Below are 143,153 nucleotides of genomic sequence, written 5' to 3'. Positions count from 1 at the left end.
CTGATGCTGAAATTTTGCCCCAAAAGGCACAGAGAAACTGCTCAGAGACAGAGTTTTTAGTCTATAAGCAGGAGGTATTTATTCAAAGCAAGCAGTGAACAGCTGGAGTATTTATACAATTCTTGCTAAAAGATTACATCACTTTTCATGAATATTCATAATATTGCAATGTCTAGTTATAATATTCGTAACAGGAGGAGTTGAGGTGGAGTCAGGGGTGCAGTCTTCATTTTGGGGAGGCTTTCCGGGGTACATCCTGTTACTTTGGCCTCAATGGTCCCGAATCTACTCCTCTTACTCAGGTGAACTTCTGAACTCCCTTTAATTTGGCTGACTCTCACATGTTCCTGGCAGGAGTTTCTGATATTTGGCAAGAGTGCCTAGTCCTTGGCTCTTCTTCTTTCCCTTATCTCCTTCTGTTTCCCCTCCATACATCTATTTTATGTGTATGTCAGCATTTTTGTTCTCTCTGCTTTCCTGTGCACTCCATGTTCTTTGTCAATGTGTTTAGCATTCTTTAATGAGTTATTATCTCCGTTGTTCCTGAGACTTAGTTCTCTATGCTTTTGCTCAGAGTATGCATTCTAAATTAACTCTCTGATTCTTGTTTTGCTATCCTACATTAGCTTTGCTCTGCTTTACAACCGGCGGGGGTGGAAGTGGACGTACCTGCACTTAAAGATAAAAATAAGACGGAAAAAATTGTTTTAAGCTAACACCATTTATACAATATATACTGGTATATATTTAACAACAGAAGTGTGTTACTAAAAGGTTTGAAAGAAGTGTGTAAACTTAAAAAATGTGTGTAACAGTATAAAAAGTAGATCCCTGTGTGCCTTCTTTTCTGTAGTTTAGAAATCATTGCTCTAAGTGTGATAAAAGTATGTTAATGTAAACATTGGATGCCTTTTCTGCCATTTATCTGGGGACAACGAGGATGAAGAATAAAGCCTCAAACTTATAATGCAGTCAGATTGTCCTTCTTAACAACTAAAAGACAGCCAAAAGAGTGTAAAACTGCATTAGACAGATTTTAGGCATCGCAGATAAGAGGCCTTCGCTCTCTTCTCTCTTCCAGTGGCCGAAGGCGACAGGTCTCTCTCTGCAGACGGTCTTTGCTCCTCTAGGCCAGGGCCTGCTGCTCCGACCCGCCGTTATCGCCGTTCTGTTTGGGAGCCGTGGGGAGTTAGTTCTGCTGTCTTGTTCAGGGAAGTATTTCATTTGGGTTTTTTTGTATTTATTCGCTAGCTTTACAGTAACGGTGGATATTTGAGGGTACCGACGTAGCCTCATCTCCTTGGATGGTAAGATTGATGGAGAGATAGACAACAGGTTAGCAAAGGCATAGAGTGCCTTCGGAAGGCTTTATAAAAGAGTTTGGCAAAGAGTTTGAAGAAAAGTACAAAGATCAGTGTTTACAGAGCCACTGGGCTGTCTACTCTCTTATATGGATCTGAATCATGGGTCATCTACCGCCACCACCTGCGACTCCTGGAACGCTTCCATCAACGCTGCCTCTGAACAATCCTAAACATCCACTGGTCAGATGATGTGACTTATGTGTCTGTTCTAGAACAGGCAGCAGTCACAAGTATTGAGGCCATGTTGCTGAGAACACAGCTGCGCTGGGCAGGGCACGTCTCCAGGATGGAGGACCAACCACCCCCTCCCTAAGATCTTGCTTTATGGGGAACTTGCCACTGGTTGCTGCATGAGAGGAGCCCCAAAGAGGAGATACAAGGACTCCCTGAAACAACATCTCAGCCTTGGTCATATTGATCAACATAACAGGTCTACTCTGGCCTCCAGTTGGGAGGTCTGGAGACACCCCATCTATAACGCTGCTGATGCTTTTGAGAAAGCACGCAGGATCACCCTTGAGGAGAAAAGACAACGCAGAAAGAATCGTGTCTTACAGAATATACCATCTAAAGAGTCTCTCTGCTGTGCCTTTTGCAACCGGACGTGTCTGTCTCGTATTGGCCTTTTTAGCCACCAGCACGCTTGTAACAAACGTGGGTAGAGCCCTTCCCAATCTTCGTTCGCGAAGCCCGGCCATGATGATGATGACCAGTATATTTGGGAGGCTGTCACTGAAGCTCTTCCCACATTCCCCACACCGCCCCGCGGCAAATCCAGTGGCTGGTGGCGTGGCAGCGGTAGTGAACGAAGCCGGGCCAGCGGCCATGGTGAGCGGGAGAGGCTGCGCCGCGGTGAACGGAGTTGCACCGGCAGTCGTGGTGGTGGTGCCAAAACCGGCAGGAAATAACTGCTCAGAGACAAAATTTGGTCTTTAAGCAGCAAAGGTGTTTATTCTGTGCAATGCTGGAGAGCTCCCAGTCCGCCCTGGACAAAATGGCTCTAAAGTTTTCAGTAAAAAGGCAGGCAATTTATACAGTCTTGGTGAGGGACTACAATATTTCACGTGAATATTCATTACAATTACATCTAATATTCATATTAGGCAGGGTTCAGGCAGAGCTTGAGGCAGAGTCATCCTTTTGGGGAGATTCCTGGGGGTCGTTCCTGCTTCTTCAGCCTCATGAAGGTCGTTTCTCTGCTTCTCATTGTCAATGAACTCTTCAACTTTTCCTGTGTGCTGAGGTCTTGCTAAAAACCCCTTAACTCACCTTTTCATCCCCCCAAATGTCCATCCTGTCTAATTTATGACTACTAAGCTGACCTCTTTGTTGTCTTTCATTAGAACAGAACATACCAAACGCAGGCAGGCCTCTTGGAGCCTGGTACCTCCTCTCCCTTGGCTAATCCCATAACACCCGTTCTCTGTCTCTGCCACCTTTAACTCGGATGCAGCATTCCTCAGAGTGGGATCTGTGGACTCCTTCTCAGAGCAAGGAGCCATGCACCCCCTGCCACGCGGCGTTACCCCGCCGAACCTCCCATTCCTGCCAAATGCACAAGGAAACTACCCAAATTAGGGAAGGTTCAAAAGTTAATGAAGATGATGATGAAAGGACACTGAGTTCATGATGAAGTAAGACAGGAACGACCACCGAAGTTCTCCCCAAATAAAGACCACGCCTCTAACTCCGCCTCAACTCTGCCTGTTATGAATATTAAAAGTAGATGTTATATTAAAAGTAGATGTTGCAATATAATGAATATTCATAATATGTGATGTAATTGCTTGGCAAAAAGTGTATAAAAAGCTCAATTGTAAGTTTCTCGATTGGAGCAGTTTGTCCAGGGCGACCTGGCTGCTCCCCGGCCGTGAAAATAAATACCTCCTGCTTATAGACTGAAAATTCTGTCTCTGAGCAGTTTCTCTGCGCCTTCTTTGGGGCACAAATTGGCATCAGGTGTACCAGGAATGCTGATATTTTTTGGTCTGTGTTTGGCCCCAGCCACCTGCAGTAGTTTAAATTCTCCCTGCCAAGTTCACTGATAAAACAGTGAATTCGTCCTCGGAGGGAGAACTTCTGTATAAACTATTTTAATGGGTGTTCTACTATTGGTTCATTGTCTGCCAAGGGCATTTGAAGGAGAAATCGAAGAGGAGGGGAGGAAGGCTCGACCCCCGACTCAATTGGGAAAGACCCCCAAAGCATCCTGCACGTGTGTTAAAGGATTTCCAAAGTTCTCACGCGTGTGCTGAAGGGATGAACTTACACAACCAAGGGGGTGGGACTGAGAACCTCTGGTGGGGCAGTACTGGCCACACCTCCCCGGGCAGAGGTGCTCAACTGATCGTAGAAAAGCAGACAGGTTTTCCGTTGGGCTTGGCTTGCTCTACACGAAGGATCAAGTTGCCTTTAGTGGGGACGCCTGCTATCGTGGGAGCCTGCTAATCCTCTGGAAAACGCTGCTGCTGCAGAGGTTTTATAGTCTCTCGAGTGGGTAAAGATCATCTCATAAATGACACCTAGGTGAGCAGGGTATCATACTTTCCTCCTTGGTTTTCTCCTTCTCCCGGGTGCCCGTTTATGTCAGCCACTTTTTGTAATAAATATCTGTTTTATTGAGCTCCAACGGTGCCTTGGTTTTCAAGCTTCAGCACGTCTCGAACCCTCCCTAGTACAGCGGGGCAAGCAGGTGCAGCAGTTTGTTTGGATACATGTCCAGAATAAAGACAAGTGCCAGAAATATTCAAACACACAAAATATCTTTTATTACAGCAAGAATAAAAATAATAGTAATAAACTGAGCAAGAGGAATTAAAAACTAAAAAAGGATACAAAATAACTACCTTATCGGGTGGCATTAAAACAAATACTACAAACAGCATTTAATACAGTATTAACTAGTGAAAAGGGATACCAAAAAAGGATCTTGACACAATATTATGGATAACACGATATTGGTTAGTAAAAAGGGAAACTAAAGGAAAAATACTATAAACATAAAGGGGGAATTAAAGGAACACTAAAAGGATATTAAAAAGTTTGTTCTCTCAGTTGATTCCTCTCAATAACCTGTGCTTACCCACACAGACAGGCCAGGGCTGTCAGGATCTGCAGCAGCTGGTCGGTGCCCGTGCTTAGCGGGCGTCCCCGCGGAGCAACACAGTCTCGGTGGCAGGATGAGGATCGCTCAACTCAGCAGCTCTGACACCCCATTTTATCAGTTCCACATTACACCACGTAGGGCCAGTACCCAGTATAAGGTGATGCCTGAATGGCAGCCAAACCCCCCCTGATCATCACCTCATGGCAACAGTCTGTGCCTGCCCCACTTGTAGGGCAAGGGGCCAGCGACCCCTGCCCACATCATCTTCCTCCCATCATCATCTTTCTCACCCCTATGGATGACCTCTACCATTGTGTTTCAAGGGTAGATGTATCTATCTTGCAATATGTAGCAAAACCAAGGAAGAACTCAGCTCTGATAATAGGGGATATCAAGCTGACTTGCTAAAAAGCACAATGGACCTTCCAATTAGCCTGTGCCATGAAGTTACATTGTACCATACTCCAGCTGGTTTCACATCCTAATATGATCCCGTTCTCACGTCTCTGTGCTCCATTGATCATCTAATTCAAAAGTACCCCCCTTACAGCAGGGGCTGCAGGAGGGACAGGGGAAGCAGGGCCCATTGCTGCGGCTGGATTTGCTCCCCCGTAGCGAGCATATAAGGCCATCGTTATTTCCTTCCATGCAGCCCAGTTCTTAAATGCCTCCAACGCCTCCAGAACTCGCTTTTTTGATGAGTCCGTTTCCAATTCCTCGCCAAGATCGTATCTGATGGGTTCCGGTTGATGGAGGTGCCGGTTCATTTGTGATGATCCAATTTAAGAGCACCAACAGTTTATTTTCTGCTACGTCTTTGTCCAGCGTTTTTAAGGACTGGCTGATGGCTTCAGCTTCTTCTTTAATTTCTGGGGAACACCTCCCCTCGTGGGAATACATCCCTCCCATCCTAATAGGTCACCTCTTGTTTGCCGAAGCCGGATTTTTCTTCTTTTGTCCTTTTTTGTCCTTTTTCCCTTTTTGTCCTGTTTCTGCAGAGGTGACTGATGTGCACGATTTGTCGAAGAGCTCTTCCTTTTTCCTTGGAATTCCATCAGGACGGATGCCATGGCAAGATGTCCCAAGGCCTTTGGCCTCTGGTTACCGACGCCTGTTGAATGTCCCGATTGGGGCGGCCATTTAGAGCATTTGTCTTGCACGAACCCAGTCGACACGGGGGTGCAGTAACCCAATGAGCTTTATTAAGATCAACACAAGCTTATACAGACACTTCAAACGGTGACATGGGACCTCCTCAAGCACTCCCATCCGAGCACTTCACTGTGCGACAGAGACCGAAGGACTCTGAGTCCCAGGATGCCCTTCGGCATTCTGCCTGGAATCTGAACTGCTACGGGATTGAGCCACTTTGAGGGGACACATTGATCCCACTCGACTTTTGGGGTGCAGAGCTGGGAGAGACTGGAATGTTAATGGTCCACGGCTCCAACACTCTCCCGTTGCAGAAGCAGCGGGGGCTTTGCTGCCCAGGGGCAAAGGAACCACCCGGGGAAGGGGGGGGAACACCCACATCTGGAAGGGACAGGCTGGGCTTGGAGCCAGAGAGAGGAAGTGTTATTTTTATGCTTTTAGATCACTATAGACAGGAGCCAAAACTGCCCCAAACCTATTCTACAGGGAAACAAAACTGATCTAAAGTGAACCCTACATATAGATAGAGAGATAGAGAGAGAGAGAGAGAGAGATAGATAAACTAACTGTAATCTTCCCCAAGGGATCAGTTAACAAGACCCTGGGTCACTCTCGCTGTCAGGGGGGTCGGGACAAGGGCTGGACACAGGGGTCATCAGGTCTGTGCCCAGCATGGATCACCTGGAACAAGGGTCACCAGGTCTGTGCCCAAAATGAGTTCCTATGGATCATCCAATGGGGGTCGGGCCACTCGTAGCGCTTCTTTTAACAGTGGGTCTGTTGGTGTGAGGTTAAGGCAGAGCTCTGGGCAAAGCTCTTCCCACACTCCCCACACTTGTAGGGCCTCTCCCCGCTGTGGATGCGCCGGTGGGTGACAAGGGCGGAGCTCTGCTTGAAGCCCTTCCCACAGTCGGTGCAGCGGAAGGGCCTCTCATCCGTGTGTGTCCGATGGTGCAGGAGGAGATGTGGGCTGGTGTGAAACCTCTTCCCACATTCCAAGCACTTGTAGGGCCGTTCCCCAGTGTGAATGCGCCGGTGGGTGTTGAGGTCAGAGCTCTGCTTGAAGCCCTTCCCGCAGTCGGTGCAGCGGAAGGGCCTCTCATCCCTGTGCGTCCGCTGGTGCTGGAGGAGATTTGAGTTGGTCTGAAACCTCTTCCCACATTCCAAGCACTTGTAGGGCCGTTCCCCAGTGTGGATGCGCCGGTGGGTGAGGAGGCTGGAGCTCGTACTGAAGCTCTTCCCACACTCCCCACATGTGTAGGGCTGCTCCCCGGTGTGGATGCGCTGGTGCTTGACGAGGGTGGAGATGTCACTGAAGCTCTTCCCACATTCCTGACACACGTAGGGCCGTTCTCCAGTGTGGACACGACGGTGGTTGCGTAGGTGGGAGCTGCAGTTGAAGCTCTTCCCACATTCTCTACATGAGTAGGGTCGTTCCCCAGTGTGGATGCGTTGGTGGGTGCGGAGGGTGGAGCTGTCCCTGAAGCTCTTCCCACATTCCCCACACGTGTAGGGCAGTTCCCCACTGTGGATACGATGGTGTTTGCGGAGGTTGGCGCTCTGCGTGAAGCTCTTCCCACACTCCCCACACTTGTAGGGTCGTTCCCCGGTGTGGATGCGCCGGTGGTTGCGGAGGGTGGAGCTGTCACTGAAGCTCCTCCCACATTCCCCACATGTGTAGGGACGTTCCCCAGTGTGGATGTGCTGGTGTTTGAGGAGGTTGGCGCTCAGGCTGAAGCTCTTCCCACATTCCAAGCACCTGAAGGGCTTCTCCCTGCTGGGAGGCTGCTCAGGGACCACCAGCTCAGAGCTCCGCCTCAAGCTCCGGCCGCCTTCCCGGCACAGGCTGGCTCTTTCCTCCTCAGAGCACCCTGGGCTGGCTTTGGAGCCCCTCCTGCGGGGGGATCTCCGGCCCTTTTCCTCCCCGCTGCCTTCCTGCGCCGGGGAGCCCTTCAAAACGGCCTCTCCCACCAGGCTCTGCCGGGGGGATTTGTCCTCCGGGCTCTCCATCCTCAGCTCGGGGCCTGGGGCAGGAAGCAACAAGGACAGGGAGGGGATTTGCCTCCGGCCCACAGGGAAGGCCAAGGACATCCCCCCAACTCCGGCCCCGGCAGGACGGCGGCGCCAGCGGGGTTGTCCTGCAGCCGGGGCCATGCTCGGCTGACAGAGCCAGCACAACACCCGCCCAAAGGGACACTGACTGCCTCCTCACCTGCCTGGGGGGCCCAAGGCATCTTCCTCTTCCTCACAGCCTCCTTCATCTGGCCAAGCTTTGGGAAGGACAAATCCTGATGGGGGGGAAAACAAGGGCTGAGTGTGTTGGCTTGGGGGTTCCTCCTGCCCAAGTCCATCTCTAGAACTCACCGGGCATCCTGTGACCATAAAAACCTCCAAAACACCAGGATTAAGCCCAGAAAAACCCAAACCTCTGAGATTCAGCCAAAAACCCCCTCAGAAACAGCAAGATGAACCCCCCCCTCAAACTGCAAAAAGTTAAGGTTCAGCCAGAAAATACTCCAAAATATGAAGACTTGGCCCAAAACTGTCTCCTAGAAGTTCCCCCTCTCTGGTCTCTTCCTTTTGGGGTTCAAGGGGTCTCTCCTGTCTGGGATGCTGGGGGTCCAACTTAAAAATGCTGGGAGTGTTGGGGGTCCCAGGGGTCCCTTCTCCTCTGACTCTCACCTTCGGGGTGCCACGTTCCCAGACATTCCCCCTCTCCAGGTTCTCCACTCTGTTGTCCCAGGGATCCCAGGGGTCCCCACTGTCCAGGCTTCCCCTTCTCCGCACCCCCTGTTTCAGGCTCCCGGGGGTCCCGGGGCTCCTCCCTCTCCATGCTCCCCCCTCCAGGCTGCCGGGGGTCCTCCAGCTCTGACATCTCCCCGCTCTGCCCTCCACACTCGGCAGCTCCCAAGCTCCACACCCACCCCCGGCACTCCTGGGGGGTCCCAAACCCGCTGTGTCCCCCCCGCCGGCACCGGGCTGACAATGGAGCCGGCGGGGCCTGACCCAGCAACACCAACCCCCACGGCAGGGGGGGACCCACATCCCCTGCCCACCGCCAGGGCTCTGCCCCCAACCCAGCCCAGCCCCCCAAAAAACACCTCCCACCCACCCCCAAGAGCCTCCAACGGTGGAGCAAAAATAGCAACAGGAAAACAATCACCTCCCACCCCGCAGGTGCCTGGGAAGGGGGAACTCGTCCCAAATATCCTGGGGGGAGCAGAGGGGGTCAGGACATACTCAGGCTGCCAGCACAGATTTCTCGACAAAGTCTGCAGTGAGTCGAGCTCTGGAGAGGAGACTGTGCCCCATGGATGGGATTGCAGAGGGGCCCTCAGGTCCCCAGCAGGAATCAGCAACCAGGAATAGACACAAAAGGTCACCACAAAGATTTCTGGGGGAGTGTCCTGGAGGGAGGGGACAGTGTCACCCCACCAGGGCAGGGCTGGCAAGTGGGAGGCTGCTCCAGGGCTCTGCAAGAGGCCTCGTGCTCTGCTCGGCCCCAGCACTGGCTGGTCCCAACACCCCCGGCTGCCCCCGGCCCTGGGCAGCTCTGCTGCCACAGGCTGTGCCCTCACCGTGGCCCTGCAATGGCCCTGCCTGCCCCTCACCCGGGGCCCTGCCCACATCCCTGTCCCTTGGCTCTCTCTCTGCCAGCTCAGTGTGGGGCACACGGGCTGGGGGTCCCTCCCAAGCCCCCCGGGCAGCCGGCGTTGGCTGGGGGGATGTGAGGGCTGGGCCTGCTCAGCACAGCCCCGGCCTCGTGCCCAGCGCCTCTTTCCTGCCCCACACAAGAGCTTCCCGGCCCCCCCAGGGCTCCCCTGCTGCTGCCTCTGCTCCTGGCCCTGCCTTTGCTGCTCCCTTGCCTGGGGCAGCGGCTGCAGGGGGGGGATGGCAGCAGCTTCAGCCCCACGGCACTTCCTGGGGGGAGCTCAGCCCGGGGGGATGGGCAGGGACCTGATGGGGATGGACAGGGGCCCAGCAGGGACAGCCAGGGCCTGCAGGGGAAGGCACAGGGACAACCTGGCCCCCCACACTGCCAGGGCTGTCTCTGCTCCTCCTTGCAGGCTCCGTGGCCAGGCACAGTTGGTGTTCCTGGGTGCCCACCATCTCAGCACTTGCAGCCGCTCAAATCAGCGCCCGCAGCTCTGCAGCAAAGCCCCAGCTCACCTGGCACACAGGGGATGGACACAGCACCTGCTCGGGGATGGGCACACACAGCTTTGTGCCTTCCCCACCACGGGGCTCTCCTTCCTCAGCAGCACCTCTGCCTTGCACTTATTCTCAGCCTCACCTCAGGGACAGCTCTGGGCTCACCTCCGCGCCACTTCTCAGCCTCACCTCAGGGCCTGGGCTCAAGGACAGGAACCTGCAGGGAGGGGACATCAGGTGCAAGCTCAGGGCTGCCTGCCTGCACTGGGCTGGGGGCTTCTTTCCCCTTCTACAACCAGCCCAGAACTCAGCCTGCTTTGCTAACACCACACATTTCCAGACTAACCTTGCAGATAGATATGGACAGACATCTCTATCCCCCTGGGGATGGAGCCTCAAGCATGTGCTGCCACAGGAATGGCAATCAGAGAATCACAGAATCAGCCACGTTGGAAAAGACCTCTGAGATCATCAAGTCCAACCCTGGATCCAACCCCGCCGTGCTTCCCAGACCATGGCACTGAGGCCACATCCACTCTCACCTTCAACACCTCCAGGGACGGGGACTCCACCCCCTCCCTGCCCAGCCCCTTCCAAGGCCTGATGACTCTCTCAGCAAAAAATTCCTTCCCAATATCCAACCTAAATCTCCCCTGGCACAGCTCCAGACCCAGCCCTCTTGTCCTATTGCTGCTTCCTGCCAGAACAGCCCCACCCCCACCTGGCTACACCCTCCTGGCAGGGACTTGCAGAGAGTCAGGAGGTCTCCCCTGAGCCTCCTCTTCTCCAGCCTCAACACCCCCAGCTCCCTCAGCCTCTCCTCACACCACTTGTGCTCCACTCCCTTCCCCAGCCTCGCTGCTCTTCTCTGCTCCTGCTCCAGCCCCTCCAGGGCCTTCCTCAACTCAGGGCCCAGAGCTGGACACAGCACTCCAGGGGTGGCCTCACCAGCGCTCAGTCCAGCCCAACAATCCCTTCCCTGCTCCTGCTGCCACACTCTTCCTCAGCCAGGCCACCATCCACTGGCCCTCTTGGCCACCTGGCCACACTCTGCCTCCTGTTCAGCTTCCTGCCCATCCCCACTCCCAGCTCCCTTTCTGCCTGCCTGCTCTCCAGACACTCTGGCCCCAGCCCGGGGGGCTGACGGGGCTTCTTGTGGCCAAAGGGCAGGACCCGGCCCTTGGCCTGCTTGACCCTCATCCCCTTGGAATCAGCCCATGGATCCAGCTTGGCCAGGTCCCTCTGCAGAGCCCTCCTGCCTTCCAGCACATCAACACACCCCCAGCTTGGTGTCAGCTGCACATTTGCTGATGAAATGCCTGGTTCTGCAGCAGCTGCAGATGCTCAAGGGGCAGCAGGACCAACTCAGGGGCCTGGGGGGCTTTGGGGTGCAGGAGGGTCCTGGAGGAGCTGGGGAGGGGCTTTGGAGATTTGGAGTACAAACCAGGACAGACCAGGACAGTCCAGGACAGACCAGTACCTCCTCACTGCTTCCCGGATCTATCCTGGGACACCTGAGCCCCCCCAGTGCCCTCCCAGTACAGCCCAGTGCCCCCAGTACAGCCCACTGTGTTCCTGTCCCAGGGTGTGGGTGATCCCTCTTTGGGGGGGTTGGGAGGGATTTGAGGGAGGGGCTGCGGGAGATTTGGGGGGATCTGTGGGGGGGTTGGATGGGGATTTGGGAGGTTTTAGGGGGCTTTGGGTGAATTTGGGGGAGTTAAAAGGGTCTTGGGGGCATTGGGGGGTCAAAAGTATCTGGGGGGAAGGGGATTAAAGGAAAAAAAGGGGGGGTTGAGGGACCTTTAGGGGGAGTTAATGAGGCCTAGAGGGGGAGAGGAGGGCCTGCACCAAGAGCAGGTGAGTCCTGAGACCCCCCTCGTGTCCCCAAGACCCTTTCAGTGTCCCCAGTTCCCCCCTTGACACCCCCAATTCCACTGTCCCCAAACCCCTCCCCACTGTCCCCAAACCCCTCCCCACTGTCCCCAACCCTCCATCTCACCCCAGGAGCCCCCCCGGACCCTCTGACCAAAAACGCCCCCCCCCCCCCGCTCACAGAAAGGCCAAGGGCATTTGGGGACACCTTGGGGAGAGTTGGGGGGATTTGGGGGGCACTGGGGGATTACTGGGGGATACTGGGACACACTGGGGGGAAACAGGGGGCACTGGGAGGGACTGGGAGGGAACTGGGGCACATTGTGGGGCACTGGCAGAGAACTGGGGAGTTACTGGGGGATTACCAGGACACACGGGGGGACACTGGGAGGTTACTGGGCCATACTGAGGGTCACTGAGAGCTCATTGGGATATACTGGGGGCACTGGGATCCCCTTACCCGGATGTGGTACATCTCCCTCCCTGGATTTTAGGGGGCATCCCTAGGACCCCTCCCCTTGGGGCTGGGGGAACCCCTTGTGATATATAAATAATTGTGATTCGTGGAACAAATGGGTGATTACATCAAAATAAAACAAACGGATTGTAAAACTTAATTACACCCCCATAAAGAAATAAAACAGACCCTCACAAGGTCAAGAGGCCTAAAACCTCCTTACTATCCTAAGGATAAAATATAGTAGAACTTTAAATCTTTAGGCGCCTGTTCGTCCAAGAATGCATGAATTATGACTGGTTGTAGAGATAACCCTTTTAGCTTTAGCTGTAAGAAAACCCATATATTAAATATTTAGCAAAAACCTGTAGAATGTATATGTATATGATATAATTAATATGCATGAAGTAGCTAAGATAAATACTAAATGTACCCTGTAGTAGGGGTGTGCAGATTTGGGAAACTGGTCTCATTTCTGTCACCCAGCCGGCTGCTTGCTTTTACCATATAATAAACTATTATTCGAAACTTATAAAAACTCGAGACTTTGTTTATCACAATTGGTGACTTTCCCGATGTGATGTTCTCCGATCCCTGCTGGGTTAATTAGTACTCGAAACAGGGGGGCCCCCGCTGAATTCAGCGGCCTGTTTTGGGTCTAATTTTCCACAGGACTGGAGTAACACGTTCTATGGTTATATGGTAAAAGCAAGGATTGCTCCCAGATTGCTGCAGCAAAAAGGGCCCATAATTCTCGTGCACGAAGACCCAGGGAAGAACAACGGACTGTGAGTATTCCCTGGTTGGGCGGGTAAGAGGTCGGGGTGGATGAGTGGATGAGACGCAGCTTTGCTGCCAAGGGACTGCGGCAGCCCTTTGAACTGCGCTTCTGTCCCCGTGCGAACGGAACAGCCAGTGACCGGGCGAAGCGAGAGAATTGCTGATTGGACCTCTGGGGTCGGTGGAAAGTCTTAAGGAGAGACCTTTGTGTCAGTGGGGAGAGTTTAGAAGGGATCCCAGAGAGTCGGTGGAGAGATTCTAGAAGGGACCTCGGAAAAGTATGGGGCAAGGATTCAGTAAGAAAGGCAGCCCCAAGAGAAAAGGGAGCAAGCAGGCATTGCCCAAGCAGGCATTGCTGGATATTACCCCTACCAGTCCTCTGGGGGTAATGATATCAAATTGGGAAGATATTGAGAATATTAGTAAGTTAACCCAAGAAAGGCCAATAGAAAAGAGATCAAAAGAAGTGAAATGGGAACTACTAGGTAACTTACCTCTCCCCTATAACCCTTCTTATTGTTTACAAACTCCCTCGGTTGTAGTTCCCACAGCCCCAAGAAATACTCCCCCTCCCTCTCCACAACTCCCCTCAGCTGTAAACCTCACAGCCCTGTTAAATCAGGGCTATGGAAGTCCCAAAAGAACTAAAGCCCAAAGAAAAAAACAGACAGCCCTAAGAAACGTCAGAACCTTTTTAGTAGATCAGGAAAGCTCTGGTGAAGAAGACAAAAGTTTAAAAACAACAAAAGAAGTAGGGAAACTGATGGAAGACCTCTTGGGAGTAGCTGAACAATTAAACAAATTCTTAGGACTCGATTGGGAATGTAACTCAGCCCTGACTGAGTATTGTACTCCCTTGCCCGAAAGAACCAGAAAGGCTGTTCCCCATGAGAAAAATGTCAAAAAGGCATTTAAAGATCAGCAAGAAAAAAAATAAAACCCCTATTACCTGGTTAGAAAGACTAAAGAAAAATTTACAGCAATATTTAGGCATTAGTCCTGATACACCAGCTGGCCTAATATTGTTGAAAGTCCACTTTATAAATTATGCCTGGAGTGATATTAAAAGAGAACTAAAGAAATTAGATGGATGGGAGAAAGGGGAGCTCAAAGACTTACTGAGAGAAGCCCAAAAAGTATATATAAGCAGACCCCAACAAATTGTTTCAAGAGTCCAGGCAGTAAAATGTTTTTATTGTAAAAGAAAAGGTCATCTAAAAAGAAATTGTCTGAAAAGACAGAGGGACTTGAAACTATTTGAATAAAATAAATGAGATTAAAAGTGTCAAGAGCTCTATTTTGCAAGAATAACACACTGTAACCAGCTCTTGACAAAACTGAATTGAAACCTCAAGGTGAAAAATATAAATTTATAGTAAAGACTGAATCTAATCGAAAAGATATAACCAAAGTTCCCCAAAATTATAAAGCCAGTAAAACTACAATCAAAGTGATTAAAACAAAGAAGAAAAAAAAATAATTCACAATACCTCTCAAAAAAAAAAAACAAGTTTAAATTTAGCAGTTTATTTCAGATACTGGAGAGAATGACTAGACCTTCCCTTTTGCACTACCAACCCACGTAAAACACGCTGGGATCAGCCCAGCAACCGTCCGAGCAGTGCCCCAAACCCTGTGATAAACAGACAGATCTCTGTAAGGAGCGGGCTCACACTGCCGGGACCCCCCGAGCTCACCAACGCCAGATCCTTCCTCAGCCCGGCTGCCGGCGGCCTGCCCGTGCTGAGTCATCTACCTTGCCCTGGCACACGAGCTGGGGACACTGTGTGCCATCGCAGAGTCGGCGTCCCCTCCCGACACACACCCCGGAGACACCGCGGAGTGAACTGTCAGCTTCGGCTCTTGGCTGCTGCTTCTCTGTCTTCCCCGAGCGGGACGAGGGGGGGAAGGAGGAAAACTGAAGAGGTGTCCTGCAGGAGCAGGACAAGAGAGTCTATAACTTTAATTTTGGTGACTTGAGAAGAGGAAAGTTATTTCTGTAATATATTTTGTCCTTTAGAACAACAAACACCAGGTCCTAAAAGTATGTATATGTATGCAGTTGAATGTCTTCACCCATATTTGCAATTAAATTTGGAGAAGATTTAACAGTGATAAGGAGAGAGGAGGAGAGAAAGTGATTGATTTATGCTGTGTTGGAAACCCTGCTGTAGTGAGTCTGTGGTTGTGTTTGTCAAGGTAGTAGAAGAAAGCGTTGTGAGGTTTTTACTGTTAAAAATTTGATTTTAGAGGAGCTGATATGTGTTTGCAAGTGATAAAATGGATTACTTTGCTTACCTGTGTCTCAAGTTTGGCACTTTTAGAGATCCTCACCCATTAAACAAGCTAACATGAGAAAAGGGAGGGCTATAGTGAAATAAGAAGAGGAACCACTGCTTTACTCTTGATATGGGTTAGCAATAATATTGGAAATTAAGTCTTTATAAAAAGTTCATTTCAGCAGACAGACCTGGTAACCAAGCAAAGACACCAAAACTCGGACTGGAGGTGGTATGGATGAAAAAGATTTTTGTGCGAAAATGAACAAATACCAATCTCCAAAAAGTGATGCATATACAGAATTGAAGTGCAATTTTGAATAATACTGTCAGAACACTAGATAATACCATGACTATTATATTCGTCTTTTGTTATCTTCTGATTTGTAAATATTCTGTCCTGGCAGTTTAACAACCTTTTATACTTCCTGATTACTACAGCTATCCTGGGGAAAGGGAGCAGGGAGAGAATTTATTAACTCCTTTGTACCCGGGGGTGGGGGAAAGGGGGGGCTAGACCGAATCCTGAAGGGCTGTGCTGAATCCTAAAAAGCTGTAAATAGCCCCAAGATCCCCAATACAAAAAGGCTAAAAGAACAAAAATCAGGAAGCATAATTCTAATCAATACAAGAGCTGTATTTTAAGTATTAATCAAACTTTAGTACCCAATGCTGTAAGTTTTGTATTGATAAGGGGAGCCATGGGTCAAACAGAAAAAGCTCATTTCTTGAAACCTTTAAAATACAAATTAGGAAAGTAATTTGAAATCCACAGATTCTTATATATGCCAAACTCACCAGTTTGTTTACTGGGAAGAGACTTACTAGAGCCATTGAGAGCTGAAATTAAATTTGAACAGAACAAAATAAAATTCAAAGTAAAAAGGAGCAATTGATTGAGATTTTAAATCTTGCCCTAATAGAGACTCAAAGTTCAAGCAGCATACATGAAGTAGTAACGGATCAAAGTATGAGCTTCGAAAACTTCAAGAAGAGCAAAAATAACATTGTCAATTGAAGTAAAAGTTAAATTAGGGGCACAGCCAATAAAGATTAAACAATATCCCCTAAAATAGAGAATCAGGAAAGGATTCAACACAATATAGAAAAGTTTATTAAACATGAGTTATTAAAAAATATATAAATCAAAATATAATATTCCCATCTTACCAGTAAAGGAACCTCATGGGAAGTATAAAATAGTGCAAGATCTTAGAGCAATAAATGAGATGGCTGGGAGCTTGCACCTCATAGTTGCAGATCCATGTACACGGCTGACTAAATTGACACCAGAGCTAAAATAGTTTACTGTCCTGGATCTAAAGGAGGCTTTCTTCTGCCTGGCCTGGAGCCCTGAGAAGTTAATCACTGTTCGCTTTTGAATGAGAAAATCCTTGCAGGACAAAGAAAATCCAAAATAATATGTACTGAATGAACTGTTCACATGCTAAACTTTCTCAGATTGGTTGAGTACTAAGAGCTGTGCAACAAGTCTCCTACCTCAATTGCAAGGTCGCTGCAGGACAACGAACCCTAAAAACAGCAAAGAAAGAAGCTGTCTGCCGGACTCCTTGGCCACCAGAGAAGGAAGAGCTCCAAACATTGCTCCGAGGGACCAAATAATGTCGTTTGTAGATCTACAGCTATGGACTTCTGGTGGAGCCCCTGTGTGAGCTCATAAAGGTGAGTCCAACACACTCACTTGGAGTAAAGAAACTGAAAAAGCTTTTCATAAGCTAAAACAAAACTAATGAGGGCTCCAGCCCTTGATTTAAATCATTGGCTTTCACCTCAGCGCTTTCTGAAGTACCAAGCCACACTGATTGACCAAAATAATCAATCCAGCTTTTTCTTCAAGAAGCCACCAAAAATACAGTTGCACGTGACTGCTTAGAGACAATAAGAGCAACGTACTCAAGCTGACCAGACTTGAAAGAAGAACCCCTGAAAGATGCTAAAGACTTCTGGTTCACAGAAAAATTTCCTCTACAAAAGAGGACGTAAAGCTAGATATGCAATAACCACGATAAATGAAGTAATAAAGGCAAGAGCCCTCCTTGTCAATACCTTAACTCGGAAAATAACCAGATTATAACACTTCAGTTGCCAGAAAAGTTGCTATTATGTATCGAAAGGCTTACCAAAAAGGGTGTTACTGGCCTTGAAAGAAGAAATGCCATGAATGATCGGAAGTAAAAAGGGCAGTAAAAGCAGAAGAAAGCAAAATCCAGTATTTGATCCCTGACAGTAAAATTCAAATTCAGTAGTCAAAGACAGAGCCTAGATACTCTAAAGAAGACTGAAAGTTAATCCAGAATTTAAGAGGAAAAATAGAAGAAAAACAAATGGGTCAAGACACCACAGGGTAAGTTAGTAATATCCTCTTCTATTTCATGAACACTTAACAGAACGTAAGAGAACACATTAGGAGCAGAAGCTCTATACAGATATCTAAGCCAAAATATAGTAACACGAAATCTCTATACCATTGTGAGACAGGAGACGCATAACAAAATTCAACTAAGACAAATAGAAAAAATAATTATCCAAGACAGAAATGGCAAATCGATTTTTAGAACTACCCAGAAAAAGGAGGGTATAGATATTTACTTGTTCTCACTGACACTTTTTCAGGTTGACCTGAGGCGTATCCTTGTCAAACTAATGTAGCCAGAAACATGATAAAAGTACTATTAAAAATTATATTGTACATTTATAAAAACAACTTAGAAATGTTAAAGAGCTAATCCTCGAAACAAGCTTATAACCTCGAGAGGCCAATTCATAATGTTGTACCTAGAGATTATATATGTAAGATCTTTTACAGGTGAATCCCTGGAGCCACAGTGAAAAATCTATATCAAGTGATGCTAATTACACGAACTGCAATCAAAATTAAAAAAGCAACTTCCTTAAATACATTACACCAAAGTCAAGAAAACGCCAAGATCTGCGTAGACAACATCACCAACAGAAAATTTAAAAGAAAATTAAGACATAAACCGACAAATGGAAACTTAAAGACATTTTTTAAACTTTTGACTCTATTACTGTATACAATAAATAAGACAAAATATACAAAGTTAATGTTATAAAAATCAAAAAGTCACGAATCAATAAGTTAATAATAAAAAAGGGGAGGGAATTGTGATATATAAATAATTGTGATTCGTGGAACAAATGGGTGATTACATCAAAATAAAACAAACGGATTGTAAAACTTAATTACACCCCCATAAAGAAATAAAACAGACCCTCACAAGGTCAAGAGGCCTAAAACCTCCTTACTATCCTAAGGATAAAATATAGTAGAACTTTAAATCTTTAGGTGCCTGTTCGTCCAAGAATGCATGAATTATGACTGGTTGTAGAGATAACCCTTTTAGCTTTAGCTGTAAGAAAACCCATATATTAAATATTTAGCAAAAACCTGTAGAATGTATATGTATATGATATAATTAATATGCATGAAGTAGCTAAGATAAATACTAAATGTACCCTGTAGTAGGGGTGTGCAGATTTGGGAAACTGGTCTCATTTCTGTCACCCAGCCGGCTGCTTGCTTTTACCATATAATAAACTATTATTCGAAATTTATAAAAACTCGAGACTTTGTTTATCACACCCTAAACCCCACTGCTGAGCTTCAGGGGACCCCACAAAATCCCCTCAAAACCCCTGAAATCCCCCACTCGATCCATTGAAACCTCCTCGAGGTCCCCTCAAATCCCCTCAGAGACCTCATCGCTCCCCAGCACCCCCTAAACCCTCCCAGTGACACGCAAAACCCACTGAGACCCCCAAGCCCATTCAGGGACCCCCCAATCCCCCTCAAGGACCCTCAAAACCGTCTGAGACCCCTTAAACCCCCCAGAGACCCCAAAACTGCCTAAAAGGTTCACGACCCCCCAGCAAAACCCCCACGACCCCCCAACCTCTTCAGAGACCCCCAAAGCCCACCTGGGACACCCCAAATCTCCTCAGAAACCAAAACCCCCTCAGAGACCCCCAAACCCCTTCAGAGACCTTCAGCCTCCCCCCTGAGTCCCCTCAGGACACCGAACCCCCTCCGGGACCGCTCAAAACGTCCCCGGGAACTCCGGAACTTCTCCGCCAAACCCTCCCGAGCCCTCCAGCCTTTCCACCCACAGCCGCGCTCCCCGCAGCCCCCGAGGGGATCCCCAGAGCCCCGCTCTCGCCGCCCCCCCGCCAGCTCTCACAGTTCAGCGCAGAGGCCGCCCCGCCGCCTCCTCCGCCATCGCGGCCACGCGGACAAAATGGCGCTCGCTCCGCGCGCGCACCACCTGGACTGACCCGCGCCGCAGCCAATCAGCGCGCGGCCACGGCCCCGTCCCGCCCCCGTCTGCGCGGGGCATTGTGGGAGTTGGAGTCCTTGCGGCGGGACTCGATAGGACGAGTTTGGTTTTTAGTTTTTCTATCTTCTTTTATTTTCTCCTTTTTCTTTCTTTCTTCTTTATTTAGTCCCCTTTTTCCTTTCTCTTTTTTCTTTTTTTTTCTCTTTTTTCTTTGTTCTTTCTTTTGGTTTGTTTTTTTTTTTTCTCATTTTTTCTTGTTTTTTCTTTCTTTTTTTTTTCTCTAAAGTCTAGACAACTTTAGGAATAAATTTAAAAGCCAACACAGTGCTATACATGTAGGATGTAAATGTAAGGAAGTAGTAATGAGATCTCTGGCAAGACTTCACTCCTACTGTGCTCAGTAATCCTTACCACATCATCAAAATCTGCTTTCTTAAAAATGTGAGAAGAGAGTTGATCCTAGGAATAAAAGTTATGAGCTGGGAAGACAAGAACAGAAAAGCCCTCGTTCTGAAACAGTCACAGAAAAGGCAAACAACTGAGACACAAATATTAAGTGATGAAAGAGAAGTCACACAAAGAAATATTTTAGAGATATGCAGAAGAATTACAAGCATTGCTCCATTTTGACTAATTCTTCCTTACTTTATTTGCTGTGATAAATAGCAAAACTGTCTGCTTAAAACTGGGAGAATTTTACTGATTAATACACCACAGACCACTGAGGGTTTGTGTGCCAGTTCTGCTTCTCACTCGTTCAGTAAAGCTGAGCAGAACTTCTGATCACACAGAAATGCCAAGTGGCTGCAGACTGGGCTGGGAGGGAGCAAATCACCCTGAAAAACAAAGTCCCAGTGCTGCCTGGGAGTGCAGAAGAGCAGGGACGGTGTCAGGAAAGACATCTCCTGAGAGGAACATGAACTGAACTCAAGTCCAGTTTCCTTTTGTCTTCTATCCAAGTTATTTGGGAGACAGTTGTGACAGTTTTTCTCTGAAATGCAGGTAGAAGGCCAAATCTTGATTTCCTTGGCTTTGGCATTATTGATGTTTTTGGATACTTTTTCATTCCCCCACTTCAATTCTATGGCAAGACAGCAGAGAACTCTGCAAAAAGGTTTCTTTAACACAAGCTGAAAATTCAGAGGTTATTTTTAGTTTGAAAAAAAATTGTACTCTTGGCTTACTTTGCATAAAGGTCTTATTCACTCCTCTGTTGACAGTAAAAAAGCCAACAAACAACATCAGAAATCTCAGACATTAGGGTATGTTTGGCAGGTGTCATTACTACAGAAAAGAATAAACTGTTGTATCTTCCCTTTCTCTCTCCTTTTCTCTCTTCATTCTCAGTGGCCTTTGTGTCTCATTGTCTCAGAAGTTTGCAGGTATTTACATTTTCCACACCTTACAGCACAAGGATATCCCCTTTTACGTGGTAGCCAAGCTGATGTTTGGTTGGAAACAAGCTATAGGAAGGAAAAATATTTTAATTAAGCAAAGGGTTTCAAGAATTCACATATAAAAGTTCAAATTTTTAAAACTCAATTTCAGATATTTTTTTTTTTTTCGAAACTACAGAGAAAAATCCCACAGAGTAATTTTTAACTGTAACTGGAACCAGCAATAAAGCAAAAGCACTTTTATGGCTGTCATGTTTAACAAAGATCATCTCTGGTTTTGTCCCCAGCTAAAGACAGGAACAAAGCAGTGATTTGATTCCCTCTACATTTCAGCCTCAGCAAGATCTTAAAAGAACCTTCATTTTCCCCCACTTCAGCTTTTTTTTTTGTTTCCTAATGTGGAAAGGTGATGAAAATGTCACAGGGTGACAGAACTCTGCTGGAGGAACACAGAGCTCATTGCAAGCAGAGGAACTTCAAAGCTCCCTCAGCTGTGCCAAGTGGCTCAAACCTTCAAACCCTGTCCCTTCACTCAAGTGCTTTGTGATGACCAGGCTCACTTCCATAATCTGCATTCAAGGGCAGAAAATACAGAATAACATGACAACAAAACCCCAACCAGCCAACAAACAGCTCACAGACATTTGCCTTTGCTGACAGTTAATGAAAATGCCCTTTTATTCTGAAAACTGTAGGGGCAGGAGTTGTCAAAAATAAAAAATATTAAAAAGGGAGCTTTTTAGAAAAGCAGTGCAAACCACAGGAGTAAAGTAACATAAAAATGGATCCAATTCCTGTACTTACATATATCTGGGAAATGGTTCTAAAGAGAAAATTCACAGTGTGATTTTTCAGATGTCTTCTGCAGGTTTTCACCAGGAATTTCAATGTCATTTTATTGTAGAATTCCTTCAACAGAAGAACCTAATTTGTCACATAAATAAGGTTGACTTTAATTACAGTACTGAAAAGTCCAGTTGATTTACACAGAATGAAAAGAAAAACCAACACAAAAAAACCCCCCAAGCATGAATACCCTTGAGAATATATAAAAATGGCATACTTCACCTAAATTGTGTCCTTTTCTGGACTAGATTAGCTGTTTCTGATAGAATACACCCCCATTCACAGGAAAGAAATGAAATACATAATACACCTCTCCCCTTCACAATATGTTAACTATACAACTGTTTTCATTCTCTAGTTCTTAAAGTTAACCATGTGACAAATTAGAAGCCAAAAAGAACAATTTTGGTAGTGAGAACTACTAATGCAAACCTATTCTTCTGAACTCCCAGTCCTCAGTTGAGACAACAAATCACATTTTGTTCAACAGAGTGTTTGTGGAATTGTTACAGGCACAGAAAAAGCACTTTTTCACACTCACCCCCTGGAGGCCTGACAATTGTTACAGCATCACTTATCAAGGTGCCCTGGCTGTTGGATGCATTCACTTGCACTGTGGAGTTAGAAAATGGAATCAGGCCTTTAATGGTACCAATACATTGAATTTCCTGCTGCTGCAGAACATCTGAGTGTCATTTACCACAGAATAATGAGCATTATCTGTTAGGAAAAAACAAGAAAGGGGGAGCAGAACAAATGTTAGACCTTGTGTCTGCTACAATTCACTGCCTTTAGGAACTAAGTCTTACTCCTACTCAAAAGAAGAGTTGCTGTTTATACCAATAACACACACACAAACACACAAGAAATTTTGGTTATTGGGTAGAAAAAAATATTATTCATCATTTCTCCTGCTTTTGGCAACAGTTTATGGTACCTGTAAACCTTGGAAAATAACCCAACCAATCCATGAAGCAACCCTGCAGCTGCAGAGCTGACTGCTCTATACTGCAAACAGGAGCCAGCTCTCAGAAATTACTGATCTTCTGGAAAAGCTGTGGGATAACTGCAAATTCCAAACATTGCTGTTAATTCTTGTGCCTCTGATACACTGGTAACAATTTCTGAATTCACCAGAAAAATGCTCACTTAGGAGTTTATCAGCTAACTCATTGCACAGAGCAGAAAGTCCCCTGCAGTAACACCTGCTTTCCAGCACGGCCTGCAGTCCCCTCACAGGTAAAAGGATTGGAAGCATTCAGCTGATCAGCTGAAACCATCAGGGGACACCACAGAACCTCCATGTCCTCTGCAAACCTTTTAAGGTCTCAAACCTAAGATCAGACAATATTCTGCCCTACAAAAATAAAGAAACCCTTTCCAAAATACCTACTAAGATTAGAAAATAAAAACAAATTGTATGTCAGGTCACAATTTTTTTCAAATCAATGAAGAGTTCACTCACATATCTGAGAGCAAAGCTGAGCTCATTTAAAGATTATCCTGTATTTCAAACATATAAAGCCCTCTATAAATGATTAATATTATTACTACTATTCATCATTCCATGGAGAGCTCTCACAGTGAATCAAAGGAAATTCTCTGTTACAAACAACAGCAGAATCACACAAGTCTAAGATCACAGCTATGAGAATGACATTAAACAGTATATAACCATTAAAAATATTGGAAGTGAAGTCAGGTATTGTCACAGGCAGCAGATTGAATATTCACATCTGAGTCCTCTACAAAACCCAGATAAAACAGAATTACAAAAACTCTAGAAAATCAACATTTTAATTAATTTTTAAGGGAAACTCCTTGGATTTACACATTGTTATTCAAGTTTTAAATGAGCAGTTAAAACTGAAATGTTATTAAATCTGAAATCGGTTTTCCAATCTCCCCTATTCCCAGGATGTGCTCTAACACGTGTGTGTGCAGCACATTTCAGTCCTGCTCACAGGACATTTCACCACAGAGGAGTGATCTGCATTTTCTTCTAATTTGGGGATTCCTACAAACAATCTCTGATTTACTCACGGTCCAAGTCCAGGCAATTCCATGATTTTGGTGTTCACAGAGTGGCACAAAGGGTGTTTGCAGTGATTCTTCTGGTAACACATGACAAACTTATTTTCTGAGGTTTTGTGGAGGGGGGGCAGTTTTGTAAAACTCTTTGTAAACCTGCCTTGTACCCAGTCCCTTCTTGCTCCAATTCTCCCTGGATGACACCGTGCCACAGCACCAGAGCCCCCGGACAGACTCCAGCAGGGTGAAGGTGGGATGGTTTCATGGAGCCTGAGGGATTCACTTGGGATTTCACTGAAGTTTACACAAGCCCCAGACCCCATTTTAGACACAGCAATGAAGGCAAAACTTCTCATCCTGCCAGAAGAACAACCATATTTCACACATTCCACACACAGAATCCTGCAGGAGCAAAGTTATTTTGTCTGACATCACTCTCATGGACCCAGGCTGCTCAACCAGCACCACAAAAATGCATCCACAGTCCTTGAACTCAGCTCTTCAATTGTGCATCAAACCCTCCTTCTGCACCTTTGTGAAACTTTCCCCAGTGACATGAAATATTCAGGACTCAGCTGGCAGTGGAAAAAAGATGCATTTTTTAAACATTTCCCCTCCAATGTGTAGGAAAGTTTAAAAATTAGTGTTGACAGGTTGGCACATAGGAGAGATTCAAACTTTAAGCATAAAAGTGGGTTGCCTAGTAGCAATTTGGGGGCATTTGGGGACATGTTGGGGACAGTTGGGGGGCTTTGCGGGGCACTGGGTCATTACTGGGGGATACTGGGACACACTGGGGGGAACCAGGGGGCACTGGGAGGGACTGGGGGGGAACTGGGGCACACTGGGGGACACTGGGAGGGACTGGAGGTGAACTGGGGCACACTGGGGGACACTGGGAGGGACTGGAGGTGAACTGGGGCACACTGGGGGACACTGGGAGGGACTGGAGGTGAACTGGGGCACACTGGGGGACACTGGCAGATGACTGAGGAGTTCCTGGGGGATTACCAGGACACACGGGGGGATACTGGGAGGTTACTGGGCCACACTGGGGGTTTCTGGGTGCTCACTGGAGGATCATTGGGCCACACTGGGAGGCAGTGGGAGGTCACTGGGATGCACTGGGAGGTCACTGAGGGGGTTACTGGGCCGTACTGAGAGTCACTGGGAGGTCACTGGGTTGTACTGGGGACACTGGGATCCCCTTACCCGGATGTGGTACATCTCGACCCTGGACTTTGGGGGGCACCACCAGGCCCCCTCCCCTGGGGGCTGGGGGACCCCCTGAACCCCACTGCTGAACCCTCCCTGTAGGATCTCTGTGTGCTGAGTTTCGCGGTCTCTGGGGTTCAGGGCGGGCATCAGGATCCCCTTTCCCTGAGGTCGGTCCGCCGGGCCGGCAGGGGCGCTGTGGCCCGACAAGAAATGGCGGGTCCAGCACGTGACGCGGGGCCTCATGGGAGTTGTAGTTCTTTCATGAGCTCTCCGCCGGCGCGCCTGCGCAGTGCAGCCAGGGCGTTGGAAAAGCCCCCGGGCCCCGCAGCCCCAAGAGGGCTCCAAGGCCCCGCGCTCTGCCCCTCGGGAACCCCCGAACCCCTCCGCTAAACCCTCCCGAGCCCTCCAGCCTTTCCACTCACAGTGCAGTGCACCCGCCGCCGCCTCCTCCATCACTTCCCCACAGCCAACATGGCGCTCTGTGCGCTCCCCGCCTCCAGAGAGACCCCCACAGTCAATCAGCGGGCGGTCTCGCCCAGGCATCGGGCGAGCGGGAGAGGAAGACTTTGAGCCTTCATCCCCTGCGACCACCCGAGAGGAGCACCAGAGAGAAGTGCGCAGGCGCCAGAAGGCGCGTCCCGAGATTTCCATGGAACACCGCCCACTCTGGGGTAGCTCGGGAAGATGTAAAAATGTGCAATGAATATGGATGAGCTAATTTCCCAGGAACTGGAACAGCCCTGTGTGTGCAGGGACACGGGTCAGGGGGTGCTCCCCCAGCAGCCCTCTGTCCCCACAGCAGGTTGGGAGCTCAGGGGGCCACCCCGGACCCCCCTTTCCCACCCCCCTCTGCCCCACAGCTGCTGCAGCACCAGCTGCTGGGTGGGGGGAGTCCCCCCATCAGCCCCCAGGGTTGGGGACCTGTGGAGAATCGTGACCAGAGCAAGCACAGAAAGGGTTACAGAAGCAGTGGACATTCCCAGTGCGGATCTGCCCCCTCCCAGAGCCCCAGGGAACCGCTCCAGGCCCAACTGATGGGGGACAGGGGGGACCCATATGGGAACCCCCCGCCCTCTGTCCCCCTGCCCACTGTCCAACACCCCTTTTCTCCCCTCTCCCACCCCTTTCTCATCATCCTCACAGTCCTCAGCTCCCTCCCTGGCTCGGTTTGGGGCTGTTTCTTCCCCTCTACCCTGCTCGGTTTCAGAGTCTCAACCCCTTCCCTGCTCAGTTTGGAGGTCCCAGCCCCCCCTTTTCTCCCGTTCTCCCCCCCTTTTTCCACTGTCCCCTGAAGGGAGCTGTTAAATATTGGGTGCTGAAAAAGCTGCTACATCGTGTCCATTCCAAATTAAGCCTGCATTTATTAGGATGGACTGGCATCCAAATGGCAGCAAGAATAGTCTTCTAATTCTCTTCTTTTTAATCCTCTCTGCAGTCGCCGGTTTTCCCCTCTAAGCGGGCAGGAAAACAGGAACAGCCCTGGTGTGGTCGGGGAGCAGCGCTGACCCCAAAGGGCTGCATTTCCCCTGCCGATCGTCCTGCTCTGCCCTCCCCCGGGGCTGGCTCTGCCTGGCGCTGGCCGGACGTGCCGGGGCTCCTCACTGAGCAAACCCCTTCCCAAACTTCAGGGGCAAGTCCAGACCCCGGCTGGCCCGGGAGGAAGCGACAGCAGCGCGGGCCGAGCGGGCGGGATGGGGTCCGAGCAGCGGCGGGAAGTTGCAAACTTGCCAGCAAAGAAGTCAAAATAAAGTGAAGCAGCTAAAAAAGCCCGTGGTCTCGGCATGGGTGCGGGAGGAAGGGGAGCTCCGTGACTCCAGCCGGGGCTGCCCCCGGGGCGCGCGGGGGCCAACGGGGAACGGACAACTGGACAAACGGACGAACCGACGAACGGACCAACGGCCCCGGCGCTTCGGCAGCAGCAGCGGCGGCAGCAGCAGCGACTCTAGAGACGAGCTCTCGGTCTTTCTCCTGCTCTTGCTCTTCTTCCTCCTCTCCCTCTCCCGGTGTCCCACTGTCCCAGTGTCCCTGTCCCGGTGTCCCTGTCCTGGTGTCCCGGTGTCCCTCTCCCGGTGCCCCTGTCCCGGTGTCCCTCTCCCGGTGTCCCTCTCTCGGTCCCGGTCCCCCCTCCCCTTGCCGGCCCGGCCCATGGCCCCGGCCGTTCCCCTCTGCCGGGCGGGGCCGCCCCGTCCCCGGCCCTGGGCGGCCCGGCGCGGTCCCGCCCTCGCCCGGCTCCCGGCGCGCCGGTTGTGGCGCTGCTGGGCGCTCCTGTGGAACGGGCTGTGGAACGGGCTGTGGGGCGGGCTGTGGGATGGGCTGTGGGGCGGGCTGTGGGGCGGGTTTTGGGGCGGGTTTTGGGGCGGGCTGTGGGACGGGCAGTGGGGCGGGCTGTGGGGCGGGTTTTGGGGCGGGCTGTGGGACGGGCTGTGGGACGGGCAGTGGGGCGGGCAGTGGGGCGGGCAGTGGGGCGGGCTCGGCCTCGCCGCCCCTTGGCTCCGCCCGGCTCGAGCCCGGCGCCTGCCGGGGCCGGCGGGGGACGCGGGCGCCGCGGCCGCTGCCGCCTCCTCGGCGGGTTCCCCGGGCAGAGCTCCGCCGCCGCTGCCCGCTGCGGGTGGGGAAGCCCGGCCCGGGCCGCTCGAGGGGCGCTCGGGGGCCGTGCCGGGCCCCGGCCCGAACGCTGACGGCCACGTCTCGCCCGCGCGGAAGGCGAAGGGGCCCCTGCAGAAGCGCTACCGGCTGGGTTCGCTGCTGGGCAGCGGCGGCTTCGGCCGCGTCTACGCGGGGACCCGCCTGGCGGACGGAGCCCCGGTGAGTGCAGGAGGAGGAGGAGGAGGAGGAGGAGGAGAAGGAGGAGGAGGAGGAGGAGGAGGAGAGCGGGACGGGCGGCGAGCTCAACCCGCCCTTCCCCTTGGCTTGCAGGTGGCCATCAAAGCCGTGCCCCGGGATCTCATCCGGCGCTGGGGCGAGCTGGTGAGCGAGCGGGGCCAGCGGGAGAAAGCGGGGCGGGACGGGCGGGGACGAGCCGAGGCCCGGGAGGGTGGAAGCCGCCGGGACACCTGGAGGGAGAGTGGGCGTGGGGTCGGTGGGGGACGGGGAGCATCCAGGGCTGGCAGAGGGGTAGCAGGCAGACAGGCACGGCATCAGCCCCACTGACGACCCCGTGGTCCCCCCGCAGCCCGACGGCACCCTGGCACCCCTGGAGATCGTGCTGCTGGACAAGGTGTCCAATGGCTTTCGTGGTGTCATCCAGCTCCTGGAGTGGTTCGAGCTCCCCAACAGTTTCTTGTTGGTGATGGAGCGTCCGGAGCGCTCTCGGGACCTCTCTCGCGTAATCACGGCGTGGAGGTTCCTGCCGGAGGAGATGGCGTGGGGGCTGTTCCGCCAGGTGCTGAAGGCCGTGCGGCACTGCACCAGCTGCGGCGTCCTGCACCGGGACATCAAGCCCCAGAACATCCTCCTCGACCTGGCCACCGGCGAGGCGAAGCTCCTTGACTTTGGATGTGCCACCTTCCTTCAGGACACGATCTACACCCAGTTTGCAGGTGAGCCCACAGCCGGGGGATGCTCCTGGTGCCGGGCACCGCATGGCCATGCCCGGGTGTGGCACCAGAGATTGCCCCTTTGGCTGAGGGGGAACAGGATTAGTTCTTCAGCCGAGTTGCTTTTGGATGGGGCTGGGGGGTGACTGTGAGACGGGCCCCAGCCTTGCTGACAGCCTGTGCCACCCACCCTGTCCTGGGCTGGGTCTGGGGCAGGGGGGAGCCAGCCTGACCAAAACCCCCATGAGGGTAGCAGAGAAGGGGGTCAGAACTGTGCACCAGCTGGCTTGGTGTGCAGGTGAGGAAGGGCTTGGGCTGCTCCGCTCGCCTTGTTTGCCTTGGCTTATGATGAATTGTTGGGGGCAGTGCAGTGGGGCGGGGAGAAGGCATGGCTTTTCCTCACCACTGGCTGGGTTTTTCCCTTGCGTGTAATGGTTGGGCCTTGCCAGGGCTTCTGCTGCCCTCTTGGACACCAGTGGCTTCTTCTCCAACCCCAAGTTTGTAACCAAGAGTCAGGGGCCGGTGAGAAGGCAGTGGGGCACAGCGTGTGCCACTGGGGCAGGCCCCACGTTGCCAGGGATGCTGGGGTGAGGCTCTGGGAGCAGGCAGCATCCACCTGATGAACTGCATCTGTATTCCGTAGGAACACCGTCATACAGCCCGCCAGAGTGGATCTGCTTCAAACGCTACCGCGGCGAGGCGGCCACGGTCTGGTCCCTGGGCATCCTGCTCTACCAGATGGTCTGCGGGAAGCACCCGTTCTGCAGAGGCACCAACACCATCTGGGACCAGCTCCCGTTCCCACCACGGGTCTCTCCAGGTGGATACCACTCTTTGTGGCACGGGGGGAATAATGGTGTTGGGAGAGGGCAGCGGGCTCACGAGGACGCCGCTCTTGAAGCTGTTTGTGTCCCATGGGTGGCTGGAGGAGGTGGCCTGTGTCCTGCCATCCTGCTCTCCTCCAAAAGGGAGAATCAATGGAGAAGTTTGGGCACAGCTCTGAGCACAGCCAGCACAGCCTGGGCACGTGGACAGTGGGACAAAGGGGACAGGATCCTTCTCCAACTGACCGGCGATTTTCCCCCCAGGGTGCCAGCACATTATCAGGTGGTGTTTGTCCATCCGCCCCTCGGACAGGCCATCATTGGAAGACCTTTTGTGCCATCCTTGGGTGCAGGGCATTCACCTGCTCTAGAAGACAGGAGAGATCCACGTGCTCACTTTGATCCAGGGGCCTGGCAAGTAACACCTCCACACATCTCTTGGCAATAAGAAGTAAAGAAAACCAGATTTTTTTGTCATGCCTGTAGCACTGAGGGGGGATCATCACATGGGAATATGCACCTCTTTGTGCTGGAGCTGGGCTGCAGACCCGGTCTCCCAAGTGCTGGTGGCCACCATCCAACCTGGTTTTGCTCATCCTGCTTCACAGACAGCTGGGCCCTCGGCAGAACACTGACAGCCTGGTCTGGCCCCCAGGGAAGGAGAAGGGGCCTCTGGAGAAGCTGTGCCGGGTGGGGCTGCTGCTGGAGACATCGAGGACCACGTCAGGGATGACAAGCTCTTTGTTGTTGACCTGGACACCGGCGAGCTGAAGATGATGGACTTTGATTCTGGCCCCTTCCTCCAAGCCGTGCTCCACACGCCGTTTGCAGATGAGTCCACACCCAGGGGGTGCTCCCGGGCATTGCTCAGCCTGGCTGGGCACCAAAGGTTCCCCCTTTGCTGGCGGGGAACCCGATGAATTCTTCAGCCGGCTGCCAAGCTGCTTCTTGGCAGGAGGGCGGGCGGGTGCTCTGGGCTGGGTGTGAAATGGGAGCCCGGCTCTGCCCCCAGCCTCTGCCACTGCCCCTTTGCTGGGCGGGGCTGGGGCAGGGGCAGCCAGCCTGCCAAAAACAAACCCCCGTGGGGGGAGCAAAGGTGGGGCTGCAGAACACCAGCTGCTTTGGGCTGCAGGCCAGGAAAGGCTTGGGCTGCCTTGGCTTAGGAGCCTTTCTTTGGGCCAGTGCAGCAGGGCAGGGAGAAGGCCTGGGTTTTCCTTAGCTGGAGGAGGTGGGGTTTTTCTTTGGCCTGGAGGGGTTGGGCCTTCCTCAGAACCCTGACACAATGTTAACATTTTACCTTTTTGTCTTGTTTCCACTTTTTGTTTGTAATCTCTTGTCATGAATTTGTTGTTTGTTTTCGAGGGAAGAGTTGTAGCAGGTGCCCAGTCTGGATTGGGAAGGGCTGGGACCATCCCTGGAGTGGATCTGACGTCCCCTCTGAGAAGGCTGAGGACATCCTTTGGGACACGCTCTTCTTCCAGCAGCAGATCTTGTGAGGTAGATGCTCATCTTGCCCATCTTGTCAGCAGGAGTGGGATAATGGCTTTTGGGAGATGGCAGCAGGCACATGAACATCCCGCTCTTGCAGCTGCTGAGGAGGTTGATCTCCTGGGCTTGGCTGGAGGAGGTGGCACCTGTGTTGAGTAATTTCTGAAATCCAGTCGATCTGGGATGACCCCAAATGACAGTTTAGTTTTCACCTTGCTCGAGCTGTATCTCAGCTGTTCTCTGAACAGTTCTCTCCCCCACCTGCCTGTTACTTCCCAGCTGCTCCCTCTTTTCCCTGCAACGAGTTCCCAGCTCATCATGGTCTCCATCAAACCACTGATAGAAGAAATAGAAACTCTACTCCCAGTACCCTGGAGTGCCCAAATGAGGAACAATGTAATCCTGGAGAAGTCCTAGAGAATTAGATAAGGGATGTCCCAAACCAGCAGGATGTAAACTAAGCCCTGTGTACCCAGATAAAAGAAACACAGTGGTGCTGTGCTGCTCAAGAACTGAGCAGCACAGATGACAGAGAAGGCCTGGAAGGACCAGAAAAGGACTTCCAGTAGGGGTGTGACTATGTAAAGCAGAGTAATGAATATGTATTAAGTAAGCAAGGCTATCAAATGCACATGTAAAGAGTGTGTGTAATAAAAAGCCCTGTCTGTCATTTGGCACATTGGATTAGAGGAACTCTCCTCTGAACCTCCAGCATGCTGAACAAAGAAGAGTGCCCTTTTTAACATCTCCAAATTGGGGTTAAGAAGTTTGTTTCTGCTGCTTTTGGGTGTAATTTTTGGACCCTCCAACAGGACACCTCTGCCTGATCTCCCATGGATCTGAGGGATCACTGGATCTTCATGCCAGCACCAGGACTTTGCTGGAGAAGAGCACAGATCCCCAGCCCAGTCTGGGACACAGGTAAGATCCCACTGGATAATAAGGCATTCTCTTTGGGAATCCTGCCCATGTCAAATGTATGGATCTTTCAGCACAGTGGGTGGGCTCTTTGGTATTTTGGGAATCCTGCTCATCTGAGACCTGTGGATCTTCCAGCCCTTTGGGTGGGTTATTTGGTATTTTGGAATTTGGTATTTGGCTTTGTTTTATCAATCAATATTGTTGTGTTCTTATTTGTTTCTGTATTGTAACATTTTGGGTCTACTGTTTAGAGATGGGGAGTGGGCAGTCTGAAGGGGGAATTGTGAAGAAGTCCCCACTTTGTTGCATTTTGCAATTTTGGATGAAGTTTGGCAGCCCCCCCGGAGGAACAGCTCCCAGGGAGAATTTAATGAAGTGTTGGAATCAATGGGTGGCTGTTCTGGAACATTGAATTCTAATCCATTGTTACAGTTGGTGCTGTTTCAGAAGGGGAACAGAAGTGGAAGGAGGTTATGTCTGGTGATGTGTTTTTCACTTTGCAGAACCCTCTGAAATGGCAGAAGGATTGTGGTGTGAATGCAGCGCCCTCAGAGCCCTTGGTGTGAGCCCGGAAAGGAAAATCAAGGGAAATGGTTAAAGCCTTGTTGTTCAATGTGGAGCACAGGAGAACTTTGTTCTCATCGTCTCCCCGATAAGGAGGAGGACTCAGATCTTCTGGTTGGCCCCACGGGCAGGTTGAGTGGGGGAACAGAAAATCAAGATGCAGAAACCAATCTTGCAGGGGAACTGGCATGTGAAGAGGCAGATTTAGCATGTCCAGAAGAAAAGGGAGAGAGAATGTGTCAGAGAGAGAGCAGAGAGCTTCAGTGCAGCTGCAGGAAGAACTAGAGCTGAACAAGGAGGGGTGGGAGTGGCCCCCCTGTGTGATAGAACCCAGACTAAATGGCAAAAGCCTTCAAAATGATGATTCAAACCCAGGATCCGGGCTAGAAGGATCCTATGTTAGAAGTGTTGTTTGGTAGTAGGGAGAAAGCAATGGTTGTTAAAACTAGTCAGAGGTTTTTGGAAGAGCAGATTTTGGTGGGGAATATCCAGAGTACATTGGACATTCCCTTTCCCACTGCAGATCCTGAATGGGATCCTAACATCCCTATTTTTAGAGAAAGGTTCAATAGATACCTGCAGTGGATGTTATCCGGAATGAAACATGCCAGGCCAAAGGCAATGAACACATCAAAATTCTTTGCAATGAAGCAGGATCACAGGGAATAGCCTACTGAATTTTTAAATCATCTGGAAGAAACACAAAAATATACTTATATCCATCCTGAAACACGGGGGGAAGGACTCAACTGGCCCCCATATTTGTGGGGCAGTCCTCAGATGTGGTTAGGAGGGAATGACAAAAAGCTGAGGGACAAGATCAATCTAATTTAGGGACATTGTTGGAGGTTGGGAGAATCAGCGGGAATCAGCTAATCAGGAAGGAGTTGCAGTTCTGGAAGAAATCCCTGAGGAAATGGTGCCCCCGGGGAGAGGAAGAGGATGAGAGCATGGGCAGCCTGCTTCAAACATCCCCCCCAGGAGACTTGGGATCAGTCCCTGTGCATCCTGTAAGAAAGATGGACACTGGAAATGGGATTGTCCACAAGTGAAACTTCAGAACCCTCCCAACCCTCTCCTGGCATCACTGAAGACGACTGAGGGGGCACCAGAGGATTCTTCCCCATCAGAACATCTGGTTCCAGCCAAGCTAAGTACAATTGGTTGTGGCTGTGGGAACTTGTTCCCCTGTCTTAAATAAGGGAAAATGAAACTCAAGTCACAATTCTAGAACAATTGTCTGGTGTGCCAGGGAATTGGGAAACTGGGCCATTTTTAATGCTGTGGATTTGAGATTGGGAAAACAGTGGTTGGCTCCCCAGTGTTTGTATTTCCCCAATTCCCCAAAGCCTCTGCCTGGGAGAGATCTCTTGGCAAAATTAAATGCCACAATCCAATTTAAAAATGGTAAAATATAGGTTATTATTCCAGAGCCTAATTCTGTGGAAGATTCTAGTTTTGCATGAGAGTCTCCAAAAGCAGAACTAATCCATCTGCCAACGTCACCTGGGGATGCAGTGATTCCAGTAGGATGGGCTGGAGAGGTGCCCCCATGATCCAAAAGAGCAGAACTGTGAGAATTCCAGTGACACCTGGAGCAGGGTTGGTCAGGCCAAAGCAATAGCCTTTGAAAATGGAAAGTTGTGAGGGATTCTCACTCTCTGTAGAAAAACTGATGAAATTTTGCTTGTTAAAAGAATGTGAATCTAAATGGAATGCTCCAATTTTGCCAGTCAAGCAGGCAAATGGAAGGCTATCCCAGTTAGTCCAAGACCTCAGAGCTGTAAATAATAGAGTAGAAGATATACAAGCAGTTGTAGCAAATCCTTACACTTTGCTAACTCCCCTAAATGAAAGTTTAATGTTTCACAGTATTAGATTTGAAAGCTGCCTTTTTCTGTCTCCCTTTGAGTTGTGAAAGTCAAGAGCTTTTTGCTTTCAAATGGGAAAATCCAAAGACAGGGAGGAAAACCCAGCTGACTTTGGTGGTCCTCTCACAGGGGTTTAAAAATATCCCCCCAATATTTGGAACTCAATTGGCAAAGGAACTGGAGGAATGGAAAAGTCAAACCCCTCTTGGAGCCTTGTTCCAGTGTGTGGATATTTTGATAGCCACTGATGCTGAGCAGCAATGTTGGGATCAGACACTATGGAATTTCCTTGGACTGGGTGGATATGGGGTGTCCCAAACACAAAGTGCAAGTAGTCCAGACCCCAGGAGCCTCCCTGGGCTTTGGAATTCTCCAAGGACAATGGAGGCTGGGCCAGGAATGAGAGAAGCAACCTGTCAACTGCCCCAGCCCCAGCAAAGGAAGCCCAGAGCGGGATTGCTTCCAGACTAGAGGAGAAGTGTATTGGGGCAGAGCTGACTCAGGAGACAGCCCCTGGGAAAGTCCTGATTGGGAATTGTTTCCCAGTGGGGGCAGCTTTGTCCAGCGTGGAAAACAATTCTCTGGATGCACAGGAACTCCCCCAGCAGGTCATGGAATTGGGGGCACTCCTCTGCAGTGCCTCAGCCCAGAAAGCAGAACCAACTGTGCTCACTCCAGCTTTGGGATTGAGTCAAGGAGAACAAGTTAATCCTTGGACTTGCTTGAAGATCTCCAGAAACCAACAGAGGCTGCTGTCCTGCACTGCAGAGTGCACCAAGAGGGGGAGACCAAAGCAGAACTGGGGAATCATTTGGCCCATAATTCTGCCAAAGAGGCTGCAGAAAAAGGCACTTTAGAGAGTAAAGTTTTGTCTTTAATAACCCTGACAGAGATACCTCTCCCAGTAGAAAAAAATGAGTCTAGTGCTAAGGATTGTCAGCTCATTGAAACCTTAGGAGCAAAATTGGCTCCAGGAGGCTGGGCAGTTACCCCAGGTGGGCAAATAATAGTCCCTGAACCAATCTGGTGTGACCTGGTGGATGGGGAACATGAGGGTATTCCTTGGAGTGAAGCAAATCATTGAAACATTTGCACAAGTGGGTTATAAGTCCAAAACTGCCCCCAGTTGTACAAGCAGTGAGTCAGCAGTGTGGTGTGTGAGAGAAATGATCCAACCCCTGCCAATGCAGTGGGAACAGGTGCTGTACAGTGTAGAAATGTTCCAGGTGAATGTTGGCAGATGGATTTGACTGAATTGCCCAGAAAAGGGGGGTGTAAAGATCTCCTAGTCTTGGGGGATACCTTCTCTGGGTGGCCAGAGGCTTTTCCTTGTTGCACTAAGCAGGTTGGGAAAGAGACTGCAATCCTGTTCAATGCAATCCTCCCTGTATTTGGGATGCCTTTGGGAATGTCATCAGACAGAGGTTCCCACTTATTGCAGAAACAAAATGCTTCACTCTTGTTTTGCTCTTCTGAACACAGTTCAAACACTGTTGACATGGGAGGGAAATTTACATCTCTTTTTAGTGCCAAATGTGATCCAAGTGTTGTCTAAAAGTGTCTGTATTAAGTAAGCAAGACTCTGTAATGAATCTGTAAACTGTGTGTGTAATGTAAAGCCCTGTCTGGCTGTCCCTGAAGTGCTGAGGCTGAACAACAGCCCCTGAGCCAAAGCTGAGCTCCAGATGAACCTCCCAACCTAATGGGCTGTGTCTCCATGTATCTGCTCATCAGCTAAAACTGGGTCTATTTGTTGGTACAAATGTGCTGTGATGGGACTCCACCTGTGTATCTGCTCCTGAACAGACAGGTGTGCTTATTAGTCAGATCTGTTAGTCTGGGCTCATTAGTGAATCCTGTTTGTACCTGTTCATTAATGAAATATGTCTGATTGTGAGCAAAATGTGATCTTTATCCTTCTGTATCTGGAGAGTGGTCAAGGCCATGGCAGTCGATGTCTGGCCTTGTTTGGCAGCAGATGGGGCAGGGGGAGCCTTGGTTTGGGAGAAGTAGAACATTGCTCCCAAGATTCTGCTCTGGCCAAATAAGGAACAATAGAATCTTAGAGAAGTCCTGGAGAATTGGATCAGGGCTGGAACTCAAGCAAACAGGATGTGAGCTGAGCTCTGGGGACCCAGAGAAGATCAAACCAAACATGCTGGTCTCTGTGGGGAAAAGCAGTGATGCTGAGAACTGAGGTCAAGAAGGGGACACCTGACTTTGGGGGGGCACCAGATGCCAAAAAACCCACCAGAGACCCCCAGAGAAGACCCCAAATGACCAAACAGGTACTTGCAATAGGGGTGTGACTGTGTAAAGCAAAGTAATGGACATGTGTTAAGTAAGGGAGAATATCCAATGCCTCTGGAATCAGTGTGTGTAATCCCAAGCCCTGCCTGTGTCCCTGAGCAGGCTGGATTAGAAGAACTCTCCTGCAGGCGTCCAGCACGCTGCCCTAAAGAATGCCTGCTTCTTAACACCCCAAACTGGGGTGAAGGGCTTGGGTTCTGCTGGTTGTGGGGATCATTTCTGGCCCCCAGGTGGGACCCTGTGCCTGATCTCCCGTGGATCCGAGGGATCTCTGGATCTTCACGCCGGCCCCAGGACTTTCCTGGAGAAGAGCACAGATCCCTGGCCCAGTCTGGGATGTGGGGAAGATCCCATTGGATAATAAGGCATTCTTTTGGGGAATCCTGCTCATGTAAGATGTGTGGATCTTCCAGCACTTTGGGTGGGTTATTTGGTATTCCACGATTTGGTGTCTGGCTTTGTTTTATCCACTGATCATTGTTTTGTGTTTGTATTTGTCTCTGTACTGTAACATTTGCACAGGTGGGTTAGGGGTGCAAAACTGACCCAGTTGTACAAGCAGTGAGTCAGCAGTGTGGTGTGTGAGAGAAATGATCCAACCCCTGCCAATGCAGTGGGAACAGGTGATGTACAGTGTGGAAATGTTCCAGGTGAATGTTGGCAGATGGGTTTCACTGAATTGCCCAGAAAAGGGGGGTGTAAAGATCTCCTAGTCTTGGGGGATACCTTCTCTGAGTGGCCAGAGGTTTTTCCCTTGTGACACCAACTGGGCTGGGGAAGTGAGTGGAATATTGTTGAATCCAAGAATCCCTGGATTCGAGGTACATTTGGGAATGTCATCAGACAGAGGTTCCCACTTGATTGTAGAAGTGGTACAAGAAGTCAAATCATGGCTGCATTATTCCAGAATTCCAAAGACCAGAGCCCCTTGGGTAATTGAGAGGTTGTCTGAGAAGAAACAAAATGCTTTAGTCTTGTTTTGCTCTCCTGACAATAGTTAATTGGGTCTTGACTTGGGAGCAAAATTTACATCTCCTTTTAGTATCAAATGTGACCCAAGTGTTGCCTCCAAGGGATTGTTGGGTGTGCACTCATTTACCTGAAAAGACAAGAAGCCATTCACCATTTCTGCCTCCCCTATTCTGGCAGAAATGATTCCTGGTCACTGGGTGAGCACTTGTGTTCCCCAAAAAGTAGACCCAGCAGTTAGTGTGCAAGTACCCCCCCATCTCTGACAATCCTGCCTGTGTCCAAAGCTGTGACCCCCACTGAAGGGACAGGAGAACTGGATTGTGTTAATGAAAGGGGCACGTTTGTGGGAAATCACAGCCAATGTCCTCAAACCCTTCCTGCTGGGGAAATGACTGATCCTTGGCCGGTCCCCAGTGGAACAGGGTGGTGTTGGCTGTGTGGAAATAACACCTGTGAAGGGTTGCCCCAAAGCTGGAAGGGCATTTGTATTTCAGCTTGCATCATGACTCAGTGCTGTAGCTGTTCTAATGCCTCGAGCTGTAAAATGAAATAAAGCTCCTAAGGCACTCCATCCCTTCAGGAGCTTTGTCTGAAGAAAAGGAGGGATTTGATGTGGGACATAGAACACTGCTCCCAACATTTCTCTATGGCCAAGGAAGGAAAACCATAATCTTGGAGAGGTCCTGGAGAATTCGATCGGGGATGTAACTAAGCAAACAGGATGGAAGCTGAGCTCTGTGCACCCAGAGAAGATCAAACCCAAACGTTCCAGTCTTTGTGGTGAAAGGTAATGACACTGTGTCTGCTCAGAACCGAGGTCAAGAAGTGGACACCTCAACTTTGGGGGTCACCACATGCCAAAAAACCCCCACCAGAGACCCCTGAAGAAGACCCCAAAGGACCAACTAAGGACTTGCAATAGGGGGTGTGACTGTGTAAAGCAAAGTAAGGGAGAATATCTAAGGAATATAGAAACTGTGTGTGTGTGATATAAAGCCCTGTCTGCTGTCCCTGAAGTGCTGAGGCTGAACAACAGCCCCTGAGTCAAAGCTGAGCTCTAGATGAACCTTCCAACCTACTGGTCTATTTATCCATGTATTTGCTCCTTAGCTAAAACTGTGTATGTTTGTTGGTCAGAGATGTACTGTGTGCAAAGACTACCCCTGTATCTGCCCATGAACAAAATAAATGTGCTTATTAGTGAGATCTGTGAGTCTCAGCTCATTAGTGAATGATATTTGTATGTGTTCATTAGTCTTATGTCTGATTGTGAGCAAAATGTGATCTTTATCTTTCTGTCTTTAGAGAGTGGTCAAGGCCATGGCAGTCGATGTGTGGCCTTGTTTGGCAGGACATGGGGCAGGTTGACTGCCTTGGTTTTCCCTTAAGCCCTGGCCAGGCTCTGGGTGGAACCCAGGAGGAGAAGGGAGCCAGATGGTTTTGCACACTCGTAGCTCTGTGAGCTTGTTTATCCAAGGCCAGAAAAGCTGGACCCCCTCCCAGCAGAGATGGAGCCCTCCCCTAGGAGTGGACGCCCTGGGTGGGATTTCCCGTGCCCGGGAGGGGTTCTCCAACCCTTGGCTGCGACCGGGGCTCCCCCGCTGCCGTGCGGGCCTGGCTGAGGGGAACAGATGAGGGAACTGGGCAGGGAGCTTTTCTACTCACTCCAGGCACTCTTGGTAGGAAGGATGAGGTGCGTTACTGAGCTCAGCCTTTTGTCATTCTTTGCTGCTTTGCACTGCAGGAAAATTACACACTTGTTCTCCAAAGTTGGTGTCGGTGTCTCTTGTGCTGACCCTCGTCGTGGGCAAAACAGTTCCATGGGGCCCTGCAGTGTCACAATGGTCCCCTGATTCCATGGGACAACATTCCTAATGTACTGTCTAGACTAGAGGAAAATCACAGGAAGAGCCCTGGTTTGTTAGGACTTGCTTTGTCTGAATGACCCCTGTGGTGCTCTTGGTGCTGAGTCCTTGAACCTCAGGTACTGAGGGGAGATTGCACAAACCTTTCCATTAGTCAGAGTCAGAAGGAGAACCCAAAATATCTCAAAGCATTAATGGGTCCCACTGAGGGGCATTTCCAATACAGGCTCCTCATGGACTCGCTGGAAGAGAGAATTGGAGGCCATGATTGCACAAACTTCTCTTGAGATTCAAAAGCAAAACCCAAAGGACTTTGAAAACCCTGCAGTCCCTTGAAGCATTAAGGACTTTCCTGACAAAGGGCCATTCCTGACAAAGCCTCCCCAGGGACTCTCCAGCAGATCCTTGGGGGCTGTGAGTGCAGGGAGGCAAAGGCTCTGTGCAGGCAGCTGAGATGTTGAGCCCAGCCTGGCTTGGTTGGAGGCAGCAGAAAGGCCCAGCCCTGACCCCCAGCCCAGGGAAGGCAGATCCTGTCCCTCCCGCCTGGCTCAGGGCTCTGCCGGGGGCACTGCCTTGGGGGGGTGACGCTGAGGGAAGGACAAGGGGGTGCCAGTGCCCAGCCTGCCCGGGCCCTTTGCTGTGCCCTGCCAGCAGCAGCCTCCCCGTGCTGTGCCCAGGCTGCTCCTTTCAGCTGCGGGCACAGACAGGGCCCAGCTGTGCCTGCTGCTGTCCCATCCTGCGCTCAGCACGAGGGACGGGGCAGCCCAAAGAGAAGCCCCGTTGCTGGAGGGAGCCCAGGCCCTCGGGCAGAGGGGATCTCCCAGGGCCTGTGCCAGCCAGGGGCCTTGTGCTGGGCTGTCACAGGCCAGGGCAGGGGCAGCTGGAGAGCCCCTGGCCCAGCCCTGAGTCACAGGCTGAGCCATCAGCTCCTGCTGAGAGAAGGGACCTCACAGGCCCTTCCCCAGCCACCTTCCTGCTCTTGGCCTGTCCCCTCCAGGGGCACAAGTGACCTCACAGCCCCTTCACAGCCACCAGCTTCCTACTGGGGGATGAGTTCCTGAGGCACAACTGACCCCTTGATACTGTACCCAACCATCCCCCTCCTTGTGGAGGACCACACACACATAAACTTGTGTCCTCAAATTTGTCCAGTAGATTCCCAGGATTTCCATAGGGAGATGTTCCTCACAGGAACTGCTGTGTTTGCACTGGTGCATTTGATAGCTCCACTTCTGCCTCTCTCTCTATTCTCTCTTCAAAGAGCTCTCCAAGGAGAAGATTCCTTGAACTGTAGAATAGCAGAGGCTGGCAGAGCCCCCTGAGCAGCACTGCCCTGGCTGTGGCTGGGCTGCAGTTCCCTCTGCCCAGAGCAGCCCCTGTCCTGCTGGGTTGGTGCTCGTGGCTGCAGCGCTGTTGGTCCCAGCCCAAGGCTTTGGCTGTCCCTGGGCAGTGCTGGCCCCACAGGAAGAGTCTCTGCAACCACCCCCACCCAATGGGCTGGGCTGGGCAAGTGTTTCACAGGGGACATGGCTGGGACAGCTGGGCTGGACTGACCCAAGGGATATTCCATTCCATGGGATGGCATGATCAGCAATAACTGAGAGAGGAAGGGAGAAAGGGCAGGGAGGAGGGGGAGAGACGTGGATGCTCTTTATTAATACATTTGTCTTCCAAAGAAACCTCTCCATGGACTGAATTCTTGCCTCCCAGGGGTTTTCTTTGTTCCTGCCTGCGGCCTCTGCTTTTTCCTTCCCCCTCCCCAGTTAATCTCCCTTTATGTTGACCCAATGATTTTTTCTCCTGCTTTCCCCCTGTTGTCTGACTGAGGAGGGGAAGTGAGGGAGCAACTTGGTTGTCACTGGATGGCCAGACAGGTTTAACCACAGTCACCTTGCCCAAACCTTCTCTTACAGGCACCCCCAGAAATGTCAGGTGTCCACACCTGAGCTTGGTCACGCCCTGCTCACCCCCTCCCCCAGGGCTGTTCAGAGACAGGAGTCCTTCCCTTGCACACAGTTCCTGGCAGCAGGGCAGTGTCTCCCTGGGCTCCTGCTGCCACTGCCAGGGGCTGGAAGCCCCTCAGCCCTGGGGGGTGTCAACTGCTCTGCCCCTCTCTGAGATGCCCCACGGCCTGAGGGGTGGACACAAGGAGCTCTGTGCACAGAAGCACATCCCAGGGCTGCATCCAGAGGCTTTCCCAGGGCATGTGACTCTCCAAGTGAGAGCTTGTCCCTCTGGATTTATGGCCCCCCAGGAACAGCTGATGTTTGTGCTCACTGGGGTTCATCTCCCCACACACACATAGTGCCCACACTGAAGTCTCCTCAGGACTAAGCAAAGATGGATTTTTGACCTGGTCCCTTGATATCTCTCTGTGGAGAGACAACCAACCTCTTGCAGGTGGGGTGAGAGGCCAGGGCTGGGAATGGGGGTGGCAGGGGCTGCTCTGTGACAGTGGCCCTGGGGCACCTTCCCAGGCTGTCCCTGGAACAAAGACACAGCCCAGCCCCTGCTCTGCTGCTCCCTCAGGGCTGTGCCAGGAGCTCTGGCTGTGCCAGGACACTGCTGTGTGCCCCCACCCTGCACACCCCCACTCTCAGCTGGGCACTGGCATTTGCTTTGCCAGGGCATTCCTTGGGCACATTGCTGACAGGGACTGTGGAGGAAGAGCCTGAACCCTTCCTGCCCTGCCCTCAGGAGATGCCCTTGGCTGATGAAGTGCTGGTGTGGGGCCCAGCTCTGTGCCAGCAGTGCCAGGGCCTGTCCCTGCCTGTGATCCCAGCACAGACACGCAGCAGGACTGTGCCCAAGCTGTTAAGAAGGGGTCACCCAGGAAAGCTGTCCATGGAGTTGCTGCAGAGACCCAAGAAAGAAAGCAGCGACCTCTCAGACATAAGAGGACTGAGACCAATTCCTTTGATTGTGGTGGGGGGACCTCTGGTCTGGCATCACAAAGGTCAGACAGTGAATACTCTGACCAGGAACAGGAATGGAGGGTCCCTGCCTTCGGCCAGGAGGAGGAAAGGGATGGTCAGGTCTGCTGGACTGTGTGGGTTGGATGGCCTGGCACGTGGGATCCACAGAGGTAGATAAGGCTGCACAGAGCACACTGATGCCATCGAGGCACAGAAGTGCAGAACCCATCTGGATCTCTGGAGTGACAGGGGATGCCAGGAATTGTCAGTGTTGGAGGCTGAAGTGACTTTAACGGGACAATTGGGAAAAGCACCCCACTGAGACTGGCCCAGAGGCCCCTTGTATCCTTGCCATTGATTACCTCAGGAGGGGAGACTTCAAAGATCCCAAGGGGTATCAATGGGCTTTTGGTGTGGCTACTGTGGCTACAGAGAAGGTCAAACAATTACCTACCCTGCCTGTCCTCTCAAAGGATCCTCCCATCGTGGGATTGCTGCAAGTCGAAGGCCAACAAGTGCCCATTGCCACCAGAACAGTGCCCTGAAGGCAGGATGGCACCAACTGGGACTCCACAATTCCCATTCAGGAACCAGTTCATCGACTGCAGAAACAGGGAGGGATCAGCAGGACCCGCTCACCCTTTACCAGCCCCATATGGCCAGCGTGGAAGCCTAATGGGGAGTGGGGGCTGACAGTGGACTATCGTGGCCTGAAAGAAGTCACGCTGCCTCTGAGTGCTGCTGTGCCGGACGTGCTGGAACTTCAGATGAGCTGGAGTCAGAGGCAGCCCAGTGGGGCCACAACTGATACTGCCCATGTGTTTTTCTCCATTCCTCTGGCAACAGAGTGCAGACCACGGTTTGCCTTCACCTGGAGGGGTGTCCAGTACACCTGGAATCAAGTGCCCCAGGGGTGGAAGCACAGCCCAACCATCTGCCAGGGACTGATCCAGACTGCACTGGAACAGGGGGAGCTCCAGAGCACCTGCAATATATTGAAAATGTCACTGTATGGGGCAAAACAGCAGAAGAAGTTCTCGAGAAAGGGAGGAAAATAGTCCAAATTCTTCTCAGAACTGCTCTTGCCATAAAGCAAAGCAAGATAAAGGGACCTGCACGGGAGATTCAGTTCTTGGGAATAAAATGGCAGGATGGATGCTGCCCTGTGCCCCTGGATGTAGTAAACAAAATAGCATCTACGTCTCCACCAGCTAACAAGAAGGAAGCACAAGCTTTCCTAGGCCTTGTGGGTTTCTGGAGGATGCACATTCCAGGTTACAGTCAGCTTGGGAGCCCCCTCTGTCGAGTGACCCGGCAGAAGAACCATTTTGAGTGGGGCCTTGAGCAACAACAGGCCTTGGAGCAGATCAAACAGGAGACAGCCCGTGCAGTAGCTTTGGGGCCTGTTGGAACGGGAACAGCTGTGCAAAATATCCTCTACAAGGCAGCTGGGGAGCATGGTCTCACCTGGAGCCTCTGGCACAGAACACCAGGAGAAACCCGAGGTCGACCATCAGGGTTTTGGAGCTGGGGTTATCGAGGATCAGAAGCCAACTGAAAAGGAGATACTGGCAGCCTCTGAGGGGGTTCGAGCCACCTCAGAAGTTGCTGGAACAGAAGCGTGTCTCCTCTTGGCACCACGTTTGCCTGTGCTGCACTGGATGTTCAAAGGGAACATCCCCTCAACTCATCATGCAACCAGTGCTCCATGGAGCAAGTGGAGCAAGCTTTGATCACACAGCGAGCGCGAATGGGAAAACCCAGTTTCCCGGGGATCCTGGAAGAGATTATGGACTGGCCAGAAGGCAGGGATTTTGGAGCACTGCCTGAAGAGGTGACTCGTGCCCAAGAAGCACCACCATATAATGAGTTCCCAGAAAATGAAAGAGGGGATGCTCTGTTTACTGATGGATCTTGCCGAGTGGTAGGAAACCATGGGAGGTGGAAAGCTGCTGTGTGGAGCCCCACACGACGGGGCGTTGAAGCTGCTGAAGGAGAGGGTGAGTCGAGCCAGTTTGCAGAAGTGAAAGCCATCCAGCCAGCCCTAAAGATTGCCAAAGGAGAAAAGTGGCCTGTGCTACACCTCTACACTGACTCCTGGATGGTGGCTAATGCCCTGTGGGGGTGACTACTGCAATGGAAGAAGGCCAATTGGCAAGGCAGGGGTAAAGCCATCTGGGCTGCTGCATTGTGGCAGGACATCACTGCACGGGTGGAAAACACGACTCTGAAAGTGCCTCACGTCGATGCTCCCGTGCCCAAGGGTCGTGCCACTGAAGAACATCAGAACAATAAGCAGGTGGATGAGGCTGCCAAGATTGGAATGGCCCAGGTAGACTTGGACTGGGAGCAGAAGGGTGAGCTCTTTATAGCCCGATGGGCCCATGGAACATCAGGACATCTGGGAAGAGATGCGAGGTACAGGTGGGCTCGTGATCCAGGGGTCGACCTGACCATGGAGGCCATCACACAGGTCACTCATGAATGTGACAAGTGTGCAGCAATTAAGGGAGCTATGCAAGTAAAATCTGCCTGGAATATAGTGGCTGGATTTCCAATATGGTGAGGTCTGGCAAATTGATTACATTGGACCACTGCCACAAACACACCAGGGCAAGAGCTACAGACTCACCATGGGGGAGGCAACAACTGGCTGGCTGGAAACATATCCTGTAAACCAGGCCACTGCTCAAAACACCATCTGAGGCCTCGAGAGGCACATTCTGTGGTGACATGGGACCCCAGAGAGAACTGAATCAGATAATGGGACTCACTTCTGGAATAATCTCACAAGTTCTTGGGCAAAGAAACATGGCATGGAATGGATCTATCATATCCCTTATCACCCACAAGCCTCTGGAAGACTGAGAGGTATAATGGACTGTTGAAAACCATGTTGAGAGCATTAGGTAATGGGACATGGAAGCATTGGGAGGAAATTCAGCTGAGGCCACTTGGCTGGTCAACACTGGGGGATCTGCCAACTGCCCTGGTCCTGCCCAAACAAAACCCCTACACACTGTGGGAGGGGATAAAGTCCTGGTACTACACATGGGGAAGTGGGGGGGGAAGTCAGTGTGGGGTTCTCCTCCCATGAGAAAAGGCAAACCCATCTGTGGGATTGTCTTTGCTCAGGGACCAGGGTGTACCTGGTGGGTAATGAGGGAAGATGGGGAGACCTGGTGTGTGCCTCGAGGAGATTTAACCCTGGGGGAAAGATGATCTGTGTTCTGAGTTGTGTGTTGCAGGAGGTAAAGTAGCAGGAATGACATGAACCAATGAAGAACCAATTGTGTGAGGAGGAAGGAGAGTGTGATGATGACCCGGGACGGGCTGGTGTCAGTGCCCGACGATTGATTGTGTTGCTTCTGCTGTCCTGAGTACCCATCCTGATGGAATGGAGCCCAACATCTGGAGGGGTGGAAGAAGGCCATGAAAATGGGAAAATAAGACCTATCTGTAAAAGGGCAGGGAATAGCAGTTAATGAAAATGTATAAATATGTACGTTGGGTCTAAAGACAGTTTAGGAATGTGGTTTAAGTAGCATGTGTTGGTAAGGAGGGATCTCAGTAATGAAGAATAAATACAATGGAATAGTCAGAAGATAAATAAATTATGTGGGGTCTCAGTATGACACAAATGGTGTGGAATAAGGGGTGGAGACTGTATTGGGCCTGGCTGAGCTGCAGTTCATTTCCCCAGAGCAGCACTGCCAGTGCTGTGCTCTGCAGTGGGAGCTGGAAAGGTGTTGATAACACACTGGTGTTTGGGCCACTGCTGAGCAGGGCTGGCACAACATCAGCACTGTCACATTCCTCCCCAGTTGAGGGCAAGACCCTGGGAAGGGACACAGCCAGGTCAGCTGAGCCCAACTGACCACAGGGACATTGCAGACCATGGGAGGTCAGCTCAGCTCTAAAAGCTGAGGCCCAGAGCAGGAGGGGGGCATTCATTGTCTTATGGCTGCCTGCTGAGGAACCCTCACAGGTACCCAAGCCCTGCTCCTCGGGAGTGGCCGACCATGGCTGCTCATGGGGAGTAGAGAACAAACCCTGCTGTCTTTGGCTTCTGTGTGCACAAGCTTTGCTTTGCTTTTTGCTTTAAAAAAACTGCCTTATCTCAATCCACTATTTTTTTTTCCACCTTACTCTCTCCCCTGTGCTGCTGGGAAGGGGAGTGATAGAGCGGCTGGGAGGGCACCTGGTGTCCAGCCAAGGTCAACCCACCACACACCTGAACACTTCCAGAGACTCCACCACCTCCTTGGGCTACTTGTTCCAGTGCCTGAACACTCTCTCAGGGGAAAAAGTTTTTTTTTTAACATCTAATCTGTGCCTCACCTGATGCAATTTAAGGCCATTTCCTCTCTTCCTGTCACTAAAGGCTTTGCAGAAGAGACCAACCCCCACCCCACTAAAACCTCCTTTCAGGTCATTGCAGAGAGCAATGAGGTCCCCCCTGAGCCTCCCCTTCTCCAGACTCAACCAGCCCAGTTCCCTCAGCCGTCCCTCAGCAGACATGTTTTCCAGAGCCTTCCCCAGCTCCGTTCCCTTCTCTGGACACGCTCCAGCCCCTCAAGAGCCTTTTGGCACTGAGGGGCCAGAACTGGACACAGCACTCCAGGTGGGGCCTCCCCAGTGCCCAGCACAGAGGGGCAATCAGTTCTCTGCTCCTGCTGGCCACACTCTTCTCCACAAAGGCCACGATGCCCTTGGCCTTCTTGCCCCCCTGGGCACACTCTGCCTCATATCCAGCTGCTGCCAAGCAGCACCCCCAAGTCCCTTCCTGCTGAGCAGCTCTCCAGCCCCTCTGCCCCCAGCCTGGAGCGTTCCAGGGGGTTGTTGGGAGCCAAGGGCAGGCCCTGACACTTGGCCTTATTGATCCAGCCTGTCCAGATCCCTCTGCAGAGCCTTCCTGCCCTCCAGCACATCCACACTCACACCCAACCTGGTGTTGTCCACGACTTTACTGAGGGGGCTCTCGATCCCCTGGCCCAGATCATCAAGAACGATGTTAAACAGGAGCAGCCCCAACCCTGAGCCCTTGGGAACCCCACTAGTGACCGGCCCCACCTGGATTTCCTTCCATTCCCCACCACTCCCTGGGCCATCAGACACTTTGTCACCCAGCAAACAGGTCCCCAGGCAAGCCATGAGCAGCCAGTTTGTGCAGGAGATGCTGGGGGAGATGGTGCCAAAGGCTTTCTGGAATTCCACAGAGACACATCCCAGCCTTTCCCTCAGCTGCTGAGCGGGTCCTTTGTCAGAGAAGGAGATGAGGTTGGTCAGGCAGGACCTGCCTTTCCCAACCCCACGCTGGCTGGGCCTGATCCCCTGGTTGTCCTGCCTGTGCCATGGGATGGCACTGAGGAGGATCTGCTGCATGGACTTCCCTGGTCCTGAGGTCAGTGGGACAGGCCAGGAGTTCCCCAGATGCTCCTTTTGGCCCTTCCTGGGGATGGGCATCCCATTTGCTTGTTGCCAGTCAGCTGGGACTTGTGCAGTTGTGCAGCACTGCTGGGCAATGAGTGAGAGTGGCTTGGCCAGCTCTTTCTCCAGCTCTCTCAGGACTCTTGGCTGCATCCCATGTGGGCCCAGGCACTTGGGGGGGTCTCACTGGCAGAGCAGGTCACTGACCATTTCCTCCTGCATTCTGGGGGCTTCACTCAGCTCCCCATCACCAACTGCCAGCCCTGGGAGCTGGGGATGCTGAGGACAACTGCTTTGGGTGGTAAAGACTGAGGCAAATAAAGCAATGAGTAACCTCATGGAACCAAGGACCACTGTGACACTGCAGGGCCTTCTGGAGCCCTGGGACACTGGGCAATCTCATGGAATCAAGGCAGCACTGTCACCCTGGGAAAACTCCTGGAATTCAGGGCCCATTGTGACACTGCAGGTGTCACACATGGAACAAAAGGAACCCTGGGATGCTGCAGAAACTCCTGGAACCAAGGGAGCATTGTGACATTGAGGGGGCTGATGGAATCAGGAGTCCATTGGGACAATCCAGGGCCTCATGAAATCAAAGGAATTCTGGGACACTGTCAAACCTCCTGCAACCAAGGGTTCCTGCTGACATGCGTGTCCTCCTGGAACCAAGGGAGCCCAGAGATATTTCTGAACCTCCCAGAATCCAGGGGCCATTGGGACCCTGCAGAACCTCCTGCATTCAAGTGGTCCTTGTGAAACTGCAGGCTCTCCTGGAACCCAAGGATTCCTGGAACACTGCAGAGCTCACGGAACCAAAGGGCCACTGTCCCACTGCAGCTGCTTCTGAAGCACAAGGGACCCTGGGACAATGGGAAATCTCCTGGAATCCAAAGGGCATTTGGGGACTGCAGGGCCTCATGGAACTACAGGAACCTTTGGAGACTCTGGAAGCTCATGGAATCCAGGGGCCATTGGGACATGTGGGGCCTCCTGGAAGCAAAGGAACCCTGAGAATTTCTGTGGGAACAAGTTAAGGCAGCAGCAGCTGCGTTCACTTAATCAGGATCAACCAGGAGTGTTTTGGCCTTGACTGGTGTTTTCCATCCAGAGAGGGCTGTTTGCCAAAGTGGAAACCACTTGGAACGCTCTGCAGGGCAGCCTGTGTTTTTCTGTGGTGGCTGAACACAGCCAGCACATGAGGGGAGGGGAATGTGTGGGATCAGGGCACTGCTTTGGGGCCATGCTGGGAATTCCAGTGGACTAAAAGACAAAGCCCAGGCGCTGTTTCCAAAGGAACCCCAAGGAAAGGGGGACACTGGAAAGATGGGTGGACAAGTCCCACAATGGAACTCTGTGTGTGCAGCCTCATTTTCTCCTTCAGCACCCACAGGAGAGGGGGCAAAAACTGGGGGTTGGGACCCCAAAACTGATTGGGGGGATATTGGAGATTGAGGGGACAGTGGGAAATTGGGAAGAACAGGGAGAAGGGTGGAAAAGGGGGGGTGGTCTGGCAGGTCAAACAGTCCCATGGGGGTCTTTGGACACACTGGGGTTCACAAAGGGGGGTGGCCCCCCGGAGCTCCCAACTTCCTGTGGGGTGCTGGGGGCTGCTGGATCCAATCCCAGCCTTGGATTATGCCAACACTTTCAGTTTAGAGGAATTACAGAGCTGTGACTGAAGCACTTCTGTCCCCCAGATTTAAAGGATGGCAAATCAGATCTGTTGATAGAAATTAATTATTTAGGGTTACAAATGATCAGACAAAAGATCTTCATCACAATTATTTACTGCACAAGAGAAACACTAAAACTACCAGGAGTACAGGAGAAGAGAGGACAGTGCTCTACACTAAAGCAATTGTAGAAGCAATTCTACTCAAGCTGGCACTAAAGCAAGAATTCTTAATTAGAGATGGATGGAACTCCCCCAGACCAACGCTCGTGGGGAGATCTCTGCTCTCAACCTCCAGCAGTGACCTTGGGGGGTCCCCAGCCAAGGCAGGAATCTCCACACACCCCCCAGGAAGGGTTCTGTTGGCAGAACCTGCCCCTGGGAAAGGGGACTGGCCCTTTGTGGTCAAAAGGGATGGACTGACAGTCACTGGACTCCAGGGGTTGCCTCCCCATCAGGGGGTTCATTTGGGGTGGAAGCAGTGGTGAAAGTTCTTCCTGCAGTCGGGGCACTCGAGGGCTTCCCTTGCCGGTGGGTCCATTGGTGTCTGGTCATCTTAGAGCTCTCGGTGAAGCTCTTCCCACACTCCCCACACTTGTAGGGCCTCTCCCCGGTGTGGATGTGCTGGTGCCTGATGAGGTAGGAGTTCTGGTTGAAGCTCTTCCCGCACTCCGGGCAGAGGGAATCCTGCTTCTTGTTGCAGAGCACTGCAGGCACAAATGGGCTGCAGAGAACCTGGTCTCTGCACAGAAGCTGGTGGATGGAGAGGAGCTGGCTCTGGCCAAGGTTACTGTGTGCCATGCTTTAGTCCTGGCTGGCACCAAGGTGCTGATGACTGGCGTGGGGTCAGTGACACTTTCCCTGCCTTGCTCAGGTGGCTGTGCTGCTCCTGTATCACACCTCTATGAGCTGCAAGAGCCCTGGGGACTGGCATGAGTTTGACTACAAGACCCAGGTAATCCCTCTGGGGTTCCCTCCCTTGGGGTGCAGCAGGAGCAGCGGTGGCTTTCAGGGGGTGCTCTGAGACCTGCCCTCCTATTCTGGGTCCCCTTAAAAGACAGTGTGGAGTGGGTACTGCAGTGCTCACCGGTGGTTTTGGTCTGTCAAAGGCTTGTGGCAGCAAGTGTGGGCACCAGCATGGGTAGGCAAGGGAGCTGCCTGCTGCCCCAAGTCTGCTGTGGTTGCTTCCTGTGAGCAGCAGCAGAGCTGCTGACCCCATGGCTCCTCTGACACAGGTTGAGCTGGCATCAATCCTCAAATTTGTGCTGGATAATGAGGAGAGCCTGAATGAGAACCTAGAGCCATTTCTGCTGACGAAAGGTGAGTGCTGTGTCTGCTCATGCCTGAGATGTGAGCTGGTCTGAAACCTCTTCCCACATTCCCCACACATGTACGGCCGTTCCCCAGTGTGGATGCGCTGGTGTAGGATCATTTCAAAGCTCTGCCTAAAGCTCTGCCCACATTCCCCACACTTGTAGGGCTTCTGCCCAGTGTGGATGTGCTGGTGCTTCACGAGGGAGGAGCTCTGCCTGAATCTCTTCCCACATTCCCCACACGTGTAGGGCCGTTCCCCAGTGTGGATGCGCTGATGTTGGATCAGGATGGAGTTGCAGTTGAAGCTCTTCCCACATTCCCCACATGAGTAGGGCCGTTCCCCAGTGCTGGTGAGTGAAGAGGCTGGAGCTCTTCCTGAAGCTCTTCCCACATTCCAAGCACCTGAAGGGCTTCTCCCTGCTGGGAGGCTGCTCAGGCACCACCAGCTCAGAGCTCCCTCTCAAGCTCTGGCCGCCTTCCCGGCACAGGCTGGCTCTTTCCTCCTCAGAGCACCCTGGGCTGGCTTTGGAGCCCCTCCTGCGGGGGGATCTCCGGCCCTTTTCCTCCCCGCTGCCTTCCTGCGCCGGGGAGCCCTTCAAAACGGCCTCTCCCACCAGGCTCTGCCGGGGGGATTTGTCCTCCGGGCTCTCCGTCCTCAGCTCGGGGCCTGGGGCAGGAAGCAAGAAGGACAGGGAGGGGATTTGCCTCCGGCCCACAGGGAAGGCCAAGGACATCCCCCCAACTCCGGCCCCGGCAGGACGGCGGCGCCAGCGGGGTTGTCCTGCAGCCGGGGCCATGCTCGGCTGACAGAGCCAGCACAACACCCGCCCAAAGGGACACTGACTGCCTCCTCACCTGCCTGGGGGGCCCAAGGCATCTTCCTCTTCCTCGCAGCCTCCTTCATCTGGCCAAGCTTTGGGAAGGAGAAATCCTGATGGGGGGAAAACAAGGGCTGAGTGTGTTGGCTTGGGGGTTCCTCCTGCCCAAGTCCATCTCTAGAACTCACCGGGCATCCTGTGACCATAAAAACCTCCAAAAACACCAGGATTAAGCCCAGAAAAACCCAAACCATCGATACTCAGGCAAAAAACCCTTCAGAAATAGCAAGATGAACCCTCCCAAACTGCAAAAAGTTAGGATTCAGCCAAAAAGTACTCCAGAATATGACTATTCAGTCAAAAGAAAAGTGTTTAATTAGGAGAATGAGGGGAATGAGATCATTTCATGAGCACTTGATTGAGTTGCTGTATATTAATCAAAAGCTGTATTAATGTAGTTTCATTTAAAACTCACCAGGGCTGTTACTGGAGCTTATCTGGCCCCCTGCCAGCCTGGGACTCCTTCTCCAAACCACCAATCCAAGTGTGCCAAACGCCCTGGTTGGTCAGTGCTGGCTGGGGCAGCGGGCACTTGGTGAGGGGATGAGAAAACTGCACCTGGGGCTGGGCTGAAAGAGGCTTCAGCACCACTTCTGATGGCCCAGGGGCAGCATCTGGCTTCTCCCAAACAGAGAGAGGGCCCTTGTTCCTCTGCAGGGAGTCAAGGGCAGGAGGGTGACTCCTGCTGCATGGATGGAATGGCAGAGGATCCCTTGGGTCCCCAGGATGGATCAGAAAACAGGAATAGACACAAAAGGTCACCACAAAGATTTCTGGGGCAGTGTCCTGTAGGGAGGGGACAGAGTCACCCCACCAGGGCGGGGCTGGCAAGTGGGAGGCTGCTCCAGGGCTCTGCAAGAGGCCTCGTGCTCTGCTCGGCCCCAGCACTGGCTGGTCCCAACACCCCCGGCTGCCCCCGGCCCTGGGCAGCTCTGCTGCCACAGGCTGTGCCCTCACCATGGCCCTGCAATGGCCCTGCCTGTCCCTCACCCGGGGCCCTGCCCACATCCCTGTCCCTTGGCTCTCTCTCTGCCAGCTCAGTGTGGGGCACACGGGCTGGGGGTCCCTCCCAAGCCCCCGGGCAGCCGGTGTTGGCTGGGGGGATGTGAGGGCTGGGCCTGCTCAGCACAGCCCCGGCCTCGTGCCCAGCGCCTCTTTCCTGCCCCACACAAGAGCTTCCCGGCCCCCCCAGGGCTCCCCTGCTGCTGCCTCTGCTCCTGGCCCTGCCTTTGCTGCTCCCTTGCCTGGGGCAGCGGCTGCAGGGGGGGGATGGCAGCAGCTTCAGCTCCACGACACTTCCTGGGGGGAGCTCAGCCCGGGGGGACGGGCAGGGACCTGATGGGGATGGACAGGGGCCCAGCAGGGACAGACAGGGCCTGCAGGGGAAGGCACAGGGACAACCTGGCCCCCCACACTGCCAGGGCTGTCTCTGCTCCTCCTTGCAGGCTCCGTGGCCAGGTACAGTTGGTGTTCCTGGGTGCCCACCATCTCAGCACTTGCAGCCGCTCAAATCAGCGCCCGCAGCTCTGCAGCAAAGCCCCAGCTCACCTGGCACACAGGGGATGGACACAGCACCTGCTCGGGGATGGGCACACACAGCTTTGTGCCTTCCCCACCACGGGGCTCTCCTTCCTCAGCAGCACCTCTGCCTTGCACTTATTCTCAGCCTCACCTCAGGGACAGCTCTGGGCTCACCTCCGCGCCACTTCTCAGCCTCACCTCAGGGCCTGGGCTCAAGGACAGGAACCTGCAGGGAGGGGACATCATGTGCAAGCTGAGGGCTGCCTGCTTGCACTGGGCTGGGGGCTTCTTTCCCCTTCTACAACCAGCCCAGAAGTCAGCCTGCTTTTCTGACACCACACATTTACAGACTAACCTTGCAGATAGATATGGACAGACATCTCTATCCCCCTGGGGATGGAGCCTCAAGCATGTGCTGCCACAGGAATGGCAATCAGGGAATCACAGAATGAGCCACGTTGGAAAAGACCTCTGAGATCATCAAGTCCAACCCTGGATCCAACCCCGCCGTGCTTCCCAGACCATGGCACTGAGGCCACATCCACTCTCACCTTCAACACCTCCAGGGACGGGGACTCCACCCCCTCCCTGCCCAGCCCATTCCAAGGCCTCATTACTCTCTCAGCAAAAAATTCCTTCCCAATATCCAACCTAAACCTCCCCTGGCACAGATCCAGACCCAGCCCTCTTGTCCTACTGCTGCTTCCTGGCAGAACAGCCCCACCCCCACCTGGCTACACCCTCCTAGCAGGGACTTGCAGAGAGTCAGGAGGTCTCCCCTGAGCCTCCTCTTCTCCAGCCTCAACACCCCCAGCTCCCTCAGCCTCTCCTCACACCACTTGTGCTCCAGAGCCCTCCTGCCTTCCAGCACATCAACACACCCCCAGCTTGGTGTCACCTGCACATTTGCTGATGAAATGCCTGGTTCTGCAGCAGCTGCAGATGCTCAAGGGGCAGCAGGACCAAGTCAGGGGCCTGGGGGGCCTGGGGGGCTTTGGGGTCTGGGAGGGTCCTGGGGGAGCTGGGGAGGGGCTTTGGGGATTGGGGGTACAGACCAGGACAGACCAGGACAGACCAGCACAGACCTGGACAGTCCAGTATCCCCTCACTGCTCCCCAGATCTCTCCTGGAGCTGGGCCACGTTTTCGGGGACACCTGAGCCCCCCCCAGTGCCCTCCCAGTACAGCCCAGTGCCCCCAGTACAGCCCACTGTGTTCCTGTCCCAGGGTGTGGGTGATCCCTCTTTGGGGGGGTTGGAAGGGATTTGAGGGGGGGGCTGTGGGAGATCTGGGGGGGTTGGATGGGGATTTGGGGGTTTTTTGGGGGCTTTGGGTACATTTAGGGGAGTTAAAAGAGGTCTTGGGGGGTTAAAAGAGATCTGTGAGGGAAGGGGATTAAAGGGAAAAGGGGGGTTAGGAGACATTTGGGGGGGTTAATGATGTCTGGGGGGAAAGAGGAGGGGCAGCACCACAAACAGGTGAGTCCTGAGACTCAAAACTCCTGAAAGCCCCTCAGAAATCCACCCCTGGACTCATCAAAACCTCATCAAGGACACCCCAATTCCCTTCAGAGACATCAAAACCCCCCTCCTCAGACCTCTAAACCCTCTCAGTAACCTGCAAAACCCACCTGGGACCCCCCAAGCCCTTTCAGGGACCCAAAAACCTCTTCAGGGGCCCTCAAAACTTTCTGGGACTCCCAAAATCCCCCTAGAAACTCCCAAAACTGCTTCAAAGACCCCCAGGACCTCCCAATTTCCTCGGAGACTCCAAAACTCCCTCAGGGATTCCCAAACCCCTTCAAGAACCTTCAACATCCACCCTAAGTCCCCTCAGGACACCAAACCCCCTCGCAGACCCCCCAAAACCTTCTCAGGGACCCCTAAAAGCCCCCAAGGGACCACAAAACCCCCTCAGGGACCCCAAAGCCACAGAACAGCAGAACAGCTTTCTGTAAAGGAAGGGCCTCTGGTGGTCTAGTGGTTAGAGTGCCTGACTCTCACCACTGCGACCCGGGTTCGATTCCCGGCCCCCTGGGCAGGTGGAGCTCGTCAGCCTTGGTAGGCAATCCACCTAAGAGAAGGTCACTCTAAAACAAACCTACATCCTGGGGACCTCACTGTCACTGTCCAAGCTTTGCTCGGCCCCAGCAGATGAACCTCAGGACTAAAGGGTGGGCTCAGTTCAGCGCACGCTGTGTCTCACCTAAAAAATCCACTGCGCAGGCTGGAAGGGTTAATGACCTTTCCCAAAATCTTCGCTCGCGAAGACTGGCCATTATTATATTATTATTATTAAAGGAAGGGAGCAAAGAATCTGAGAAGGAGGAGACCAAGGAAAAACTGAAGCAAAGCAATAAAATCATCCTGGCCCTTGCAGTTTTTCCTTCACCTTTCTCTCACTTTTCCCTTTTTTAGGGTTCTTTTTTTTCGTTGGGTGGTTTTGATTTTTTTCCCCGAGGGACTTTCTCGGAATCGAATCGAACATCCGGGTTCTTGGGAGGCCCCCGGGCCCCGCGGCCCCCGAGAGGGTTCCAAGGCCCCGCGCTCTGACCCTCGGGAACCCCCGAGCCCCCCCGCCAAACCCTCCCGAGCCCTCCAGCCTTTCCACCCACAGCCGCGCTCCCCGCAGCCCCCGAGGGGATCCCCAGACCCCGCTCTCCCGCACCCCCCCAGCTCTCACAGCACAATGCGGGCCCCGCCGCCATCAACGATTCCCGGAAGTCGACACGGCGCTCTGCGCGCGCACCGCCTTTAGAGAACACCGCCGCAGCCAATCAGCGCGCGGCCACGCCCCCGCACGCCCACCGCCGCGCCTGCGCACTGCGCGGGGCACCACGGGAGTTGTAGTCCTTGCGGCGGGTCACAGCGGCCATTTGCACGTGCGGAGTGAGGATAATACGTTTTTCGGTTTTCTTCTTTTTCTGTCTTTTCTTTTTTTCTCTTCTTTCTTTTTTTCTTTCTTTATTTTCTGCTTTATTTTTCCCCCTTTTTTCTTTCTCTTTTTCTTTTTTCCCCTTTTTCTTTTTTTCTTTTTTTAATTATTTGTCCCATTTTTCCTGTTTTTTCTGTCTTTTTTTTCTCTTTTTTTCTCTTTTTTCTCTTTTTTCTCCCTTTTTGTCTTTGTATTTGCTTTTTTTCTTTTCCACCCCCTTTTTTTTTTTTTTTCCATTGTTCTCTATCAGTTGTATTTTCAAGGAAGACTTAAACACAGATCAAAAAAAAATCTCCAGGTACACATCTTATGAGAACAGCTAATCTGCCATTGTTTCAGGCTCGTGAGGATTCCCAAGATCACAAACACTGAGACATCAAGGGTGGAAGCCAAGCACCTTTATCCTGCCCCTTGCCATAGTGTTCAATCCACACCCAGCCCTGGATTTCTGGAAAGCTGCTGGGCAGGAGCAGGAGATGGAGCTGGTGCTCAGGAGGGGCAGGTAGGCTCTGCACCTTCCGTTAGAGGCACTTCAATGATCCAGGAGATCCAATGGTTCCAGGTTTGTGTGTCCATTCTTCAGGCATCCAGCCCCGGCGCGGACCCCGACCTCAAAGCGCCCCCTGGATGCCCAAGTGTCCCCTAAATGTCCCCCCAAAACTGCCCCATAAGTGCCCCTCAGGATCCCCAAGTGTCCCCCCAGTACCAACTCTTTATTCCTGTTTATTATTTCACTTCCTGGGTGTCTAAAACATTTCTGGCACGGTTTTGCCTTGGGGGAGCTGAACCTCACTGGTGGCAGCGGGGACTTGGCTCACAGCTGAGGAGGGTCTGTTACCAAAGGTGAACCTTATGGGCTCCAGATTGCTGCAAAAAAAGAAGAAAAAACCCTCTTTACTGTGTGCAGCCAGTTCTGTGAGCAAAGCAGGACCCAGGAGACTGAGCAGAGACAGGATGGGGTTGGGAAATGTGGAGCAAGGTTGTCCACACTGTGTCAGACCTCAAGGGAAAGCTCCAACCAGTCCAAACCTCCTTAGGAGAGACCCTGGATCCATATCAATCAGAGAAAGCTGCAATCAACTCTTCTCAAAGGAGAAAAATAATAAACTACACCCTTGAAAATAGGAATGCATGTTTATTAGAACCTCTTTGAAGTATTTCTGCGTTTTAAGAAAACTTCCTAATTAACTGCACTAGACTAGAGGAGAATCAAGGCAGAGCTGTGGTTTCTTAGCACTTGATGGATTTTAAGGAGCCCCGTGGTCCCCACAGTGCACTTGGTGCCGAGTCCTTGAACCTCAGGTGAGGTTCTCCTCTGAGAGGAGATTGCACAAACCTTTCCATGAGTCCAAGTCAGAAGAGAAACTCAAAGTATCTCAAAGCATTAATGGGTCCCACTGAGGGCCATTCCCAATCCAGGCTCCTCAAGGACTCCTTGAAGGACATCACTGCAGGCCATGGTTGCACAAATCTGTCACAGACTTTGTGTCAAAAGCAAAAGCCAAAGTGCCCTTAAAAACTGAACTACTTCAAAGAATTGATGAGCCCCCCAGAGTGTCACAACTGACAAAGCCTCTCAAGGGACTCATTAGAGCAGGTAACTGCAGAGGATTGCACAGACCTCTCAGACACTCAGTGTGGAAAGCAGAACACAAAGTCCTGTGAAAACCCTGCAGTCCCTGAAGCATTAACGAGCCCCACTGGGTGTCCCAACTGACAGAGTCTCTCAGGGGACTAATTAGAGCAGGTCATTGGAGGCCATGACTGAACAAACCTCTCAGAGGCTCAGTGTCAAAAAAAGTACCTCAATAAACCCCGAGTGCCTTGAAGCATTAACGAGCCCCCCTGAGGGTTGTCACTGTCTGAGGCTCTCACGGGACTCGTTACAGCAGAGAACTGGAGGCCGTGGTTGCACAAACCTCTCAGAAATGCAAAATCAAAAGAAAAACCCAAATTGCTCTGAAAATCCTGCAGTCCCTTGAAGCCTTAAGGAGCCCCCCGAGGGCCATTCCTGACAAAGCCTCCCCAGGGACTCTCCAGCAGACCCTTGGAGGCCGTGGGTGCAGGGAGGCAAAGGCTCTGGGCAGCAGCTCAGATGCTGAGAAAAGCCTGGCTTGGCTTTGGGGAAGTTTCCTTCCTTTTCAGGCTTCCTCCAGCTTTGGGAAACGCTGCCTGTGAGATTGGCACCACCTAAGAAGGGCTCTGGCAGGTTCCTGGCAGCAAAACTGGCCTGTCCTGGGCTCCACCCGAGATCTTTGGAGCACGGAGACACCTGAGAGTTAAAAAGAGGAGGCTGCGTCTTTGACAACATTTGGGAACAAGGAGGGATTGCTGGTATGTGGAGAATCTGCATGGGAATGGTTGCTTTGAGTTAAAGCATTAAATTAAAATAAATGTGGGTATCTCAATGATTTGTTTGGGTTTTAAATGAGAATATTTAATTTTTCTGTATATTTATGTTATGAAGTTGGTAGATTAGAAAACAATCATAGTGACTTTTCTCTCATGCAAACTTTAATTGGATCTTGGAAATTTTGAATGAAAACCTCTATGAGACAGATAAAACTCACAGGAAAATGGCACAAATACTGTGGGAAAACATGAAAAGTATTAGGATGACATGTTTGTGTGAATTCAGTTTTTTCTCTTGAAAAAATGCCCTGTGCTTGTCCCTTGGCTAATTGGATACTTGATGTTTTCTGACCTGCTGTTGTCATCAGTGACACCTCCGAGTTTAAGAAGACTTCTCAATGGGTGTTGTACGGGCTCAGGAATCCCAGGGACAGAGCAGCAAGGTTGGGAATGTTGAATGATCCGTGACTCTTTCAGAAGTTATAAAAACCTGACCTGTTCAGGAAAATCAGGTACCGTGGGGAGATCACCCTCTTTGAACCACTTTCTTCTCCAGATGACTGAAAACTGCAGGACACACTGGCACTGCTTGCATTAACCTGTCTTTTAGCACAGTTAGGAACCCTGGTTATTTTTGCATAAACCATTGCTTCCCTGTCCTGCTAAAATGCCCCCTGGATGCATCAGAGCCACTGGATTCCCTGGAAGAGAGAAGCCTGGTTTACTTCCAGTGGGATCACCCCTCACCATGTAAAGGTGAGTGATTCAGATCTTGGACAGTCTCCCAGATCTCTCACCAAGGGGACAGTTCAGCACCAGAACAGGGTCCCAGAGACCTGTGGACTTTCCATCTGTCAAGGCTGAGCAATGTCAGCCAGAAACTCAGCACTTCACAGTCGCTCACTCCCTCCCCACCACAGGGATGGGGGAGAGAATCAGAAGGGTAGAAGTGACAAAACCCCTGGGTTGAGTCAAAGACGTGCACACACACAAGGCCAACCCAGGAATTCATTCCCAGCTTCCCATGGACAGGCAGGTGTTCAGCACCTCCAGGAGAGCGGGGCCCCGTCCCGAGTAACGGTGACCTGGGCAGACAAACACCATCACTCCAAAGTTCCCCCCTACACACCCTGAGTGTGATGTCCATGGTCTGGAGCAGCCCTTGGGTCAGGGGGGTCACCTGGTCCAGGTGTGTCTCCTCCCACCCTCCCACGCCCCCCCAGCTCCCTCCCCAGCGTGGCTGTACCAGGGGCAGGAAAGGCCTTGGAGCTGTGCAAGTGCTGCCCAGCAACAACAAAACTGTCGGTGAAGAGTCGTGACGGTCGATAAAGACACAAAGAGTCTGGTTGTGTGCAGAAAAGATGTCTCTCTTTATTTTCTCATCTGTCTTTTTATACCCCTTGCTAGCAGCAAGCAGTAACCTTATTTTAGGTAAGCAAGCAACAGCATTTTCATTGGCTAGGATCTATTGGTGATACATTTGGCAAAGCTCAAGGCCTTATTGCAGTTCCCAAATCCTAGGCCTACCAACTTTACAGTCTGCCTTTGTTTCTCCATTAGGGCCGTGTACTGAATTCCTTATCATCAAGGATACACCTGAAAGCTTCCCCAGTCAATATCTTCATCCTGAGAGCCAATAGATCCACTATTAACTCCTTCAGAAGGGCCTGTGAGGTCCCTTCTCTCAGCAGGAGCTGATGGCTCAGCCCGTGACTCAAGGCTGGGCCAGGGACTCTCCAGCTGCCCCTGCCCTGGCCTGTGACAGCCCAGCACAAACCCCTTTGGTTTAAAGAGGCCCTGCTGTGTTACAATGGCCTCTGGATTCAGTGAGGTTCCACAGTGTCCCAGGGCTCCCCTGACTCCATGAGGCCCCGCATGTCCCAGTGACCACTTGCTTCCATGTGTCTCTGCAGGTGCCCAGGATTCCTTTTGTTCCATGAGGCCCCACATGTCACAAAGGCCCCTTGATTCCATGAGGTTCCACAGTGTCCCAAGGGTCCCTTGAGCTCCGTGGGGCTCTTTGACATCCCGTGACCTCCCGGCTCTTTAGGAGCCCTGAGAACTTCACCAGGGGGAAGTGCCGGATTCTGCCCTGGGATGGGGCAACCCCGCCTGGACGGACAGACTGGGAAGGAGAGGCTGGAAAGCAGTGCTGGGAAAGGGCCCTGGGGGTGCTGGTGGGTGGCCAGTTGGCCCTGAGTCAGCAGTGCCCTGGCAGCCAGGAGGGCCAAGCCTGTCCTGGGGGCATCAGGCCCAGCATGGCCGGCCGGGCCAGGGAGGGGATTGTCCCGCTCTGCTCTGCCCTGGGGCGGCCTCACCTGCACCATTGGGGCAGTTTGGGGGGACACAATGGAAGGGAGAGATTGAGCCATTAAAGAGTGTCCAAAGGAGGGCAAGGAAGATGGGGAAGGGCCCTGGGGGGAAGGTGTGTGAGGACACTGAGGGCACTTGGTGTGTTCAGCTGGAGAAGAGGAGACTAAGGGGAGACCTCACTGCAGGTCCAACGTCCTGGGCAGGGGCAGGGGAGGGGCAGGCCCTGAACTCTGCTCTGTGGGGACCAGGGACAGGTCTGAGGGAATGGCCTGGAGTTGTGTCAGGGGAGGGTTAAGTTGGATTTTAGAAAAAGATTTTTCCCCCAGAGGGTGGTTGGGCACTGACCAGGCTCCCCAGGGCAGTGGGCACAGCACCAAGGCTGACAGAGCTCAAGAAGTGTTCGGATGATCCTCTCAGGCTCATGGTGTGACCCTTGGGGATGGTCCTGTGCAGGGCTAAGGGTTGGACTGGATGATCCTTGTGGGTCCCTTCCAACTCAGCCTATTCTGTCATACTGTGATTAACAACCCTGTGTTCAGCACAAACCAAAACACAGCCCTGCACCAGCCACGGGGAAGAAATTTAACTGTACTCCTCCTGAAACCAGCACACCCTTTAGGGGCTCTCCCAGAAACATCCCACAGTCCATTTGCCACCTGCAACCAGTGACTCTGAGTTCCTGCTTCCCCAGCCCCAGGGATGGTCTCCTTGTCTGCTCATTCCCTCCGCGGTCTCTTTTCAGTGATGGCCTCAGTGGGGCTCGCTGACATCCTCAGCAACTTGGAGGTTTTCTAATGAATTTTACCTCTCTAGAGGCTTGTTCAGTCTTCAGATACTCAGTCAGGAATTGAGTGCCAGTGGGCTCATTGACACTCAAAACATCTTAAGGAGGCAAAACTCTGGGAATAATTTACTTTTAAGTCTCCCTTTCTTTTGTGGTTTCTTAGACAGATTTCACAGCCACATCCCACAGTCCATTTGCCACCTGGAACCAGTGACTCTGAGTTCCTGCTTTCCCAGCCCCAGGGATGGTCTCCTTGTCTGCTCATTCCTCCACACGCTCTTTTCAGTTTTGGCATCTTAACCAGACAAGCCCTTTGGAGATAATTTACTTGTAAGTCTTCATTTCTTTTCTGGTTAATTAGATCTCAGAATCTCAGAAGTGCATTCAAAGTGAATATATTGTATTAAAGAAGCAATGAGAAAATATTTCCTTTTTTGTGACCTGTTTACTTTTTTCCTGTTTATACATTGACATCAACAATCCCCAGTTGATATTTATCCCAGGCACGTCCCAATTCAGTCTGAATAGACAAGAAAATCAACACCATTTATGTCTGACAATCCATCAGACTTTATCCCTATCCCCACCCCACCATTCCCTCATCAAACCCCTGGCACTCAAAGCAGCCTTGGGCAAATCTGAGCTCCCTCCACTCAAGGCTGGATCTGCAGGTTTCAGCTCCTTGGCACCAACTCCCACCTGCTTGGCTTGGAGAAAGAGCTGCCTGAGACACAGAGGGATGTTCATTTATTGCCAGCAAACAAAACCAAAGGAAGGCACAGCTCAATAAAAACCCAAAAACCTGCTATGTATTAAGTCCACACTGCCTCCACTGAAGTCCAGTTTGCACAGTAGATAGTCTCAGCTCTTCCAGCTCCAGGCACAGGGCCAGTCCCTAAGCTGGGACAACCAGAAAACTGTTCTCATTTCCTGATCAGTCCTGCTCTGCTCAGGAAAGGAATTTCACACAAAAGTTTATTGCAGGTTCATTTATGTCACTCAAAACCAATATGAGAGTCCCCAGTTAGACTAAATCTCTGGGACACACAAGATGGGGGCTACTGAAGAAGGAGGGAATGGAAACAGGACTTTTTTTTTTTAAGAAAACATCAAAAGCATAGAAAATAAAAAAATGTACATAAGGAAACACCTCACTGTTTGTGGGATTTCTGGCACACAGTGGGAGCATCATTGGGCAAACAATATTCTACAATTCAACCTCACGGACTGTTCTGACCCAAAGATCAAATCCCCTTGAGGTACACAGAGTGTTTCCCCATCCCTCTGCATCATCCACCAAGTGCACCCAAGTCCTTGAGCAGAAACAATCCCATGGGTGGGTTTGCCTTTGCTTAAGGCAGGACTAATCCAAACTGTCCTCCCCAACATATTCCTCATATGGACCACAGGGAGTTTCTCCCCTTCTATGGTACGTAGAGGTTCTTTTTGGGCAGGACCAGTTCAACTGGTAGAGTTACCTAACTAGGTTTGTGTGATGCCTTAAAGCTTTCTGGATATTTTTGCTTTTTTTATATTTTAAAAGTAGTTGTGCACTAAATGTAGATGTTAATGTAGCTGTATCATATGCCACCCATTAGCATAGTAGTTTACACAGAAGACCCAACCCTATTACCCCATTTGTTATCAAACTTTCTAAATTCCTTTAGCATGTTTAGACCTCTTTTCAAGGTAGAATTGTAGAAAAACACCTCTATTGAACAACATCACACCCTAGGCCTGGACAACAAGATCCCACAACAGACAAAGCAACCTTCAAGCCCAGAACTCTGGAGGCGCTCCAAGGACTGCATGTGCTGTAAAGACAAAGATGAGGAAGAAGGGGTCCCAAAGACCCCAAACCCAATTCCCCAAGGGCCTGTCAGGGGGCAGAACTGGGCAGAACTGGGGGGTGGAGAGTTCTGGCATTGGAGGAACCATCTTCTAAAACTGTAGAACCATTGCCTGGGAGGGCGCGTCGTGTGTGTTCCCCTGGGCCTGTGGGCCTGATTAAAGGACCTGCTCTTTTGAGCTGATCTTAGACACTGAATTGGCCTGGAGTTTTATCTCTTGAGCTTACAGGATTAACTAACTGGGTGGCTTTTGCTGAATGCAGATACCGAGGTTTGAAGGTCCCACTGCCCATTGCTTTCCAGGTGGTTTTGAACAGTCCACTCTACCATTCAACTTTCCCAGAGGCTGGTGCCTGACAGGGAATAGGATCCATTCACTCCATGCTGAGCTCTCTGGTCCAGGTGTGCACAAGGTTGTTTTGGAAAAGAGTCCTGCTGTCCAACCCCAGTGTTTCTGGAGGGCCGTGTCTCCACAGGACTTGCTTTTCCAGGCCCAGGATGGTGTTGTGGGCAGTGGTGGGAGGCACAGGGGGTGTCTCCTGCCATCCAGGGGTTGTGTCCACCATGGTCAGCACGTAGAGCTTGCCTTGGTGGGTTTGGGGAGTGTGCTGGGATCAATCTGCCAGGCCAGCCCACATCTCTAGTTCAGCCATCATCCCCTCAGACAATGCCAACAGTGCCAGCTCTCATGCAAGCTGTCTGTGAGATCTGAGAGTTACTGGTGGCACCCTGGGAATGGTGTTGAATGATGCTCAAACCAGCCTGGTTCACCCAACTCCAAACACACATCCTGCTTTTGGAAGTTGGATGGGACAGAGAAGCTGCTCACTGGCCTGTCCATTTGTGAGGAGCAGTCAATCCCTTCCTACTAGAGAAGTCCAGTCCCCTTTCATCCAGGCAGGTTCTTCTAACACAGCCCTTCTTGGGGTAGATGTGTGGAGATTCCTGCCTTGGGTGGGGATGCCCTCCAAGGACACTCCTCAAGGTTGAGCAAAAGAAATCTCCCCACGACTGTTTGTCTGGGTGAGTTCCATCAGATCTCTATGTAATAATTGTTTCTTTTGGCTAGCTTTAATATAATTGTTTCAATAATTGCTTCAATATAGTACACTATCCTATCCTATACTGTACTACTAGTAGTTTTAGCCTTTATACTGTGTAGTAAATAATTCCGAATAAGATCTTTTGTCTGATTATTTGTAAAAATAAATGATTCATTTTATAGAAATATTCCCATTTGGCCAATCATTAAAAACTGTGGGACAAAAGTGGTTCAATCACAATTCTGTAATTCCTTAAATTTAATTTGTTAAAAAATCTGAGGCAAAGATTGGATCCCTTATTCCTTGAGGCTCCACAGTGGGACAATGGCTCCTTGATTCCATGAGGTTGCACTGTTTCCCAGTGTTCTTGGGCTCCATCAGGCCCTGCAGTGTGACAATGGCCCACTGATTCCATCATTTTGCCCAGTGTCACAATGGACCCTTGATTCCATGACGTTCCCCAGTGTCACAATGGTCCCTTTGACTCCAGAAGGCCTTGCAGAATCAGAATGGCCCCTGGATTCTGTGAGGTTCCACAAGGTCACAATGGACCCTTGATTCCATGAGATTCTGCAATGTCCCGTTGGTTACCTTTGGTTCCCAAAGGTTCTGGGATGTCACACTGGCCCCTTGATTCCCTGACATTTCACAGAGTCCCGGGGTCCTTTTGATTCCATGAGGTTCCACAGTGTCCCATGTTCCCTTTGGTTCCAGGAGGCCCCAGTGTATTCCAATGGCCCCTGGATTCCAGGAGATTCCACAGTGTCCTGGGGTTCCCTTGTCTCCCTGACTTTTGGCAGTGTCCAGGGTCCCTTTGTCCTCAGAAGGTTCCTTTGTTTCCACTAAGCCCTGCTGTGTTCCAGAGTCTCTTTGGTTCTATCAGATTCCACAGAGTCAAAATGTCCCCTTTATTCCATGAGGTTCTGCCATGTCCCAGGGTTCCTTTGGTTCCATGGGGTTCCACAGTGACAAAACTCCCTGCTTCTTATCCTTCCAACATTTGTGGGCCCATTCTCTCCCTGCCTGGGATGGAGCCCCATTGTGTTTGTGCAGGAATGGATCCATGGCCATCCTGCCACTGCCCCAATTGAATGCTGCACAAACGTCACTGCAGGCCCGACCCTGGATGCAGGAACAGTCTGGGAACTCCAGGCCTGCTGACATTCAGCAGAGCCAGTCGGGGTCCCAAAGAGCACAAGGGATTGACTGCAACCCCTGCAGGTCTCTGGCATTGCTGGGGACAAAGGCAGGAACTGCCAGGAGCTCTGCAGAGCCCTGACAGTGCCACTGCAATCCCAAGCTGCATTGCCCGGGGCAACCCTCAGCACAGCCAAGGCCACAACCCTTCCTGAAAGGTGTCCCTTCTGGGCAGGGCCAGGGGGACAAACCCCTCCATCTGTCCCTGTACATGTTGGGTCCAATTCTCAGCCCCCACTTAGGGACAAAGTCAGGCTCCATTGGGTGTTTAGCTTTGCATTTGCTTCACTCTTTTGTGCTTCCAACACACACCCCCCCCCCAGTCTGGGCAGAGTCTGGCCCCCCAAAGAACACAAGACCTGACTATTTGTGGCTCCTGCTGCAGTGGCTGGAACTTGGGCCACAGTCTGTGCCAGGAGCAGAGAGGTCCCTCCCCACAGAAACTTCTTGGCAATGGAGTTCTTAAGAAAATGGGACAGGCTGTGGGGATCACTTTCAGGGCACAGCCAGGGACGTGTCTTGAACAGCCTCCTGTTTAACATGACCAGCTTTTTCAGTTTCTTTTCCCTTTGTTTTCTCATGCTTGGTCCTCCAGTGACCACTGGGATCCTCCCCTTGCTTTGGCTCTTCCCTAGACATCCCAGGACAAGTCTTGCCCAGTCCCCAAATCCCCTTTCTGGCTGCCCATCATGAGTCTCAGAGCCCGAGGCCGAATCCCCCATCCTCAGTTGCAAGGTCACCCTGAGAGGTTCTGCCATTGACCCACTTGCTTAAAGTTTCCTACAGATACCTTGGAACTTCCTTGGAATTGATTCTTTACCTTTTGGGCTTAGAAGGGTTTCTCCAAAAACATGGTAATTCATGTCCTCAACATGGAAATTCTTCGGAGAAGCAGTTTGGGACTTTACACTCAAAAGAATCAGAGAATGATTTTTGGTTGGAAGGGAGATAAAAGGTCATCTGGTCCAAGTCTCTGCACATGCACAGCGACATCATTTACTAATTCAGGTTACTCTCTCTCCCTGTCCTTGGACAAATGCAGGGATGGGACATCCACTTCTCTGGAAACCTCTTCCAGTTCTTGCCACCCTGATTGTTAAATCTTTCCTCCTATTATCCAATATAAGGCTCTGTTCTTTCAGTTCAAAGCCATTGCCCGTGTTCTGCCACTACAGCCCTTGGTAAAAAGTATCTCTTTGATTTCCTTAGACTATGAGCACGACATTTTCATCTGCAAAAACATCTGTGAGTGCCCAGAGATCTCCCAAGATGGGCTTGAAAGGTCTCAAGCACATGAACACTAGAGAGGGGCTAAGGAGCTGTGGCCTCACTGGTGTGGAGACTGAAGACAGTACAGGACAGCCCTGAGAGGGCTTGAATGGAGGATTTAGAGATGGTGGATCCTTTTGTCATAGCAGAAAAGAGCATGAGAAAGAAAGAATTAATGCCAAGTGCAGCTGGGGAGGTCCCGAGTGGACATGAGGAAAAAGGAATTTCACTCCATGGAAAACGCTGCAACACATCACCCAGGAGGAGTCTGGATGAGGCCAAGGCTTTGTGTGTGCAGGAAGAGCCAGGGAGGACGCAGAGATGTCAGTGCAGGAAGGTGCCAGCCAGGTGGGGCAGCCGGGGGGATGACGACAGCCTGCAGGGAAAGGGGCAGGGCATGGACACCGTAGGACAGCCTGGGCTGGAGAGGAGACAGGGAGGGGGAGAAGCTGAAAGGCCCTGACAGAGCCACCTTCTGCAGGCCTTTGGCCAGGGCTGCTGTCTGTGCCCCTGATGCCAGGAGGAGGGGAGTGCCCCTTGCAGCCCTGGGGCCTCATGGCCTCCTTGTCCCTGCTCAGCAGCCTGGCAGGTGCCACCCCATGGTCCTGCTCTTGGCATTGCACATTCCACATCCCTGTGCCCCAGGAAGAGCCCTGAGGAATGAGGCAGGGACAGGATCTGCCTTCCCAGGGGCTGAGGGTCAGGGCTTGGCCCAGTGAATTAATGAAACACATCCAGGTTTTCTCAGCATCAGAGCCACCTTTCCCCTGCTTGTCCATCCTTGTCATCACTGTCTGCAGATTTCTGCTCTAACTGGAACCTGGGGACACTTTCTCAGTTGTGTCCCTCAGTGAGACTCATTAGTATTACAAGAAACTTCAGTGTTTCCATCTCACTTTGATTTGTTGAAAAGTTGTTTGAACTTCCTCTCAGGGACTGAGTCTCATGTAAACAACATCAACCCCCCTGAGGGTCATGAAATGCCTGGGGCTGTTGCTGTGCTGCTGAGCTGGGCCGGGCTCCTGGCACACAGGGAGCTCCTGGCAAGCAAGAAGAGCTTCAAAGAGACAGCTCTGTCCAGGAGCAGCTCCTCTGCACAGCCCAGCAGGGATGAGGGCACCGCCTGCAGCACCCAGGGCACAGGAGAGAAGGCAGAGAGATGAGAGGCAGCCTGGGCTGGGAGGTGACTGAGCTCTCACTACAGGAGAAACCTTCCCAGGATTTGAAGGAAGAATTCTCTGGCTGTAGGAAAGTTCAACTTGCCTTTCTGGAGGCATCTCCTCAAGCTGGCACATCCCACAGCTTCCAGGATCTTTCAGCAGGACTCTCCCAGTTGCTGCAGTGCAGGGGAAGTGGCCATATGGCAGAGCAGGGCAGGAGCTGCAGGCAGCAAGGGCAGAGAGGAGAAGGGAGCAGGAGGTTCAAGGGATCCTGGGGTGGGAGGACAGGGCAGAGCTTCTCAGGGCAGGAACCTTGCCAGCCCTTTGCCACGGTCAGGCTGTGGCTGCAGAGCAGTGCAGGTGAGTTCCTGCAGGTGCCTCTGCCAGCTGCCAAATGGCAGCAGTGGCAGGAGCTGTCAGGATGGCTCTGCTGGATTTGCTGGGGTGCAGCAGGAGAAGCTGCTGCAGAGCAGGACTTGCTGCTGCCCCCTCAGAGGCCCAGGGCCAGAAGGTTCCCTGTGGCAGGGCTGGCTGTGGGGTGGGAAGGTGGGGGTGCAGCCAGGGGTGCCCAGGGCTGTGGGGCAGAGCAGGGTCCTGCCCCCAGGGCTCTGTGTGCTGGGGCAGGGACTCTGCTGCCTGCCAGGGGCAGCTCTCAGCCCGGCCAAGGAGCTGCCATGGCCCTGCAGGGAGAAGGGGTGGGTGGAAGGAGTGACCCCTCAGGGCAGGGCAGGGCTGGGCAGGGCCCTTCAGCTGCAGGCTCAGGGCTCCTCACAGCTTCAGCTCCACCTCCTCCATTTCCAGGGCCCCTTCTCAGGAAGCACATCCCCCCAGAACACCTCCCCCTTCCCAGCCACCGCAGGGGGTCTGGGATCTGCTCTGCAGCCCCTGCCCAGGCAGAGCTGCCCCTGGGCACTGGGCTGGGGATGGCTCTGGCAGCACTGGCAGGGAGCTGAGCTGGGCACAGGCAGGGGCTGCTGGCAGGAACAGCTCCTCACCCAGAGACAGGCAGGCAGGGAGAGGCAGCTGCTGCCACAAGGGCTGGGCAGGGGGATGTGGGCCCCTCCCTGCTGTCCCTGTGGCACAGACCCCTTCCCTGAGCAGCTCCTGCCTGGGCTCCTTTCCCAGCCTAAGCAGAGCCTGTGCCCTCAGGCCCACGGGGGCTGGGCTGTGCATTGCCCTGCAGCAGCCAGAGCCCAGGCAAGGACAGGGCCCTGATTTCCAGCTGTCTCTCTGTGTCCCTCCTCCCTTGGCAGCAGCACTGTGGCATCTCCCTGCCATCTCCTGCTGCCTGGGCTGTCCCTGTTCTCACCATTGGGTTTTCTGAGCCAGTGTGGGATTTGGGGGGGGGGGGAGGGGGCAGATTCCTGTCCAGACCCAAACCCTTTGGGTGCTGCTGTGGGGATGTGTCTGTGGGAGCCAAGTGCCCTCCAGGCACCTTCAGGGTATTCAGCTGTTTCCCTGGGTGTCCTACAGGGCTGCAGGTGCCCTCCAGAAGGGCACAGCTCTGCCACAGTATCTCTGTGCTGCACAGGATCCCCATGGAGAAAACTCCTCAGTGCTAAATCCATGCAAATGCTCTGGGCAGCTGCAAGGAGCATTTTGTGTCTCACTCTGGGAGGGGAGAGATGAAAAGGTGAGGAGTGTGTCAGTCTGTTCTTTGGACATGGATTCCTGGATCTCTGGGCAGTTTCTTTGGAGGGGAACAGTTGAGTGTGATGCTCCTCCAGCTCCAAGCTGCCAGCACAGGGCAGCTGTGCCCAGGACTGATGGGCAGAGCAGCTCTTCTCTCTGCACTAAGGGACCGTCCCTGTGCCCCTCAGAACCCACAAGACTTGACCTGCAGTGCAATAGAAATGTCAGGGATTTCAACCACTCCTAAGTGTGGCAGGTGCAAGTGGGTGAACAAATCCAAAGAATTCCCTCAGCTCAGTCCTTCATTTGGGCAAATTGCAAACAGCAAAGCTGAGAAGCTCTTGGATGTATCACGAGTACATTTAATTTGAGATCACCCTGCATTCCAAGTTCCCTCTCTCAGCAGAGCAAGAAGGAGTCCTTGGGAGCCCATCCCAGAGTTCCTGCTTCCAATGGTCCCCTCAGGCAGCAAAAGGCAGAGCTCAGGGGAGGGAGCTGCAGGGAGGGCTGAGAGAGGAGAGAGAGCCTGAGAGTGGGGTGGCTGAGACGGGTAATGTTTGGCTGCAGAAGCCTGGTCTAACTCAGCAGTGACTTTTCCTCCTCAACAGATCAAAATACCCTGGGGAAGGAGCAAATGTCCAACAGCAGCTCCATGGCCCAGTTCCTCCTCCTGGCATTGGCAGACAGGCGGGAGCTGCAGCTCCTGCACTTCTGGCTCTTCCTGGGCATCTCCCTGGCTGCCCTCCTGGCCAACGGCCTCATCCTCAGCGCCGTAGCCTGCGACCACCACCTGCACACCCCCATGGGCTTCTTCCTGCTCAACCTCTCCCTCACAGACCTGGGCTGCATCTGCACCACTGTCCCCAAAGCCATGCACAATTCCCTCCATAACACCACAACCATCTCCTACATGGGATGTGCTGCACAGCTCTTTTTCTTTATGTTCTTCTTCTCATCAGAGTTTTCCCTCCTCACCATCATGTGCTACGACCGCTACGTTGCCATCTGCAAACCCCTGCACTACGGGACCCTCCTGGGCAGCAGAGCTTGTGCCCACATGGCAGCAGCTGCCTGGGCCACTGGCTTTCTCAATGCTCTGCTGCACACAGCCAATACATTTTCCCTGCCCCTGTGCCAGGGCAATGCCCTGGGCCAGTTCTTCTGTGAAATCCCCCCCATCCTCAAGCTCTCCTGCTCACACTCAGGCTACCTCAGGGAGCTTGGTCTCATTGGGGTTAGTGCCTATTTAGTGTTTGGTTGTTTTGTTTTCATTGTTTTCTCCTATGTGCAGATCTTCAGGGCTGTGCTGAGGATCCCCTCTGAGCAGGGAAGGCACAAAGCCTTTTCCACGTGCCTCCCTCACCTGGCCGTGCTCTCCCTGTTCCTCAGCACTGCTGCATTTGGCTACCTGAAGCCCCCCTCCATCTCCTCCCCATCCCTGGATCTGGCACTATCAGTTCTGTACTCAGTGGTTCCTCCAGCACTGAACCCCTTCATCTACAGCCTGAGGAACCAGGAGCTCAAGGATGCCCTGAGGAAAATGATGACTGGATGCTTTTCAGGAGCAATAAAGTGCCTGTGTTCTGGTTCATAGCATTGAGAATGGGACTCACTAATGGTCCAGCCTTCCTGCTCAGGTTTTTCATGGAGGTCATTGGATTCTTCTTGCAATAATTTTCTCTGCAATCAAATATTATTATGCATCTGCCTTCTATTTTAGTGTCTACCCATTGAATTTGACCCAGAGATGTAAAAATGATGAATTGTGCTCTCTGAGTATTTAAACAAAATAAAGGACCCTGCAGTGCCTTCTTTGTCCAAGACCCTTCTTCTCAGATGTTCCTAAAGGACAGCACACTGCAGGACAGGGGGTATTTGCAAAGGGGAAGGGGACAATAATCCCAGCCCAGCAGCACTGCCAGGGAGCAGCAGGGCTTGGTCTTTGCAGAGCTGCTCTCTTGCCACTCCCACACTGTCCTCCTGAGCCCCTTTCTCGCTGTAAGGCCTGAGTGCTCTCTGAGCACAGTCCTGGGGGGTGGAAGCCCTTGGAGCACAGGCAGGGACAGGCCCTGGGAACTTGTGAAGCAGAGCTGGGTTCCCTTCCAGCATCTCCAGGATGCTGTGGGATCTTCTGAGGCCACTGCATGGACTGGGTCACTTCTTCTGTCACTTTGCTCCAGGGCTGCAACTCTCCTGCAGTGTCCCCATGACACTCCTGCTCTCTGCTTTCCAGGTTCCATTTTCAGATCCATTCTTCCCCTCCTGTTCCCAGGGACATCCTGGGAGTGCTTCAGAGCTGCCATCCTGGGGCAGCTCCTGCCCAGCATGGGCAGGTACAAGGTCTCTCTGTACAATGGGACAAAACGTATTTTCAAGTCCTTTGTGAATGATGCCAAATTTCAGGGAGCCCTTGAGCAACCTGTCCTGGTTTAAAGACACTTATTGGGGTGGGAACTCCAATAAAATGAATTCACTCCTCTTTTTTTCCCCTCTGATACAGGGAGAAAAAAATACAAGGTGGTAAAAGTGAAAAAATAGCAATTTACTGACAAGAAATATGGCAGCAAAACCAGCAATACCAACAGGACAATTCAAAGCAACAGCAGAGAGAGAAATTGCCTCCTCTCTCCCCCCGCCCCAACTCCCTTTTGTAAACAAGTAAAAACAGGGATCAACACGTGCCTCCCTTCCCCCTTTTCCTCCTGAATGAACAAAGAACAAGAAAAAAAAACAGTGGAAAGAGGGGACAAAGCAAAATCTGGGAAACCCTCTGGTCTGAGATCAGTTGTGCTGCCCAAGAACACGCTGACCCCAGAGGTGTCCAAGCGGGGCAGAGCCGGCGACTCCGGTCCGTGCGGCGGCAGAGGGGAGGCAGCGGCTCTGCTTGATTCCATGGAGTTCTGGGGAGGCACAGTGGCCCCTTGGTTCCATGAAGGTCTGAGATGTCTCAGGGTTCATTTGGTTCCAAAGAGACTCCGCATATCAGAATGGTCCCTTGGTTCCATGAGATTCCACAGTGTCCCTGCATTCCTTTGGTTCCAGGAGGCCCTGCAGTGTCACGGTGCCACTTGATTCTGTGACTTTACAAAGAATCAGAATGGCCCCTTGATTTAAGGCCATCTGCACATGGGGCTGCCTTGGGGGGGTGTGGGCACCCAGACAAGGGAGTTGTCACCCCCCTGGACTCAGCTCTGGTGTCACCACATCTGGACTGGTCTGTCTGTCTGTGAGGTTCCCCATTGTGGAGGAATGAGGAAGAACTGGAGAGGGTCTAGAGGAGATCTGACAGGATGGAGCTTTTCTCCATATTGGAAATAGGATGAAATCTCCACAAAGAGTATCATGGAAGGTTGGACTGAAGGAAAGGAAAAATAAATGTCACTCAATGGGGACCCTTGTGCTGCAAAAGGTCACCCAGAGGGAGTCAGGATCAGCCCATGGCTTTGTGTTCCAGGGAACAGCCACAGCTGGTGCAGAGCCATCAGGGAGGGTCTAGAAATGCTGCTGGGAGGGGGTGGGAAAGCAGGAGGGGTGTGTGCAGCCTGCAAGGCCAGAGCAGCAGCAGGGCCAGGGCAGGACAGCCTGCAGGAGAGATGGCCAAGGGCTCTGGCAGGGCTGCAAGGCCCAAAGGCACCCAGGCCTTTGTCCCCTTGCCTCTGGCAGCTGCCTCTGCCACTCAGGACACCACAAGCCACTTTCCTGGCAGGTTCTGCCCTTGGGTTCTGCCTCGCCCCTCCCTCAGGAACCTGGCAGGGGTTGCCCAGTTTTGGGCCTTTGTTGTTCCTTCCCCTCCCATCCCAGTGCCCCCAAACAGCCCTGAGCCAGCCGGGAGGGACAGGATCTGCTGGGCCAGGGCCTGGGGCTCAGGCCTTGGCCTTTGTGCTCCACAAAACCAAGGCAGGCTTTGCTCAGCATTGCAGGGGCCTGCCCAGAGCCTTTGTCTGCCTGCACTCCTGGCCTCCAAGGAGCTGCTCCAAGGAGTCCCTGGGGAGGCTTTGGCAGTGCCTGCCCTCAGTGGGGCCCAGCAATGCTTCAAGGCACTTGCAGTTTGGCTTCTGACTTCTTCAGCAGCTGCTTCAATCTTCTCTCAGTACGTGAGGATGAGGGACTCATCTCTAAACACACCGTGGGGCTCATTAAAACACTGAAAAACAATTTCTTTGTCTTCCTTTAATTGTCTTCACGTCTCCAAGACATCAACAACTAATTAGAGTTGTTTTGTAGTTTAGCCAAAAAGGAAGATTTTAAAGTGGACATCATGAAAAATATATTTTTTTTATGAAAGGAAATGATTTACACAGAGCCTTGGGATACAAGAGGGTCAGGACATAAAGGATTTGGATCCAAAAATAAGGGAGCAAATGAGATTAGTAGCATTTAATTATTAACCAGTTCAACAGTTATCAAGTGATTCAATAGCATTTGCTACAATTTTAACAGTGACTGAATTATAGATTCACAAGAACAACATTCACCCCACAGTCAATTCACACCCACACCCAGGCAGAGATGTGTGGACACATCAATAGCTGGGTGTGGAAAGGTCCCTCTCCCAAATTCTCCTTGTTGTCAGGGAAACACTCCCACCAATCCCTTTGTGTTTCCCAACAGACAAGGTTCCATGCGGCCCTGCAGTGTCACAATGACCTCTCGATGCAGTGAGTTTCTGTGCTTCCCATATTACCTTTGGTTCATTGAGAACCTGCATTGTCTCAGTGGGCCTTTGATTCTGTGAGGTTTGACAGTTTCACAATGGCCCCTTCAGCTCCATAAGGCCCTGCAGGGTCACAATGTCCTTTGATTCCAAAAGGTTCAGCAGTGTAATAGTGGTCCCTTCATTCCATGAGTTTCCAGTGTCACAATGGCCCCTTGACTCCATATGACCCTGCAGGGTCACAGTGGTCTTTTGATTCCAGAAGATTCCTCAGCATGACACCAGCAAGGTGACCATAGAGCCCTGGGACATCCCGTGACCTCCTGGCTCTTTAGGAGTCCTGAGAACTTCACCAGGGGGAAGTGCCGGATTCTGCCCTGGGATGGGGCAACCCCGCATGGACGGACAGACTGGGAAGGAGAGGCTGGAAAGCAGGGCCGGGAAAGGGCCCTGGGGGTGCTGGTGGGTGGCCAGTTGGCCCTGGGTCAGCAGTGCCCTGGCAGCCAGGAGGGCCAAGCCTGTCCTGGGGGCATCAGGCCCAGCATGGCCGGTCGGGCCAGGGAGGGGATTGTCCCGCTCTGCTCTGCCCTGGGGCGGCCTCACCTGCACCACTGGGGCAGTTTGGGGGGACACAATGGAAGGGAGAGATTGAGCCATTGGAGAGTGTCCAAAGGAGGGCAAGGAAGATGGGGAAGGGCCTTGGGGGGAAGGCGTGTGAGGACACTGAGGGCACTTGGTGTGTTCAGCTGGAGGAGACTGAGGGGAGACCTCACTGCAGGTCCAACTTCCTGGGGAGGGGCAGAGGAGGGGCAGGCCCTGAGCTCTGCTCTGGGGGGACCAGGGACAGGACTGAGGGAATGGCCTGGAGTTGTGCCAGGGGAGGGTCAGGTTGGATCTTAGAAAAAGATTGTTCCCCCAGGGGGTGGTTGGGCACTGACCAGGCTCCCCAGGGCAGTGGGCACAGCACCAAGGCTGACAGAGCTCAAGAAGTGTTTGGATGATCCTCTCAGGCTCATGGTGTGACCCTTGGGGATGGTCCTGTGCAGGGTAGGGGTTGGACTGGACGATACTTGTGGGTCCCTTCCAACTCAGCATATTCTTTCATTCCGTGTTTGGTTGGATTTGGTCTGGTTGTGTTTGGTCTTTTTGTTCCCCTTTTGGATTTCCTTTCCTCTGGCCCATGACTTTTTCCTTCATTGTCGTGGGCCTTGCTGGGCACCTGATGGCAGGACAAGTTTATCCAACTCAGTCATCTTGACCACATTTTTGGTACAAGTCACCATTAACTAGACGAGGTTTCTCACAGACTCGCTGCAACTTGGCCTCATCCACAAAGGAGTGGAAAGTGCATTTCATCCCATCATCCAGAGACATAATAAAGATGTTCCATAGGAATGGTCAAGGGCTGGTCCCTGATGGATGTCACCTGGGAGTTGCTGCCAAGAGGAATTTGTGCCATGACTTTTGAGCCTCACCAGTCATTCAACTTCCCACCCACCACGTTTCACTTGTCCAGTCCAGCTCTCAGTCCAGTCTGGCTCTAAGGAGACCACAGGAGACCATGTCAAAGGCCTTGCTGAAGTCTGGGGACACAACATCCCCTTCTTTTCCCTCCCATAGGGGTTCTGCAATCCCTGCCTTGTCCTTCCCATGCCTGGCAATGGTTGCAGCAGGACTTGCCCTATCCCCTTCCCTGCTGAACCTGAGCAGTGTGGAACTCTGCCAACCCTCCTTGCTGCCCTGTTTGCAGACTGGTTCCATGTCTGCCTTTGCCAAGGCCCCAGGAAGCTCTGGGCTGGCTCTGGCCTTTCCAAGGGTTTGGGAGAAGTCTCCCAGTGACACTGCCCAGCCTTCCCAATATCCCTGACACCAAAACCTTTTCTATTATCCCACAGTTCCAGTTTAGTGCTCAGGACACAACACATATTCTCATGGTTCTTCAGGAGAAAATTAGAAGTGGTTTCATTAGAGAGGTCAACTGGGGGAGCAGCCCAGTCTGGTCTGGCCCCACAGCAGTGCCCAGCCCAGGGTGCTGCAGAGCTCTGGGCACTCCCCCCACAGCCCCAGCCCCTCTGAAGGGCACAGCAGCTCCTGGGGCACAGAGAGGAGTCTCAGCATCCCCATCAGCTCAGGGGCTGGACACTCAGCATGGCAGGAGGAAATGGAGGTCAGGGAAACTGCAGGAGCCCTGGTGTCACCTCCAGGAGATGCCCAGCACAGCCTGACTGTGCCCCTCAGTGCCAGCCCCTCTGCCCAGCCCAGCCCAGAGTCCTGGCCCAGGGACAGAGCAGCCTGTCCCCAGGGGGGCTGCAGAAAGAGGTTTCTCTGTGTCATGGATTCCTCTCTGCAGGCCCAGAAATGCTGCCTTGCTCTTCTGCAGGGACATCCCTTTGCCCAGGTCAGTGTGTCCAGGCTGCCTTGGCCAGTTGCAGATCCCAGCCTGGGATTCCTGCAGGGCCCTGAGTTGGAGGTGCTGCTCTGCACAGGGAGGGGCTGTGGCCCCCTGGGCTGAGCCTGCACTGGCCATGCTGGTCAGGGTGGGGAGCAGACCCAGCGGGATGGGGATCACTCCTCTCCACCCTCTGCCATAGTCCTGGAAGGCTCAGTAGCCAAGAACAAGGCTGGGCAGGACCATGGGCTGTTTCCAATGGCACAAAGGGCAGGGCAGGGCTCCACTCCATGCAGCCTGTGGGCTGGAGAGTTCTTCAGGACACCCTCCTGGAAAGCCACCCCTGGCTCTGGTACAGCCCCCCCTGAGCTGGGGAGGCACAAGGGGAGTTCACTGTGGGTCAGACGAGTCACTGGCCAGAGTCCTTTCCCTGTTCCTGCTGCATCCCCTGGGGTTGCAGAACTCTCCTGTACCAGTTCACAGGGACATTTAGTACTTGATCTCTGGTAACTCCACCCTGGGCAGGATTCTGCTCCAGGGCTCCATTCCCTGCTGACTGGATGGGACAGGCTGTCCCTGCAGATCCTCTGTGCTCTCCTGCACTTCCTGAGTTCCTACAGACAAGTCCTCACCTCCATCAGAGCCACCACAAGCTGAAGAGCCCCAGGGAGGTGACTTGGAGACCCTTTGCCACTGGCCACCAGCACAGAACATCTGAACCAGCCCTCAGTCCCTCAAGTACCCCAGTGAGTCACTTCTCTCACTGCAGGGACTGAATGGGGAAACAAGCAAAGCAATGAGACTTTGCAGAGTCTATTCCTTGGCCTTGTTCTTTCAGAAAGAACAAAGTCTTCGGGAACTGCCCAGGGGGATCCCCTTTCCTGATGGAAATGATGTTAAGGAGCCCAGCTCTGTGCCAGCAGTGCCCAGGGCCTGTCCCTGCCCATGGTCACAGGACTGACACAGCAGTGACTGAGCTGCCAGAGCACTCAGGCCTTGGGCAAGGAGCAGAAAGGAGAGGGAGGCAGTGGAAAAAGAGCATCTCTGAAAAGCCCAAGAGCTGCTGCTCCCTGGCAGTGCTCCTGTACCAGGACTCTTTGCCCCTTCTCCTCTGCACACAGGCACTGCCCTCCAGCTTCAGGGAAGTTCTTGGAGGGAGAATCAGGAAAAAAGAATTCAAGTCCTTTATTATACTCAGAGACTGTGATTCCTCATGTACAGAATAACAAAGGCAGGATATTTCACAAAGAAGTTGCTGCAGGAACTTTTATTTTGTTTAAATGCACACAGAGAATGATTCCTCATTTACACAATTGTGGGTCAAAACAAAGAGGTAGAGAGTGAATTAGGTAAGGGATGAAGAATAAATTTCCGTGTTAACAACATTAAAAGAAGAAGAAATATAGGAAAACTCCCCTGCTGCCACTCTCAAAAGCTTTAGAAGGCAGGCTAGGCCAGTAAAGGGTTACACAATGAGTGTTCTGCAGAAGGAATAAGGCAGGTTGTTACTCCTGAGAAGCATCCAGTCATCAGTTTCCTCAGGGCATCCTTGAGCTCCTGGTTCCTGAGGCTGTAGATGAGGGGGTTCAGTGCTGGAGGCACCACTGAGTACAGAACTGACAGGGCCAGATCCAGGGATGGGGAGGAGACGGAGGGGGGCTTCAGGTAGGCAAAGAATGAGGTGCTGATAAACAGAGAGACCACGGCCAGGTGAGGGAGGCACGTGGAAAAGGCTTTGTGCTGCCCCTGCTGAGAAGGGATCCTCAGCACAGCCCTGAAGATCTGCACATAGGAGAAAACAATGAAAACAAAACAACCAAGTCCTAAAGAGGCACTAACCCCAATGAGCCCAAGTTCCCTGACATAGGAGTGTGAGCAGGAGAGCTTGAGGATGGGGGGGATTTCACAGAAGAACTGGCCCAGGGCATTGCCCTGGCACAGGGGCAGGGAAAATGTATTGGCTGTGTGCAGCAGAGAATTGATAAAACCAGTGGCCCAGGCAGCTGCTGCCATGTGGGCACAAGCTCTGCTGCCCAGGAGGGTCCCGTAGTGCAGGGGTTTGCAGATGGCAACGTAGCGGTCGTAGCACATGATGGTGAGGAGGGAAAACTCTGCTCCAAGGAAGAAGAAAAAGAAAAAGAGCTGTGCAGCACATCCCTTGTAGGAGATGGTTGTGGTGCCCCAGAGGGAATTGTGCATGGCTTTGGGGACAGTGGTGCAGATGCAGCCCAGGTCTGTGAGGGAGAGGTTGAGCAGGAAGAAGCCCATGGGGGTGTGCAGGTGGTGGTCGCAGGCTACGGCGCTGAGGATGAGGCCGTTGGCCAGGAGGGCAGCCAGGGAGATGGCCAGGAAGAGCCAGAAGTGCAGGAGCTGCAGCTCCCGCCTGTCTGCCAATGCCAGGAGGAGGAACTGGGCCATGGAGCTGCTGTTGCACATTTGCTGCTTCCCAGCACAGGGACACTGTTGAGAAACAGGAAAGGACAGGGAGAAGTTAAGACAGACTCTGTCAAGCAAAGCCACTTTATTTCTCACAGAAATCCCCTGAACTGAAACGCTTTTCCTTTCCCTTGTTTGTGGTGGCTGAGGGTGCTGTGAGGAACAGGAGCTCTGCCCATGTGCTGCCAAGGGCTCAGTTTTCCCCTTCTCCAGTGGGGACATGGAGCTGGTCTGTGACGGCATCAAACAGTCCCAAGGGATGTCAGGCATCATCCACCTTTAATGGAAAAGTTCAGTCTCCACTCTCAAGACGTGGAAAGGCTTAGCATGTCCTTTAAATAATGTTGACTGTGTTTATTATTTTTGATGGTTGCATCTGGTACCTGCTCTTGTTAGGAGTACAAAGCCTCATTTTTATGATGGAAAATGTAACAAGACTTTAAACAGGAGAGGACAAACAGCTCAGCTCTCTGTAGCTCAGTGCAGAGCCAGGAGAGCTGCAGTGTCCCTCCATCTGTTCCCATCTGCCCTGTGCTTTCCCTCGTGCTGCCTGAACATAACTTCACATGCAAATTAATTTGTAATAAACCCAAATACCTACAGTCTGATGAGTGCAGGGCAGCACTGTTTAAAAGGGCAGCTTTGGTAATTATCTCTGTTCCAGCCCAGCAATGCAGTGTTGCCCAGGGGAGTCTCTGGCTGTGCAGGCTCTGATGGCAACGTCAGAGCAACCCTGAGGAGGCTGGAAAAGTGACCCAGAGCTACATGTAAGGCACAGGTGTGGGGATTTCTGATACTGCCTGGTCTCTTCTCCTCTAGGAGGAATAGATTTGCAGTTTCAGTACCTCCGCCTGAACTGTGAGATAAATTTTTAGGACCAATTTCCTGCCTAGAAAACACGTATTTGAAGATGGAAAGTACAGGATCCTTCACTTTGAGATATCCCATGACTTGCTGTGCTTTCTTAAAACTCCTCTGAGAAATGTTCTGCAATGATCTGGAGCTGTGAGCAGCCCTCACAACCTGCAACCTACTCTAAACACGTGAAGAGTCCTTTCCTGCCCTCCCAAGGGTTGCTCCTTGCCCACAGCCCTTGTGCCCCAGCCCTGGGAGCAGCTCCCCGGGCCGGCTGAGAGCTGCCCCTGGCAGGCAGCAGAGTCCCTGCCCAGCACAGCGCCCTGGGCTGCAGGACCCTGCTCTGCCCCACAGCCCTGGGCACCCCTGGCTGCACCCCCGGCTTCACAGCTCTTCCAAACTGCCCCAAAACAGCCCCTGCTCACCCATCCCATCAGCTGGGGCTGGGCCAGCTTTAGGAGATGCCTCCAGGAGCTGCCCCTGCATTGCCCTGCAGCCACAGACTCACCGTGTGCAGCTCTGCCAAGGTTCCTCCTGCAGGGAGCTCTCAGCCATCCTGCCAGTGCTGAGCCCCTTGAAGCTCTGTCTGTGCCCTGCTGGGGTCCCTGAGCTGCCCTGGCAGTGCCCTCAGCCCTGCTGGGCTGTGCAGAGGAGCTGCTCCTGGGCAGAGCTGTCTCTTTGAAGCTCTTCTTGCTTGCCAGGAGCTCCCTGTGTGCCAGGAGCCCAGCCCAGCTCAGCAGCACAGCAACAGCCCCAGGCATTTAATGAACCTCGGGGGGTTTGGGGTTGTTTACATGAGACTCAGTCCCTGAGAGGAAGTTCAAACAACTTTTCAAAAAGTCAAAGTGAGATTGAAACACTGAAGTTTCTTGTAGTGCTAATGAGTCTCACTGAGGGACACAACTGAGAACGTGTCCCCAGGTTCCAGTTAGAGCAGAAATCAGCAGACAGTGATGCCAAGGATGGACAAGCAAGGGAAAGGTGGCTCTGATGCTGAAGAAACCTTGACTTGTTTCCTTAATCCAACGGGCCAAGCTCTGACCCCCAGCCCCTGGGAAGGCAGATCCTGTCCCTGCCTCATTCCTCAGGGCCCTTCCTGGGGCACTGGGATGTGGGATGTGCAATGCCAAGGGCAGGCCCATGGGGTGGCACCTGCCAGGCTGCTGAGCAGGGACAAGGAGGCCATGAGGCCCCAGGGCTGCAAGGGGCACTCCCCTCCTCCTGGCATCAGGGGCACAGACAGCAGCCCTGGCCAAAGGCCTGCAGGAGGTGGCTGTGTCAGGGCCTTTCAGCTTCTCCCCCTCCCTGTCTCCTCTCCAGCCCAGGCTGTCCTACGGTGTCCATGCCCTGCCCCTTTCCCTGCAGGCTGTCGTCATCCCCCCGGCTGCCCCACCTGGCTGGCACCTTCCTGCACTGACATCTCTGCGTCCTCCCTGGCTCTTCCTGCACACACAAAGCCTTGGGTTGACCCAGACTCCTTCTGGGTGATGTGTTGCATCACACCATTGCTCTCAGAGTGAAACTCCTTTCTCTTTGTTTCCAGTCTGGACCTCCCCAGCTGCACTTGGCATTATTTCTTTATTTCTGTTGCTGTCTCCTGCTACGACAAAAGGATCCACCCTTCAAGCCCTCTCTGGCTACTCCTGTACTGTCCTCAGTCTCCACACCATGGAGCCCAGAGCTCCTTAGTCCCTACAGAGTGGTCATGGGCTTGAGGCCTCCAAATCTTTTCTTGGGAGATCCCTGGGTACTCTCCAAGGTGTTTGCAGATGAACACATGGTGCTCATAGTCTAAGGAAAACACAGGGATATGTTTTACCAAGGTCTGTAGTGGCAGAACACGGGTCAATGGCTTTAAACTGAAAGAGAAGAGTTTTATATTTATAATAGGAAGAAATATTTAATAATGAGGGCAGCAAGAACTGGAACAGGTTTCTAGAGAAGTGGATGTCCCATCCCTGCATTCATCCAAGGTCAGGGAAAGTGAGTAACCTCAATTAGTAAAAGATGTCACTGCCCACATCCAGGGACTTGGACCAGATGACCATTTAGCTCTTTTCCAAGCAAAATATTTCTGGGATACTTTCAGTCCCAAACTCCTTCTCCAAAGAATTTCCATTTATGAGGACATGAACTGCCATGTTTTTGGAGAAACCCTTCTAAGCCCAAAAGGTAAAAAAATAATTCAAAGAGAGTTCCAAAATATCTGTGTGAAGGCTTCACCAAAGTGGGTCAATGGCAGAACCTCCCAGGATGACCTCACAAATGTGGGTGGGGTTTTCATGCTCAGGGTCTGAGACTTATGATGGGCAACAAGAAAGCACATTTGGGGACTGAGCAAGACTTGCCATGGGATGTCGAGGAAAGAACGAAAGGAAGGGGAAGGGTGGGATCACAGCGGTTTGTGGAGGAACAAGTGTGAGAAAAGAGAGAGAAAAGAGGCTGAAAAGGCTGGTCTTGTTAAACAGGAGGCTGGTCAAGACACGTCCCTGGCTGTGCCCTGCAAGTGATCCCCACAGCCTGTCCCCTTTTCTTAAGAACTCCATTGCCAAGAAGTTTCTGTGGGGAGGGACCTCTCTGCTCCTGGCACAGATTGTGGCCCAAGTTCCAACCACTGCAGTGGGAGCCACAAATAGTCAGGTCTTGTGTTCTTGGGGGGCCAGACTCTGCCCAGACTGGGGGGGGGGTGTGTTGGAAGCACAAAAGAGTGAAGCAAATGCAAAGCTAAACACCCAATGTAGCCTGACTTTGCCCCTAAGTGGGGGATGAGAATTGGACCCAGCATGTGCAGGGACAGATGGAGGGGTTTGTCCCCCTGGCCCTGCCCAGAAGGGACACCTTTCAGGAACGGTTGTGGCCTTGGCTGTGCTGAGGGTTGCCCCGGGCAATGCAGCTTGGGATTGCAGTGGCACTGTCAGGGCTCTGCAGAGCTCCTGGCAGTTCCTGCCTTTGTCCCCAGCAATGCCAGAGACCTGCAGGGGTTGCAGTCAATCCCTTGTGCTCTTTGGGACCCCGACTGGCTCTGCTGAATGTCAGCAGGCCTGGAGTTCCCAGACTGTTCCTGCATCCAGGGTCGGGCCTGCAGTGACGTTTGTGCAGCATTCAATTGGGGCAGTGGCAGGATGGCCATGGATCCATTCCTGCACAAACACAATGGGGCTCCATCCCAGGCAGGGAGAGAATGGGCCCACAAATGTTGGAAGGATAAGAAGCAGGGAGTTTTGTCACTGTGGAACCCCCTGGAACCAAAGGAACCCTGGGACATGGTGGAACCTCCTGGAATCAAGGGGACATTGTGACCCTGCAGCACCTCATGGAACCAAAGGGAGTCTGGGAGGTGGCAGGGCCTGATGGAAACGAAGGAACCTCCTGGGAACAAAGGGACCCTGGACACTGCCAAAAGTCAGGGAGACAAGGGAAGCCCAGGACACTGTGGAATCTCCTGGAATCCAGGGGCCATTGGAATACACTGGGGCCTCCTGGAACCAAAGGGAACATGGGACACTGTGGAACCTCATGGAATCAAAAGGACCCCGGGACTTTGTGGAACATCAGGGAATCCAGGGGCCAGAGTGACATCCCAGAACCTTTTGGAACCAAAGGGAACCAACGGGACATTGCGGAATCTCATGGAATCAGGGGTCCATTGTGACCTTGTGGAACCTCACAGAATCCAGGGGCCATTCTGATTCTGCAAGGCCTTCTGGAGTCAAAGGGACCATTGTGACACTGGGGAACCTCATGGAATCAAGGGTCCATTGTGACACTGGGGAAAATGATGGAGTCAGTGGGCCATTGTCACACTGCAGGGCCTTCTGGAGCCAAAGAACGCTGGGAAACAGTGCAACCTCATGGAATCAAGGAGCCATCGTCCCACTGCGGAGCCTCAGGAAATAAGGGATCCAATCTTTGCCTCAGATTTTGTCAACAAATTAAAGTTAAGGAATTACAGAAGTGTGATTGAACCACTTTTTTCCCACAGGTTTTAATGATTGGCAAAATGAGAATATTTCTATAAAATGAATCATTTATTCTTACAAATGACCAGACAAAAGATATAAATCAGAATTATTGACTACACTATACAAAGGTTAAAACTACTAGTAGTATAGTATAAAATAGGATAGTGCACTATATTGAAGCATTTATTAAAACAATTATATTAAAGCTAGCCAAAAGAAATAATTATTGCATAATCTGATGTAACTCACCCAGACTAATGGTCATGGGGAGATTTCTTTTGCTCAGCCTTGAGGAGTGTCCTTGGAGGGCGTCCCCACCCAAGGCAGGAATCTCCACACATCTACCCCAAGAAGGGCTGTGTTAGAAGAACCTGCCTGGATGAAAGGGGACTGGACTTCTCTAGTAGGAAGGGATTGACTGCTCCTCACAAATGGACAGGCCAGTGAGCAGCTTCTCTGTCCCATCCAACTTCCAAAAGCAGGATGTGTGTTTGGAGTTGGGTGAACCAGGCTGGTTTGAGCATCATTCAACACCATTCCCAGGGTGCCACCAGTAACTCTCAGATCTCACAGACAGCTTGCATGAGAGCTGGCACTGTTGGCACTGTCTGATGGCATTTTAGGCCTTCTCAGGGTAGGCCCTCCTGCCACCCGGGTCGAGAGGTTGGCTGTGAAAGTCCATCCTGGAGATGCACAGGGAGCCAAGAGTTGGGCTCCTGAGTGACATCCAACAAGGGACAGGGGGATGGGACTGACCAGATGAAAGTGTCTCAGGTAGAGCTGGACTGGCAACACAAGGGGGAATTATTCCTGGCTCGCTGGGCCCAGGACACCTCAGGGCCTCAGGGAAGAGCTGCAACATCCAGCTGGGCTTGTGATCCAGGGCTGCATTTAACCATGGACACCAACTGCCAGGTTCTCCAGACCTGGGAAACATGTGCTGCCATCAAAGAGGCCAAGAGGGTAAAGCCCCTGTGGGGTGGGGGATGATGGCTGAACTAGAGATGTGGGCAGGCCTGGCAGATTGATCCCAGCACACTCCCCAAACCCACCAAGGCAAGCTCTACGTGCTGACCATGGTGGACACAACCCCTGGATGGCAGGAGACACCCCCTGTGCCTCCCACCACTGCCCACAACACCATCCTGGGCCTGGAAAAGCAAGTCCTGTGGAGACACGGCCCTCCAGAAACACTGGGGTTGGACAGCAGGACTCTTTTCCAAAACAACCTTGGGCACACCTGGACCAGAGAGCTCGGCATGGAGTGGATGGATCATATTCCCTGTCAGGCACCAGCCTCTGGGAAAGTGGAATGGTAGAGTGGACTGTTCAAAACCACCTGGAAAGCAATGGGCAGTGGGACCTTCAAACCTTGGGATGTGCATTTAGCAAAAGCCACCCAGTTAGTTAATCCTGTAAGCTCAAGAGAGAAAACTCCAGGCCAGTTCAGTGTCCAAGATCAGCTCAAAAGAGCAGGTCCTTTAATCAGGCCCACAGGCCCAGGGGAACACACACGACGCGCCCTCCCAGGCAATGGTTCTACAGTTTTAGAAGATGGTTCCTCCAATGCCAGAACTCTCCACCCCCCGGTTCTGCCCAGTTCTGCCCCCCAACAGCCCCTTGGGGAATTGGGTTTGGGGTCTTTGGGACCCCTTCTTCCTCATCTTTATCTTCTTCACAGCACGTACAGTCCTTGGAGCACCTCCAAAGTTCTGGGCTTGAAGGTTGCTTTGTCTCTTGTGGGATCTTGTTGTCCAGGCCTAGGGTGTGATGTTGTTCAGTAGAGGTGTTTTTCTACAATTCTACCTTGAAAAGACGTTTAAACATGCTAAAGGAATTTGGAAAGTTTGATATCAAATGGGGCAATTGGGTTGGGTCTGTGTAAACTGCTATGCTAAAGGGTGTCATATAATACAGCTACATTAACATCTACATTCGCTACACAACTACTTTTAAAATCGAAAAAGAAAAAAATATCTGGAAAGCTTTAAGGCATCACACAAACCTAGTTAGGTAACTCTACCAGTTGAACCGGCCCTGCCCAAAAAGAACCTCTCCGTACCATTGAAGGGGATAAAATCCCTGTGGTCCATATGAGGAATATGTTGGGGAGGACAGTTTGGATTAGTCCTGCCTTAAGCAAAGGCAAACCCACCCATGGGATTGTTTCTGCTCAAGGACTTGGGTGCACTTGGTGGATGATGCAGAGGGATGGGGAAACACTCTGTGTCCCTCAAGGGGATTTGATTTTTGGGTCAGAACAGTCCGTGATGTTGAATTGTAGAATATTGTTTGCTGAATGACACTCCCACTGTGTGCCAGAACTCCCATGAACAATGAGGTCTTTCCTTATGTACAGTTTTTCATTTTGTATGCTTCTGATGTTTTCTTAAAAAAAAAGAGTCCTGTTTCCATTCCCTCCTCCTTCAGTAGCCCCCATCTTGTGTGTCCCAGAGACTTAGCCTAAATGGGGAGTCTCCTATTGGATTTGAGTGACAGAAATGAACCTGCAATAACCTTTTGTCTGAGATTCCTTTCCTGAGCAGAGTAGGACTGATCAGGAAATGAGAACAGCTTTCTGGTTGTCCCAGCTTAGGGACTGGACCTGTGCTTTGAGCTGGAAGAGATGAGACTATCTACTGTGCAAAGTGGACTTCAATAGAGGCAGTGTGGACTTAATATACAACAGGAGAAGGACTTTTGGTTTTTATTGAACTGTGCCTTCCTTTGGTTTTGTTTGCTGGCAATAAATGAACATCCCTCTGTGTCTCGGGCAGCTCTTTCTCCAAGCCAAGCAGGTGAGAGTTGGTGCCAAGGAGCTGAAACCTGCAGGTCCAGCCTTGAGTGGAGGGAGCTCAGATTTGCCCAAGGCTGCTTTGAGTGCCAGGGGTTTGATGAGGGAATGGTGGGGTGGGGATAGGGATAAAGTCTGATGGATTGTCAGACATAAAGGCTCTTGATTTTCTTATCTACTCAGACTGAATTAGGATTTGCCCAGGATCAATATGGACTAGGGATTGCTGACATCAACAGGGAAAAAGTAAACAGGCCACAAAAAAGACACCTTTTCTCATGGTTTTATTAATACATGTTTTCACTTGGAATGCACTTCTGAGATCTGTCTAATTAACCACAAAAGAATTGAAGACTTAGAAGTACATTATTCCAGGGGCTTGTCTTGTTAAAATGCCATCACTGAGAAGAGAGGGTAAAGGAATGAGCAGACAAGGAGACCATCCCTGGGGCTGGGGAAGCAGGAACTCAGAGTCACTGGTTCCAGGTGGCAAATGAACTGGGGGATGTTTCTGGGAGAGCTGATAAAGAGTGTGATGGTTTCAGAGGGAGTACAGTTAAATTTCTTCCCCGTGGCTGGTGCAGAGCTGTGTTTTGGTTTGTGCTGAACACAGGGTTGATAATCACAGAATGACAGAACAGGATGAGTTGGAAGGGACCCACAAGGATCATCCAGTCCAACCCTTAGCCCTGCACAGGACCATCCCCAAGGGTCACACCATGGGCCTGAGAGGATCATCCAAACACTTCTTGAGCTCTGTCAGCCTTGGTGCTGTGCCCACTGCCCTGGGGAGCCTGGTCAGTGCCCAAACACCCTCTGGGGGAAGAACCTCTTTCTAAAATCCAACCTGACCCTTCCCTGACACAATTCCAGGCCATTCCCTGTGTCCTGTCTCTGCTCCCCCCAGAGCAGAGCTCAGGGCCTGCCCCTCCTCTGCCCCTCCCCAGGAAGTTGGACCTGCAGTGAGGTCTCCCCTCAGTCTCCTCCAGCTGAACACACCAAGTGCCCTCAGTGTCCTCACACACCTTCCCCCCAAGGCCCTTCCCCATCTTGGTTGCCCTCCTTTGGACACTCTCCAATGGCTCAATCTCTCCCTTCCATTGTGTCCCCCCAAACTGCCCCAATGGTGCAGGTGAGGCCGCCCCAGGGCAGAGCAGAGCGGGACAATCCCCTCCCTGGCCCGGCCGGCCATGCTGGGCCTGATGCCCCCAGGACAGGCTTGGCCCTCCTGGCTGCCAGGGCACTGCTGACCCAGGGCCAACTGGCCACCCACCAGCACCCCCAGGGCCCTTTCCCGGCCCTGCTTTCCAGCCTCTCCTTCCCAGTCTGTCCGTCCAGGCGGGGTTGCCCCATCCCAGGGCAGAATCCGGCACTTCCCCCTGGTGAAGTTCTCAGGGCTCCTAAAGAGCCGGCAGGTCACGGGATGTCAAAGAGCCCCACGGAGCTCAAGGGACCCTTGGGACACTGTGGAACCTCCTGGAATCAAGGGACCTTTGTGACATGTGAGGCCTCATGGAACAAAAGGAATCCTGGGCAACTGCAGAAACACATGGAAGCAAGTGGTCACTGGGACATGCGGGGCCTCATGGAATCAGGGGAGCCCTGGGACACTGCGGAACCTCACTGAATCCAGAGGCCATTGTAACACAGCAGGGCGTCTTTAAACCATAGAGGCTTGTGCTGGGCTGTCACAGGCCAGGGCAGGAGTAGCTGGAGAGTCCCTGGCCCAGCCATGAGTCATGGGCTGAGCCATCAGCTCCTGCTGAGAGAAGGGACCTCACAGGCCCTTCTGAAGGGGTTAATAGTGGGTCTATTGGCTCTCAGGATGAAGATATTGACTGGGGAAGCTTTCGGGTGTATCCTTGTTCATAAGGAAGTCAGTACATGGCCCTAATGGGGAAAACAAAGGCAGACTGTAAAGTTGGTAGGCCTTGGATGTTGAACTGCAATAAGACCTTGAGCTTTGTCAAATGTATCACCAATTGATCCTAGCCAATGAAAATGCTGTTGCTTGCTTACCTAAAATAAGGTTACTGCTTGCTGCTAGCAAGGGGTATAAAAAGACAGATGAGAAAATAAAGAGAGACATCTTTTCTGCACACAACCAGACTCTTTGTGTCTTTATCGACGGTCACGACTCTACACCGACAGTTTTGTTGTTGCTGGGCAGCACTTGCACAGCTCCAAGGCTTTTCCTGCCCCTGGTACAGCCACGCTGGGGAGGGAGCTGGGGGTGCGTGGGAGGGTGGGAGGAGACACACCTGGGCCAGGTGACCCCCCTGAGCCAAGGTCTGCTCCAGATCATGGACATCACACTCAGGGTGTGTAGGGGGGAGCTTTGGAGTGATGGTGTTTGTCTGCCCAGGTCACCGTTACTCGGGACGGGGCCCCGCTCTCCTGGAGGTGCTGAACACCTGCCTGTCCGTGGGAAGCTGGGGATGAATTCCTGGTTTGGCCTTGCACGTGTGCACGTCTTTGACTCAACCCAGGGGTTTTGTCACTTCTACCCTTCTGATTCTCTCCCCCATCCCTGTGGTGGGGAGGGAGTGAGCGACTGTGCAGTGCTGAGTGTCTGGCTGACATTGCTAAACCATGACAGATGGAAAGTCCACAGGTCTCTGGGACCCTGTTCTGGTGCTGAACTGTCCCCTTGGTGGGTTTTTAATAATTATAATTTTTTTTTATTCTGTATGCCAAGTTACTCAAGCCTTACAGAACTCAGTGCAAGATTTCATAGCAGGGCAAGGTGCCCTTCATATCCTTTAGCTTTTTAAGCTAATTCCACACAGGGACACTCCATAGGCCATGAGGCCCAGCAAAGGATTTGTAAAACCCAAGGGGAGTCACCTCTCATGGGCTGTGTCACCTCTGGGGCTCACTGATGACTGACCACAATTGCACTGTTTCCCCTTAACATTACATTGGTCAGACCCAGCTGGAAGGAGCTCTTGGCATTGAACTCTTTTGGGGCACTGAAGGTGCTCTGGAGGACAAAGATGTCATGGCAGGGCAGGACATAACAGGAATGCCTCAGGACACCGTTCCCCTCCTGGAGAAGGAGGAAAGCCAGGCTGGACACGTGGTTTTGTTGGAGCAAATATGGGATGCTTTGTTCAGGCAACCACATACCCCAGTGGGACTTGTAGCATTTGGGACCATTTTACACCCTCTGTAGGATCACTTTGTCCATAGGAGTCTCTTCAAGGCCATTCTCACTTCCTTATTGTTCAGGCTATAGATGAGAGGGTTAAACATGGGAGTCACAACTGTGTCAAACAGGGCAGAGTATTTGTCAGGATCTCCAGAATCCCTCGAGTGTCCCTTTAAGTAGACGACTGTGGCTGAGCCATAGAAGAGTGTCAGCACCCCGAGCAAGTGGAAAAGGCTTTGTGCCTGCCCAGAACTGAGGGGGTTTTCAGAATTGCCCTGATGATTTTAATGTAAGACAGAACTATCAAGCAGAAGGGGAGGATTACAAAACCCAGGGTGATGGTGTGCAGCCCCACTTGGTTCCAGAACGTGTCTGCACAGGCCAGGTCCAGCAGCGGGGGGACGTCCCAGGAGAAGTGAGGAAGGTCACGGGATGCACAGAAGGGCAAAGGGAAGAGCTGGTAGGTCTGTCCTACCTGCACTGGTGCCACAGCCCCCCAGGAGCCCAGCAGCAGCCTGGTGCAGAGCCCCTGCTCATGGCCAGGGCACAGGGCAGGGGGTGGCACTGGCCATGGAGCACTCGTAGGCCATGGCAGCCAGGAGAAGGCTTTGGGTGCTGCCCAGCAGAACCAGGAAATACAGCTGGGCAGCACAGCCAGGGAAGGAGATCCTGCCATCTGCCCTCAGGAGACACACCAGCATTTTGGGCAGTGACAGAGGTGTAGCAGACCTGCAGGAAGGACAAGTTCCTCAGGAGAAGCACGTGGGGCTGTGCAGGCTGGAGTCCAGCACAGTGAGGAGGCAACCAGGCTGTTCCCTGCCAGCACCACCAGGTAGATGAGCAGGAACACCGGGAAGCACAGGCCCTGTGGCTGCAGTGTCTGCCCCTTGCAGAACAGTCTGGCTTACATTCCTTGTCCAGATCTTGAAGAGATGCATTTAATGTAAGAACACTGAGAAGAAAGAGGGTGAAAAAGGAGGAGGGTGATGAAAATGGGGAAGCAAGGCAAGGCAAGGCAAGGCAAGGAGAAGCAATCCAAACAAAGCAAGGCAAGGAGAAGCAATCCAAACAAAGCAAGGCAAGGCATGGCTCAGTTCTTAGACCTTGGTGAGAGAGATTAATCCCAGCTCTCCTCACATGTGGGAGCTCATCCCCTGGTGCTCTGTCAGCACACAGAGATCTGGGAGACTGTCCAAGATCTGAATCACTCACCTTTGCATGGTGAGGGGTGAATCCCACTGGAAGTAAACCAGGCTTCTCTCTTCCAGGGAATCCAGTGGCTCTGATGCATCCAGGGGGCATTTTAGCAGGACGGGGAAGCAACAGTTTGTGCAACAGTAACCAGGGTTCCTAACTGTGCTAAAAGACAGGTTAATGCAAGCAGTGCCAGTGTGTCCTGCAGTTTTCAGTCATCCAGAGAAGAAAGTGGTTCAAAGAGGGTGATCTCCCCATGGTACCTGATTTTCCTGAACAGGTCAGGTTTTTATAACTTCTGGAAGAGTCACTGATAATCCAACATTCCCGACCTTGCTGCTCTGTCCCTTGGATTCCTGAGCCCTTACAACACCCATTGAGAAGTCTTCTTAAACTCTGAGGTGTCACCGATGACAACAGCAGGTCAGAAAACATCAAGTATCCAATTAGCCAAGGGACAAGCACAGGGCATTTTTTCAAGAGAAAAAACTGAATTCACACAAACATGTCATCCTAATACTTTTCATGTTTTCCCACAGTATTTGTGCCATTTTCCTGTGAGTTTTATCTGCCTCATAGAGGTTTTCATTCAAAAGTTCCAAGATCCAATTAAAGTTTGCATGAGAGAAAAGTCACTATGATTGTTTTCTAATCTACCAACTTCATAACATAAATATACAGAAAAATTAAATATTCTCATTTAAAACCCAAACAAATCATTGAGACACCCACATTTATTTTAATGTAATGCTTTAACTCAAAGCAACCATTCCCATGCAGATTCTCCACATACCAGCAATCCCTCCTTGTTCCCAAATGTTGTCAAAGTTGCAGCCTCCTCTTTTTAACTCTCAGGTGTCTCCGTGCTCCAAAGATCTCGGGTGGAGCCCAGGACAGGCCAGTTTTGCTGCCAGGAACCTGCCAGAGCCCTTCTTAGGTGGTGCCAATCTCACAGGCAGCGTTTCCCAAAGCTGGAGGAAGCCTGAAAAGGAAGGAAACTTCCCCAAAGCCAAGCCAGGCTTTTCTCAGCATCTGAGCTGAGCCCAGAGCCTTTGCCTCCCTGCACCCACGGCCTCCAAGGATCTGCTGGAGAGTCCCTGGGGAGGCTTTGTCAGGAATGGCCCTCGGGGGGCTCCTTAAGGCTTCAAGGGACTGCAGGATTTTCAGAGCAATTTGGGTTTTTCTTTTGATTTTGCATTTCTGAGAGGTTTGTGCAACCACGGCCTCCAGTTCTCTGCTGTAACGAGTCCCGTGAGAGCCTCAGACAGTGACAACCCTCAGGGGGGCTCGTTAATGCTTCAAGGCACTCGGGGTTTATTGAGGTACTTTTTTTGACACTGAGCCTCTGAGAGGTTTGTTCAGTCATGGCCTCCAATGACCTGCTCTAATTAGTCCCCTGAGAGACTCTGTCAGTTGGGACACCCAGTGGGGCTCGTTAATGCTTCAGGGACTGCAGGGTTTTCACAGGACTTTGTGTTCTGCTTTCCACACTGAGTGTCTGAGAGGTTTGTGCAATCCTCTGCAGTTACCTGCTCTAATGAGTCCCTTGAGAGGCTTTGTCAGTTGTGACACTCTGGGGGGCTCATTAATTCTTTGAAGTAGTTCAGTTTTTAAGGGCACTTTGGCTTTTGCTTTTGACACAAAGTCTGTGACAGATCTGTGCAATCATGGCCTGCAGTGATCTCCTTCAAGGAGTCCTTGAGGAGCCTGGATTGGGAATGGCCCTCAGTGGGACCCATTAATGCTTCGAGATACTTTGAGTTTCTCTTCTGACTTGGACTCATGGAAAGGTTTGTGCAATCTCCTCTCCGAGGAGAACCTCACCTGAGGTTCAAGGACTCAGCACCGTGGTCCCCACGGTGCTCCTTAAAATCCATCAAGTGCTAAGAAACCACAGCTCTGCCTTGATTTTCCTCTAGTCTAGTGCAGTTAATGAGGAAGTTTTCTTAAAACGCAGAAATACTTCAAAGAGGTTCTAATAAACATGCACTCTTATTTTCAAGGGTGTAGTTTGTTACTTTTCTCCTTTGAGAAGAGTTGGTTGCATCATTCTCTGATTGATATGGATCCAGGGTCTCTCCTAAGGAGGTTTGGACTGGTTGGAGCTTTCCCTTGAGGTCTGACACAGTGTGGACAACCTTGCTCCACATTTCCCAACCCCATCCTGACTCTGTTCAGTCTCCTGGGTCCTGCTTTACTCACAGAACTCAGCAAAGAGGGTTTTTTCTTCTTTTTTTGCAGCAATCTGGAGCCCATAAGGTTCACCTTTGGTAACAGACCCTCCTCAGCTGTGAGCCAAGTCCCCGCTGCCACCAGTGAGGTTCAGCTCCCCCAAGGCAAAACCGTGCCAGAAATGTTTTAGACACCCAGGAAGTGAAATAATAAACAGGAATAAAGAGTTGGTACTGGGGGGACACTTGGGGATCCTGAGGAGCGCTTATGGAGCAGTTTTGGGGAGGACATTTAGGGGACACTTGGGCATCCAGGGGGCGCTTTGAGGTCGGGGTCCGCGCCGGGGCTGGATGCCTGAAGAATGGACACACAGCCCTGGAACCGTTGGATCTCCTGGATCATTGAAGTGCCTCTAACAGCCTCCTGAGCACCAGCTCCATCTCCTGCTCCTGCCCAGCGGCTTTCCAGAAATCCAGGGCTGGGTGTGGATTGAACACTATGGCAAGGGGCAGGATAAAGGTGCTTGGCTTCCACCCTTGATGTCTCAGTGTTTGTGATCTTGGGAATCCTCACGAGCCTGAAACAATGGCAGATTAACTGTTCTCATAAGATGTGTACCTGGAGATTTTTTTTTGATCTGTGTTTAAGTCTTCCTTGAAAATACAACTGATAGAGAACAATGGAAAAAAAAAGGAAAAAGAGGAAAAAAAAGAAAAAAGCAAATACAAAGACAAAAAGGAAGAAAAAAGAGAAAAAAGAGAAAAAAAGAGGAAAAAAAGACAGAAATAAGAGGAAAAAATGAGACAAATAATTAAAAAAAGAAAAAAGAAAAAGGGGAAAAAAGAAAAAGAGAAAGAAAAAAGGGGGAAAAAGAAATCAGAAAATAAAGAAAGAAAAAAAGAAAGAAGAGAAAAAAAGAAAAGACAGAAAAAGAAGAAAACCGAAAAACGTATTATCCTCACTCCGCACGTGCAAATGGCCGCTGTGACCCGCCGCAAGGACTACAACTCCCGTGGTGCCCCGCGCGGGGCGCAGGCGCGGCGGTGGGCGTGCGGGGGCGTGGCCGCGCGCTGATTGGCTGCGGCGGTGTTCTCTAAAGGCGGTGCGCGCGCAGAACGCCGTGTTGACTTCCGGGAATCGTTGATGGCGGCGGGGCCGCATTGTGCTGTGAGAGCTGGGGGGGTGCGGGAGAGCGGGGTCTGGGGATCCCCTCGGGGGCTGCGGGGAGCGCGGCTGTGGGTGGAAAAGCTGGAGGGCTCGGGAGGGTTTGGCGGGGGCGGTTCGGGGGTTCCCGAGGGTCAGAGCGCGGGGCCTTGGAGCCCTCTCGGGGGCCGCGGGGCCCGGGGGCCTCCCAAGAACCCGGATGGTCGATTCGGGTCCTGAGAAATTCCATCGGAAAAAACATTCGAAACTACCCAACCAACCAAAAAAGGAAAAGTGAGAAAAAGGTGAAGGAAAAACTGCAAGGGCCAGGATGATTTTATTGCTTTGCTTCAGTTTTTCCTTGGTCTCCTCCTTCTCAGATTCTTTGCTCCCTTCCTTTACAGAAAGCTCTTTTGCTGTTCTGTGGCTTTGGGGTCCCTGAGGGGGTTTTGGGGTCCCTTGGGGGCTTTTAGGGGTCCCTGAGAAGGTTTTGGGGGGTCTGCGAGGGGGTTTGGTGTCCTGAGGGGACTTAGGGTGGAGGTTGAAGATTCTTGAAGGGGTTTGGGAATCCCTGAGGGAGTTTTGGAGTCTCCGAGGAAATTGGGAGGTCCTGGGGGTCTTTGAAGCAGTTTTGGGAGTTTCTAGGGGGATTTCGGGAGTCCCAGAAAGTTTTGAGGGCCCCTGAAGGGGTTTTTGGGTCCCTGAAAGGGCTTGGGGGGTCCCAGGTGGGTTTTGCAGGTCACTGAGAGGGTTTAGAGGTCTGAGGAGGGGGGTTTTGATGTCTCTGAAGGGAATTGGGGTGTCTTTGATGAGGTTTTGATGAGTCCAGGGGTGGATTTCTGAGGGGCTTTCAGGAGTTTTGAGTCTCAGGACTCACCTGTTTGTGGTGCTGCCCCTCCTCTTTCCCCCCAGACATCATTAACCCCCCCAAATGTCTTCTAACCCCCCTTTTCCCTTTAATCCTCTTCCCTCACAGATCTCTTTTAACCCCCCAAGACCTCTTTTAACTCTCCTAAATGTACCCAAAGCCCCCCCAAAACCCCCAAATCCCCATCCAACCCCCCCAGATCTCCCACAGCCCCCCCCTCAAATCCCTTCCAACCCCCCCAAAGAGGGATCACCTGGCACCCTGGGACAGGAACACAGTGGGCTGTACTGGGGGCACTGGGCTGTACTGGGAGGGCACTGGGGGGGGCTCAGGTGTCCCCCGACAACGTGGCCCAGCTCCAGGAGAGATCTGGGGAGCAGTGAGGAGGTACTGGACTGTCCAGGTCTGTCCTGGTCTGTACTGGTCTGTCCTGGTTTGTACCCCCAAATCTCCAAAGCCCCTCCCCAGCTCCCCCAGGACCCTCCCAGACCCCAAAGCCCCCCAGGCCCCTCCAGGCCCCTGACTTGGTCCTGCTGCCCCTTGAGCATCTGCAGCTGCTGCAGAACCAGGCATTTCATCAGCAAATGTGCAGCTGACCCCAAGCTGGGGGTGTGTTGATGTGCTGGAAGGCAGGAGGGCTCTGGAGCACAAGTGGTGTGAGGAGAGGCTGAGGGAGCTGGGGGTGTTGAGGCTGGAGAAGAGGAGGCTCAGGGGAGACCTCCTGACTCTCTGCAAGTCCCTGCCAGGAGGGTGTAGCCAGGTGGGGGTGGGGCTGTTCTGCCAGGCAGCAGCAGTAGGACAAGAGGGCTGGGTCTGGATCTGTGCCAGGGGAGGTTTAGGTTGGATATTGGGAAGGAATTTTTTGCTGAGAGAGTAATGAGGCCTTGGAATGGGCTGGGCAGGGAGGGGGTGGAGTCCCCGTCCCTGGAGGTGTTGAAGGTGAGAGTGGATGTGGCCTCAGTGCCATGGTCTGGGAAGCACAGCGGGGTTGGATCCAGGGTTGGACTTGATGATCTCAGAGGTCTTTTCCAACGTGGCTGATTCTGTGATTCTCTGATTGCCATTCCTGTGGCAGCACATGCTTGAGGCTCCATCCCCAGGGGGATAGAGATGTCTGTCCATATCTATCTGCAAGGTTAGTCTGTAAATGTGTGGTGTTAGAACAGCAGGCTGAGTTCTGGGCTGGTTGTAGAAGGAGAAAGAAGCCCCCAGGCCAGTGCAGGCAGGCAGCCCTCAGCTTGCACCTGATGTCCCCTCCCTGCAGGTTCCTGTCCTTGAGCCCAGGCCCTGAGGTGAGGCTGAGAAGTGGCGCGGAGGTGAGCCCAGAGCTGTCCCTGAGGTGAGGCTGAGAATAAGTGCAAGGCAGAGGTGCTGCTGAGGAAGGAGAGCCCCGTGGTGGGGAAGGCACAAAGCTGTGTGTGCCCATCCCCAAGCAGGTGCTGTGTCCATCCCCTGTGTGCCAGGTGAGCTGGGGCTTTGCTGCAGAGCTGCGGGCGCTGATTTGAGCGGCTGCAAGTGCTGAGATGGTGGGCACCCAGGAACACCAACTGTGCCTGGCCACGGAGCCTGCAAGGAGGAGCAGAGACAGCCCTGGCAGTGTGGGGGGCCAGGTTGTCCCTGTGCCTTCCCCTGCAGGCCCTGTCTGTCCCTGCTGGGCCCCTGTCCATCCCCATCAGGTCCCTGCCCGTCCTCCCGGGCTGAGCTCCCCCCAGGAAGTGCCGTGGAGCTGAAGCTGCTGCCATCCCCCCCTGCAGCCGCTGCCCCAGCCAAGGGAGCAGCAAAGGCAGGGCCAGGAGCAGAGGCAGCAGCAGGGGAGCCCTGGGGGGGCCGGGAAGCTCTTGTGTGGGTCAGGAAAGAGGCGCTGGGCACGAGGCCGGGGCTGTGCTGAGCAGGCCCAGCCCTCACATCCCCCCAGCCAATGCCGGCTGCCCGGGGGGCTTGGGAGGGACCCCCAGCCCGTGTGCCCCACACTGAGCTGGCAGAGAGAGAGCCAAGGGACAGGGATGTGGGCAGGGCCCCGGGTGAGGGACAGGCAGGGCCATTGCAGGGCCATGGTGAGGGCACAGCCTGTGGCAGCAGAGCTGCCCAGGGCCGGGGGCAGCCGGGGGTGTTGGGACCAGCCAGTGCTGGGGCCGAGCAGAGCACGAGGCCTCTTGCAGAGCCCTGGAGCAGCCTCCCACTTGCCAGTCCTGCCCTGGTGGGGTGACACTGTCCCCTCCCCACAGGACACTCCCCCAGAAATCTTCATGGGGGCCTTTTGTGTCTATTCCTGGTTGCTGATTCCTGCTGGGGACCTGAGGGCCCCTCTGCAATTCCATCCATGGGGCACAATCTCCTCTGCAGAGCTCGACTCCCTGCAGACTTTGCAGGGAAATCTGTGCTGGCAGCTGCATCCTGAGCCCCAGGGCAGTTTGTATCCCCGAGTGCTGGTCCATCCTGGGGACCCAAGGGCTCCTCTGCCATTCCATCCATGCAGCAGGAGTCACCCTCCTGTCCTTGACTCCCTGCAGAGGAACAAGTGCCCTCTCTCTGTTTGGGAGAAGCCAGATGCTGCCCCTGGGCCATCAGAAGTGGTGCTGAAGCCTCTTTCAGCCCAGCCCCGGGTGCAGTTTTCTCATCCCCTCAGCGAGTGCCCGCTGCCCCAGCCAGCACTGACCAACCAGGGCGTTTGGCACACTTGGATTGGTGGTTTGGAGAAACAGCCCCGGACTGGCAGGGGGCCAAATAAGCTTGAGGAACAGCCCTATCAAGTTTTAAGTGAAACTACATTAATACAGCTCTTTATTAATATATAGCAACTCAATCAAGTGCTCGTGAAATGACCTCACTCCCCTCAGCCTCCCAATTAAACACCTTTTAATTGTCTGAATCTTCATATTTTGGAGTATTTACTGGCTAAACTTTAACTTTTTGCAGTTTGAGGGGGGGTTCATATCGATATTTCTGAGGGGTTTTTTTCCTGAATCTTGGTGTTTTTTTTTTTACTGGGCTGAATCTTGGTGTTTTGGAGGTTTTTATGGACAGATGATGCCCGGTGAGTTCTAGAGATGGACTTGGGCAGGAGGAACCCCCAAGCCAATGTGCTCAGCCCTTGTTTTCCCCCCCATCAGGATTTCTCCTTCCCAAAGCTTGGGCAGATGAAGGAGGCTGCGAGGAAGAGGAAGATGCCTTGGGCCCCCCAGGCAGGTGAGGAGGCAGTCAGTGTCCCTTTGGGCGGGTGTTGTGCTGGCTCTGTCAGCCGAGCATGGCCCCGGCTGCAGGACAACCCCGCTGGCGCCGCCGTCCTGCCGGGGCCGGAGTTGGGGGGATGTCCTTGGCCTTCCCTGTGGGCCGGAGGCAAATCCCCTCCCTGTCCTTCTTGCTTCCTGCCCCAGGCCCCGAGCTGAGGACGGAGAGCCCGGAGGACAAATCCCCCCGGCAGAGCCTGGTGGGAGAGGCCGTTTTGAAGGGCTCCCCGGCGCAGGAAGGCAGCGGGGAGGAAAAGGGCCAGAGATCCCCCCACAGGAGGGGCTCCAAAGCCAGCCCAGGGTGCTCTGAGGAGGAAAGAGCCAGCCTGTGCCGGGAAGGCGGCCGGAGCTTGAGGGGGAGCTCTGACCTGGTGGTCCCTGAGCAGCCTCCCAGCAGGGAGAAACCCTTCAGGTGCTTGGAGTGTGGGAAGAGCTTCAGGAAGAGCTCCCACCTCCTCACCCACCAGCACATCCACACTGGGGAACGGCCCTACTCATGTAGGAAATGTGGGAAGAGCTTCAGATACAACTCCAACCTGGTCCGACACCAGCACATCCACGCTGGGAAGCGGCCCTACACGTGTGGGGAATGTGGGAAGAGCTTCAGTTACAACTCCAACCTGATCCAACACCAGCACATCCACACTGGGGAACGGCCCTACACATGTAGGGAATGTGGGAAAAGCTTCAAGTACAGCTCCAACCTGAGCCAACATCAGCGCATCCACACTGGGGAACGGCCCTACACGTGTGGGAAATGTGGGAAGAGCTTCAGCTTGCTCTCTGACCTGATCCGACACCAGCACATCCACAGTGGGGAACGGCCCTACACGTGTGGGGAATGTGGGAAGAGCTTCAGGTACAACTCCAACCTGATCCAACACCAGCACATCCACACTGGGGAACGGCCCTACACGTGTGGGGAATGTGGGAAAAGCTTCAGGGTCAGCTCCCACCTGATCAAACACTGGCACATCCACAGTGGAGAACGGCCCTACACGTGTAGGGAATGTGGGAAGAGTTTCAGACAGAGCTCCACCCTTCACACCCACCAGTGCATCCACAGTGGAAAACGGCCCTACAAGTGCTTGGAATGTGGGAAGACGTTTCAGACCAAGTCCAGTCTCCTCCTGCACCAGCGGACGCACACGGATGAGAGGCCCTTCCGCTGCACTGAGTGCGGGAAGGGCTTCAAGCAGAACTCCAACCTCATCACCCACCGGCGCATCCACACCGGGGAGAGGCCCTACAAGTGTGGGGAGTGTGGGAAGAGCTTCACCCGGAGCGGTAACTTGACCTCACACCAACGGACTCACCAGTAAGGGCCCCCTACGAGTGCCCCGACTGCGGGAAGGGCTTCAGCTGCTGCTTCCACCCCGAATGAACCCCCTGATGGGGAGGCAACCCCTGGAGTCCAGTGACTGTCAGTCCATCCCTTTTGACCACAAAGGGCCAGTCCCCTTTCCCAGGGGCAGCTTCTTCCAACAGAACCCTTCCTGAGGGGTGTGTGGAGATTCCTGCCTTGGCTGGGGACCCCCCCAAGGTCACTGCTGGAGGTTGAGAGCAGAGATCTCCCCACGAGCGTTGGTCTGGGGGAGTTCCATCCATCTCTAATTAAGAATTATTGCTTTGGTGCCAGCTTGAGTAGAATTGCTTCAACAATTGCTTTAGTGTAGAGCACTGTCCTATCTTCTCCTGTACTCCTGGTAGTTTTAGTGTTTGTATTGTGCAGTAAATAATTCTGATGAAGATCTTTTGTCTGATCATTTGTAACCCTAAATAATTCATTTCTATCAATAGATTTTATTTGCCATCATTAAAACCTGGGGGACAGAAGTGCTTCAGTCACAGCTCTGTAATTCCCTTAAACTGAAGCTGTTGGCATGATCCAAGGCTGAGATTGGATCCAGCAGCCCCCAGCACCCCACAGGAAGTTGGGAGCTCAGAGGGCCACCCCCTTTACCAACCTCCCTGTGCCCAAAGACCCCCATGGGACCGTCGGACCTGCCAGACCCACCCTCCCTTTTCCACCCTTCTCCCTGTTCCTCCCACTTTTCCATGGTCCCTCAATCCCCAGCCTGCCTAGGATCACTTTTGGGGTCCCAACCCTTAATTTTTTCTCCCTTTCCCACCCCTTCCACATCATCCCCCCACTCCCCAGCCCCCTCATGCTCAGTTTGGGGGTCCCACTCTCTTATTTCCCCCCTCTTCTGACCTCTCCCATCCTATTCCCATCATCCCTCAAACTACAGTGCCCTGCCCCTCTCCACTTTTGAGGGGTCCCACTCCTCTCCCACTCAGTTTGGGGTCCCACCACCCCTTTTGTCCTTTCTGACCCCCCTTTTCCCACTAACTGCCCCCTTCCCACCCCCCACTCACCCAAGAGCTCCTCCCCCACAGCCAGGGGGGCTCCCAGCACCACCAGTGCCCAGAGAAGTCCCCAGAAAAAGGGATTCGGTGGGGACCCTGGGTGGGCTTTGAGTGTGTTTGGGGGTCCTTGAGGGGCTGTGGGGAGGTTTTGGAGGTTTCCCAGCACCTTTTGGTGTGTGCTGGGTGCACACTGAGGGGCAGGTGCCCTCCCAAAGCCCCCCCAGAGGGGGTTGACATTGGGGGAACACAGGGGGGTCCCAATTCCTCATTGATTGCAGGGCTGGTTCTGCCCCATTGCCCCCGAATAACCAAGACTGGGGAGAACTGAGAAGCTTTTCTGGGATCACTGGGAGCAGCCGAGCAGAGGCAGAGTGACAGCAGGGGAGGGGGGGACACACGATCCCCCCCAAAATCCTCACGGGGACAGGAGGGGTCCAGGCTGGGCCCGAGGCCCTGGGGAGGGGCTGCGGCCGCCGCCGGCTCAGGAGCTCTGTGGGGAGAGAAAAGGGGGTGACACCGGGGTGGGGGGCACAGATGCTCTGGGGGGGACACACGACCCCCTGGGACCTCCCTCACCTTCTGGCGCAGGTAGAAGCCGAGCCCCAGCGCCAGGGAGACGAAGGCCAAGAGGAAGCCCCCGGCCCCTCCTTGGCAGCAATTGCTCAGGCTGATGGAGCCCGGCAGGGCCGGGGCCGCCGGCGGTGTCCGATCCCGGCAGGAAGCGGGGAGGGCCCCGGGGAGCGGCGGCGGCGGGCGGGGCCCTGGGGGAGCCGCCCCGAGGGGTCCCCGCCGCCCGTGGCACTGAAGGAGCCGCCCCGGGACGGGCCCTGGCGGGGGTCGCCAGAGAGGGGGGCGAGCTCGGAACGGAATCAGCTCCGGAGAATAAACCAAGGAAAACCAAAGGGCCGCGCCGGGGGAGTCTCCGCCGCCCGGAGCTAAAAGAGCTGCCCCGCGGGACGGGCGAGGAGGGGCGGCGGTGAAACAGTCGCCCGGGGTGTGGCGAGGGAGGCGGGAATGGGATAAAAGAGAGAGAATTGAGAGAGAAACCGCTTTGTCTTCCCCGCCCCAACTCCCTTTTGTATACAGATAAAACCAGAGATCAACACGTGCTTCCCTTCCCCCTTTTCCCCTCAGGGGAACAAAAAAAAAAAAGAAAACCACAGAAAAGAGGGGGAGAAGCCAACTCTGGAAATCTATCTTGTCTGAGATAAGTTGTGCTGCCAAAGGAAACGCTGATTCCAGAGGTGCCCAAACTTTGGCAGAGCTGGCAGGGGTGGGGGGGAGGCAGCAGGTCTGCTTGATTCCATGGAGTTCCGCGGAGTCGCAGCGGCCCCATGGCTCCATGAGATTCCACAGTGTCCTCACAGTCCTTTGATTCCATGAGGCTTGGCAGTGTCACAGTGGCCCCTTGACTCAAGGAGATTGCCCTGAGTCACAATGGCCCATTAAATTCAGGAGGCTCTGCAGTTTCCTAGGGTTTCTTTGTTTCCATGAGACCCTGCAGTGTCACAATGGCCCCTTGGTTCCACGAGGTTCCAAAATGATTCAGCACTCAGCATTTCTGAGGCCCTGTATTGTCACAGTGGCCCTTTTCATCCCATGAGCTTCCAAAATGTCTCAGGGTTCCTTCTGTTCCATGAGGCCCCAGATGCCACAGTGTCCCTGTGGTTCCAGGAGATTCCACAGTGTCCCTGTGTTCCTTTGAATCCAGAAGTCCTTGTAGTGACACAATGGCCCCTTGGTTCCAGGAAGTTCCAGAGCGTCAGATGGCCCTTGTTTCCATGTGGTTCTCCAGTGTCACAATGGTCCCTGGATTTCCTGAGGCTCCACTGAGTCCCAGGTTCCTTTGGTCCCCGTGTCCCAACAGGTTCCTTTGATTCCATGAGGTTGCAGAGTCCTTCCCTTGCACACACACCCCAGTTCCTGGCAGCAGGGGCAGTGTCTGCCTGGCTCCTGCTGCCACTGCCAGGGCCTGGAGGCCCCTCAGCCCTGCAGAGCCCCCACCCTGCACACTCACACACTTCAGCTCAACATTGGGGTTTTCCCCTCCCTGGCACTGCCCAGTCCAGCCCCTCCCTGGTCCCCCCATCTCCCTGCCCCTGCCCCAGCCCAGCAGAGCAGCACACTCAGGGCTGGCCCTGCAGCAGGACATGGAGGCCATGGAGCTCAGGGACAGGCCCTCTGGGTCTGCAATGCTCAGCACATCATCAGCTCAGGCAGCTCCTGCAGCCCCAGGGCCAGCCCCGCTCCCCAGCACAGCAGCAGAGAATCGACCCCGGGCTCCTCAGGCCCCATTTGCCATCTCCAGGGGCACTGGCCACCACCAGCACCAGCTGCAGCAGCCTCAGCCCCTTAGCCCCCACAGTGGGACCCTGAGGGCAGCACACGGACTCCAGGGAGAAACCAGCAAGGCAAGGACCCTCTGGAGAGTCTGGGCCTTGGCCTTGTTCTTGAGAGCCCTTGAGAAGAAGAGCTGAGGCTTCAGGCTGTGCCCGGAGCAAATGGAGCCCCTTGTGTGGTGGAAAGAGTGCAGTGGAGCCCAGCTCATGGCAGCAGTGCCATGGCCACAGGACTGACCCAGCCCAGCCCAGGGACCAAGGCCCAGAGCACTGAGGCCTCAGCCGAGGCCCAGGAGGGGAGGGTGGCAGGAGAAAAAGAGCAGCTCTCAACAGGCCAAATGCTGCTGCTCCCTGGCACTGCTGCTGTGCTGGGACTCTGTTTCCCTGCCCCTCTGCACACAGGCACTGCCCTGCCAGACTCATCAGAGGTCTCAGAAGATTGAACTCAGAGGAAACAAGTCACTGAAGGATCCTTGACTTTGTTTCAATGCATTCCTCATTTACGCAGACTCTGGGTCAAATTCAAGATGTAGACAGTGAACCAGACATGGGATGGATAATCAATATTCATTGTACACAACTTTATCCCAGGAGAAAAACCCCATGAAAACCCTAACCCAGCACCACAAAAACCTGAGCAGGCAGAGTCTGCTGGAACGAGGAGTCCCATTCTGAATGCTATGGAAGAGATAACAGGCTGTTTGTGCCTTCAGAAAAGCATCCAGTCATCATTTTCCTCAGGGCATCCTTGAAACAAAAGATTTCCTAAAACAGATGCCAGAGCTTGGCAGCAGGCTGTCCTTCTCAGCTTGGAAAATCTCTGCTAACTTCCCTAACAATGGTACAAACCCCCCATGTTAATGCTGTCAAACAGCTGCATCTGCAGGATTCATGTTCCAGCATTGCCTAATGCACAATTATCACACCTCTTTTTAAAGTTAAAGGCAAGGAAAAAAAAAGCAGGGGGTGGGGGGAGACTCCCCCCCCAGTCATCCATCAAGTGTACATCCTGGCCACTGCTCCCAAGAAATTTAATATATGCTAAAAAGATATAAAAAGACATAAAGAGCTTTCAGAAATAAAAGTGCTTCAGAAGCTAGATTTTAATATTGCCAAGTGGGTTTTTGCCAGATTACAAAGTTGACTGGAATGCCAGGATACTGCATTTTGGAAGCAGCAGCAGCTCACATACTGCCTTGTATTAGTGGCTGAAGTGTGTTGCTGATTCCAAAGCTGGACTATCATCATATGTGGGGGAGAGTAGATAAATAAATAAATAAAAATTGGCATTCCCTACCAACCCTGCTGCCTTGAAGCACTCTTTTCAAGTGCAGCCTCCACAGGAAAAAAAAGTAAAGACCACTTTATTTTGATTATAGTGCTTTCCCTAGGCAGGAATTTTTATTGAGATCTTCATAGAAGAATGAAACCTTTGAGCAACAGCTCTAAAGCATGAAGGTTGCCTGCAGGAAATACTTAAATCATTTTACATCCAAATGGAGCCTGTTGTTTTTAGCTAAAATTTAACAAATCTTAAATCAATGACCCTTCTTTTACTGAAAGCCTGCACCTTGGAAAACTAACTTTCCCAAGAAACATATTTTGGTGAATAAATGCCAAACAAAGAGCTATTTAAATCTAAACATTTTCTCCATTTATAGCTTGTGAACATTTAGTTCCTAAATTCCCAACTGCTACCTGATGTACAGAACAGTGGTGCCTTGGTTGAATCACATATCATTGATTTCAGAGTGTCACAGGGATCTCATTGACAGGAATCAATTAGAATCCAAAATCAATCAAATACATTTATGCACTACCATTCATCAAATTTGAATATCCCAAAATTAATTGTAAGCATGTGAAAGAACCTAGAAATAAATTTTGAAAAGGTACAAAAATAAAAATGAGTAAACTTTGAGAACATAATAGTGCATCTGAGCATGTTTCATGCCTGCTGGGGTAAGTTAATGGTGAATCCCACCTTCCCTTCCCAGCACAGGCTGAGATATATTCTTTTTGGAACATGAAAATACCCAGGGACTGAAGGCAGAGGACACACCAGTCAATGATCCAGCATTATTTTATGCACAGCCTGTTACACACCCAATATCAAACATGCTGCCAGGATATTACAAAATGCACAAGGATGTGACACTCTGAAAAACTGCACATTGTAAGTGAGCCACTGCACTTCAGGGAGAAAGAAAGGAGGGAATTACTGAATCTCTACCAAAAGCAGGAATAGATGTGGCCACTTATCCAAAGAGCTGTTCTTGTTGCTGAGGACTCCTCTCTGAACACATTCACCTGTCATTCTGTCAAGGTAATAAATCCTTCCACTCATTACAGCACACTCAAAAGTACCCTGCTATTTAATGTCAATGGAAAAATGGCCCAAAGTGTCTAAAACATTTCCTTTTGCTAATGTAGAAGTGCTGGCATTTTACTTCCTTCCTGATAAGCCAGTGCCAATGGACCTGATTATTCTTTTCTTATTCAAAGCACATCAGTAGTTCCAAAGCACCCTCAATCTTATCAGGTGTCTGAACAGCACAGTTACTGAAAACAGTTTGTCCAGCTCCTCTCTCCTTCTGCCAGGCTATCAGATAAACCCAACTAACTCTCTGTATTTACACACAGTCAAACATAAGCTGTGTCTTCAGCACACTGTAGCCTGTTTCTGGCATGTTACAGGTTTTCTGCTTGACATTAGTTGTACCCAAAACAGCAGCAGTGAATTAGCTTAGAACAAAAATGTAGTCACTCCATAGCACGGAACACAAAAAGGCCACAGGATAGGAAAAGAGAAAGAGAAATACTTTGTGAAGTAAGAATGATCACTCTCATCTCAGTAGTTCATAGGTATTTATCTGGTGCTACTTGAAAAAGAGCCTGAAGCAGTAGGATTCAAATGCATTCAAAACAGACCTGACACAGGCCTCAAGAGTAGAAAAATAATTTCTTCTTTTGTTTATTTTATTCTCGTGTCCTCTAGGAACTGTCTCTGATTTGCAAGGGGTGAGAAAGTGAAAGAAAGGAAAACGGTTACAGCGTCTGAAAGTGTTTAAATGCCTTTACAGTTTTTGTCTGTAACAAGACTGATTTTCATGATCCAACCTTCATCTGGCACTAAAAGACCCCCACAAAAACAAACCAAAAAAACACTCTCCCCCAAAAAAGCCTCTTAGCAACTCTCCTTTTCATTCAGTGTCTCGGATACAGAATTTTCAGTGCTGACTACTGAGGAATAACACAAGATCAACTCCTTCAGAAGGGCCACGGCTTTGAAGGTTTTGCTTCCTGCCCAGCCCTAGGGAACAGGCACAGCATCTCCCTTCCTTCTTCTCAGGATGACAGGATATCCTCGGGATGAGCGCAGTGTTGGAAGAGTTAAACATTAACCTGGCTGTGCCCTGGGCGCTCTCAGCTGGCTAAAGGAAAAGTTCTGGAATGCTGGGAGAAATCCTGAGTTGTAGCTCTGTGATTAAGTACAGCCTTCTTCAGAAGCTGAAGCTCCAGCCCCTGAGTGGAGGCTCCTTCCCACCACCCCTCCCACTGACAGCCCATCCCTGAGTCCTTCTGATGGAGCAGCAAAGGGCAGGCACGTGCCCCCACCTGAGCCCATCCTGTGCTCCTGCCTGGGCTCCCGGCACAGAACCAGCCACCCTCTGGATCTGCAGGAGAACAAGGAGCCCAACTGAGCCGAGTGTGCAGCGCCAGGTAATTCAGCCCATTGTTGTTTCTCCCCCTGTGACCCCACGGCCTGGTGACTGAGCGGACAGGTGTCATTCAGACCAATGTCAGCCACTGACAGCAGCTGCTCCGCCCTGTAAACCTCACCCAGCACCACCTGGGCCTGAGCAGTTCCTGGAGAAGAGCAATGGGGTGTCCCTGGATGTCACTCAGCTCCTGGGAATCTGATTCTCACCCCTTTAACGCTCAGGGGAACAGCTGGTTGAAGACGTGGCACTTCAGAGACGTGAAGTCTCCCATAATATACTCCTGGAAAAGCTGGTAGCCCATGGCTTGGACAAGTGTACCCTCTCCTGGATTAGGAGCTGGCTGGAGGGTCGGGCCCAGAGAGTGCTGGTGAATGGAGCTGCATCCAGCTGGCGGCCGGTCACCAGTGGTGTTCCCCAGGGGTCTGTGTTGGGTCCAGTCCTGTTTAACATCTTTATTGATTTAGATGAGGGGATTGAGTCCATCATCAGCAAATTTGCAGATGACACCAAATTGGGAGGGAGTGTCGACCTGCTGGAAGGCAGGAGGGCTCTGCAGAGGGGTCTGGATAGGCTGGAGAGATGGGCTGATTCCAATGGGATGAAGTTCAATAAAGCCAAGTGCCGGGTCCTGCACTTTGGCCACAACAACCCCCTGCAGCGCTACAGGCCGGGCACAGAGTGGCTGGAGAGCAGCCAGGCAGAAAGGGACCTGGGGGTACTAATTGACAGGAAGCTCAACATGAGCCAACAGTGTGCCCAGGTGGCCAAGAAGGCCAATGGGATCTTGTCCTGTATCAAAAATAGCGTGGCCAGCAGGAGCAGGGAAGTGATCCTTCCCCTGTACTCTGCGTTGGTGAGGCCACACCTTGAGTATTGTGTTCAGTTCTGGGCCCCTCAGTTCAGGAAGGATATTGAGGTGCTGGAGCGGGTCCAGAGAAGAGCAACAAGGCTGGTGAAGGGACTGGAGCATAAGTCCTATGGGGAGAGGCTGAGGGAGCTGGGGTTGTTTAGCCTGGAGAAGAGGAGGCTCAGTTGTGACCTCATCACAGGGAAGTTCTAGCCAGGTGGGGGTTGGTCTCTTCTCTCAGGCACTCAGCAATAGGACAAGGGGGCACAGGCTTAAGCTCCTCCAGGGGAAGTTTAAGTTGGATATCAGGAGAAAATTCTTTACAGAGAGAGTAATCAGGCATTGGAATGGGCTGCCCAGGGAGGTGGTGGATTCACCATCCCTGGAGATTTTTAAACGCAGATTGGACGTGGCACTGAGTGCCATGATCTAGTAAATGGACTGGATTTGGACCAAGGGTTGGACTCGACGATCTCTGAGGTCTTTTCCAACCCAAACGATTCTATGATTCTATGATTCTATCCCCGTCTGCGACATCACATCCTCCTCTGTGACATCACATCCTCCTCTGTGACATCGCATCCTCCTCTGTGACATCGCATGTCTCCTGTGACATCACATCCACCTCTGTGACATCAGAGCTCTCTGTGATATCACATCCTCCTCTAGGACATCATATCACCTTCTGTGACATCACATCCTCCTCTGTGCCATCACATCCTCCTCTGTGACATAGCATGTCTCCTATGACATCACATCCTATCCTGTGATATCACATCCTACTCTGTGACATCACATCCTCCTTTGGGACATCACATCCTCCTCTGTGACATTACATCCTCCTCTGTGACATCACATCCTCCTCTGTGACATCGCATGTCTCCTATGACATCACAACCTTATCTCAGACATCACATGTCTCCTATGAAGTCACATCCTCCTCTGTGACATCACAACCTCCTCTGTGACATCACATCCCCCTCTGTGACATCACATGTCTCCTATGACATCACATCCTTGTCTCAGACATCACAACTCTCCTACGACATCACATCTCTACTGTGACATCACATCTTCCTCTGAGACATCACATCCTCCCTGCAAAATCACAGCTCTCTATGACATCACATCCTTTTCTCTGACATCATATCCCCTTATGTCTCATCGCATTTCTCCTATGACATCACATCCTCCATGTGACTTCACATCCTCCTTCGTGACATTTCAGTTCTCCTGTGACATCACATCCTTCTCCGCGACTTTGCAGCTCCCTGTGACATCACATCCTCCTCTGTGACATCATATCCTCTCCTGTGACATCATATCCTCCTCCATGACATCAAATGCTTTTCTGTGACATCACATGTCTCCTATGACATCACATCCTCCATGTGACTTCACATCCTCCTCTGTGACATCGCATGTCTCCTATGACATCACAACCTTATCTCAGACATCACATGTCTCCTATGAAGTCACATCCTCCTCTGTGACATCACAACCTCCTCTGTGACATCACATCCCCCTCTGTGACATCACATGTCTCCTATGACATCACATCCTCCTCTGTGACATTACATCTTCCGCTGTGACATCACATCCTCCTCTGTGACATCATGTCCTCCTGGGTGACATCACATCCCCCTCTGTGACATCACATCCTGCCTGCGTATGACATCACATCCCCCTCTGTGACATCACATCCTCCTCTGTGACATCACATCCTCCCTGTGACATCACATCCAACTCTGGGCATCCCAACCTTCTTTGTGACATCATAACCCCCTCTGTGACATCACATGTCTCCTATGACATCACATCCTCCTCTGTGACATCACATCCTCCTCTGTGACATCACATCCAACTCTGTGACATTGCAGCTCCCTGTTACATCACATCCTCCTCTGTGACATCACCTTCTCCTCTGTGACATCGCATGTCTCATATGACATCACATCCTTCTCTCAGACATCACATGTCTCCTATGACATCACATCCTCGTCTGTGACATCACATCCTCCTCTGTGACATCACATCGTCCTCTGTGACATCACAGCTCTCCTGTGACATCATATCCTCCTCTGTGACATCACATCCCCCTCTGTGTCATCACATGTCTCCTATGACATCACATCCTCCCTGTGACATCACATCCAACTCTGGGCATCCCAACCTCCTTTGTGACATCATAACCCCCTCTGTGACATCGCATGTCTCCTATGAAATCACATCCTCCCTGTGACATCACAGATCCCCTGTGACATCACATCCCCCTCTGTGACATCGCATGTCTCTTATGACATCACATTCACCTCTGTGACATCACAGCTCTCTGTGACATCACATCCTTTCTGTGACATCACATCTTCCTTGGTGACATCACATCCTCCTCTGTGACATCACAGCTCTCTGTGACATAACATCCTCCTCTGTGACATCGCATCCTTTTCTGTGACTTCACATCCTCCTCTGGACATCACATCCCCCCCTGTGACATCACATCCCCCCTGTGACATCACATCCTCCTCTGTGACATCACATACTCCTGTGTGACATCATACCCCCCTCTGTGATGTCGCATGTCTCCTCTGACATCACACCCTTGTCTGTGACATCACGTCTCCTATGATGTCACATCCTCCTCTGTGACATCACAGATCCCCTGTGACATCACATCCCCCTCAATGACATCACAGCTCTCCGGTGACATCACATCCCCTTCTGTGACATCACATCTTCATCAGTGACATCAAATCTTCCTCAGTGACATCACAGCTCCCTGTGACATCACATCCTTCTCTGTGACATCACAGCTCTCCTATGACATCACAGCTTTCTTGTGACATCACATCCTCCTCTGTGACATCACATCCTCCTCTGTGACATCACATCCTGCCCTGTGAAATTTCATGTCTCCTATGACATCATATCCTTCTGTGACATCATATCCTCCTCTGTGACATGACAGCTCTCCTTTGACGTCACATCCTCCTCTGTGGCATCACAGCTCTCCTGTGACATCACAGCTTTACTGTGACATCACATCCTTTCTGTGACATCACATCCCCCTCTGTGACATCGCATGTCTCTTATGACATCACATCCTCCTTGTGACATCACATGTCTCCTATGACATCACATCCTCTCCTGTGACATCACATCCTCCTCTGTGACATCACAGCTCTCCTGTGACATCACATCCTCCTCTGTGACATCACGTCCTCCTCTGTGACACCACAGCTCTCCTGTGACATCACATCCCCTACTGTGACATCACATCTTCATCAGTGACATCAAATCTTCCTCAGTGACATCACAACTCCCTGTGACATCACATCCTTCTCTGTGACATCACAGCTCTCCTATGACATCACAGCTTTCTTGTGACATCACATCCTTCTCTGTGACATCGCTGCTCCATGTGACATAGCATCCTCCTCGGTGACATCATATCCTCCTCTGTGGCATCGCATGTCTCCTATGACATCACATCCTCCTGTCTGACATCATATCCCCTTCAGTGACATCGCATGTCTCCTGTGACATCACATCCTCCTCTGAGACATCACATCCTTCTCTGTGACATCATATCCTCTTCTGTGACATCTTATCCCCCTCTGTGACATCGCATGTCTACTATGACATCACATCCTCCTCCTCTGTGACATCACAGCTCTACTGTGACATCACATCCTTTCTATGACATCACATCTTCCTCTGTGACATCACATTCTCCTCTGTGACATCACAGCTCTCTGTGACATAACATCCTCCTCTGTGGCATCACATACTCCTCTGTGACATCGCATGTCTCCTATGACATCACATCCTTGTCTCAGACATCACATGTCTCCTATGAAGTCACATCCTCCTCTCTGACATCACAACCTCCTCTGTGACATCACATCCCCCTCTGTGACATCGCATGTCACCTATGACATCACATCCTTGTCTCAGACATCACATGTCTCCTATGACATCACATCCTCCTCTGTGACATTGCATCCTCCGCTGTGACATCACATCCTCTTCTGTGACATCCTATCCTCCTCTGTGACATCACATCCCCTCTGGGCCATCACATCCTGCCTGCCTATGACATCATATCCTCCTCTGTGACATCACATCCTCCTCTGTGACATCACATCCTCCTCTGTGACATCACATCCAACTCTGTGACATCACATCCTCCTCTGTGACATCGCACGTCTCCTATGACATCACATCCTCCCTGTGACGTCACATCCAATTCTGGGCATCCCAACCTCCTTTGTGACATCATAACCCCCTCTGTGACATCGCATGTCTCTTATGACATCACATTCACCTCTGTGACATCACAGCTCTCTGTGACATCACGTCCTTTCTGTGACATCACATCTTCCTTGGCGACATCACATCCTCCTCTGTGACATCGCAGCTCTCTGTGACATCACATCCTCCTCTGTGACATCACATGTCTCCTATGACATCACATCCTCCTCTGTGACTTCACATCCCCCCCTGTGACATCACATCCCCCCTGTGACATCACGTCCTCCTCTGTGACATCACATACTCCTGTGTGACATCACACCCCCCTCTGTGATGTCGCATGTCTCCTCTGACATCACACCCTTGTCTGTGACATCACGTCTCCTATGATGTCACATCCTCCTCTGTGACATCACAGATCCCCTGTGACATCACATCCCCCTCAATGACATCACAGCTCTCCGGTGACATCACATCCCCTTCTGTGACATCACATCTTCATCAGTGACATCAAATCTTCCTCAGTGACATCACAGCTCCCTGTGACATCACATCCTTCTCTGTGACATCACAGCTCTCCTATGACATCACAGCTTTCTTGTGACATCACATCCTCCTCTGTGACATCACATCCTCCTCTGTGACATCACATCCTGCCCTGTGAAATTTCATGTCTCCTATGACATCATATCCTTCTGTGACATCATATCCTCCTCTGTGACATGACAGCTCTCCTATGACGTCACATCCTCCTCTGTGGCATCACAGCTCTCCTGTGACATCACAGCTTTACTGTGACATCACATCCTTTCTGTGACATCACATCCCCCTCTGTGACATCGCATGTCTCTTATGACATCACATCCTCCTTGTGACATCACATGTCTCCTGTGACATCACATCCTCCTCTGTGACATCACATCCTCCTCTGTGACACCACAGCTCTCCTGTGACATCACATCCTCCTCTGTGACATCACATCCTTCTCTGTGACACCACAGCTCCCTGTGACATCGCATCCTCCTCTGTGACATCATATCCTCTCCTGTGACATCATATCCTCCTCCATGACATCAAATGCTTTTCTGTGACATCACAAGTCTCCTATGACATCACATCCTCCCTGTGACTTCACATCCTCCTCTGTGACATCGCATGTCTCCTATGACATCACATCCACCTCTGTGACATCACTGCTCTCCTGTGACATCACATCCTCTTCTGTGACATCACAGCTCTCCTGTGACATCATAGCTCTAGTGTGACAACACATCCTTTCTGTGACATCACATCTTCCTCTGTGACATCACATCCTTCTCTGTGACTTCGCATGTCTCCTATGACATCACATCCTCCTCTGTGACATCACAGCTCTCCTGTGACATCACAACCTTGTCTCAGACATCATATGTCTCCTATGATGTCACATCCTCCTCTGTGACATCACATCCTCCTCTGTGACATCATATCCCCTTCTGTGACATCGCATGTCTCCTATGACATCACATCCTCCTTGTGACATCACATCCTCCTCTGTGACATTACAGCTCTCCTGTGACATCACATCCTTCTCTGTGGCATCGCAGCTCCATGTGACATAGCATCCACCTCGGTGACATCACATCCTCCTCTGTGGCATCGCATGTCTCCTATGACATCACATCCTCCTGTCTGACATCATATCCTCTTCAGTGACATCGCATGTCTCCTATGACATCGCATCGTCCTCTGTGACATCACATCCTCCTCTGTGACATCACATCCCCCTCTGTGACATCGCATGTCACCTATGACATCACATCCTTGTCTCAGACATCACATGTCTCCTATGACATCACATCCTCCTCTGTGACATTGCATCCTCCGCTGTGACATCACATCCTCTCCTGTCACTTCATATCCTCCTCTGTGACATCACATCCCCTCTGGGCCATCACATCCTGCCTGCCTATGACATCATATCCTCCTCTGTGACATCACATCCTCCTCTGTGACATCACATCCTCCTCTGTGACATCACATCCAACTCTGTGACATCACATCCTCCTCTGTGACATCGCACGTCTCCTATGACATCACATCCTCCCTGTGACGTCACATCCAACTCTGGGCATCCCAACCTCCTTTGTGACATCATAACCCCCTCTGTGACATCGCATGACTCCTATGACATCACATTCACCTCTGTGACATCACAGCTCTCTGTGACATCACATCCTTTCTGTGACATCACATCTTCCTTGGCGACATCACATCCTCCTCTGTGACATCGCAGCTCCCTGTGACATAACATCCTCCTCTGTGACATCGCATGTCTCCTATGACATCACATCCTCCTCTGTGACATCACATCCTCCTCTGTGACATCACATCCAACTCTGTGACATTGCAGCTCCCTGTTACATCACATCCTCCTCTGTGACATCACCTTCTCCTCTGTGACATCGCATGTCTCCTATGACATCACATCCTTCTCTCAGACATCACATGTCTCCTATGACATCACATCGTCCTCTGTGACATCACATCCTCCTCTGTGACATCACAGCTCTCCTTTGACATCACAGCTCTACTGTGACATTACATCCTTTCTATGACATCACGTCTTCCTCTGTGACATCACATCCTCCTCTGTGAGATCACATCCCCCTCTGTGACATCACATCCCTTCTGTGACATCACGTCTTCCTCTGTGACATCACATTCTCCTCTGTGACATCACATCCCCCTCTGTGACATCACATCCCTTCTGTGACATCATATCCTCCTCCATGACATCAAATGCTTTTCTGTGACATCACATGTCTCCTATGACATCACATCCTCCCTGTGACTTCACATCCTCCTCTGTGACATCGCATGTCTCCTATGACATCACATCCACCTCTGTGACATTGCATCCTCCGCTGTGACATCACATCCTCTTCTGTGACATCCTATCCTCCTCTGTGACATCACATCCCCTCTGGGCCATCACATCCTGCCTGCCTATGACATCATATCCTCCTCTGTGACATCACATCCTCCTCTGTGACATCACATCCTCCTCTGTGACATCACATCCAACTCTGTGACATCACATCCTCCTCTGTGACATCGCACGTCTCCTATGACATCACATCCTCCCTGTGACGTCACATCCAATTCTGGGCATCCCAACCTCCTTTGTGACATCATAACCCCCTCTGTGACATCGCATGTCTCTTATGACATCACATTCACCTCTGTGACATCACAGCTCTCTGTGACATCACGTCCTTTCTGTGACATCACATCTTCCTTGGCGACATCACATCCTCCTCTGTGACATCGCAGCTCTCTGTGACATCACATCCTCCTCTGTGACATCACATGTCTCCTATGACATCACATCCTCCTCTGTGACTTCACATCCCCCCCTGTGACATCACATCCCCCCTGTGACATCACGTCCTCCTCTGTGACATCACATACTCCTGTGTGACATCACACCCCCCTCTGTGATGTCGCATGTCTCCTCTGACATCACACCCTTGTCTGTGACATCACGTCTCCTATGATGTCACATCCTCCTCTGTGACATCACAGATCCCCTGTGACATCACATCCCCCTCAATGACATCACAGCTCTCCGGTGACATCACATCCCCTTCTGTGACATCACATCTTCATCAGTGACATCAAATCTTCCTCAGTGACATCACAGCTCCCTGTGACATCACATCCTTCTCTGTGACATCACAGCTCTCCTATGACATCACAGCTTTCTTGTGACATCACATCCTCCTCTGTGACATCACATCCTCCTCTGTGACATCACATCCTGCCCTGTGAAATTTCATGTCTCCTATGACATCATATCCTTCTGTGACATCATATCCTCCTCTGTGACATGACAGCTCTCCTATGACGTCACATCCTCCTCTGTGGCATCACAGCTCTCCTGTGACATCACAGCTTTACTGTGACATCACATCCTTTCTGTGACATCACATCCCCCTCTGTGACATCGCATGTCTCTTATGACATCACATCCTCCTTGTGACATCACATGTCTCCTGTGACATCACATCCTCCTCTGTGACATCACATCCTCCTCTGTGACACCACAGCTCTCCTGTGACATCACATCCTCCTCTGTGACATCACATCCTTCTCTGTGACACCACAGCTCCCTGTGACATCGCATCCTCCTCTGTGACATCATATCCTCTCCTGTGACATCATATCCTCCTCCATGACATCAAATGCTTTTCTGTGACATCACAAGTCTCCTATGACATCACATCCTCCCTGTGACTTCACATCCTCCTCTGTGACATCGCATGTCTCCTATGACATCACATCCACCTCTGTGACATCACTGCTCTCCTGTGACATCACATCCTCTTCTGTGACATCACAGCTCTCCTGTGACATCATAGCTCTAGTGTGACAACACATCCTTTCTGTGACATCACATCTTCCTCTGTGACATCACATCCTTCTCTGTGACTTCGCATGTCTCCTATGACATCACATCCTCCTCTGTGACATCACAGCTCTCCTGTGACATCACAACCTTGTCTCAGACATCATATGTCTCCTATGATGTCACATCCTCCTCTGTGACATCACATCCTCCTCTGTGACATCATATCCCCTTCTGTGACATCGCATGTCTCCTATGACATCACATCCTCCTTGTGACATCACATCCTCCTCTGTGACATTACAGCTCTCCTGTGACATCACATCCTTCTCTGTGGCATCGCAGCTCCATGTGACATAGCATCCACCTCGGTGACATCACATCCTCCTCTGTGGCATCGCATGTCTCCTATGACATCACATCCTCCTGTCTGACATCATATCCTCTTCAGTGACATCGCATGTCTCCTATGACATCGCATCGTCCTCTGTGACATCACATCCTCCTCTGTGACATCACATCCCCCTCTGTGACATCGCATGTCACCTATGACATCACATCCTTGTCTCAGACATCACATGTCTCCTATGACATCACATCCTCCTCTGTGACATTGCATCCTCCGCTGTGACATCACATCCTCTCCTGTCACTTCATATCCTCCTCTGTGACATCACATCCCCTCTGGGCCATCACATCCTGCCTGCCTATGACATCATATCCTCCTCTGTGACATCACATCCTCCTCTGTGACATCACATCCTCCTCTGTGACATCACATCCAACTCTGTGACATCACATCCTCCTCTGTGACATCGCACGTCTCCTATGACATCACATCCTCCCTGTGACGTCACATCCAACTCTGGGCATCCCAACCTCCTTTGTGACATCATAACCCCCTCTGTGACATCGCATGACTCCTATGACATCACATTCACCTCTGTGACATCACAGCTCTCTGTGACATCACATCCTTTCTGTGACATCACATCTTCCTTGGCGACATCACATCCTCCTCTGTGACATCGCAGCTCCCTGTGACATAACATCCTCCTCTGTGACATCGCATGTCTCCTATGACATCACATCCTCCTCTGTGACATCACATCCTCCTCTGTGACATCACATCCAACTCTGTGACATTGCAGCTCCCTGTTACATCACATCCTCCTCTGTGACATCACCTTCTCCTCTGTGACATCGCATGTCTCCTATGACATCACATCCTTCTCTCAGACATCACATGTCTCCTATGACATCACATCGTCCTCTGTGACATCACATCCTCCTCTGTGACATCACAGCTCTCCTTTGACATCACAGCTCTACTGTGACATTACATCCTTTCTATGACATCACGTCTTCCTCTGTGACATCACATCCTCCTCTGTGAGATCACATCCCCCTCTGTGACATCACATCCCTTCTGTGACATCACGTCTTCCTCTGTGACATCACATTCTCCTCTGTGACATCACATCCCCCTCTGTGACATCACATCCCTTCTGTGACATCATATCCTCCTCCATGACATCAAATGCTTTTCTGTGACATCACATGTCTCCTATGACATCACATCCTCCCTGTGACTTCACATCCTCCTCTGTGACATCGCATGTCTCCTATGACATCACATCCACCTCTGTGACATCACTGCTCTCCTGTGACATCACATCCACCTCTGTGACATCACAGCTCTCCTGTGACATCATAGCTCTAGTGTGACAACACATCCGTTCTGTGACATCACATCTTCCTCTGTGACATCACATCCTTCTCTGTGACATCACAGATCCCCTGTGACATCACATCCCCCCTGTGACATCGCATGTCTCCTATGACATCACATTCACGTCTGCGACATCAAAGCTCTCTGTGACATGACATCCCTTCTGTGACATCACATCTTCCTTGGTGACATCACATCCTCCTCTGTGACATCGCAGCTCCCTGTGACATAACATCCTCTTCTGTGAAATCACATCCTCCTCTGTGGCATCACATCCTCCTCAATGACATCACATGCTTACTGTGACATCACACCCTCCTCTGTGACTTCACATCCACCTCTGGACATCATATCCTCCTCTGTGACATCACCCCCCCTCTCTGCGATGTCGCATGTCTCCTATGACATCACATCCTTGTCTGTGACATCACAGCTCTCCGGTGACATCACATCCTCCTCTGTGACATCACAGCCCTCCTGTGACATCACATCCTTGTCTCAGACATCACATGTCTCCTATGATGTCACATCCTCCTCTGTGACATCACATCCTACTCTGTGACATCATATCCCCTTCGGTGACATCGCATGTCTCTTATGACATCACATCCACCTTGTGACATCACATCCTCCTCTGTGACATTACAGCTCTCCTGTGACATCACATCCTTCTCTGTGACATCGCAACTCCATGTGACATGGCATCCTCCTCGGTGACATCATATCCTCCTCTGTGGCATCGCATGTCTCCTATGACATCACATCCTCCTCTCTGACATCATATCCTCTTCTGTGACATCGCTTGTTTTCTATGTCATCACATCCTCTTTGTGACATCACATCCTCCTCTGTTACATCGCATCCTTCTCTATGACATCATATCCTCTTCTGTGACATCACATCCCCCTCTGTGACATCGCATGTCTACTATGACATCACATCCTCGTCCTCTGTGACATCACAGCTCTACTGTGACATCACATCCTTTCTATGACATCACATCTTCCTCTGTGACATCACATCACCCTCTGTGACATCGCATGTCTCCTGTGACATCACATCCTCCTCTGTGACATCACATCCCTTCTGTGACATCACATCTTCCTCTGTGACATCGCAGGTCTCCTCTGTGACATCACAGCTCTACTGTGACATCACATCCTCCTCTGTGGCATCACAGCTCTCCTATGACATCACAGCTCTACTGTGACATCACATGTCCTCTGTGACATTACATCCCCCGCTGTGACATCACATCCCCCTCTGTGACATAACATCCCTTCCTGTAACAGCACGTCTTCCTCTGTGACATCACATCCCCCTCTGTGACATCGCATGTCTCCTGTGACTTCACATCCTCCTCTGTGACATCACATTCTCCTCTGTGACATCACAGCTCTTTGTGACATAACATCCTCCTCTGTGGTATCACATACTACTCTGTGACATCGCATGTCTCCTATGACATCACATCCTTGTCTCAGACATCACATGTCTCCTATGACATCACATCCTCCTCTGTGACATTGCATCCTCCGCTGTGACATCACATCCTCTCCTGTGACATCATATCCTCCTCTCTGACATCACATCCCCCTCTGAGCCATCACATCCTGCCTGCCTATGACATCACATCCTCCTCTGTGACATCACATCCTCCTCTGTGACATCACATCCAACTCTGTGACATCACATCCTCCTCTGTGACATCGCACGTCTCCTATGACATCACATCCTCCCTGTGATGTCACATCCAACTCTGGGCATCCCAACCTCCTTTGTGACATCATAACCCCCTCTGTGACATCGCATGTCTCCTATGAAATCACATCCTCCTCTGTGACATCACAGATCCCCTGTGACATCACATCCCCCTCTGTGAAATCGCATGTCTCCTATGACATCACATTCACCTCTGTGACATCACAGCTCTCTGTGACATCACATCCTCCTCTGTGACATCGCATCCTCCTCTGTGACATCACATCCAACTCTGTGACATTGCAGCTCCCTGTTACATCACATCCTCCTCTGTGACATCACCTTCTCCTCTGTGACATCGCATGTCTCCTATGACATCACATCCTCCTCTGTGACATCACATCCTCCTCTGTGACATCACATCCAACTCTGTGACATTGCAGCTCCCTGTTACATCACATCCTCCTCTGTGACATCACCTTCTCCTCTGTGACATCGCATGTCTCATATGACATCACATCCTCGTCTGTGACATCACATCCTCCTCTGTGACATCACATCGTCCTCTGTGACATCACAGCTCTCCTGTGACATCATATCCTCCTCTGTGACATCACATCCCCCTCTGTGACATCACATGTCTCCTATGACATCACATCCTCCTCTGTGACATCACATCCTCCCTGCAACATCACAGTTCTCTATGACATCACATCCTCCTCTCTGACATCTGATACCCCTCTGTGACATCGCATGTCTCCTATGACATCACATCCTCCTCCTCTGTGACATCACAGCTTCACTGTGACTTCACATCCTCCTCTGTGACATCACAGCTCTCCTTTGACATCACAGCTCTACTGTGACATCACATCCTCCTCTGTGACATCACATCTTGCCTGCAACATGACAGCACTGCATGGCGTCACATCCTCTCCTCTGACATCATATCCTCCTCTATGACATCAAATGCTTCTCTGTGACATCGCATGTCTCCTATGACATCACATCCTCCCCGTGACTTCATATCCAACTCTGGGCATCACAACCTCCTCTGTGACATCATAACCCCCCCTGTGACATCGCATGTCTCCTATGACATCACATCCTCTTCTGTGACATCACAGATCCCCTGTGACATCACATCCTCCTCTGTGACAGCACATGCTTCCTGTGACATCACATCCTCCTCTCTGACATCACAGATCCCCAGTGACATCACATCCTTCTCTGTGACATCACATCCTCCTCTGTGACATTACAGTTCTACTGTGACATCACATCCTTCTCTGTGACATTGCAGCTCCATGTGACATCTCATCCTTCTCTGTGACATCACATCCCCCTCTGTGACATCACGTCTCCTATGACATCGCATCCTGCCTGCGACTTCACATATACCTCTCTACGTCACAACCTCCTCTGTGACATCACATCCCCCTCTGTGACATCATAACCCCCTCTGTGACATCGCATGTCTTCTATGGTGTCACATCCTCCTCTGTGACATCACAGATCCCCTTTGACATCACATCCTCCTCTGTGGCATCGCATGTCTCCTATGACATCACATTAACCTCTGTTACATCACAGATCTCTGTGACATCACATCCTTTCTTAGACATCACATCCTCCTCTGTGACATCACATACTCCTCTGTGACATCGTATGTCTCCTATGACTTCACATCCTTGTCTCAGACATCATGTGTCTCCCATTTGGCGTCACATCCTCCTCTGTGACATCACATCCTCCGCTGTGACATCACATCCCCCTCTGTGACATCATATTCCCCTCTGTGACATAGCATCCCCCTCTGTGACATCACATCCTGCCTGCCTATGACATCACATCCTCCTCTGTGACATCACAGCTCCACTAAGACATCACATCCTCCTCTGTGACATCCCAACGTCCTCTCTGACATCATATCCTCCTCTGTGACATCGCATGTCTCCTATGACATCACATCCAACTCTGGGCATCCCAACCTCGTCTGTGACATCATAACCCCCTCTGTGACACCACATCCTTACTGTGACATCACATTCTCCTCTGTGACATCACAGCTCTCCGTGACTCACATCCTCCTCTGTGACATCACATCCTCCTCTGTGACATCACATACTCCTCTGTGACATCACAGCTCCACTGTGACATCATATCCTTGTCTGTGACATCCCAATCTCCTCTGTGACATCATATCCTCCTCTGTGACATCACATCCTCCTCTGTGACATCGCATGTCTCCTATGACATCACATCTTCCTCTGTGACATCACACCCTCCTCTGTGACATCACAGCTCCACTGTGACCTCACATCCTCCTCTGTGACATAACAGCTCTCCTGTGACATCACAGCTCTACTGTGACATCACATCCTTTCTGTGACATCCCATCTTCCTCTGTAACATCACATCCTGCCTGCAACATCACATCCTTCTCTGTGACATCACATCCTCTCCTGTGACATCATATCTTTTTCTATGACATCAAATGCATCTCTTTGACATCACATGTCTCCTTTGACCTCACATCCTCCCTGTGACTTCACATCCACCTCTGGACAACACAACCTCCTCTGTGACATCATAACCCCCCCTGTGCCATCGCATGTCTCCTATGACATCACATCCTCCTCTGTGACATTACAGCTCTCCTGTGACATCACATCCTTCTCTGTGACATCGCATGTCTACTATGACATCACATCCTTGTCTGTGACATCACATGTCCCCTATGACGTCACATCCTCCTCTGTGACATCACATCCTCCTCTGTGACATCACAGCTGTCCTGTGACATCATAGGTTTAGTGTGACATCACATCCTTTCTGTGACATCACATCTTCCTCTGAGACATCACATCCTCCCAGCAACATCGCAGCTCACTATGACATCAAATCCTCGTCTGTGACATCATATCCCCTTCTGTGACATCGCATGTCTCCTATGACATCACATCCTCCTCTGTGACATCACAGCACTCCTGTGATATCACATCCTTTCTGCAACATAACATCTTCCCCTGTGACATCACATCCTCCTCTCAGACATCACATGTCTCCTATGATGTCACATCCTCCTCTGTAACATCACATCCCCCTCTGTGACATCGCATGTCTCCTATGACATCACATCCTCCTCTGTGACATCACAGCCCCACTGTGACATCACATCCTCCTCTGTGACATCCCAACCTCATCTGTGACATCACAGCTCTCCTATGTCATCACATCCTCCTTGTGACATCGCATGTCTCCTGTGACATCACATCCTCCTCTGTGACATCGCATGTCTCCTATGATATCACATCCTCCTCTGGATATCACATCCTCTTCTCTTACGTCGCATGTTTCCTATGAAATCACATCCTCCTCTGTGACATTACAGCTTCTCTGGGACATCACATCCTCCTCTGTGACATCGCATGTCTCCTATGACATCACATCCTCCACGTTTCTTTTTATAGGTTTACACCCTAAATGGCTGGTTTTCAATGTTTTTTATTCCAAAATGCTTTCAAATCTTTGCATGTTTATGTGTTCTCTTATATAAAAATCATCCATAATGAATCCCCATACATGTGTCATTTGATATGGTCACTTTTCTGTGTTAAGTTCCCTGCAATACACCCTCCTCAAAATATGACAGCTGATCCATTTGGAAACTCACCAAAGGACAGGTGAGCTTCGTTTCTAGTTTCGTTCATTATCTCCTAAGATTTGATATTCAGGGACTGAAACATGATGGTCTCTCCTTCTGTCCTGATCTGTCTCCTCTAAGCCCTCCTTTTCCTGTTCCCGTGGCTTCCACTACCTTGTTAGCTTGTCATCCCCCCCAGCTTTACAGCCCCAAATAACACGTTTTTCCTCTCCCCCTGTGAGCCATCACTACTTTTCTCTCAACCCTCTTCCATCCAAGCCAGCAGCTCTTCCCTGCCAGTGCTGCTGCTTGGAGAACCAGAAATCCTGGGCTGTCCTTTGCCTGTTGATAAACAAAGCAGTGGCTTCTTCCCCTGGGGACTGAAAGTGTCACCTCCCCCAGACTGGGGCCTGGAATTCCAACCACATTCCTGACCTTGGGTTTCACAGTCACCCATCAGTTTGGGGGAGGGGAAAAGAAAAAAGGTCAAGAGATCAGAGCAGCAAGTAAACTGGGGCTACCTGTACCTTCATTTTCTCAAGCTGTTCTGGAGAAATAAATAAAAGTAGTACTATGGGGGTGAAAAAGTTCAAGCCAGGTATCAGTTTACTGAATGTTATCAGAGAATACAGAATAAGAACATGCCTGCAAACACACATCTGCACTAACTTATCAAACTGTACAGTGCAAAATCTGACCCCAAGGAGTCTGTACGAAACAGTGGGAATGGAATCAGAGAGGGGAAGGAAAAAATCAGCAGTGCCTGTCCCAGTCAAGGGGCATCACTGAGCAGCACCTACATTTCCATGGCTCTCTGGGCAGGTCATTTTTCATGGGTGCCAAACAGCACATCTTGAAGCTTCTTCCCATTGCAATACTAGAGACATTTCAGGGCATCTGAACAGCCAGATTCTTAAAGCACAACGACCTCAAGGCAAGTGAAGAAGTGAGATTCAGTGGCACTTGGCAGAAGCTGCCCAGTGCATTGTGTCAAATGGGTATTTACCCAAAGGAGCAACAAGCTCAAGCCATCAGGGAAAGAGCCAGATGATGAAAGGGTGTTAGCTGCTGAGAATTTCTTTGGGAAGAAGTAGACTGTTAACTTGAGACAGAAATTTGCAATATACCATGGAACCTTATTCAAAGTCCAGCTGGAAAATACCTTCTTCTTAAAAGTGTGAAATAAATCCTAAAGTGTCATCAACTATGTGATTTCTCTTTATTCACAAATTAAAGAAACATAACTCAGAAGTGATCTCACTCTGTGCTCCAGTGAGATTAACATTAGAACAATATTGTCACTGTCTGTTTGTCTCTTGTGTTCCTCACTGGCAGGCACTCAGTGCACCCCTGGATATCCTGCTAATGAGGTAAATAACTAACCCTTCTAAAGTTCCAGATTTTCCTCACCTGTTTGTACACAGTTGGACAAACTGGACCAAGTTATTACAAGTTATTACTTGAAAGTCACCTGCTGTATTTAACATTAATTACTCCTTGTTTTGATCGTAGAGGAAAAAAGCTCACACAACACAATCTCTGTGGACCCAACAGAGAAAACATCCCCAGGGTCTTGTTAGAGCACAAACCTGCAAACAGGGATGACAGGTCAGAGAATCACAGAATCATCAACGTTGGAAGAGACCTTCCAGATCTTCTAGTCCAACTGTCAACCCAGCACCACCAGAATCACCCCTAAACCCCATCCCAAAGTGCTACATCCAGATGCCACCAGAATGCTTCCAGAGACTCCACCACCTCCCTGGGCTACTTGTTCCAATGCCTCAACACTCTCTCAGTGGAAAAAGGGGTTTTGAATATCTAATATGAACCTTGCCTGATGCAATTTAAGGCCGTTTCCTCTCTTCCTGTCACTAAAGGCTTTGCAGAAGAGACCAACCCCCACCCCACTAAAACCTCCTTTCAGGGCATTGCAGAGAGCAATGAGGTCCCCCCTGAGCCTCCCCTTCTCCAGACTCAACCAGCCCAGTTCCCTCAGCCGTCCCTCAGCAGACATGTTTTCCAGAGCCTTCCCCAGCTCCGTTCCCTTCTCTGGACACGCTCCAGCCCCTCAAGGGCCTTTTGGCACTGAGGGGCCAGAACTGGACACAGCACTCCAGGTGGGGCCTCCCCAGTGCCCAGCACAGAGGGGCAATCAGTTCTCTGCTCCTGCTGGCCACACTCTTCTCCACAAAGGCCACGATGCCCTTGGCCTTCTTGCCCCCCTGGGCACACTCTGCCTCATATCCAGCCACTGCCAAGCAGCACCCCCAAGTCCCTTCCTGCTGAGCAGCTCTCCAGCCCCTCTGCCCCCAGCCTGGAGCGTTCCAGGGGGTTGTTGGGAGCCAAGGGCAGGCCCTGACACTTGGCCTTATTGATCCAGCCTGTCCAGATCCCTCTGCAGAGCCTTCCTGCCCTCCAGCACATCCACACTCACACCCAGCTCAGTCAGTCTCCCAAACAGAACAAAGTCTGACCACCAGCAGTCCAAGGTGTCAGTTCTGCTGCCCCCTCCTTCCTTCACTCAGAATGGAAAACTCCATCATTTTGGGGTCTCTCTGCCCGTTGGCTCCGACCACCACATCCCCCACCAGTCCCAGAATCATGGAATGGTTTGGGTTGGAAGGGACCTTAAAGAGCATCTCAGTCCAACCCCTTGCCATGGGCAGGGACACCTTCCACTAGACTCAGAGCTCAGAGCCCCATCCAACCTGGCCATGAACACTTCCAGGGATGGGGCAGCCAGAACTTCTCTGAGCAACCTGTGCCAGGATCTCACTACCATCACAGTCCAGAAATGCTTCCTAATATCCCATCTCACCCTTCCCTTTCTCAGTGTGAAGCCATTCCCCTCGTCCTGTCACTCCAGGCCCTTGTAAATAGTCTCTCTCCATCTTTCTTGTTGGCTCCCTTCAGGCACTGCAAGGCCACAATTAGGTCACCCCAAAACCTTCTTTTCTCCAACCTGAACAATCCCAATTCTCTCAGCCTTTCCTCACAGCAGAGCTGCTCCAGCCCTCTGATCACTTTGATGCTCCCCTCTGGACTCGCTCCAGCAGGTCCATGTCCTTCCTGTGCTGGAGCCCAGAGCTGGAGGCAGCTCTGCAGGGGTGACAACATTACAGCCCTGTGTGTTCCAGCAAGGACACTGTGGAACCTCCTGGAGTAAAGGAGTCATGTCACAGTCCGTGCAATGTCAAAGTCCATGGGTGTCACAGTCCGTGGAATACCAGAGTCCGTGGAATGTCACAGTCAATGGAATGTCACAGTCCGTGGGTGTAAGAGTTCCTGGAATGTCACAGTCCCTGAAATGTCACAGTCCGTGGAATGTCACAGTCCGTGGGTGTAAGAGTTCCTGGAATGTCACAGTCCCTGGAATGTCACACTCCCTGGAATGTCACAGTCCGTGGGTGTCAGAGTCCCTGGAATGTCACAGTCCCTGGAATGTCACAATCCGTGGGTGTCACAGTTCATGGGTGTCACAGTCCCTGGAATGTCACAGTCCTGGGGTGTAACAGTCCGTGGAATGTCACAGTCCGTGGAATGTCAGAGTACGTGGGTGTCACAGTCCCTGGAATGTCACAGTCCCTGGAATATCACAGTCCCTGGAATGTCAAAGTCCATTGAATGTCACAGTCCCTGGAATGTCAAAGTCCATTGAATGTCACAGTCCCTGGAACGTCACAGTCCCTGGAATGTCACAGTCCGTGGAATGTCACAGTCCCTGGAATGTCACAGTCCGTGGAATGTCACAGTCCCTGGAATGACACATTCCCTGGAATGTCACAGACCCTGGAATATCACAGTCCCTGGAATGTCACACTCTGTGAAATGTCACAGTCCCTGCAATGTCACAGTCCGGGAATGTCACATTCCATGGATTGTCACAGTCCGTGGGTGTCACAATCCCGGGAATGTCACAGTCCCTGGAATGTCTCAGTCACTAGGTGTCACAATCCCTGGAATGTAACAGTCCCTGGAATGTCACAGTCCCTGGAATGTCTCAGTCCATGGGTATCAGAGTCCATGGAATGTCCCAGTCTGTGGAATGTCACAGTCCGTGGATTCTCACAATCCCTGGAATGTAACAGTCCGCAGGTGTCACAGTCCGAGAAATGTCAAAGTCCCTGGAATGTCACAGGTAGTGGAATGTCACAGTCCCAGGAATGTCACAGTCCCTGGAATGTCTCAGTCCCGAGAATGTCACAGTCCGTGGGAGTCACAGTTCGATTGAATATCACAGTCCCTGGAATGTTACAGTCTCTGGAATGTCACAGTCCGTGGAATGTCACAGTCCCAGGAATGTCACAGTCCCTGGAATGTCTCAGTCCCTGGAATGTTACAGTCTGTGGAATGTCACAGTCCATGGAATGTCACAGTCCCTGGAATGTCACAGGCCCTGGAATGTCGAAGTCCATGGAATGTCACAGTCCCTGGAATGTCACAGTCCCGGGAATGTCACAGTCCCGGGAATGTAACAGTCCGTGGGTGTTGCAGTCGGTGGGTTTCACAGTCCCTGGAATGTCACAGTCCCTGGAATGTCACAGTCCCGGGAATGTCACAGTCCCGAGAATGTCACAGTCCGTGGGAGTCACAGTTCGATTGAATATCACAGTCCCTGGAATGTTACAGTCTCTGGAATGTCACAGTCCGTGCGTGTCACAATCCGTGGAATGTCACAGTCCCTGTAATGTCACAGTCCCTGGAATGTCACTGTCCCTGGACTGCCACAGTCCATGGAATGTCACAGTCCGTAGTTGTTACAGTCCCTGGAATGTCACAGTCCCTGGAATGTCACAGTCCCTGGAATGTCAGAGTCCATGGAATGTCACAGTCCGTAGTTGTTACAGTCCCTGGAATCTCACAGTCCCTGGAACTTCACAGTCCGTGGAATGTCACAATCCTGGGAATATCACAGTCCGTGGCATGTCACAGTCCCTGGAATGTCAGTGTCCAATGAATGTCACAGTCTGTGGAATCTTACAGTCCCTGGAATGTCACAGTCCCTGGAATGTAACAGTCCGTGGGTGTCACAGTCCCTGGAATATCAGTGTCCCTGGAATGTCAAAGTCCGTGGGTGTCACAGTCCCTGGAATATCAGTGTCCCTGGAATGTCAAAGTCCATGGAATGTCACAGACCGTTGGTGTCACATTCCATGGAATGTCACAGTTCCTGGAATGTCACAATCCGTGGGTGTCACAGTCCGTGGAATGCCATAGTGCGTGGAATGTCACAGTCTGTGGGTTTCACAGTCCCTGGAATGTCACAGTTCGTCGAATGTCACAGTCCCTGGAATGTCACAGTGCGTGGGTGTCACAGTTTATGAGTGTCAGAGTCCCTGGAATGTCAGACTCCGTAGAATGTCACAGTCAGTGGAATGTCACAGTCCGTGGGTGTAGCAGTTTATGGAATGTCACAGTCCCTGGAATATCACAGTCCCTGGAATGTCACAGTCCATGGAATGTCACAGCCTGTGGAATGTTAGAGTTCCTGGAATGTCACAGTCGGTGGTTGTCACAGTCCGAGGAATGTTAGAGTTCCTGGAACATCACAGTCCATGGAATGTCACAGTCCGTGGGTGTCAGAGTCCCTGGAATGCCACAGTCCCTGGAATGTCACAGTCTGTGGAATGTAACAGTCCGTGGGTGCCACAGTTTGTGTAATGTCACAGTCCATTGAATGTCACAGTCCGTGGGTGTCAGAGTCTCTGGAATGTCACAGTCCATGGAATATCACAGTCCCTGGGATGTCACAGTCCGTGGAATGTTAGAGTTCCTGGAATGTTACAGTCCATGGGTGTCACAGTCCTGGGAATGTCACAGTCCGGGGAATGTCACAGTCCCTGGAATATCACAGTCCCTGGAATGTCACAGTCCGTGGAATATCACAGTCCCTGGAATGTCACAGTCTGGGGAATGTCACAGTCCCTGGAATATCACAGTCCCTGGAATGTCACAGTCCGTGGAATATCACAGTCCGTGGAACATCACAGTCCGTGGAATGTCACAGTCCCTTGAATGTCACAGTCCATGAAATGTCCGTGGAATGTCACAGTCACTGGAATGTCACAGTCTGTGGAATGTCTCAGTTTCTGGAATGTCACAATCCGTGGGTGTCACAGTCCGTGGAATGTCTCAGTCCGTGGAATGTCACAGTCCGTGGAATGTCACAGTCACTGGAATGTAACAGTCCTTGGGTGTCACAATCCGTGGGTGTCACAGTCCGTGGAATGTCTCAGTCCGTGGAATGTCACAGTCCGTGGAATGTCACAGTCACTGGAATGTAACAGTCCTTGGGTGTCACAGTCTGTGGATTGTCACAGTCCGTGCAATGTAACAGTCCGTGGAATGTCACAGTCCGTGCAATGTAACAGTCCGTGGAATGTCACAGTCCGTGGAATGTCTCAGTCCCTGGAATGTCACAGTCTGTGGGTTTCGTAGTCCATAGAAATTCACAGTCCGTGGTTGTCACAGTCCGTGGAAAGTCTCACTCCCTGGAATGTAACAGTCCGTTGTTGTCACAGTCCGTGGGTGTCACAGTCTCTGGAATGTCACAGTCCGTGGAATGTCACAGTCCCTGGAATGTCACAGTCCGTGGAATGTCACAGTCCCTGGAATGTCAAAGTCCATGGGTGTCACAGTCTGTGGAATGTCACAGTCGGTGGAATGTGTCAGTCCCTGCAATGTCACAGTCTATGGGTGTCACGGTCCCTGGAATGTCACAGTCTGTGGAATGTCACTGTTCTTGGAATGTCACAGTCCGTGGGAGTCACAGTCCGAAGAATGTTAGAGTTCCTGGAACGTCACAGTCCATGGAATGTAACAGTCCATTGAATGTCCAAGTCCCTGGATTGTCACAGTCCGTGGAATATCAGAGTCCCTGGAATGTCACAGTCCGTGGAATGTCACAGTCTGTGGAATGTAACAGTCCGTGGGTGTTACAGCCCGTGGAATGTCACACTCCTTGGAAAGTCTCACTCCCTGGAATGTAACAGTCCGTGGGTGTCACAGTCCCTGGAATGTCACAGTCCGTGGAATGTCTCAGTCCCTGGAATGTAACAGTCCATGGGTGTCACAGTCCGTGGAATGTCACAGTCCGTGGTCGTCACAGTCCGTGGGTGTCACAGTCCGTGGAATGTCACAGTCCGTTGAATGTCACAGTCCATGGAATGTCACAGTCCGTGGAATGTCTAGTTCCTGGTATATTACAGTCCATGGAATGTCACAGTCCATGGTTGTCACAGTCCGTGGAATGTAACAGTTCTTGGGTGTCACAGTCTGTGGAATGTCACAGTCCCTGGATAGTCACAGTCCGTGGAATGTCTAGTCCCTTGTATATCACAGTCCGTGGAATGTCACAGTCCCTGGAATGTCACAGTCCGTTGAATGTCACAGTCCGTGGAATGTCACAGTCTGTGGAATGTTAGCGTTCCTGAAACGTCAGAGTCCGTGGATGTCACAGTCCGTGGAATGTCACAGTCTATGGAACGTAACAGTCCCTGGAATGTCACCATCCTTGTAATGTATCAGTCCCTGGAATGTCACAGTCTTTGGATTGTCACAGTCCGTGGGTGTCACAGTCCCTGGAATGTCACAGTCCCTGGGATGTCACAATCCGTGGAATGTCTCAGTCCCTTGAATGTCACAGTCCATGGAATGTCACAGCCTGTGGAATGTTAGAGTTCCTGGAATGCTACAGTCCATGGAATGTAACTGTCCGTGGAATGCCACAGTCCATGGGTGTCACAGTCCATGGAATGTCACAGTCTCTGGAATGTCACAGTCCCTGCAATATCACAGTCCGTGGAATGTCTTATTCTGGGGGTGTCACAGTCCCTGGAATGTCACAGTCCGCCGAATGTCTCAGTCCCTGGAATGTCAGTCCCTGGAATGTCACAGTCCCTGGAATGTCACAGTCCGTGGTTGTCACTGTCCCTGGAATGTCACAGTCTGTGGATAGTAACACTCCATGGGTGTCACAGTCCCCGGAATGCCTCAGTCCCTGGAATGTCACAGTCCATGGGTGTCACAGTCCGTGGAATGTAATAGTCTGTGGAATGTCACTGTCCATGGAATGTCACAGTCCCTGGAATGTCACAGTGCGTGGGTGTCACAGTCCCTGGAATGTCACAGTCCGTGGAATGTCACAGTCCGTAGTTGTCACCGTCCCTGGAATGTCACCATCTGTGGGTGTCACAGTCCGTGGAATGTCTCAGTCTCTGCAATGTCTCAGTCCCTGGAATGTCACAGTCCGTGGAATGTCTCAGTCCCTGGAATGTCTCAGTCCCTGGAATGTTCCAGTCCATGCGTGTTGAGAAAGTCTTAGGTGATGTAGGACATATTCTGCATCAGGACTGCTTGCACAATCTGGCCTGCGTGCCGGACGGCAGGGACCTGTGTTCTCCAGCAGCAGATGTGTGTCCTTGAGCAGCAGATATCAGAAAACTGCATAGAGGAAAACAAGGAAGGAGGATGTTATCCAGGGTGTGAGAAACCAGAAGATGGGGGGACCTGGAAATGTGCCTTGGCTAGTAGAGCCAATGAAGTTATAGATATAGTGTGTGAAAGTGAATGTAACCAATAGAAAGTTAGAATGGAGCGTGTGAACCCTGTAGGACCTTTGATAATGTGTGGAATAAAGTTAGAGCATTGCCTGTGCCTCTATGAGGATGTGTCTCTGACTCTCGAGCTAGTTTTTTGCATCTTCTCATTTTATGTGGCGCCTGAAAAGGTGATAAAAAGCGCAAAACGGTAGAAGAATCCAGTTAGCCGATTTGCATCTTCTCCTTTTACATGGGTGTCACAGTCCCTGGAATGTCACAGTCCCTGGAATGTAACAGTCCCTGGAAGTTCACCGTCCGTGGAATGTCACATTTCATGGGTGTCACAGTCCATGGAATGTCGCAGTCCATCGGTGTCACAGTCCCTGGAATGTCACAGTCCGTGAGATGTCACAGTCCGTGGGTGTCATAGTCTGTGAATTGTCACAGTCCGTGGAATATCTCAGTCCCTGGAATGTCACACTCCATGTGTGTCACAGTCCATGGAATGTCACAATCCCTGGAATGTCACAGTCTGTGGAGTGTCATAGTATGTGTGTGCTACAGTCCCTGGAATGTCACAGTCCGTGGAATGTTAGAGTTCCTGGATCGTCACAGTCCGTGGAATGCCACAGTCGGTGGAGTATCACAGTCCATGGAATGTCACAGTCTCACGGTGTCACAGTCCGTGGAATTTCACAGTCCGTGGAATGTCACAGTCCGTGGAATGTCACAGTCCTGCAGTGTCACAGTCCCTGGAATGTCACAGTCCGCAAGTATCACAGTCCGTGGAATGTCACTGTCCCTGGAATGTCACTGTCCGTGGGTGTCACGATCCCTGGAATGTCACAGTCCATGGAATGTCACAGTCCCTGGAATGTCACAGTCCGTGGGTGTCACAGTCCCGGGAATGTCACAGTCCCTGGATTGTCACAGTCCGTGGGTGTCACAATCCCTGGAATGTCACAGTCCCTGGAATGTCACAGTCCCTGGAATGTCACAGTCCGTGGAATGTCACTGTCCATGGAATGTCACTGTCCGTGGGTGTAACAGTCCGTGGAATGTCACAGCTCCTGGAATGTTACAGTCCCTAGAATGTCACAGTCCAAGGAATGTCACTGTCCCTGGAATGTCACAGACCGTGGGGTGTCAGAGTCCGTGGAATTTCACAGTCCATGGAATGTCACAATCCGTGGGTGTCACAGTCCGTGGGTGTCACAGTACCTGGAATGTCACAGTCCCTGGAATCTGACAGTTGGTGGAATGTCACAGTCCCTGGAATGTCACAGTCCGTGAATGTCACAGTCCCTGAAATGTAACATTCCATGGAATGTCTCAGTCCGTGGAATGTCACAATCTGTGGAATGTCAAAGTACCTGGAATGTCACAGTCCGTGGAATGTCACAGTCCGTGGAATGTCACAGCCTGTGGAATGTCACAGTCCGTTGGTGTCACAGTCCCTGGAATGTCACGGTCCGTGGGTGTCACAGTCGCTGGAATGTTACAGTCCCTGGAATGTCACAGTCCGTGGTTGTCACAGTCCATGGAATTTCAAAATCCATGGAATGTCACAGTCCGTGGAATGTCAGAATCTGTGGGTGTCACAGTCCCTGGAATGTCACAGTCCGTGGGTGTCACAGTCCGTGGAATGCCACAGTTTCGGGAATGTCACAGTCCTTGGAGTGTCACTGTCCGTGGGATGTCACAGTACGTGGGTGTCACAGTCCCTGGAATGTCACAGTCGCTGGAATGTCTCAGTCCCAGGAATGTCACAGTCCCCGGAATGTCACAGTCTGTGGAATGTCTCAGTCCGTGGGTGTAACAGTCCGTGGAATGTCACAGTCACTGGAATGTCACAATCCGTGGAATGTCACAGTCCGTGGAATGTCTCAGTCCGTGGGAGTCACAGACGGTGGAAAGTCACCGTCCCTGGAATGTCACAGGCCGTGGGTGTCACAATCCCTGGAATGTCACTGTCCCTGGAATGTCACAGACCGTGGGGTGTCAGAGTCCGTGGAATGTCACAGTCCATGGAATGTCACAGTCCATGGAATGTCACAATCCGTGGGTGTCATAGTCTGTGGGTGTCACCGTCCCTGAAATGTAACATACCATGGAATGTCACAGTCCGTGGAATGTCACAGCCTGTGGAATAACACAGTCTGTTGGTGTCACAGTCCCTGGCATGTCACAGTCCGTGGGTGTCACAGTCCCTGGAATGTCACGGTCCGTGGGTGTCAGAGTTTCTGGAATGTTACAGTCCCTGGAATGTCACAGTCCGTGGTTGTCACAGTCCATGGAATGTCAAAATCCATGGAATGTCACAGTCCATGGAATGTCACAGTCCCTTGAATGCCACAGTCCCTGGAATGTCAAAATCCCTGGAATGTCACAGTCCATGGAATGTCACAGTCCCTTGAATGTCACAGTCCCTTGAATGTCACAGTCCCTGGAATGTCACAGTCTGTGGAATGTCACAGTCCCCGGAATGTCACAATCCGTGGAATGTCTTAGTCTGTGGAAAGTCACAGTCCGTGAGTGTCACAGTTCGTGGAATGTCACAGTCTGTGGAATGTCAAAGTCCCTGGAATGTCACAGTCCTTGGAATGTCACAGTCCGTGGGTGTCACAGTCTGTGGAATGTCACAGTCCCTGGAATGTCACAGTCCCTGGAAAGTCACAATCCCTGGAATGTCACAGTCGGTGGAGTGTCACAATCCCTGGAATGTCACAGTCAATGGAATGTCACAGTCCGTGGAATGTCACAATCCATGGAATGTCACAGTCCGTGGAATGTCTAGTCTCTTGTATGTCACAGTCCATGGAATGTCACAGTCCCTGGAATGTAAAAGTCCGTGCGTGTCACAGTCCGTGGGTGTCACAGTCCGTGGAATGTCAAAGTTCGTGGAATGTCACAGTCCGTGGAATGTCACAGTCCGTGGTTGTTACAGTCCCTGGAATGTCACAGTCCGCTGAATGTCTTGTCCCTGGTATGTCACAGTCCGTGGAATGTCACAGTCCCTGGAATGTCACAGTCCGTGAAATGTCACAGTCCTTGTAATATCTCAGTCCCTGGAATGTCACAGTCTCTGGAATGTCACAGTCCATTGAATGTCCCAGTCTGTGGAATATCTCAGTTCCTGGAATGTCACAGTCCGTGGGTGTCACAGTCCCCGGAATGTCACAGTGTGTGGAATGTCACGGTCTATGGAACGTAACAGTCCCTGGAATGTCACCATCCTTGTAATGTATCAGTCCCTGGAATGTCACAGTCTTTGGATTGTCACAGTCCATGGGTGTCACAGTCCGTGGAATGTCAAAGTTCGTGGAATGTCACAATCCATGGAATGTCAGAGTCTGTGGAATGTCACAGTCCGTGGAATGTCACAATCCCTGGAATGTCACAGTCCGTGGAAAGTCACAGTCAATGGAATGTCACAGTCCGTGGAATGTCTAGTCCCTGGTATATCACAGTCCATGGAATATCTCAGTCCCTGGAATGTCACAGTCCATGGTTGTCACAGTCCGTGGAATGTCACTATCCGTGGAACGTCACAGTCCGTTGAATGTCACAGTCCATGAAATGTCACAGTCCATGGAATGTCTCAGTCCGTGGAATGTCCCAGTCTGTGGAATGTCACAGTCCGTGGGTGTCACAACCTGTGGGTGTCACAGCCTTTGGAATGTCACAGTCTGTGGAATGTCACAACCTGTGGAATGTCACAGTCCCTGGAATGTCAGAGTCCCTGGAATGTCACGGCCCGTGGGTGTCACAGTCGCTGGAATGTTACAGTCCCTGGAATGTCACAGTCCATGGTTGTCACAGTCCATGGAATGTCAGAATCCATGGAATGTCACAGTCCGTGGAATGTCACAGTCCCTTGAATGCTACAGTCCCTTGAATGTCAGAGTCTGTGGGTGTCACAGTCCCTGGAATGTCACAGTCCCGGGAATGTCACAATCCGTGGAATGACACAGTCCGTTGGTGTCATAGTCCGTGGAATGTCACAGTCCCTGGAATGTCTCAGTCCCTGGAATGTCACAATCCGTGGAATGTCACAGTCTTTGGAATGTCACAGTCCGTGGGTGTCACAGTTCGTGGAATGTCACAGTCTGTGGAATGTCAAAGTCCCTGGAATGTCAGAGTCCCTGGAAAGTCACAATCCCTGGAATTTCACAGTCTGTAGAGTGTCACAATCCCTGGAATGTCACAGCCCGTGGGTGTAACGGACCCTGGAATGTCATAATCCATGGAATGTCACAATCCGTGGAATGTCACAGTCTGTGGAATGTCACAGTCCGTGGAATGTCACAGTCTCTGGAATGTCGCAGTCCGTGGAATGTCAATGTCCATGGTTGTCACAGTCCCTGGAATGCCAAAGTCCCTGGAATGTCACAGTTCCTGGAATGTAACAATCTGTGGAATGTCACAGTCCGTTGGTGTCACAGGCCCTGGCATGTCACAGTCATTGGAATGTCAGTGTCCCTGGAAAGTCAGAATTCCTGGAATTTCACAGTCTGTGGAATGTCACAATCCCTGGAATGTCACAGTCCATGGAATATCACAATCCTTTGAATGTCACATTCCCTGGAATGTCACAGTCCGTGGAATGTCACAGTCCTTTGAATGTCACAGTCCATGAAATGTCACAGTCCCTGGAATGTCACATTCCCTGGAATGTCACAGTCTCTGGAATGTCACAGTCTGTGGAATGTCACATTCCCTGGAATTTCACAGTCTCTGCAATGTCACAGTCCGTGGAATGTCACGGTCCATGGAATGTCCCACTCTGTGGAATGTCACAGCCCCTTGAATGTCACAGTCCGTAGGTGTCACAGCTCCTGGAATGTCACAGTCCCTGGAATGTCAGAGTCTGCGCAATATCACAGTCCGTGGAACGTCACAATCCCTGGAATGTCACAGTTTGTGGAATGTCACAGTCCGTGGAATGTCACAATCCGTGGAATGTTAGAATTTTTGGAACGTCAAAATCCTTGGATATCAGAGACCGTGGATGTCACAGTCTATGGAATATCACAGTCCGTGGTCGTCACAGTCCGTGGAATTTCACAGTCCGTGGAATGTCACAGTCCATGGAATGTTATAGTCCATGGAATGTCACAGTCCGTAGGTGTCACTCTCCGTTGAATGTCACAGTCCGTGGAATGTCGCAGTCCCTTGAATGTCACAATCCCTGGAAAGTCACAGTCCATGTAATGTCACAGTCCCTGGAATGTCACAGTCCGTGGGTGTCACAATCCCTGGAATGTCACAGTCCCTGGAATGTCACAGCCCCTGGAATATCACAGTCCATGGAAAGTCACAGTCCAAGGAATGTCACTGTCCCTGGAATGTCACAGACCGTGGGGTGTCACAGTCCGTGGAATGTCACAATCCGTTGAATGTCACAGTCCATGAAATGTCACAGTCCATTGAATGTCTCAGTCCCTGGAATGTCACAGTCAGTGGAATGCCACAATCCGTGGAACGTCACAGTCCGTGGAATGTCACCATCGGTTTAATGTCACAGTCCGTGGAATGTCTCAGTTCCTGGAATCTCACAGTCCGTGGGTGTCGCAAACCGTGGAATGTCTCAGTCCGTGGAATGTCACAGTCTGTGGAATGTCTCAGTTCCTGGAATGTCACAATCCGTGGAATGTAGCAGTCCTTGGGTGCCACACTCTGTGGAATGTCACAGTCCGTGGAATGTCACAGTCCCTGGAATGTCACAGTCCGTGGAATATCACAGTCCTTGGAAATTCACAGTCCGTGGAATGTCACGGTCTATGGAACGTAACAGTCCCTGGAATGTCACCATCCTTGTAATGTATCAGTCCCTGGAATGTCACAGCCCGTGGAATGTCACAGCCTGTGGAATGTCACAGTCTGTTGGTGTCACAGTCCCTTTAATGTCACAGTCTGTGGAATGTCACAGTCCCTGGAATGTCACAGTCTGTGGAATGTCACAGTCCGTGAAATGTCACAGTCCATTGAATGTCACAATCCCTGGAATGTCACAGTCCGTAGAATGTCACAGTCCGTGGAATGTCACAGTCTGTGGAATGTCTCAGTTCCTGGAATGTCACAGTCTGTCGGTTTCGCAGTCCTTGGAAATTCACAGTCCATGGAATGTCACAGTCCGTGGGATGTCACAGTCCCCGGAATGTCACAGTCCGTGGAATGTAGCAGTCTGTGGGTGTCACAGTCCCTGGAATGTCTCAGTCCCTGGAATGTCACAGTCCATGGGTGTCACAGTCCGTGGAATGTCACAGTCTTTGGAATGTCACTGTCCCTGGGATGTCACAGTCCATGGAATGTCTCAGTCCCTGGAATGTCAGAGTCTGTGGGATGTCACAGTCCGTGGAATGTCACAGTCTGTGAAATGTCACAGTCCTTGGAATGTCACAGTCCGTGGGTGTCACAGTCCCTGGAATGTCACAGTCGGTGGTTGTCACAGTCCGAGGAATGTTAGAGTTCCTGGAACGTCACAGTCCATGGAATGTCACAGTCCGTGGGTGTCAGAGTCCCTGGAATGCCACAGTCCCTGGGATGTCTCAGTCCGTGGAATGTAACAGTCCGTGGGTGTCACAGTCCCTGGAATGTCACAGTCGGTGGTTGTCACTGTCCGTGGAATGTTAGAGTTCCTGGAATGTAACAGTCCATGGGTGTCACAGTCCCGGGAATGTCACAGTCCGTGGAATGTAGCAGACCATGGGTGTCACAGTGAGTGGATGTCACAGTCCGGGGAATGTCACAGTCCCTGGAATATCACAGTCCCTGGAATGTCACAGTCCGTGGAATATCACAGTCCCTGGAATGTCACAGTCTGGGGAATGTCAAAGTCCCTGGAATATCATAGTCCCTGGAATGTCACAGTCCGTGGAATGTCACAGTCCGTGGAACATCACAGTCCGTGGAATGTCACAGTCCCTGGAATGTCTCAGTCCCTTGAATGTCACAGTCCATGAAATGTCCGTGGAATGTCACAGTCACTGGAATGTCACAGTCTGTGGAATCTCTCAGTTTCTGGAATGTCACAATCCATGGGTGTCACAGTCCGTGTAATGTCACAATCCGTGGAATGTAACAGTCCGTGGAATGTCACAGTCACTGGAATGTCACCGTCGGTGGGTGTTACAGTCCTTGGAATGTCACAGTCCGTGGAATGTAACAGTCCTTGGGTGTCACAGTCTGTGGAATGTAACAGTCCTTGGGTGTCACAGTCCATGCAATGTCACAGTCCGTGGAATGTAACAGTCCCTGGAATGTCACAGTGTCTGGAATGTCACAGTCCATTGAATGTCACAATCCCTGGAATGTCCCAGTCCGTGGAATGTCACAGTCCGTGCAATGTAACAGTCCGTGGAATGTCACAGTCCGTGGATTGTCATAGTCCTTGTAATGTCTCAGTCCCTGGAATGTCACAGTCCGTGGAATGTCACAGTCCGTGGAATGTCTCAGTCCCTGGAATGTAACAGTCCGTGGGTGTCACTGTCCGTGGGTGTCACAGTCCGTGGAATGTCTCAGTCCCTGGAATGTAACAGTCCATGCGTGTCACAGTCCGTGGAATGTAACAGTCCTTTGAATGTCACAGTCCGTGGGTGTCAGAGTCTCAGTCTGTGGAATATCACAGACTGTGGAATATCACAGTCCCTGGGATGTCGCAGTCCGTGGAATGTTAGAGTTCCTGGAATGTAACAGTCCATGGGTGTCACAGTCCGTGGACTGTAACAGTCTGTGGGTGTCACAGTCCCTGGAATGCACAGTCCCTGGAATGTCACAGTCCAGGGGTTGTCACAGTCCGTGGGTGTCACAGTCCATGGAATGTCACAGTCTGTTGAATGTCACAGTCCGTTGAATGTCTCAGTCCGTGGAATGTCACAGTCTGTGGAATGTCTCAGTCCCTGGAATGTCACAGTCTGTGGGTTTCGCAGTCCGTGGAAATTCACAGTGCGTGGAATGTCACAGTCCGTGGTTGTCACAGTCCGTGGAATGTCACAGTCCGTGGGTGTCACAGTCCCCGGAATGTCACAGTCTGTGGAATGTCACAGTCCGTGGAATGTCACAGTCTATGGAACGTAACAGTCCCTGGAATGTCACCATCCTTGTAATGTATCAGTCCCTGGAATGTCACAGTCTTTGGATTGTCACAGTCCGTGGGTGTCACAGTCCCTGGGATGTCACAGTCCGTGGAATGTCTCAGTCCCTTGAATGTCACAGTCCAAGGGTGTCACAGTCCGTGGAATGTCACAGTCTGTGGAATGTCACTGTCCCTGGAATGTCACAGTCCGTGGGTGTCACAGTCTATGGAAAGTAACCGTCCCTGGAATGTCACTGTCCTTGTAATGTATCAGTCCCTGGAATGTCAGAGTCTGTTGAATATCACAGCCCGTGGGTGTCACAGTTTGTGGGAGTCACAGTCCGTGGAATGTCACAGTCCGTGGGTGTCACAGTCCGTGGAATGTAACAGTTTGTGGGAGTCACATTCCCTGGAATGTCACAGTCCGTCGGTGTCACAGTCCGTGGAATGTCACAGTCCTTGTAATGTCTCAGTCCCTGGAATGTCACAGTATGTGGAATGTCATAATCTGTTGGTGTCAAAGTCCTTGGAATGTCACATTCCCTGGAATGTCACAGTCCGTGGAATGTCACAGTCCGTGAAATGTCACAGTCTGTGGGTTCCACAGTCACTGGAATGTCACAATCCCTGGAATGGCACAGTCCATGGGTGTCAGAGCCCGTGGAATGTCACAGTCCCTGGAATGTCACAGTCCGTGGGTGTCACAGTCCATGGAATGTCACAGTCCATGGAATGTCTAGTCCCAGGAATGTCACAGTCCGTGGAATGTCACAGTCCCTAGAATGTCACAGTCCGTGGGTGTCACAGTCCATGGAATATCACTGTCCGTGGAATGTCTCAGTTCCTGGAATATCACAGTCCGTGGGTGTAGCAGTCCGTGGAAATTCACAGTTCATGGAATGTCACAGTCCGTGGTTGTCACAGTCCGTGGAATGTCACAGTCCGTGGGTGTCACAGTCCCCGGAATGTCACTGTCTGTGGAATGTTAGAGTTCCTGGAACGTCACAGTCCGTGGAATGTCACCGTTGGTGGAATGTCACAGTCAGTGGAATGTCTCAGGTCTTGGAATGTCACAGTCCGTGGAATGTCACAGTCTGTGGAATGTCACAGTCCATGGAATGTTAGAGTGCCTGGAACGTCACAGTCCATGGAATGTCACAGTCCTTGGTTTTCACAGTCCGTGGGTGTCCCAGTCCCTGGAATGTCACAGTCTTTGTACATAATCAGTCCCTGGAAATTCTCAGTCCGTTGAATGTCACAGTCCGAGGGTGTCACAGTCCGTGGGTGTCACAGTCCGTTGAATGTCACAGTCCCTGGAATGTCACAGTCCATGGAATGTCTCAGTCCCTGGAATGTCACAGTCCATGGAATGTCTCAGTCCCTGGAATGTAACAGCCTGTGGGTGTCACAGTCCCTGGAATGTCACAGTCCATGGAATATCACAGTCCCTGGGGTGTCATAGTCTGAGGAATGTCTCAGTTTCTGGAATGTCACAATCCGTGGAATGTAACAGTCTCAGGGTGTCAAAGTCCCTGGAATGCACAGTCCCTGGAATGTCACAGTCACTGGCTGTCACAGTCACTGGGTGTCACAATCCCGGGAATGTCACAGTCCGTTGGTGTCACAGTCTCTGGAATGTCACAGTCCCTACAATGTCACAGTCTCTGGAATGTCACAGTCCGTGGAATGTCTCAGTCCGTGAAATGTCACAGTCCGTGGAATGTTTCAGTTCCTGGAATGTCTCAGTCCGTGGAATGTCACAGTCCCTGGAATGTTTCAGTTCCTGGAATGTCACAGTCCCTGGGTGTCACAGTCTCCGGAATGTCACAGTCTGTGGAATGTTAGCGTTCATGAAACGTCACAGTCCTTGGATGTCACTGTCCGTGGAATGTCACAATCTATGGAAAGTAACCGTCCCTGGAATGTCACTGTCCTTGTAATGTATCAGTGCCTGGAATGTCACAGTCTGTTGAATATCACAGCCCGTGGGTGTCACAGTTTGTGGGAGTCACAGTCCGTGGAATGTCACAGTCCGTGGAATGTCACAGTCCGTGCAATGTAACAGTTTGTTGGTGTCACAGTCCGTGGAATGTCACAGTCCGTGGTTGTCACAATCCCTGGAACGTCACAGTCCGGGGAATGTCACAGTCCTTGTAATGTCTCAGTCCCTGGAATGGCACAGTATGTGGAATGTCATAATCTGTTGGTGTCAAAGCCCTTGGAATGTAACAGTCCCTGGAATGTCACAGTCCGTGGAATGTCACAGTCCGTGAAATGTCACAGTCTGTGGGTTCCACAGTCACTGGAATGTCACAGTCACTGGAATGTCACGGTCACTGGAATGTCACAGTCCCTGGGGGTCACAGTCCGTGGAATGTCGCCGTCTGTGGAACGTAACACTCTATAGAATGTCATAGTCCGTGGAATGTCACAGTCCCTGGAATATCACAGTCCCTGGAATGTCACAGTCCGTGGGAGTCACAGTCCGTGGGAGTCACAGTCCGTGGGAGTCACCGTCCGTTTAACGTTACAGTCCGTGCGTGTGACAGTCCGTGGAGTGTTACAGTCCGTGAAATCTCACAGTCCGTGGAATGTCTCAGTCCCTAGAATGTCACAGTCCGCTGCTGTCAGAGTCCCTGGAATGTCACAGTCCGTGGAATGTCACACTTCATGGAATGTCACAGTCTTTGGAATGTCACAGTCTCTGGAATGTCACAGTCCGTTGAATGTCAAAGTCCGTGGTATGTCATAGTCCCTGGAATATCGCAGTCCCTGAAATGTCGCAGTCCCTGGAATTTCACAGTCCCTGGAATGTCACAGTTCGTTGAATGTCACAGTCCATGTGTATCACGGAATGACACACATGTGTCCACAATCCCTGGAATGGCATAGTCCCTGGATTGTCACAGTCCCTGGAATGTCACAGTCCGTAGGTGTCAGAGTCCCTGGAATGTCACAGTCAGTGGAATGTTAAAGTCCCTGGATTGTCACAGTCCGTGGGTGCCACAGTTTGTGGAATGTTACAATCCATAATTGTCACAATCCCTGGAATGTCACAGTCCCTGGAATGTAAGAGTCCGTGAAATGTTACAGTCCG

General features: G+C 51.6%; 4 protein-coding genes, 1 long non-coding RNA gene and 1 pseudogene across 5 annotated transcripts; 4 read left to right on the top strand and 2 right to left on the bottom strand.

Annotated features, from left to right (window-relative positions):
* Positions 1-5,650: 5,650 nt before the first annotated feature.
* Positions 5,651-7,666, bottom strand: LOC135405308 (zinc finger protein 501-like). The gene has a single exon (XM_064639980.1). It carries the CDS (start codon positions 7,630-7,632, stop codon positions 6,388-6,390), a length of 1,245 nt encoding a protein of 414 aa, XP_064496050.1. The 5' UTR covers positions 7,633-7,666; the 3' UTR covers positions 5,651-6,387.
* Positions 7,667-27,115: 19,449 nt separating this feature from the next.
* On the top strand, positions 27,116-29,337 carry LOC135406382 (serine/threonine-protein kinase pim-1-like; the record flags this gene model as incomplete). Its single annotated transcript, XM_064640782.1, has 4 exons — positions 27,116-27,775; positions 27,887-27,937; positions 28,143-28,509; positions 29,150-29,337. Coding segments are annotated over exons 1-4 (1,266 nt in total), but the record flags the coding sequence as incomplete, so codon positions are not given.
* A 20,726-nt stretch (positions 29,338-50,063) lies between these two features.
* LOC135405654 (uncharacterized) lies at positions 50,064-50,660 on the top strand. The gene is made up of 3 exons (XR_010425909.1): positions 50,064-50,127; positions 50,216-50,296; positions 50,577-50,660. It is a non-coding gene; the product is annotated as an uncharacterized LOC135405654 (long non-coding RNA).
* A 19,906-nt stretch (positions 50,661-70,566) lies between these two features.
* Positions 70,567-71,181, top strand: LOC135406380 (olfactory receptor 14J1-like). The gene has a single exon (XM_064640781.1). It carries the CDS (start codon positions 70,567-70,569, stop codon positions 71,179-71,181), a length of 615 nt encoding a protein of 204 aa, XP_064496851.1.
* Positions 71,182-78,079: 6,898 nt separating this feature from the next.
* Positions 78,080-79,104, bottom strand: LOC135406379 (olfactory receptor 14J1-like). Its single transcript, XM_064640780.1, has one exon. It carries the CDS (start codon positions 79,064-79,066, stop codon positions 78,080-78,082), a length of 987 nt encoding a protein of 328 aa, XP_064496850.1. The 5' UTR covers positions 79,067-79,104.
* A 19,330-nt stretch (positions 79,105-98,434) lies between these two features.
* Positions 98,435-100,183, top strand: LOC135405283 (zinc finger protein OZF-like; annotated as a pseudogene).
* Positions 100,184-143,153: the final 42,970 nt, after the last annotated feature.

Source organism: Pseudopipra pipra, chromosome W (genome assembly GCF_036250125.1).
Source record: "Pseudopipra pipra isolate bDixPip1 chromosome W, bDixPip1.hap1, whole genome shotgun sequence".
In the NCBI taxonomy this organism is placed as follows: domain Eukaryota; kingdom Metazoa; phylum Chordata; class Aves; order Passeriformes; family Pipridae; genus Pseudopipra; species Pseudopipra pipra.
Note: the sequence above shows the minus strand (reverse complement) of the source record. Positions and strands in the feature narration are given on the sequence as shown.

Excerpts from the sequence above, each read along its gene's own strand:
- LOC135405308 (XM_064639980.1), bottom strand. The coding sequence starts at position 7,632 with ATGGAGAGCCCGGAGGACAAATCCCCCCGGCAGAGCCTGGTGGGAGAG.
- LOC135406380 (XM_064640781.1), top strand. The coding sequence starts at position 70,567 with ATGTGCTACGACCGCTACGTTGCCATCTGCAAACCCCTGCACTACGGG.
- LOC135406379 (XM_064640780.1), bottom strand. The coding sequence starts at position 79,066 with ATGTGCAACAGCAGCTCCATGGCCCAGTTCCTCCTCCTGGCATTGGCA.